The 134,995-nt window shown below is 49.3% G+C and overlaps 2 protein-coding genes across 16 annotated transcripts; one reads left to right on the forward strand and one right to left on the reverse strand.

Moving 5' to 3' along the window:
• Window positions 1-6,905: 6,905 nt before the first annotated feature.
• Window positions 6,906-82,435, forward strand: ZNF185 (zinc finger protein 185 with LIM domain). 12 transcript variants are annotated; one of them, XM_063804736.1, is made up of 25 exons: window positions 6,942-7,072; window positions 23,144-23,222; window positions 23,409-23,532; window positions 23,837-23,902; window positions 25,933-25,971; window positions 26,087-26,164; window positions 26,878-26,967; window positions 27,797-27,889; window positions 29,152-29,235; window positions 29,531-29,572; window positions 30,995-31,078; window positions 31,542-31,631; window positions 37,396-37,482; window positions 40,530-40,634; window positions 41,737-41,835; window positions 45,275-45,370; window positions 46,931-47,020; window positions 54,176-54,373; window positions 68,641-68,838; window positions 72,784-72,894; window positions 74,392-74,472; window positions 76,135-76,206; window positions 78,337-78,439; window positions 79,398-79,496; window positions 80,229-82,435. In XM_063804736.1, the coding sequence occupies exons 2-24, from the start codon at window positions 23,189-23,191 to the stop codon at window positions 79,494-79,496; spliced, it is 2,163 nt and encodes a 720-aa protein (XP_063660806.1). In that variant the 5' UTR covers window positions 6,942-7,072; window positions 23,144-23,188; the 3' UTR covers window positions 80,229-82,435. The 12 variants fall into 12 exon arrangements, with proteins under 12 accessions (XP_016799962.1, XP_063660806.1, XP_016799963.1 ...); XM_016944473.2 differs by lacking the exon at window positions 45,275-45,370 and having other exon boundaries at window positions 6,906-7,072; XM_016944474.2 differs by lacking the exon at window positions 45,275-45,370 and having other exon boundaries at window positions 29,534-29,572.
• Window positions 82,436-97,953: 15,518 nt separating this feature from the next.
• On the reverse strand, window positions 97,954-103,437 carry PNMA5 (PNMA family member 5). 4 transcript variants are annotated; one of them, XM_016944489.2, is made up of 4 exons: window positions 103,178-103,437; window positions 101,802-101,931; window positions 101,047-101,122; window positions 97,954-100,866 (listed from the first exon to the last, which is right to left on the reverse strand). In XM_016944489.2, the coding sequence occupies exon 4, from the start codon at window positions 100,741-100,743 to the stop codon at window positions 99,397-99,399; it is 1,347 nt and encodes a 448-aa protein (XP_016799978.1). In that variant the 5' UTR covers window positions 100,744-100,866; window positions 101,047-101,122; window positions 101,802-101,931; window positions 103,178-103,437; the 3' UTR covers window positions 97,954-99,396. The 4 variants fall into 4 exon arrangements, with proteins under 4 accessions (XP_016799978.1, XP_016799976.1, XP_016799977.1 ...); XM_016944487.2 differs by having other exon boundaries at window positions 101,061-101,122; window positions 103,178-103,348; XM_016944488.3 differs by lacking the exons at window positions 101,802-101,931; window positions 103,178-103,437 and adding an exon at window positions 101,223-101,362.
• Between the last annotated feature and the right edge of the window lie 31,558 nt (window positions 103,438-134,995).

A 134,995-nucleotide genomic window follows, 5' to 3' on the forward strand; every position in this document is an offset into this window, starting at 1 on the left:
GACATTTAGCTTTGTCCAGATTTGATGCCATTATCATCAGGTGGAGGTGACAAAGAGACAGTAGGGTGAGAAGATTAGGATGTTCACAAGACAGCGGTTGAGTAAGCTGGATAGGGAGGGAAATGAAGAGAGGAAAGGACTAATGGATGGATAGAAAGTGGAGCAGCCAACAGTTGGGAGCTTGAAAGATAGTTGTCACAGAAGTGGTTGAACGAGCCTGCTGGAAAGAGAGGAGGTTGGGGCAAGAAGTTGGAAAGCCTGCATTCTCTATTCTGGAGGAAGCAACAGCAGGCAGGCTGCACCTGTGGGAAGAGGCGGCTGTGGTGGAGCTGACAGGGTCTTGGGAGATGCCTGGGGAGCCTGAGGGTTGGGGATAGCTAAGCCACAAGCATGGATGCTCAAGTCACACACTCACTACCACACCTCACTGCTCTCACCCTCACCCTCCCAGTCACTTTCTCACATCCAGGGCAAAGACCTGCCTGAATGTCAGGTGGGGGATGGTGTTGCCAGTTGTCCTGGGCCTCAAAGCGGGGAGGTTTTCATCCAATGGCAAACTGGACTATTCTGAGGTAGCTGGGATGTGGGAGAAGGAAGAGCCTCCTCTGGATTGAGCTGCCGGGAGGGTGCCTGGCTTCAGTTTAGGAGGAAGTGGATAGCTCCCTCCAAGAAGGGCAGCATACGGGGTGGTGCTATCCTAGAACTTTCTGTGATGATGGACATGTCCACTATCTGTGCTGTCCAACACAGTAGCCACTGGCCACATGGGGCTATTGAGTACTTGAAATGTGGCCAGTGTGACTGAGGAGCAGAATTTCCTATTTTATTCCTTTGTAATTCACTGAAATTTAAATAGCCACATGTGGCCAGTGGCACCTGCAGTAATCAGTGGATTTCTAGAGACATGTGCTGGTTACAGGTTACAGAGCTGCAGTCCCCAAGGCCTGGGATGGGACAGGTGGGGGAAGAAGGAGAGGAGGAACAGACGGCACAATGCCAGGAAGGCTAGAGTTATCTGGTCGAGTTCAAGGTCTCCAAGTACAGGTTACTTGGGCCAAATGCAATCAACAGGAGCCAAATGCATCCCCCAGCCAGGCTGGTCCAATCCTTTTTGATGAGAGCCAGCCCCTTCCCCCATGCTGAGAAAATTAGAGTTTTCATCAAGTGAGGCTCTGACCAGCACCAATGTGGGCAGAAGAAGGAGAAAAGCAGCAGGTCTGACTCCAAAGGTCAGGGACCACAGTCCTGCTCAGTTGAACAAAGGGGCACCCTCTGAGCTGTTCTCCCCTCTAATCTCCAAAGGCTGCTCTCCATGAGGAAATCAAGGCAGCTAAGCACCCAGGGAGGTTTCTGGGAAAAACTAATAAAGAAGCATACACCCTTTAAGAGGTGAAACCCAGTAACCTTTCCTCTCCTGTGTGAAGAGGACTTGGATTTGCAATGGTGTTTTAGGGATCCACTGCATTTCCTCTTCCCAGGTGGGCATTTCCCAAGCCAAGGGCAGTGCCCAACCGAAAGGAACAAGGCTGGGCATGGTGGCTTATGCCTGTAATCCCAGGCATAAGCACTTTGGGGGGCCAAGTCAGATGAGTTGATTGAGACCAGGAGTTCAAGATCAGCCTGAGCAAGACGGTGAAACCTCATCTCTACAAAAAAATTAGCCAGGCATGACGGTGCGTGCCTGCAGTCCCAGCTACTAGGCAGGCTGAGATGGGAGGATTGCTTGAGCCCAGGATGTTGAGGCTGCAGTGTGCCTTAATTGTGCCACTGCACTCCAGACTGGGTGGCAGACTGAAAAAAAAGAAAGAAAGACAGAAAGAAACAAATCCGCAACTCTCAGAGCCAGACATACCCTCTGGTTGATGTAGTTTCAGCTCCCTCAGCCAGTGGTTTAGCCAGGCCAGGCTTAGCAGGGCCCCAGAGTCGGAGCTCCCTCCCTCGCAGGACAGATCTAGCTGCTCAGAAGTTAGCGTTCACCTGCAGCCTGCATCTCTCTGCCAGACCTCCCAGCCTGGGGCCCCAGAGAGGTCTGGGGGGTGCTCACAGACCCCAATACTGACTCTGACCTTCCCATTTCTTGAGCATGTGGCAGCTTCCACACCTTTCCTCTTCCAGGCACATACTCACAATGCCCACTGAGCATCAGCCCTGCCAGAGGGTCCTAGGAGCCTGGGCTGCTTCTGGGGCAGCAGCAGGGCCTCTGGGGGGCGGGGTTGGGCCCAGCTCTGGGGGAGGAGCTCCCAGCTGAGGCCAGACAGCCTCCAGAGTCAACAGGCTGAGGACCGCGGGGGCCCTCGGCACGGCCCCTTGCCGGCAGTGGCTGAGCTGAGCTTGGGGGGATGAGGGGGCGCTGGGCAGGGAGCCCACTGTCTCCTTCTCATGGCTTCCCTTCCTCCTTATCCCAGGAGCCTCCCTGCCGGCCAACTGTACTAAAACTCCGGAAAACCATGGCGGGGAGGTTTTCCAATTAGAACATTCTTTTTCCGATCTGTGGATGATTCTTAAAGCAGCAAAAAGCCATTCTTCAGGGCATGCAGGGAGTATCTGCCAGCGAGGCCTTGGCTCCACTCGCGCACTCGTGCTCAGGAGGCCTGGCCTGGGGCTGCTTCAGAGCCACAGACAAAAGGCAGAGCCTGTGTTGTGGGGCATCAGGTCACACAGACCAAGACTGATGGCTGAGAGTTTCCTGGGCTCATTCGAACCAGTAGATTCAAACGGCAGTGGGGATCCAGGCTACAGGAGTGGCAGATGTCAGACCACCTCTCTCCTTGCTTTGTGACAAGGCCACTGCTCCCAATGAGACCACTGTTCACACAGCAAACAATCCCCAGGCATGGCTGCTGTCCCTTGGAGTAGAACTGGGCTGCCTCCTCCCCCAAACTGGGAGCCGCAACAGGCCGGGACAGGGTCTGACTGGTCTCTGGCCAGGGTTGGGGTGGCAGTGCAGTGGGGCAAGTAAGAATGTGTGTGCGTTCCAGAGAGGGGGACCACAACCCCGTAGCTTGGAGTGCAGGCTGAGAACAGGGGGAGAGGAGCAGCCACTCCACATGCTGAGAGGCTGGACCAGCTCCTAGCAGGAGAGCTGGTTACAAACACAAGGGCCTGGCCTCACAGGTTCGGGGCTCAAAGGACCCATCCTACCTGCAATCACACCTGGGGACCCCTGCCTCCAGGGCATCCACCCTGCTTGGAGTCAGCAGAGTCACCCAGCAAGTGTAAACCGGTTGAAGAGCTTAAGAGGATGAGGTGGCAGGGCGGGCCCCGGGAAGGAGGGGATTAGGGATCAAGCAGGAGCCCAGCCCTCCCCGCACATGAACCTGAGCACCCCAGCTTCTCTCCAGCTGGGCAGGGGCTCCATCCAGAGCAGCTGGAACCCCAGGTTCTAAGCCCAGCTCTGCCTCAGACTAGCTGTGTAATCCTGGCAACATCTTGTCCCTCTGTGGGCCTCTGTTTTCCCATTTGTACAACTGAAGTGTTGAGGTTGCTTGCCTGTCTTCAGTCCCCTCTAGCTGAGGACACTGCCTGGGTCAGCTTTGCGGCCTGACAGCTTTCAGGGCCCAACCCCTCTTTCTCCCCCTCTAGCCTGGTAACTCTTTTTGTTTTCTGTATTTTTTGTAGAGACGGGGTCTCACCATATTGCTCAGGCTGGTCTTGAACTCCTGAGCTCAAGCGGTCTTCTCTCCTTGGCCTCCCAAAATGCTGGGATTACAGGCGTGAGCCACTGTGCCCAGCTCCTAGCCTGGGAACTCTGGGCCTAGATCACCTTGCTTGAGTTCTCTTCCCAACCCTGGAGATCAGAATGGGGCCTCCCCTGGAGCTGAGGAGTGCTGCTGGCCAGTTCTTTCCCAGCAGCCACCTGCCGTGCTACCCATCTCATTGCTTAGATGCAGCCTCCCAGAGACGCTGCCTCCACTGCCTGCTTGTGAGCTATGGCTTCTCCAGCACAGGGCTCACCACCTGCTACTCCCTGCCTCTACCTTTCAGCCTCTTGCCTGCCCAGACAGCCCAGACTGGCCCCACCTGCTACTCCCTGCCTCTACCTTTCAGCCTCTTGCCTGCCCAGACAGCCCAGCCTGGCCCCACCCTGAAGCCCCTACCTCTCACTTAGAGCCTTGCTGAGGGCCTGCTTGTTGGTGGGAAGAGACTGTCCAGTCCCCTGGAGGTGGCACTGCTGCCTAAGCTGGAGGGACTTCAGGAGAACTCTGCCAGAGCCAGGGGGTGGGAGCTGGCCTGTCTTGGAGCTGCGGATGGGTGGAAAAGTGCAAGAGATGTGAATAGGAAAGGATAGGGCCGAGCTCAGGCCAGGTAGGGACAGAGCCCAGCCTGGAGGCAGGCAGCAGCCACCACAGCCTTGGCCTAGAACTTGAGGGAGGTCTAAGGGAAGGTTCATGAAGGAGATAATGTTACTGCTGAGAGAAAGTGGAGGCCACCTGGTGTCCCTGGGGAGGAAATGTCATTCCAAACAACGGGAGCATCTTGTGCAGCGTCCTGGTGGTATTTGAGCACTTGGTCTATCTGGGTACATGTCATTTGGGCATGTCTGGTGCTTGAAGAGGCTGAAGAAGCCAGCAGGTGCCTGAAGCCTGGCTGAGGTGACTAGAGGTGCCCTGGCAGGCGTGGAAGTGGAAGACTGTTGGGGCAATGGACAGGTGGGCAGGGCAGGGCAGGGCAGTTACCATTCAAGTCAAACCCGTTTGCAGGCAAGATCAGCTGCAGGGCCTGGCAGCCTGGCAGGGAGGGAGGGGTTCAGGGAAGGCTGATCTCTTTGGCTGGAGCAGTCGTGACAGATCGGGCCTGGGCAGAGACTGAGTCACCTGGGACATGGGAAGAGCTTGAGGCCCTGGGGCGGCCCAGCCTGGGGCAGTCCCCACTTGCTGGCCGTGCCGTTGGACACCACATTTGCTCATGCTCTCCAGCTGGGCCCCCCACCTCTGACTCAGGGCTCTTGAACAAGTTTGCCTTTTCCCTCTTCCTTGCCCTACATCTCACCCATCATGATGTCTTCTACCTTCTACCCTTTCAAACTAGGGGCTCTTGAAGAGGACTGGGACCCAGACAAAGAGTATGACACAGCCTAAGTCATACAGTAAACATGTTTAGGAGGTAAGATGCCAAGCCAAATCCATGGCCACCAGTAGCCACAGTGGAGGAGGGGAGGTGTTAGTTGCTGGCCACCAGACAGGGGCATACAATATTGGAAGCAGAAAAATGCTTGTTGGCAAGAGACGGACATGAACAGAAGTGACTTTATATACAACCCCCTAAGCACACACAGGGTCGCCTTCTCCCTATCTCATGAACCCCAAGAAGAAAAGGATGAGGACAGCTTCCACAGCCTCACTCACCCATCCATCACTTCCTTCTGCAAATTCTTCGGATGCCCTGTGCTGGTCTCCGTGACCCAGTGATGAATCAGAAGGGGCCCTGCCCTCCCAGAGCTCAGGATCTAGAACAATAGAGGGTGACAGCCACTATGCTGGATTGATGTCATCTGAGGGAACTAAGGGGTGCACAGAAGGAAGTGATCAGCTTGACTGGGTGGCAGGCAGGGGAGGCTTTCCGGACACTGGGTGGAGGCTTGAAGAATGACTAAGAGCTCACTAGCCCGACGGGGATGAAGAGCATTTTAGGGAGTCCGAGGAGCAGGAGCAAACACCCCAAGGTGAGCGCCATGTGATGTATTCAGAAGACAATGGAAAAAGGCCAGTGTGGCTGTAATGTTTGAACAAAGGGAAGAGTGGCTGGACCTGCAGGGATAGGTCGTCTCAAGGAGTCTGGCTTTTACCCTGAGAGCAATGGGAAGCCATGGAGGAGTTGCAAGCAGGAGAGCACCTGATCATATTGACACACGTGAACTTTTAACCTGACCTCCGTGTAGAGACTGAGGGAAAGGAAGGCAAGACCAGAGGCGGGGGGACACCAGCAAGGAGGCTGGTCTTCGGGGCCAGGTCTGGACTAGGGTGGTGGCAGCAGGCACAGGGAGAAGTGGGTGGACTGGAGGGCCATGGAAACACCACATTGGCAGGCCTTGATGAAGGAGAAGCAGCTGGTCCATTCTTTTGAGCCTACCACCCTGGTAGGCCAACTCCTGGCCAAGTCCATGCCATTTCTTGGGCTGGCTTAATTGTCTCCCTATTTGGGAGGCCGTGGGGTGAGGGGTCTTTCCTCCATGCTCTCTCCATCCTTAGCCCCAGCCCAGGGCCTTGCACACAATAAGCACTCGGTGAGCACCAACGCGTGACACAGGTACATCAAACCGCATTGGCTCTGGGAGTCTGGCTGTATCTCGTCGCCCAGCCTGGGAGATAGCCCCGTTTGCTGTGCCTTGTGAGCCCCGGGTCCGTCCCAGGATGGCCTTCCACAATGAGCGGCTCCCTCACTCTTCTCCTCCTTTCCTGCCTGCAGGACTTCCTGGATGATCTCAGCCGCCAGCCCCCCGCCCCCCTCCCCGCCCCTGTCTGGGATCTCCATCTGTAAAATGGATCTAGGAACGGTAGTTCTCGACTGAATTAACCCGACAGCATCTGTGGAAGTCGTTGGCCCTGTGCCGGGGCCAGATCGCGCAACTAGGAGCGGGGGCCCTTCACGTGGCGGAGGCTTCCCGGCCTGGGGGCCACGGGCCCGGAGGAATTTGCCTGGAAGTTTTCCATCACGGCAGAGCCTTCTGGAGCTCGCCCCGTGCTCGACAAGGGGAGCCCCAGACTTGATTTCTCCAGCAGCCCCGCGGGGCGGGGCCGAGAAGGGGCGGGCGGGCGGAGGACGCTGGCGGGAGAATGTGCGGAATGTGCCAGGCGCCTCTACCTACCCCAGGAGGGGCAGAGGAAGGGGCCGGCCGAGGGGAGGGGCGAGGGGCGAGGCTCCGGGCGGCCGGAGAAAACCTGTTTGTTCTCCTGCGGGCGGAGCCCAGTCCGCGCCTCCTCGCCTCCCTGCGCGCTCCCCGCTGTGCACCGCGCCCCGCGCCCCGCGCCTGCCTCCCCGGCCCGGCCCGGCCGGGCGCCGTCCACCCGAGGGAGCCCGCGCCCTGCGACTGCCCGACCCTCCACCCGCCCCACGAGCCGGGCACCGGTGCCAGGTAGGGCTGTCGAGTCGCCATTGGACGCGGCCCTGCTTGGAGGCAGTGGGGGGCACCCAGTCCGTGCCCAGCTGGGGACAAGTCACGGCCTCAGTTTCCCCATCCATAACCCTTACCAGCTCCAAGCATCTCTCTTCGGGTTCCCCCCGGGAGTCAGTGGATTTCTGGTTTTCGCTGTGAGTGAAAAGACTGACAGGCAGAGGAGGCCAGCGTCCCCTACTGAGGCAAGTGTCCCCCTTGCCAGCCTGATCCCTCTGTCTTGCCCTTTAGGAAAGACACGGTTTAATTGTTAGTAAACGGCGAGGGGCCAGGATGCTCTGAGAGTTGACTGCAGGCCTTTAAGAATCAGGGAATCTCATATCCCTCCGTCCCCCTGTGCCCATTTTATAGATGAGGAAACTGAGACCCAGAGGCTGGCTCACCCAGAGGATCCCCTCAATCGCCCTGGGGCCTGTGAGGTGCATGTGCTGGGTACAGGGCAATCTTGGGGAGGGCCATGAGGATGGTGGCTGCTCACACTCAGACAGAAGGCGCCGAATCAGGTGTCACTGGGTGTTATCGACAGGATCGGCACTGCACCAGCTCTGTGGCTGGATTGTTTTGATGGGGGCAGAGGGAGCCAAGAGTCTGCCCTCTTTGGAAAGGCAGAGGGATACCTTGCCTTACAAAAAGGCCGAAAGCTCAGGTGCTCCTGCCTGATCTGCCACTTCTGAGCTGGGGACACCTGGGTACTCTGTCGGTTTAAGGGGGTGACACGTCAAGCTGCCTCCCACCCAGGGCTGCTGGGGACTCAGATAAGGTAGGTGGTGGGTGTGTCCCGGCTTTGGGACATCTGAGGCATGGTAGGAGTTGTGTTCTTGCTGAGCCGTCGGCACGAAGCCTTGGCATCATGGAAGGCCCCAAAGCTGTGAGCCCCGAGAGAGGACCTCTCACACCCCGTCCAGCAGTGCTTGAGGCTTCAGTACCTGGACTAAGTCCTGCCTTGGTCTCATGGCCCTTCAGACTTCTGGCTGTCGTACCTGGCTGGGGGCGGGAGGCAGGGGTGCACAGGTTGATAGGCCTGAACAGAGCTGCAGAGGTCCTGCCTTCCCAGGGCCTCCGCTCCTCATCTGAAAAACAAGGAGCAGCTCAGAGGCCAGCAAGTGGCCAAGACACAGATGCACAGATGAGGGGCCAGCCTTCTGGCAGGCCTTGGTGCCTCCACTGTTCCCCTCATCGCTCCCAGGCCACTTCAGGATGGGAAGGAACAGATCCCTCTCACCTGCCCCTCCTTCCAGCAATTCCCAGCCCCTGGCTGGATGCTGTGCATTCAGCCGTGTGGAGCTGATGGAAGGCACTCAGTGCAGGGCCAGATACGCAGCAGGTGCTCAAGATCTGTTCATTTCCATCCTCTGGACACTCATGACTCAAGCAACAGAGGTGGCCCAGGACCACTTAGGATGTTGCAGCTCCGAGTAGCATGAAAACATTAGGGGTTCCTCAGTCCTGGAGCAGCGAGGCACCCCTGGCTGGGAAGATCAGGGAAGGCTTCCTGGAGGAGAAGGGCTTGGAAGCAGGAGGAGGAGCTCGGCAGCCACCAGGTCAAGGCCCGCACGTCCTTTGGAGCTGCTGGAGTCTAACCTCCCCGTTACTCCTGAAAGATCATAAACCACTTCTTGCTGAGCTCCTGCATATGGGGGCCCACAGAGAAATCAGCTCCATGCCTTGCCCTGAGGAGTGACAGAGAGGCCATCTGTCAGTAAGAAGTTGCCATCTGAATCCAAATGGCAGCAGTGCTTGTCCACCTCACTTCCTGCTCAGCTCGAGTCCAGACTCCAGAAAAAGCCTTTCCCACGTGAGGCCAGTGATGCCAGGGGCAGCCAGCGCCTCAGCTCAGCCTCCCTTAGCCTGACTTGTGCTCCTTGTCTTCCTGCCCAGTGTCCCCAAGGCCTCCTGAGATCTGGCAGGGCAGGGACTCTGGGTCCCTAGCACTGGGCCCAGGACCTGGCCATGATAGGCATCGGCACTTGTTCCCTGAACTGTCTTCAGTTGCATGCCAAGCAAACTCCCCCAGTTCTGGCTCGGTGCATTCTGGAAGCCAGAAGCCTGCCTTCCTCCTTCCCTACTCAAGCTTCCACAGGTGACTGCCCCCTTTGGTGTGGGTTTTGCTTCAAGCCACAACTCATAAGGTGCCAGGTCACATGTAACACAAGCTTTCCTTCTGTTGCTGAGCCCTGAGGCTGCCCCCACTGCCGGTCCCTGGCGGCATGGGACAGGACCAGTGCCAGAGAGGAGAGCTGCTTTCCAGTGCTCTGGAGCCCTGAGCGGCAACCCCTTGCAGTCCGGGCCTTTGGGCTCTCATGTTTAGGGTCAGTCCAGGGACTTTGCATTCGTTACCACTGTGCCCATAGTGAGCCGGCTGATGCCAAGACAAGGGCAGTGCCATCAGGGGACCAGTCCCTGAGAGATGCTCAGGAGAGGTTGCCATCATTGCTTCCAAAGACCAGGAAGAGGAGGAGGGGTTGAACTGTCCCACACCTGGTCAGGTGTGTGGCAGGTGAGGGTGGCACCTTCATAGCCTAGTGGTCAGCCTGGGTTCAAACCCCAGCTCAGCCACCATCCAGTTGTGCAAAGTTTGGCCCTTCATGCAACCCCTTGAGGCCTCTGTTTTCTCACCAGTACTGAAGGGTGGCTAAAGCCAGGAGCACCTGCTGCACTGGGTGCCTGCAAGTGCTGGGTTCCTGGCACAGAGGTGCTCTGTCACGGAAGGTAGCTGAGCCAGGACTATGGTGCCCTCCTTCAGGGCTGTGGTGGCAAGGAGTGAAGTGGGACTAGGTGGAGAGAGAGATGCTGACTGGGATGTGGGCCCCTACCTGAGGAAAACAGTTTAGAAATTACTGCTGATGATGCAAACAGTATCTACCCACATTTAAAGTGACTCACTAAAGAACACACTTAATTCTTAGGGTGATTTCTCATGCCTACTAAAGTCTGACTCGCTTTCTTTTTTGTTTTCACTTTTTTTTTTTTGTTAGAGCTGGGGTCCCGCCTTGTCACCCAGGCTGGTGTACAGTGGCTAGTCACAGGCATGATCATAGCACACCGCAGCCTCCAACTCCTGGGCTCAAGCGATCCTCGTGCTTCAGCCTCCCGAGTAGCTGGCACTACAGGCGAGTGCCACCATGCCAGCACTGTTGTTACTTTTTATCTTTAATTTTTTTTTTTACCTTGAATTGATTTAAAACTCATAGAAAAGTTGTACGAATCGTGCAGAGAACTCCTGAAGCCTTATCTGAATTCCCGCTATTAACATTTTGCCACATTTCTCATTAGCTTTCTTCACTTGTAGCCTTTGGATGGGTCAGAGGGTGGGCAGGGCTGTTGTCAGTTAATTTTTCCAAAGGGAAACTGAGGCACAGAGAGGGACTTGCTCAAGTGCCATTGATTAGAAACTGAGCCAGATTAACTTCTCTCAGGGACACATATTGATGCATTTGGCAGGTGTTTTCTTGATCACTTTCTGTGTTGGGCGCTGGGGCACAGAAATGACTGAGAACTGACAGCAAAGTGGGAGGGACAGGTCTGAGTGGAGAAGAGACTGGAAAAGGAAAAGACAAGAGGCCCTGTGGGTATCACTCTCAATGTCGGAGGTGGAATGCAGGAAGGAATCTGCAGCTTAAGCGTGTCTCCCAGGGAATTTGACTGCCGAAGGGTCCCAGAGGCCACTTTCAGAAACACGGTCTAGGCTTTTCCTGTTGGGAGTGTGCTCATTTCTCGTCTCAAAAGGGAGCTAGGAACTGGGAGGGTGCCTGCCTGGAGCAGGGAGGTGGGTCCAGGCCAGCCAAGAGAGCAATTCCTCACCCACTCATTAACGCCCGCTGAGCCATCCCTCTTCCCGCAGAGCTGCCCTTGGGGCTGCTGCTGCTGAGATGGCGGCAGAGCTCTGAAGCCACGCCCTGGGTCAGAGAGGAGACATAGCCTCTGGGGCCAGTGGGCAAGCCCTAGGCTGCTGGTGGCTGCTGGCGGTGGTCCCTGGCCTTGGCCCCATCTGTAGGCCCAGCTCGGACACCCAGTCCGGGCCCCTTGGTCTAGTCCCTGTGATCTTTGGCTCAGCACGCCACTTTGTGATGACTAGGTCAGTTTCCCAGAGAGCTTGATGTGGCGAAGAGTCGCTATGGAGAGAGCAAGCACAAGGATTTTAATCACAAGAACCGGCATCCCTGGTGAAAATGCTTACATCAGGCAGTGCCTGCTTTAAACTGAAATAAAAATAAAAATAAAAATAAAACCCAAAACCCCAAACCAGGACTTGCTTCACCACTTGTGCCAGCGATCCCTTACTCATGCTTTCATTCCTTTGGGCCTGAGCCTAGGCACCTCCTTGGGAAATGCAGTGCTCTGGCAACATTCCGCTAGGCCGATCCCCCCAGCACCCAGCCTGGCGGTTAGCGCTCTGAAAATGCTTGTTGCATACATGGCAATGTGATCCTGGGCAAGTGCTTTCTTCTCTCTGGACTTCCTTATTCTTATCCAAAAATAGGGGCAGTGTTAGAGGTAAGGGTGGGGTTGAGGGGACTCTGGGTCTAGAGTGGGCAGAAAGATGAGAAAGAGGGTTGTGGGAGGGGAGAAGGAGGATAGGGAGTCAGAGCTTTGGGGGAAGTGGGGAGGCAGCGGGCTCTTTCTGTTCCTTTTGCTCCTAACTAGTGATCACCTGCATCTAGGACAGAAGGAATTAGCTTTGGCTGATGTTAGTCAAGGGCAAGAAGGAGTGACTTCCTGTCACTGACCTGCTCTGGCAAAGACTGAATGGATGGCAGCAATGGTGTGTGTGTAGGTGGGGGTGTTCCTAGGGGAGAGCGAAAGAGGGTAAAAGAAAGTGGCCGAGTGCGGTGGCTCACGCCTGTAATCCCAGCACTTTGGGAGGCTGAGGTGGGTGGATCACTTGACGTCAGGAGTTCGAGACCAGCCTGGCCAACATGGTGAAACCCCGTCTCTATCAAAAATACAAAAATTAGCCAGGTGTGGTGGCAGGCGTCTGTAATCCCGGCCACTAGGGAGGCTGAGGCAGGAGAATTGCTTGAACCTGGGAGGTGGAGGTTGCAGTGAGCCAAGACTATGCCACTGCACTCCAGCCTGGGTGACAGAGCGAGACTCGTCTCAAAAAAAAAAAAAAAAAAAAAAAAGAAAAGGAAAAAAAAGAAAGAAAGTAGGGGGAGAGGGAGAGGTGCTGTGGAGATTGGAGTGTGGGCTCCATGACCTCTGAGCCTCCTCTGATCTCACTGGCTGCCTTGTCTGCAAATGGGACTAGCATCTCTGCATGACTGGGATTGGCTGAAGACCACATTGGTTCCCTGGCTGCAGAGACAACTGCAGGATGAGGGGTACAGAAGCAGCCAGGGCCCTACAAGAGGGTCACTGCCCAGCCCTCTGTTCTCCACAGAGACATCTCCAAGGGCCCTTGAAGCCAAGCCAGCCCTGAAATGGCCCAGTTCCCTGAATGGTCGCTTGTATCTGGCTCTCTGAGAACGAGAAAATGGGCGCATGAAAGCCAGGAGGAATCCCGAGGCCCCAAGGAGCGGTGGGTGGCCCAGCTGCCTTCTCCCCTCCTCCTCACCCCCAGCGCCCCACCACCTTGGGAAGGAGCTGGCCTGCCTTAAAAGTCTGCCTCCCAGGGCCCCTCCAGTGCAGACGCCGAGAAGTCTAGATGCTGGGGTGTTAGGGGTGGGATGGGGAGAGGTGAAATTCCAGACTTTCATGCAGAAGTCATTTACCTGTAAAGCACATTTACAAATACCACCCCCCCCATGCGTTCTTTTTCCATACTATATTTTCCCCTCTGCAACTCAAGTCTTTTTCAGCTCTTTTTTTTCCACTTGCTGCGCCTTTTTCCTGCCACCCTGTTGGCCTCCAGGCGAGAGCCCCTGGGACTGGAGCATCCCAGGCAGGTCGTGCACTCTGGCTCTGGCAAGAGGGGCCCAGCCTAGGCCTCCTGGGAGCTGCACGCTGAGCAGCAGACTAGGAGGCTCAGACGGGATCCAGCTGCTCAGCCCTGCCCACGGTCCCTAAATCACCTTTGAAGTGCCCCATCCCCCTGGATCTCAGCAACTCCTGGAACAGCAGCTACAGCCGCTGCAGCGGTGCCTGTGGCGGTGCCTGCTCCATCCCCTTCCCAGAGGAAAGCAACCTGTCTGCTGACTGTTGCCTTGCCAGCTGCTGAGACTCCAGTGCAGGAGACTGGGAATCAGAATGTCCTGATTCACCAGACCTGGCCACAGGAGGCTGCTTCATCAAATGGAACGTTTCATCGTTCCAACCCTTTTGGTCCAGAAAATCAGCACCCGCACCGGCTTAAATCAGCCTGGGTCCAAACTGAGTCAGCCAAGTGCGTGCCTTGAGAAAGGACGGGATGAGGGCATCTGAGCGGGGGTGGAGGTCGTGCTTCCTGACTTTATAATTCCTCAGGCTTGTCCTTGCACTTCCCATGGCAGCCTCCAGGCGGAGTCTGTGCCACAGCCAAGGCTCTCCCCACTGCGCTAGGCTTTTGACCTTAGCCCCATCCCTGGGAAGTATCATTGCTTGGGGTCCTGTGGCCTTGGTGATGACCGGAGGGGCTGCACTGAAGCCTACACCTTCCTCACACGACCAGGTGCAGGGGCCAGGGAGCATTTTGAGAATGGGGCTTCCTTAAGCCCATTCCCCCTCCCATGGGCACAGAGCATTCTCTTTTACCTCAAAGTTTAGAAGTGAAGGTCAGGGAGGGTGAGTGACGCGTCCAGTGACTAAAACCCAGGTCCTTGGACTCCTCGTCAGTACTCCTTCCTTTGCTCCAGAGTTGGAAGAGCCAGCATGGATGTGTGGCTTTGTGGCCTTGACCAAGCCCTCCACATCTCTGACGGCACCACTGTGCCCGTCTCATGACATGACAGATGATAAGGCATGGCTGGCTCTGCGCCGGGGCCTTCTGAACATGTCGTGCCCCTACTACCCTCTCAGCATCTGTTTCTGCTGCCCCATCTGGCTCAGGGCTGCAGTCTGGCCACAGAGAGGGAAGCTCTCTAAGGAAGGAGAATGGGCTGGGAGAAGCCACCTGCTGCCCCTTGTTTAGCAGGCTGCATTCCCCAGCAAGCCAGCTCTGACTATCTCAGTGTCGCCCTTCTCCTGGTCACCCAGACCGTCCTGTTCCTGGGGCAGCTCATGACACTGCGAGGGGATTGTGAAGGGTCTTTCGTGGGAGGGCCCTTACTCAGAGCTCACAGGCATTTGCTTGAAAGACAGCAAAAGAGGACCTAAGACATGGGGCCTTTTCTTTGAGTCTTTTTCCTGACACTAGGTCCAGTGGAGGCTCTTTGCCCAAATGGAACATTTACAGTGAGAAATGGACAGGAGCCTCGACACCCCCACCCTATGCAGAATTTGACCTCCACCCCTATTTTACCAAGGCAAGTCCTCCAGCAAATGAAGCTGTCAGACAGGCTTGGGGGGGGCGGGGTCACAGCCTGGGAGGGAACTGCCTCCCTCTCACCCCTTGGTGCTGGTGCTGGTGGTCCCCAGGTTGAGTTGGACCAGAATGGAGGGGTGGAGGGACTCCCCTCCAGGGGACTCCCCTCCCCTCCAGGGACTCCCCTCCAGAGTCCCTCCCCTCCAGGGACTCCCCTCCAGGGGAGCTACCTGGGCTGGCTGGGCTCTGGGGCTTGGGCAGCCTGGAGCCTTGGGTTTGTAAAGCCCAACTCTGGCTCTTGTAGGAGGACTGGGGGGAAAGGTGTAGCAGCTGGGGTCACCCTTGCACATGTGTTTTTCCATGGTTTGGTCATTGCCACACTTATCGAGTGGTAGGGAACCCAGACACCATGAGGGGAGAAAGGATTTGCCCAGGGCAGCAAAGCTGGGATGAGTCTCCTTCCCAGAGACCAGCCATCTTCTCTGAGGGTTCCAGCAGGCATGAGCCCCAGCAGGTATCTAAGCTGAGGGATCAGCACTGCCTGGGTCCACCCATCTCTAGGAGCAAGTTCTTGGGAGACAAGGGACTTATCCCTTCACCACTTACCTCATGACCAGATGGGAGTACTTATGTTTCTGCTGGAGTGATGGGGGCAGGCCTATGTGCTGGTCCCCAGCTATATTCTGGGCCTCTGCCTCCATTAAAGCTCCTTGTCCCAGAGCCACGTGAAAGTGCTTGCAGACAGAGCTTTCCTGAAACATAGCCAGAGGTTTCCTAAAACATAGCAATCAGCCTCTGCAGTGGGCAGCCCAAGTCTTGATGGCTTCATCCACTTGTACTTGACAGATCCATATTTGGTCCCTGTACTTGACTGCAGGGGCAGCACTCTGGGCTGTGTCCCCCTTCTTGCCCTGTCCAGCTGTTTCTTTATGCTGACTCCTGACCCACCCCAAAGGGGTCCACACAGATCTGAGCTGTGAGTGATCCCTGTGAGCCTAGCTGAGGTTGGCACACGTGGGGTGGCAGAGCTGGGTGTCTGCTCAGCTCCTGGATGCAAAGCATCCCAATTCACCTTTGGGAAAGAAGCCCTTCTGCTTGCACCTCTGCCTGTGGCACACCCGCTCCTGCTTGTGCATGGCGCCCAGTGCCCAGCACACATGCACTGAGACAAGCCCTGACACCTGTGCCCTCTGGCTGCATCTCATCCATGAGCAGCGATATTCAGTGCTCCGGGAAGGCAAGGCTGAAGGCGTTTTGCTCCCTTGCCCTCCCAGTTTGCTTAGGAGGCCCTGCCTAGCGTCCTACTTCCCTTCTGCACAGTTTGGGAGCCATCCTAATCCCCTGCGAGCCAGCTTCTCTGGGAGGTGCCGCCCTCGGGGAGTCAGGCAGCGGGGACGTTCTACAAAACTTTCTCTGAGTTAGTCCTCTCATCTTGGAGGCTGAGCACGTCCTGTGGTGTGAGAGGGAGTCTTTTCTCCTGCCGCTCCCGTCTGTGTCCATCTCCTCACGCTCCAGCACCTGCGTCATTGCCTGCTGCCGCCCCCGCTCCTCCAGCGCACGGGAATCTGCATGCATCAGCCCCCTGCGTCAGCTCCCCTCTCACTCCACTCGCTGATGACACCAGGCTTGCTGTGGTCGGGATAACAGGCTCTGTTCAGCCACCTCATTGGCTCCTCGCTCCTATCTATCCAATCAGGGCCAGGGGCCCCTTCCTTCGAGGTTGCTGGGCAACCTTCAGAGGCCACAGAGGCAGGGAGAAAGGTAGAGCAGGAACATGCCCATGGGCATTTGGAGGCCATCTGAATTCAGGGAAGGCCTGTCCCCATCTCCCCCACCCAGCCCTGCCAGGGACACTTCCTCAGATTGCCATCTCTCAGCCCACTTGGCCAGAGACAGGAAGAGGGAGAAAGAAGGGGATGAAGGGCGGGCCGGGGCATCTGCCTGGTGTCTGAGGTGGCCTGGCCTGTGCAAGAGGAGTTGGACTTGGCCCTGAACTGCCCTGGGACAGGCTGGTGTTGCCTGAGTACGGGGCTTTGCTCAGAGTCAGCACAGAGAGGGGTACTGTGGAGTGTGGCCACATCTTGTGGGGCTTCGGGGGTGCACCACGAGGGACAGTTCATGCAGAGGGTGTCAGAAAAGCCAACCATTCCTTTGGTGGCCCAGGCCAGGTCCTAAGCAGGATGATATGGAGATTTCCAAAAAACCAGAAGTCTTCTCCAAATCAAGGTAGAAATGAGGGCCATGGTACTGAAAAGGCCTAGAGTGGCTGTCCTGACCAGAAATGTGCCCACACAGGCTATCAAGACACCTGTGTCATGGCATGAGAGATCCAGAGAGGCACATGTTCTAGCTTGGTGTATCCTGTCAGGAAGAGACCCAGTGAGCAGGCCCACAGATGCCACCTTACAGATGAGGAGACCTAGACTCAGAGAGTGGGATGTCACAGCCATGTGAGGCCACTTAGGGAAGAGGAGCAGAGATGTAAGCACAGGCCACAGCCCACAGGGACAGTGTTTGCTTTTGGGTTGTGTGGCCTCTCTGGGTGTCAGGGCTAATGGACTTTGAAAGAAGCCTGAGTTCGCAGAGGAAGAGGAAGACTGGAAGACTTGGGCAGGTAGCAAGCCCCTGGCACCACTTTCAAAGGTGGCTAAGGAAGGAACATTTGCTCTCCATCTTCTTGGCAGGGTAAATGGGAAGGTGCAGGGAACCCCAGTTACAGCAGTTTCTTTTTCTTCAGGAACTTTTTCTGAGTCTTTCTCAGGCACAAGCCCAGAGGCATGAGAGAGCTTGACATACTGGACTCAGATGGAGAGTGAGAGTGTAGGGCTGCGGGAGTGGGTGGCCTGCTCCGTGGGGTCCTGGAGTCACATGTGGCAGGCCTCTGTGGCTGCATCAGGCCGAGCAGCACAGGCAGGCACGGTGCAGCTGGGTGAGTCTGAAGTGTCTCCTCCCTCCAGCGGGTGAGCATTGCTGCTGGGGCCCAGCGGTTTGGAGGAAGCCATAGAGGCGACTGGCAGTGGGTGTGCCCCAGGAGCACTCGAGGCCGTCGTGCATGGGCTTACCTGGGCCACTGCGTGGCTGGGACTCAGAGCCCTGGGAGTGTGGCCAGGGCCAGACACGGGCCCACTCCTGGCTGACTCTGCTGAAGGGGAAGCAGGAGCATTGGCACAGCTCTTGTGCGTGGGCTGCACACGGTACTGCTGGCCTTCTGAGACCTGATCCCAGGAGTGTGCATGCAGGGTGCCCGCCTGACACAGGGGTGGTGCTCCAGCAAGGGAAGCCAGTGTTGTTATTGCTTCCCAGAGGACGGCATGGTTCTCATCGCAGAGCGGAGCCCAGGCCACCGTCCCAGTGGCCGGGTCTTCTGGCCGCTTTGCTGGGACCCGGGTGCAGCCCTGGGGAGGGCGGGAGTCCTGCACACAGGCTCTGGAGGCTTCACTGGCTTCCCAAATGGGGTTCACATCCGCTAATGACTGCCCCGGAGAGCGGAGAGCTGAGGGTGGCCCTGGGGCAGCAGCCATGGTGGCCAGAGGGTTTATCTGCCAGGCCTCTCTGGTGGGTGCTCTCTCCCTGGGTAGACTGGGCCTTTCCCCCCGCTCCCTGCTGCCACCCATGTGAAAGCAGACATAGGCATCCAATGTCCACACCTGAGCCATAACCGGTCCCTGTACCAGGCTCTTCAGACATTCTGGACGTGAGCCTCGTGAGCAGGGAGTTGTCCTTGCCCCCTGGAGTACTTTGCTCTCTGTGGAGGTGCCTCTGGCTGACTTGCCATGGGCTGGGGAGCCAGGGCGGGATTGCGTGGGGTGGGAGAGGAGCCATCAGTGGGCCTCATGTGTCCTCCTGTCCCGTCGTCTCTTCCCTGGGCCCCGTACATGTGTGAACGGAGAAGCCGGCCTCCTGCTTCCAGGGGTGCCACCGCCACTGCCACTGCCGCTGCAGCAACCTCTGTCTGGCATCCGGCCCGAAACACCCCTGCCTGCTCTCCGCTTCCTTCTCCACCCCAGCTTGTGGGAAAAGATGAAGGAGGCCCCGGGAAGAGGCCCAGGCTGCAGCACTGCGTGGCCCAAAGCAGTGCACAGCACAGCTGGGCCCCAGAGGCTGAGGGCCTGCCCTTGCTGCTGTGGGGATTTCCTCCTCGGAGTGAGCAAGCAAGAGAAGTCCCTGCATCTGTTCATTCTCCTCACCTCCCATCCTTCCTAGGCACTGCTCGCCTGGCATCAACTCTTTTTTTTTTTTTTTTTTTTTGAGACGGAGTCTCACTCTGCTGCCCAGGCTGGAGTGTAGTGATGCGATCTCAGCTCACTGCAACCTCCGCCTCCCAGGTTCAAGCAATTTTCCTACCTCAGCCTCCCAAGTAGCTGGTATTACAGGCACGTGCCACCATGCCTGGTTAATTTTTGTATTTTTAGTAGAGATGGGGTTTCCCCATGTCGGCTAGGCTGGTCTTGAACTCCTGACCTCAGGTGATCCACCCACCTTGGCCTCCCACAATGCTGGGATTACAGGCATGAGCCACCACGTCCGGCCCTGGTATCAACTCTTGAGACTAATCCCTTGGCTGCTCAAGCATACCCCACTCGCACTTCATTTGGGTAAACCACCGTCGGGCTCATCTTTAGCACACAGAAGATACACGTTCATGACAGGAAAATTAGAAATACACAAAGCAGCAAAATATTTTGGTGTATATCTTTACAGATTTTTTCCCCTGTGCATTTTTATGTAAACATATTTTGACTTAGATGACACCATCATACACATCCTGCTTTACGGGCTGCTTTTCACTGAGTGATGTATAGAAACTGTACACAATACAGGTTTATAAAGCATGTTAAATACTACATGTCTCAGTATGATTTGTAATAGCTGCATAGTATTTGCTTGAATGGATAGATTACAATATGTTTAAATATGATTGATGGGCATGTAGATTATTGCCACATTTTCACCCCCATACTCAACACTGTGATGACACCTGTTTCATATACATCTTTGTTGTACTCGTGCAATTTCTTCCTCAGGCTACTTGGCTGCGAGGGGAATTACTGGACCAGCGGGCCTGCCCTTAAGCCTTTTGATACATACAGAAACTCATTCTGTCGAGATTCCTGGTTTCCCTTCCCACAAGAGCCACCAGGAAGCCACCTCTGGAGGGGTCCACATTCCATCCTTCAAGGCTGCTTACATCCGTAGCAAGGGTCTTCCTGGCTGTCACTGAGTGGAGGGCCACTCTGCCCTGCTCTCTGTGAAGGGCTGGACAAGGGGAGGGGATGGTGGATCTGGGAGGAGACCTGGGTCCGAGCAGGGGTAGGTGGCTTCAGGCAATCACTCCCTGGTGGGGTGTGCTGGGCTGTCACAGGGTGCCTGGGCTTGGTCCGTGCTGAGGTTGGGGGAGGAGCAGGGCTTGCCTGGGAAGACTTGGATCTGCAGGTCTGTGCCTGGCTGTGGGAGTTAGGGGAGGGGAGCACCCAGTAGGAGCAGGGCTGGCCTCGACGTGCTGGGCCCTGAGGGAGAAGCGGGGCTTAGCTCGGCGGAAGTTGGAAGGGCATTTCAGGTGGGCGGACCAGCATAAGCCAAGGCACAGGCATTCACTTGGCAGGGCTACCTTCCAGGGACTCCAAGGCACATGGTCTGCTTGGAGCACAGTGTCGGCATTGGGGGGAAAGAGGCTGGCTCAGGGGACTGGTGATTTTGCTCCCAGTCTTAGAAACAGTGTGGAACCATCAGGTGCTGACTGAGAATTGAAGGCTGATGTGGGCCAAGTGGGATTAGAGACCAATGAGTGTTGCCTGGAGGAGGTGCAGATAAAGGCAGCAGGCCAGGGACCAGGGAGGAGGTCTCAAGGGATCGTGGCCTAGACCAGGGCAAATTGGAGGGAGAAGTCAGCTCTGTAGATGGGATGTAGATTCCAACCTCATTTGCCCATCCCACCCACCCCACCCCGCCCCATCCCATCCCATCCCATCCCATCCCATCCCTCCCATCCCACCCCACTACATCCCATCCCATCCCATCCATCCCATCCCATCCCATCCCATCCCATCACATCCATCCCATCCCATCCCATCCCATCCATCTCATCCCATCCCATCCCATCCATCCCATCCCATTCCATCCATCCATCCCATCCCATCCATCCCATCCCATTCCATCCATCCATCCCATCCCATCCATCCCATCCCATCCCATTCATCCCATCCCATCCCATCCATCCCATCTGATCCGTCCATCCCATCCCATCCATCCCATCCCATCCCATCCCATCCATCCCATCTGATCCGTCCATCCCATCCCATCCATCCCATCCCACCCATCCCATCTATCCCATCTGATCCATCTATCCCATCCCATCCATCCCATCCATCCCATCCATCCCATCCCACCCCATCCCACTGCCTGACACTCATCACTTTAAAGGCTCCTTGTCCCAAAGAACTGCCTTACACTTCATCGTGTGGAAAGACTCTACTTTGGCAGAGATTTTTCTGACTCTTTCATATTTATTGTCTCATCAAAAAAGAAATTTCACTTGTGAGACTCAGCCAGGCGTGAGGGAAAGGAGCCCATGCAGAAGCACCAGCCCTGGTCTTTGTCTGGCAATAAACCCGGAGTCTTCTGACTGGAGTCTCAGCTATAAAGACGGGACTGAAGGCAGCATGGCGCCCTCTGCAGGGGACGGATGGTGTTCCCACCCAGCCTTGCCCTCCCTTGCCATGGGTCCCTCAGCCTCTGTCATTCTGCATGTGCAAAAGTGTCTGTCTTGACTTTGGAAGTGGCTTATTTGGTCCTGATTTGGCAGGAAACTTCTAGGCAATGTGGCCATCAGGTTTGACAAGGGGTAACTGATGAGTTCTTGTGCCTGGTACTGGGCCTGGGATGGAGTCCACCCCCGAAACTGTGGATGACTGTCACCTGCTTGCCACGCTCATATGTGGAAGCTGGTGGCTACAGTCCCTGAGGCCTTAGAAAGGAGTATGTCTTTGAGGTGCCCAGCGCAAAATAAATCATACGGCCCTGCCCATGGGGCCACTCCACAGGTTGCTGGGATGGGGACAGTTAGGCCTGTATGGCCCTAGGATCACCTGTGGAGTGAGCTCCACTCAACAGAACTCTAACGTGGCAGCTTTGGTGCAGGGCTGGGCACGCGGGGCTCCCATTTGCAGTGATGAGGTGCCATTCCTGGCACACAGCAGGCTCGGGCTGTCTGGGCTGCTTGTTCAGTGCAGTTTATGGAAGAGCCAGCTCTTGCTGATGTGGCAAATTTGGTTTGCTCTCGTCCCCCTGCCCTGCCCATTTGAGTGTGCCCCTGATCTCCACAGAAACACATACAGGCCCTGCCAGCTGGCAGCAGTGCTGAGCTGGTCAGACCCTAGCCCTGGAGGGGCCCAGGGGATGAAAGACCCTGGAGAGAAAGGCTCTTCTGCTTTGTGACTATGCCAGCACAACCAGGGCCCTGCTTCCTGTCATGCCCACAAGCCTGAGCCCCCAGCCCCTATTTTGAGGCCCAAGGGTTCGGCTGTGGCCACTCAGGGGTCCCTGCAGCTCTGGGTCGCTCCCAGCCTGGAGAGCCAGCTTCATCACCCTGGGCCCTTCTCCGGAGCAAATGGCCCTCGAGACCACCACAGCTCACCCCTCATGGGCACGAGAGGGCAGCACTGGGCTCAAGGGCAGAGAGGCTGAAGGCAGTGTGGCACCGTCTGGGCAGCATGAGCAGCACCGGGCTCAGGGGTAGAGCAGGGCGAGAAGACACAGAGGAAGAGGAAGCAGAGCTCAAGGCAGCTGTGGGCCAGGGCGTGAGGAAGCCTAACTTACCACATTGCCACACTCGCCTGTTCCCTGAGGGCCACTAGGATTTGGCAGTGGGGCCCTGGGCTTTCCCCACTGAAGGTGGAGCCAACCCCCGAAGGAAACAGGGCTGCACACCCCAGACCATTCTTGGCGCTGTTTGAGCACCACCGCGCCTCTCCTAGCAGATGACTTGAGAGCTACTGCTGCTTGGCTCCTTTTCAGGTGGTGCCGGGTACTTATAGGAGCATCGGCGCATTCCATCCTCACAGCAGTCCTGAAAGGTAGAATTTTTTTTTAACTATCATTTTACAAATGATGAAACTGAGGCAGCTCGGAGAGGTTAGCTGACCTGCCCGAGGTCTGTCAGAAAACTCCTAAGGGGTGAGAAGCAAGGTCCAACCCCAAAGCAGCTGGTCCCCCAGCCCGTCCCTCTCCACAGGCCATCTGCCTGCCCTGAAGCTGTTCGGCTTTGGATGCACTCTGTCCCACCCTCTGAGTCCACCAGTGCCAGCTGTCTTCCCCACACCCCCCAGCCTGAGCCAGGCTGTTAGCACTCTGTAGGAGGGCTCATGTTCTCCCGTTATCAGTGATCGCTTTGAACAGACAGTCCCTGGCAGCCCCTGAGCTCCACATTCTCTAGGTGAGCAGCCCTGGGCAGGCAGGTGGGTGTGCCGCTGGGCAGCAGCAGGTACAGTGAGTGCTTGCCCCCTGGCTTCTGCCCATACTTAGCACTCCACCAACGCTTGCCACCCCCGATGCGCAGAGGGCAGTCTGGATGATCTTGGTGTACCAGGACCCATATGGTCACCTGCAAGACACTACAAATGCATGAAGTGACAGCATTTGCTTACCTTTATCCCCAGAAGCCCTGCTGAATCAACTGAGAAGAGAGCTGCGGAGCAATCACCATGAGTATCTCAGCGCTTGGAGGCCGCACCAAAGGTGAGGCCCAGGCTCCCTGGTGTCCCAGGCTCTGTTTGGGGCTGTTTTCTTCCAAGCCTGCCCCTACAGGCCACAAGCACTGTCCCAGCAGCAAAGGGAGAGCAGCATACTGGGAGAACTGGAAAGGAGGTCGAGGGTCCTGGGGCTGCATTCCTCTTCTGAGGCGGTTGGGTTTTCCCACCACAGGGAAGCCTCTGCCACCAGGCGAGGAGGAGCGCAATAACGTTCTCAAGCAGATGAAAGTGCGAACCACGCTGAAGGGGGACAAGAGCTGGATTACCAAGCAGGATGAATCGGAGGGTCGCACCATGTAAGGCAAGGAGGTGGGGAGGGACCGCAGCAACGTGGGGGCGCGCAATCCGTGGGGGACCGACCATACCTGGGGATGCGAAGGGGCTTCCACCGTTCAGAGCTCCGCCAGGCCATGTAGAGGGCAGAGCATGGGAAAGGCTATCCAGCAATGTCACAGGGTGGGAGAGCCCCTGGGTGCCTGGGAAGGAGAATGTGTGGCAGAAATGGCAGCACTTGCTGGGCAGCCTCTAGGATGGAGGCCACAGGATGGCAGGTGACAGGGAGTCTCGGAGCCAATCCTTCAGGATGCCTCTTTCCCCCAGAGAGCTGCCCTCAGGCCGGAGTCGCGCCACATCCTTTTCATCAGCTGGGGAGGTTCCGAAGCCTAGGTAAGAGGTGGTGCTCAGGTGGCTGGTGGGTCAGCCCCAGGGACTCTCCTGCAGCTTGGGGCCAGCCCTCAACAGGGAGGGGTGGGCAGTCCACAGGGGACAGGGATGCAGCCCCAGCCAAGGGTCTGCAATGAGTAATTTGAAATCTGCAGGAAGGAGGGGCTTCTCCACTGCACCTTCCTTTTGGGAAGGGGAGTGTAGGAGTCACTTGGTCCAGGCCCTTGGCCTTGCTGTGTGGCTGTGGGGCAGCTGACTTCCCTGTTGGGCCTCTGTGGCTCCAGCTGTTAACTGGGATTGAAATTGTCTTTAAGAAGAAGACAACCTCCCACCCATTCCCTGCAGGGACTGATACTGCCTCTGAGATGCTTTGGGCAGCTTCCAGAGTCACAGTGACTCACTCCTGCAGGTCACCCTGACTGCTTGAGTGTACTTGGGACTCAGCATGCCTGTAGAGAGGCACGAGTTTGCTCTGACTGTCTCCCAAGTTTACCGTGACATATTTTGTCAGCTGACCAAGGAGAACTGGCTTCTCTCTCTTTTGGAGACTTTTCCATAACAGTGTCTAGGGGGGCTCTGAACAGTGTCTACGGGGGCTCTGAAGCGTGGGCACAGATAAAGGCAGCAGGCCAGGGACCAGGGAGGAGGTCTCAAGGGATCATGGCCTAGATCCCTTGAGCGTGGGCACAGATAAAGGCAGCTGGCCTCTGGAGGAACTGCTCCTGACAGAGAAAGGGAACTGAAATTCAGGCTCGCTCCTTGCTCCAAACAGCCGGCAGGTGGCTTCTCAGGGGGTGGTAGAGGCAGTGGCGGCCTCTGGAAGGGAGGGCCTCAAGTTTACAGCCAGCACACAGGGCTACCTTTAGTAACTACGGTCTCTCTGTCACCCCTCGATGACTCAGCGCCCACTACCTGCCAGGTCCCATGGTGGGCACAGAGGATGCAGGAGTGGTCAAGACAAAGGCCCTGTCTTTGGGCAACTGACGTCCCAGCAGGGGACTCAGTCAGGACCCTAGTAAACAGTTCAATACAAAAGCGAGAACCCCCAAGTGTGCCTGCAACATGGCCACCTCTGGGAGGCTGTCCTCTGTTAGAGATGGAGATTGTGGGGTTGGAGACTACCGGAGGCTCTGTGTTGCCCTTGACCCAAACCCCGATGCTGCAGCCCAGATCCCCTCCACTGCAGGACAGAAGGGTCTACCCTGACCCCTTGACTCCTCCCCCAACTCTGAGGAGGACTCTTTGCAGGGGCCCCTAACTCCTGCCCGGAGGCCAGAACTTCCAGGCTGACCACCCCTGGCTGTCAGCTCCCTGCCCGCTCGTCTTGGCTGCCCCCTGAGTTATCTGAGCCCCCTCAGTTGCTGCCAAGCAGGAGGTCCCAAGCACCCAGAGCCTAATGTTTCTCAGCCACTGAACAAGCCCTGGCCGTGCCCTCTCGTCTCAAACTTCCACCAAGACTTGGGGTGTGGGCATGCAAGGAGCTGGAGCAAAGAGGGCCCCGAGGGACAGGAAGGGGGACAGCTGGCTTTGGCTGGCTGCTGCCTGGGCTCTCCCCTTCAGGCCCTCATGCACCTTCCTGGTGGAGGCTGTTGAGGGAGATCAGGTCAGACCCCGGGCTGAGGGGAAGCCTCTGGCTCTGACTGGGGAGCCTCCAGCTTGCACTGGTTCAGCCCCAAGCACAGAGGATGGGAGGGCTGTCAGCTGAGAGGAGTGCTCCGTCGGCGCAGCACTGGGAACTGGCTGGCCAAGGAGAAGCTGGACTTTGGAGAGGCCATCAAACTGCCTTCCTAGGCACCTGCCATGAGGAGTCACCTGGGGCACTTTTCCTGGGGGAGCATGAGGGAAATAGGCAGAGCATAGCGGGCACCTGATCAGGGACACAGGGGGCTGGCACCCCTCGTTTCTGCTGTACTGGGACACCTGGAGCACTTGCCAGCCAATCTTATTTGCTATAGTTAAGGGCAGGATAAAGTAGGATGACCTCAGCCTTCCAGCAAGCCTCGCTTCACTCCACCCCTTCTTCTCTTCGGCAGGCCTCCGAGCACAAGGGCTCCCACTGGCTACATCATCCGGTAAGTGACCGCAGGACTCTGCCGGCCTTCCTGTGCCCACTCACACCAAGCCCTGACTTCTTACCCCTCCAGTCCCTCCAGGGAGCTCACCAGCATCTCCTGGGCTCTCTTTTAGGGGAGTGTTCACCAAGCCCATAGACAGCTCTTCCCAGCCCCAGCAGCAGTTCCCCAAGGCCAATGGGACTCCAAAAAGGTATGTCCATGGGGTGTTGGCCAGTCGGCCAGTGGGGAGGTGTGAGGGCCTGGTCTGGGCTCCTGGCAGAGACAGTGCTCTGCCTATCAGGACTGTGGGGCCTTGGAGGTGCCAGCTTTCATCCTGGGTAGGGCAGGACCCTGGAGAGCAGGGTGGGGTGACCAGAGGAGATGGGTTGGGGTGGGACTGGCAGTCCCAAGTGGATGTGTGGGTCTCTGGGAGGTCCTGGGCCACTAACAGTGTCCTTGTCCTGGGGTCAGTCCTGACTAGGCCTGGCTAATGGGACAGAGAGGTGCAGGAGTTTGGGAGGGGCTGGGTGTAGAGTCCCCCTAGCCTGGCAGTGGGCACCCTTGACTTGACTTGCTGATGGCATTGAGAAGGCTGAAGTTGCATGCAATTCAAGCACCTTGGCATCAGACATTGCCTGGGACTCCTTCAGACTGGAAAGGCCAAGGGGACCCGGAAACAGGAAGCAAAGACACAGACAAGAGCCCGCTGGGCTGTTCCCTGAAGCTCGGTGGGGTTTGCCTATGCAGCAGGGGCTGCCCTGCTCTGAGTGGCGCAGTTCTGGGTGTCTGTCAGGACCAAAAGCAAAGAGGAAAGGCTCCCAGGCAGCTCCTGGTCCACTTTTCATGTGTCCACTGGGCTGTGTGGCCAAATCTGGAGGCAGGAGGGAGCCTGCAGGTAGACACATGGAACCTTCTCATCTCTAGTGCTGCCAGTCTGGTGAGAACAGCTAACACTGGTCCTCCCCGCCCCTCCTCCTCTGGCTACAAGATGACCACTGAGGATTACAAGAAGCTGTGAGTATGCAATGCCAGGCTCAGCGTGGTTCCCTCCTCCAAGGAACAAGTCCAAACTCTGGGTCCACTGAAGGCAGCTGACTACTTGCCTCCGAGCACAGCCCGGGAAGTCCCACCTGCCTGACACTCCCTGCCAGTTGCAGCTGTGGCCTGGAGCCCACCAGAGGGTAACAAGCCCCAGAAAACTGGATGGCTGTGCACATTGCACGTCTGATCCGAGGCAGAGCGGAGACTGCAGGAAGCTTGTAGGAGGGGCCCCACGGATCTGGGGAAAGGGTCATGGGTCGTGAGGCTGCTGCTGGCTGGCTGTGCTTCCTGGGCTTGGCCCTGCACCCGGCCGAGCCTCAGGTGCTCTGCCTGGCTGCACTGGGCTGGGGGCCTGGGGATCCTCAGGGTGCTGCTGTCAGTCTGAGCATTGTGTGCCTAAATCTGAGCTGCTTCTTGGATAGAAACCTTTGGGTTTTCCCTTAGTGCTCCCCTTGGGGTCCCTTTCAAAGCCCCCCACCCCCCACTGCATGCTCAGGGAGGAGGGTTCTCTGGACAGAGGTGTGAATTGTGTCTCTAGTTCCCAGGGGACCACATCTTTCCGTTGTTTGTCCCTTGCCTCCATCATCCAGGGTTGGGGAGCTGCTGGGTAACCTTTCTGGGGAAGGGGAGAGGCTCGAACAGGGAGGGAGGGGAGAGCTGGCTCTCAAGGAGGAACAAGTGGCATGACCTAAGGCCCAAAGGCAGAGATATTGACTTGCCTTGTCATTGTTGTTGAAAGCCAGGAAGCCAAGCTGCTGAGGGTGGCAGCCTATGACAGGAAAGCGCCTCTCCCCTCTCTTAGGGCACCCTACAATATCAGGCGCAGCTCTACATCAGGGGACACCGAGGAGGAGGAGGAGGTGGTGCCTTTCTCCTCAGATGAACAGAAACGGAGGTAATGGAATGGTGCCTTTTGGGCATCCCGGGGGGCAGGGCAGGAGCCTGAGTCTTCGAAGACTGCTGGAATGAATTGTACTGGTTGGGGTGACAAAATGCACAACACGTAGGCCATCAGCGGTAGCCCACGGAGCATGAGAATAGGTGTCATTCTCTGAGTGCCAGAACCACCCACTCAGTGTTGGGCCAGCTGAGGGGCCCTTGAGAACCTTCTGTGGGGTAGAACCTAGGTAATGTGGGTCCAGGGAAAAGTCTCATGTGGAGGCTCTTCAGGGCTCTAAATCGGTTTGTTAGAAAGGGCCCTGAGACAGTTGAACAAAAATATTCAGGGAGAAGCCACCTGCACAGTGCCCTCTATCTGCATGATCTGCATGCCTTGGGGGCAGGGGTTGACTCCACAGTTCTGAATGCCCCTGGACCCCAAACTGAGCCCCAGGCATGCACAGCAGTGGGAGTGTGCCCCATGCTGCTGAAATTCTACCCTAGTCTCTGCGCCAAGCTGCCCTCGTCCACACAGGCCAGCAAAGTTCCATGGACCCTTGCCCCTCCTCAGTCCTCTGTCCATGGACACTGACCACACACCACCCAGTGCTGGTGAACTATGACAGAAAGGGTTTGTTAATCACCTTTTGTATGCCTTTGGCTTGGGGCCTGTACAGCAGTTGGGCCCTGAGGAAATAAAGCCCTCCCCTCCCTGGGCTCAGCCAGCCACCAGGTCCATATCTGCTGACCCATCTGTGGCGCAGGAATCACAGCAAAGCCCCATTGCCAAAGGCCCTGGCAGATTGGCTATCCTCAGGGAATAGTTCACAGTGGCAGGGGCCCCCAGGCCTGGGTGGAGCAAGGAAAAGAGCCAGAAGCTAGGAGTTGCCTAGCATTGAATGCCAGCTCTGCCACCTGCTAGGTGAGTGCTCTTGGGCAAATAATGAAAGCCTCTTGGACTCAGTTTCCTCATCTGTAAATCACAGAGGATACTAGTGTCTACTTTCCTGGATTGAGAAGAGCAATAAGCCAATGCGAGGATGTTGGCATCCGGCGCAGAGCCGGGCACATGCCACATGCTCCATAAACGTGGGCTGCCCTTCCTTCAGTTTCTACATTTCCTTTGAATAGTCCTTGGAGCAGGTGCAAATCTGGTTTCTCTCACCCCTTGCCTCCCTGGGGTGGCCCTAAGTCACCCCGAGTCCATCCCAGGCTAGGCTGGCAGAGCATGTCCAGCTTGGCACCCATCAGATGCTCCCCCACCCCGTGTCACCCCAGGTCAGAGGCTGCAAGCAGTGTTCTGAGGAGGACAGCTCCCCGGGAGCACTCCTACGTCCTGTCAGCGGCCAAGAAGAGCACTGGGTGAGTTGCCACCAACTGGCTCCAGGCTCTAGGACAGCTCTCCTCTCCTCAGAGCTCCAGCCTTCTCTGGCTGATGAAAGGGTGGGTGGAGAGATCACCCCCAAGGGCCTTCCTAGCTGAGCCTTCTCAGATTCTCAGATGTACTTTCTAGAAAATGGAGAGGTCTGGCGGCTACCACCAGGGACAGTGAAGTGCCGGGAATGGAGAGGGCCCAGGACCCTCTGAGGTAGAGCGGTCTTGATGTCACCTGCCCACGGGCTCTGCCCAAAGCATTGCCTTTCTGCTTCCTTTCCAGCAGTCCTACCCAGGAGACACAGGCACCGTTTATCGCGAAGAGGTAAGTGTCATCAAGGGACACCTTGGAGGCCTGTTACTGGCCACAGGAAGGCCTTCCGTCAGCAGGGGTGTAGTGTGGGAGCTGTGGAGAGGGGATGTGGATGTGGGGGACTACTGTCCCTGAGCAGGGGGAGTTGTGAGGGGCTGGGGGCTTCTGTCTGGAGGCCTGGCAAGCACCTGGGTGGCTGTGGTAGCATATGTGGTCAAGCTCTTCCATTTGCCAATGGCTAATGGGGCTGGGCCCCTGACCCAAGATGGAGCATTTCCAAGGCCCTCTGGGAGTTGTTCCCCTGCCCCTGTTGCTTGCCTGATGCCTTGCTTTCTGCTCTCATCCAGGATCAAAACCTGGGCCATCAAGAGAACTTCCCCTGGGAGGTGACTGTGACATTGGAGATGGGCCCTAAAGGGTGAACAGGGCTTAACAGGGAATGATCAGAACGTCGGGACACTCCAGCTGAATGAGGGAGGGGTGTCACCATTAGTTGAGACAGGGCACCTTCTGGAGGAGGAAAATATTCGGGGGAAAGCAAGAAAGAAACTTCTGGAAACTTGAATTTGAGGGACTTCCAGTTGAGTGGACAGGGAAGGCCTCTCTGTGCTGAGGTGGCTAGCTGGGGACTGCAAACCCAAGAGAAGACAGCATGCCAACTGCCCCAGGGAGAGGGCCCCAGTGCACAGGCCCGGGGTGGGACTAGCTTGCTGTGTTGGAAGACCAGGAAGTTGGCAGGAATACAGAGAGCAGGGATGGTGGCAGCACAAAGGAAGTGACAGAGAACGGGGGGCGGTGGGGGGGTCTTCCTGGCTGCATTTGGTTCCTGTGGTTTCCGTAACGCAGTACCAAAAACTGAGTGGCTTAAAACATCAGAAAGGGATTCTCTCCCGGTTCTGGAGACCAGAAGTCTAGATCAAGGTGTTAGCAGGGTGGGTTCCTTCTGGAGGCTTTGAGGGAGAAACCATCCCAGGCCACTCTCCTGGCTTCTGCTGGTGGTTGGTGATCCTTGGCGTTCCTCGGCTTGTACCTGCATCACTCCAGTCTGTGCCTCTGTCTTCACATGGCCTTCTCTTCTCTGTGTGTCTGTGTCCAGATTTCCCTCTTCTTACAAGGACAGCGGTCATTGGATTTAGGACCCATCCTACTCTAGTATGACCTCATCTTACCTGATTACATCTGCAAAGACCCTATTTCCAAATAAGGTTACAGTCACAGGTTCCAGGGGACGTGAATTTTGGGGGGACACTATTCAACCCAGTATGCTGTCCTTATCCTGAGCTGGAGTCACTGAACCCCCAGCCTGGGCCACCTCTTGGCCGTGATCCTGAAGGGTTGGGTCAGTTAGACGCCACTGGAAGCATGTTCTTTGAGGCCTCCAAGCTCTAGGGCAGCCAAGAAGACCACAAGCGCCGTTTCTCTTCTTGCTCAAAGGGTGGAGGTGGTGGAAGAGGACGGGCCTTCTGAGAAGAGCCAGGACCCACCTGCTCTGGCAAGATCCACTCCTGGCTCAAACAGGTAATCCATTGCGCTCATCTCTGCCTGGGGCTGGTGGCTGCCATACCTGCCACTCAGTCATTGAGGAACCTCAGTCAGGGCACCTCCACGCTGGGCTTCGAGATCAGTGTCCCCATGTGCCCAGTGACAAGACGGGACAAAGAAATCAGTAAGAGCCCATCTGGCTGGATGTCCCAGGGCTGAAAGGAGCAAAACAGTCCAGCCCCCCGGGAGAGAGCACCTGGCTCTGGTCTGTTGAGTACGTATCTGTGTCACCTTAACCCTTGCACCACTGAGCCTGGTGGCAACTTGAACACCCCAAGAAAAAGTACCATCCTTGGGGTTTGAGAGGGCCAGCCACCATGGCAGTAGCCTGCCATTGTCAGACTTGCTCCTTGCACTCCAATAAGTTAGCCACATTCAGCATGCCCAGGGAGGAGGCTCTGACATCTCCAGAGCCTCTCACAGCCACCTTCTTTGCCAGTGCGGATGGAGGCAGGACCAAAGCATCTCGGGCAATTTGGATAGAGTGCCTGCCAAGTATGCCTAGCCCCGCTGGGAGCCAGGAGCTCAGGTGGGTGCCGAGAGCTGACTCTGGCTTGTGAGTGGGTGTGATGGCTTCCCGCCAGCCTGGCTGGCTGGTTCTGCCAGCTGGGGAGGGTGTGGCAGTGGGGTGATGGGGCAAGGACAGGCTGAGCACTGGTGATCTCACTCCAGGAAGGGCCGTGATTTGTCTTGATTTCTGATCCCTGAGAATCTGGGCAGATAATGGTGCTCTCTTGTCTGTGGACAACTAATACCTTCTTGTACTTTGTGCAGAATGGTGCTAAGTCCTGCAGGGAGAGCCACCACCTGCTGTTGCTGCTGTTTAAAGTGCCTGCCTGGATTGAGACCTTTGCTCAAATCTAGGTCTCCTAAGAGCTGCATCTCTGTAGCACCCTTGGAAGACCCCTGCATCCAGAAGGGGAGAGGGCCTGTCCCTACCGGTCACTTCCCAGGCCCCCAAGGGCTGTTCAGGCTCTCCTAATACCATAGCAATCCCCCAATTTGAGCTCCACAGCCATTTATAGACAGGTGACCACTGTCCTCAGGGTTACTTCCTCAGTCTGGGAGGGAGACAGAAATGCTGGCAGAGGGAGCCAGGAGCATGAGGCCAGCTCCCTCCATGGCCCCAGGCAGCAGACTGCCAGGGTGCTCCTCCTTTTCACTCTCTCCCTCTCTTGATCTTCTCTGGTTGTCTGACTCTCCCCATAAGAACTTTGGTCCATAGAAGATGTGGAAAGGAAGACTTGAGAATTCTTTACAAGGCAATATCTAGGGCAGAGCTCCCCAGTCTATTTGGCACCAGGGATTGGTTTCGTGAAAGACACTTTTTCCACGGGACGGAGCAGGGGATGGTTTCAGGATGAAACTGTTCCACCTTAGATCATCAAGCACCGGATTCTCATAAGGAGCGCACAATCTAGATCTCTCACATGTGCAGTTCACAATACGGTTCGCGCTCTCTTGAGAATCTGCTGATCTGACAGGAGGCGGAGCTAAGGCAGTAATGATCTCTAGCTTACCTCCTACTGTGCAGCCTGATTCCCAGCAGACCACAGACTGGTACTGATCCTCAGGCTGGGGTTGGGGACCCCTGATCTAGGGGACTTGGCAATTGAGGGATATGGGGGCAAAGGCTGCCACAACAAAGTATTGTACCACACCCTGGGGCGCTTAAACCACAGAAATGTATCATCTCCCACTTCTGGAGGATAGAAGTGTGAGATCAAGGTGACGGCAAGGTTGGTTCCTCTTGAGTCTCTCTCCTTGGCTGGTAGACTCCATCTTCTCCCTGGGCCCTTATATGCTCATCCCTGTCTGTGTGTGCCTGCGTCCTAATCACTTCTGTTTTTTTGAGACAGAGTCTCACTCCGTCGCCCAGGCTGGAGTGCAGTGGCACAGTCACCACTCACTGCAGCCTCGACCTTCCAGGCTCAAGAGAGCCTCCAGCCTTAGCCTCCTGAGTAGCTGGGGCTACAGTCACAGGCCACCATACCCAGCTAGTTTTTTTTTAAATTTTTTGTAGAGACAGGGTTTCACCATGTTGCCCAGGCTGGTCTGGAACTCTAGGACTCAAATGATCCTCCTGCCTTAGCCTCCCAAAGTGCTGGGATTGCAGGCATGAGCCACCACGCCCAGACCCTAATCACTTCTTATAAGGACATTGGTCCAACTGGATCAGGGCCCACCCTAACAACTGTATTTTAACTTAGTCACTTCTTTAAAGGCCCCATCTCCAAATGCAGTAACATTCTGAGGTCATGGGGGTTAAGACCTCAACATATGAATTTTGGGTGGCACAAGTCAGCCCATAACAGTATACAGTTCTCATTTCTCCTTATTTCTCTTTTAAAGAAAGGCAATAAATGGTTTCAGGTGCCTTTCTGTTTGTTCGTTTGTTTGTTTTGTTTGTTTTTGAGATGGAGTCTCGCTCTGTCGCCCAGGCTCGAGTACGGTGGTGTGATCTCGGCTCACTGCAGCCTCCGCCTCCCGGGTTCAAGCGATTCTTCTGCCTCAGCCTCCCGAGTAGCTGGGATTACAGGTGCACGCGACCACGCCCGGCTAATTTTTGTATTTTTAGTAGAGACGGGTTTCACCATATTGGCCAGGCTGGTCTCAAACTCCTGACCTTGTGATCTGCCCACCTCAGCCTCCCAAAGTGCTGGGATTACAGGCGTGAGCCACCGCGCTTGGCCTCAGGTGCCTTTTAGAAGATAATATAGGAGGCTGGGCATGGTGGCTCATGCCTGTAATCCCAGCACTTTGGGAGGCCAAGGCAGGAGGATGGCTTGAAGCCAGGAGTTTGAGACCAACCTAGGTAACATAGCAAGACCCCATCTCTACAAAAAAATAAAAAATAAAAATTAAAAATTAGTTGGGAGCATTGATGTACACCTGTAGTCCCAGCTACTTGGGAGGCTGAGGTGGGAGGACTGCCTGAGCCCAGGAGTTTGGGGCTGCAATGAGCTGTGACTGCACCCTTACACTCTAGCCTGGGTGACAGAGCAAGACCCTGTCTCTAAAACAAGAAAAAAAAGAGAGAAAGAATGGAGGAGAATTAGATTGTGCTGTATTATAGATTTAAAAGGCACTTTGACATTTATTCCACAAAATTCCTTTCGATGTTTAATCCCCATCATATGGTTGTCATTGCAAGGTGGCTTTTTAAGTTTGCTCAGGTTGCCATAACAAATAAAGGCTAGAGATTCAGGGTCTGGGGCAAGCTCCCAACAGGAGGCTCAGCTTGATGCTTCTGAGAGTTCTTTCCTCCAATTCTGGTCACTCAATATTTGGAGCTCACCCAGGCAGCTTCCAGGAAAGCTGCTGGCTGATCCTGACCCTGGAGGGCCGTCTTCTCTGACCCTACCACGTTAGGTGCTGCACTGGACCAAGCAGCCACCATCAGTACTCCCAGGCCCAGCTCCTATCTGCCTGGTGTCTGAGAAGCCCAGCCCGTGAGGAACAATGACTCAATCAAACTCAGGGTCCTGCAGCACTTCAGAAAAGGCTGGTTTGTGGCAGAGTGGAAGAGGAGAATGTCACAGCCTTGTCCCCAGGCACAGACCTATCGAGGCTACCCTCTCCCCACCCCCTGCCCTGCCCTGTTCCCCTTAGCTACAGTGCAAAGGTCAGCTCCTCATAACTCTTGCCCCCCTTGCAACCTGAACCCAGTTTAGGGACCCTCTCTTGGAGAAACTGGTTCTACACATGCACCCCTTCTCGACCCCAGGCCTGGCTGCTTTACCCGAAGCACTGGTCAAGCTTGCCTCACCTGACCAGGGCATGGCCTCCTAGGTCCTGGTCCTAGGCTCTGCCCAGCATGCTGCCTGGCAGAGCGTCTGGGGAGCAGGGAGTAGGAGCACAGCTTCTGGCACAGGACAAAACCCTGGCTTTGCATCAGACTGACTGTGTGACCTTGAGCAAGTCTCTTCATCTCTCCATGCATCAGTTTCCCCGTGGATAAAATAGGGAGAGCAGTAATAGCTACTTCCCAAGGCTGTCCCAAATGCTAAATGAGATAGTGCACCTGAAGTACTTACCACAGTGCCTGGGTGCTGGTATCCTCGGGGGCTCCCAGTCATAGGCGTGCTGAGCTGCAGGGCCGTTATTCAAATACAGGAAGAGATCAATATCTCCACCTGCTGGCATTTGAGGGAAATGTGGCCAAAGGCAGTGAAAAGGAGGTATCCCCTCGCCCCACATCCCCGCCTCCTCGCTCTTTGGCAGAATGAGTCACACACTGTTTGGCACAGGCCACAGTTGGTCGCATTCCCACAGGTGGCTGTGATCAGTTTTGGGCTTCAGGCTTCAGCAGATGCCTGCCTCTCTTCCTTGGGTGCCTTCCAAGGGTGTGCAGCCTTCCAGCGTGGTCCTGGACTTCAGCTTGGACTGGAGCTGTCTGTGGTTGAGAGTCTGGGGAGATGGTGGGGTAGCGGGTTGTGGGGGAGGAGAGACCCTTGTATTAGTTTACTGGAGCTGCTGTAACAAGGTACCAGAAACTGAGTGGCTTAAAACCACACGCATTTATCCTCTCACAATTCTGGAGGCTGGAAGTCTGAGATCAAGGTGTCGGAAGGGCCATGCTCCCTCCAAAGGCTCTGGGGGAAAATCTGTTCCATACCTTTCTCTTACCTTTTGTTGCCTGCAATCCTTGGTGTTTCCTGGCTTGCGCCCGCCTCACTCCCATCTCGGCCTCTGTCTTTGCGCAGCCGTCTTCCCTCTGTGTCTGCCCACATTGCCCTAGTCTGACATCAGTCACTGGAGCAGCCTGGGGTGACACTTTGTTCCCATTTCCTCTGTGACAGAGCCAGAAACGCCAGTGAGAAAATATGTTGTGCTTGCCTGTGACATTCCTGTTCCCTGGCACAACCTGATTTAAATGAGTTAGCCAGGGGTTTTATACTGTCATCATAAATGACATCATCCTCAACAACGATGTCATCGTCGTTATCACGAGAGGAGATGGGGAGAAGTCAGAGCTGTCTGTGTGTCTAGGGCCCCTCCTGGCTTTCATGATGGGAGAGGCCTTGTCCTTGGTAGCCCTTCCATTTCCCTCTGGTCACTTTGAGCGCTCCAGGCCCTGGCCAGGGTGAAAGTGGAGGGACAGAGATGAGCAGCCCACTGACCCAGCCGTCCATGGCTCATTCCTTGCTTTCACCTTGGCCACTCCAACCCCTACCCCTCCTGGGACCCCTGAGTGGCCTCTTTAAAGTGCCAGTCTGAACCTATAAACCCCCCACCTCCACTTCAAGCCCATCCTGCATCTTCCCTTTGCCATACCAGATCTAGTCTGTACATTCAGGACCCCTGCCAGCCTCTACCTCCTCCTCCTCCCCCGATCTCCCTTCAGCTGGCCTGGGTCGGGCCATATATGCCTCCATGAAGCTTGTCCACTGCTCCCATGGCTAAACCTGTTCTGGGCCCTGCAGCACAGCAAGGTCAGTTTCCATGCCTCTCTGCCCCTGCCTGACCCTGCTGGGCCCAGAGCTTCACCAGGGCAGGCCTGGGGCTCAGGCTTGTCTGCACTTCCAGTGCCCAGGGACAATCAAAGGCAGGAGTGACTGCAGTGTGGCTTGGAATTAGGCTTTGCTCCATGGACCTAAGGAGGTCTGGTTTGGGGTGAAGGGTCCACCCCCAGAAAGCCTGGGAGCTCTATATTCTCTCTGGCCCTGGCCACACCATGGCCAAGCCTGCTGGGCGTCATGCCTTGCAGTACGGCCAGAGAATGCATCAGACTTGGAGGGATGTGTGTCCGGGGTGGCCTGTGGTCATCTGGGGGAGGGCTCTGAGCGTGGCTGGCAAGAGGAAAGCTCAAAGGGGCCCTTTGTCCTCATCCCCGAGTCTGCGACATCCCCTCCCACTGGTTTTCATTCCATATTTGGTCCGTGGGTTTTCTGAGTCTCTCATACCCCTCAGTCCCCACCAGTCCATGAATGCAGAACTACCCCTGGCCTCACAAATGGCCACTTTGGATACCCTGGTGGGGTCACAGGCTGGGGTTGCCCCTGCAAATGGTTGGTAGAAGCACGGGTTGGGAGGTTTCATTTCTACCCAGAAGGGCCCTTGCTGTGCCTGAGGGAGGGCTGGGCTCAGGTCAGGGGTGGGAGACTGGGGAAGGGGCCTACAGGTCAGTGGCCCGAGCTCAGCTGCAGCACCAACAAGGCTCAAGGCCAAGGAGGAGATGAGAGCACATCAAAAGGGGGCAGTGGGTCTGGGCGGCCCACCGCACTCACCAGCCCAAGAAGGGGGAGACTTTTCTCACCTGCAACCCACTGGGTCTCTCCTTTGGCCCGCAGCTCAAGAGGTGAGGAAATTGTCCGCCTGCAGATCCTGACACCCAGGGCAGGACTCCGCCTGGTGGCCCCAGACCTGGAAGGCATGAGGTATGGGGGTCCTGCTGCTGTCCTGGCTCCCTGGACACCATTCTAGAGATGGAAGCAGCAGCCTCAGGTGGCAAATGATGAGGCCTAAGGCCGGCTCTGCCACTGTAGGGCCAACAGGTTGATGGGAGGCATGGTCGACCTGGGTTTTCTGCCCCATCTCATTCTTTCACTCAGAAAACCATTATGGAGCAAGCGCTTAGTCTGTGTAAGGGTACAGGCCCGACCCTGGGACACAGTAGTGAACAGGACCCCCTGGCTGGAATTGCCATCTGCCTGGTGGGGGAGGCAGACGCCGACATGAGCATGAATGAGGTCAGCCAGAGATGCTGTGTGCCAGGAGCCCCTGGGAAGTGACAGCTCAACCCTGCCAATCGCTGAAGATGGGACCAGTCAGCCGTGCTGGGGATGTTGGTGGGGGTGGGAGGAGGATTGGGTCTAAGGAGCCCGTGAAGGCCACTGAGGCCATTGCCCTGCCTGTGTGAGAGGGCCACTGGGAATAGAGTGGGGTCACTGGGTCAGAGTCCACAGCTCTCCATGCCACTAGGCTCTGTGCTGGGGAGGGGTGGGTCAAGGAGGCCACAACCAGCAGGGAGCACGAGGGGCTCAGCCTCTGCCCTGGGGTGGGGGTCAGACAGCCAGGTGACATGCAGGCAGGATTCGGGGGCTGGGGTGGAGGCTAGGAGAGATCCGAGCAGGGAGACTGGGCCCCTACCTTGTGAAGGCCAGAGACTGGGGAGAGAAGCGGGAGTGTACACTGAAGGTCATCCCTTAATCCCTGGGGTGGCAGGAACTTCGAGCAGAGGCCTCTCAACAGTGTGGTGGGTGGGAGTGTTTGGGGAGGGCTTCCTGGAGGAAGTGACATCCAAGATGAGTCCTGAGCGATCTCTAGGTCCCTTTACCCTCCTCCTTGGCTCCTCCCACTTTAATTCTGCCCCCAAGGCACCAAGTCCCGTCCACTTTATTTTAGAGATGTTTCCATCCCTATTGCTCTGCCCCTGGCCCAGGCCTCCACTGCTACTCACCCAGTTGTCTGCGACCGTTTCCTACTGTCCCATCCCTGGACTCCCTTCCACATCTACCTGGGTGATGTTTCCAAAGGGCAGAAGTAGTTATGCCAGCCCCCTGCAGAAAGCCCTGCAAAGCCCCTCCCACTATGCTCTGCAGCCTGAACTCAGTACCTGGCCCCACCTGCAGGCTCCTCCCTCCCTGGGCCTTTCTCTGTGCAGGCTGGAGGCTCTGCCTGAGATGCCCTTTCCCCTCTTCATCTTTCCGTTCCACCTCAAATGTCCTCTCTTCTGGGTCATCTCCTTCTCCTGACTTTCTTCCCCAGGCAGCATCTGAGGGCTTGTTGATTCTGCATGGCAGCATCCATTCTGCATGGATGTAGATACAATCACTATGCCCATTTTACAGATTAAGAAACTGAGACCCTGAATGGTTAAGTAACTTGCTCAAGGTCACATGGTCCAGAGCAGGCAGATCCGCTCAGCCTGCCCTACTCCCACCTTCCACCTTCTGCACCATAGCTCATTGTACTAGCTGGGGCAGGGAGCAGGGGGACAGAGAGGGGTGATGGAAAGACTTGGCATTTGCTGAGTGAACTCATTTGACGAGTTTATTCGTAGGCATTGAAGTCAAAATTTCCAGGAGGGAGGTATTTTAAGGTTTGTGATTGAGGTTTGAGAGAGTGATTAGGGCTCAAGAGATTTCCACGTTATATGCAGACAGAATAGAGCTGAAATCATGAGCGTAAACTAGCTTTACATGGGGCTCATGGTGAGCCAATGGAAGCTGGGCACCGACCTCAGTATGCAGGTGGCAGCCACCTGGCCAGCCCTCCTGGGGACAGCTGGGTGAGGGCAGTCTCTTCTCGCCATGTTGAGAGTGGGCCTCCTGAGGGCCAGTTGGGAGTTAGTGGGTGTGCAGGCCAGTACAGAGGAGAGGCAGGAACAAGTGGAGATCGCTGCTTCAAGGGTGGCAGTTGACACCTTGGGAGGGGAGGAGACAGTCCAGCAAGTGGTGGAGCACGCCAAAGGGAGGAGAAAAAGGCGGAGACCAGGAAGGTGTGTGGCCAGGGAGGTAGGCAGGTGGTGTTGACAGGATCAAGGGAGGAGGGGTGGTGAGAAGGCTGGAGTGGCCCACTGGGTCAGCAGTACTGAATGGTGGTTTGAAATAATGATGGGACTGTCTCTCCTGGATTTGACAACATGGGGCTCCCTGAGGACCTGAAGGAGAACAGAAGGGGGCTTAAATTAGGAGATTAGGATCAGTCTTACACCATACAGGGATATAGTCCAGAACTCTGAAGTCAGACTGCCTGGATTCAAATCCCAGCTACTCCTCTTATTACCTGTGAAATTTGGGGCAAATCACAGGAGCTTTGTGTGCCTCCGTTTGCTCATCTGAAAGATGGGCATGGGTGATAACAGTGCCCATATCCTGGGGTTGATTTGCAGAGTTAACGCATATAAAGTCACCAGAACAGGCTCAAATGCTCAATCAACAGTAGCTATTGCCAGGCGCAGTGGCTCACACCTGTAATCCCAGCACAGTAGCTATAAAACAACAACAACAAAAAACAAAAAACAGTAGCTATTAGTAATGAAGTTTTGAGAATTGTCCAATCTGTCAATCAGCAGGGTTTGTTTGTTTTTGATTTTGTTTTTTAAGACAGCATCTTGCTGTGTGTGCCCAGGCTCAAGTGCGGTGGTGACATCACAGCTCGCTGCAGCCTCAACCTTCCAGGTTCAACCTCCCAAGTAGCTGGGACCACAGGCACACACCACCACTCCTGACTAACTTTCAAAAATATTTTTGTGGAGATGGAGTCTAGCTGTGTTTCTCAGGCTGGTCTTGAACTCCTGGCTCAAGTGATCCTCTTGCCTCGGCCTCTCAAAATGCTGGGTTATAGGCGTGAGCCACTGCACCCGGCCCAGTAGCAGGTTTTAAGCTCCGTGGAGACAGCTGGCGTTTGAGGATGAGGTAACAGCCCACACCTGAGTGTGAATGGCTGCTGCATGGTTAACTTCCATTTCTTTCCTCCATAGGTCTTCCCCAGGCAACAAAGACAAGGAGGCCCCCTGCTCCAGAGAGCTCCAGAGGGACTTGGCTGGTGAGGAGGCTTTCAGGGGCCCCAACACAGATGCTGCAAGGTAACTCAGTGCAGGAAGCAGACACTTCATTCCCAGAACACGGAGCCCACATACACCCAGCTGAAGGACTTCCATGGCCTCCGGTGCAATGTCAATGGATGCAGCTGGGGCCAGGAAGGTCCTGTTCCCACTGTTCCCCCAGTACCTGGGGTACTGCAGGTCTTTAATGAACATCTGTTGAAAGAAAGAAAGAATGAATGAATGAGGCCTGGAGGGAGGTAGGCCCCTGCCATGATTCCTCAGGGAGCCAGTTAGAGAGCAGGACCAAACTCCAGGGCAGGCTATCCCCAGCTCCTGGCCTGTGCTGAGTTCCTTCCATTCCCCTGAAGCTTCCACACTCACTGTGCTTTTACTGCAGGACAAAGCAGCCCTGCCAATGGCCAGGGCAAAGCAAGGCCACCAAGCTGGCAGTCTGGGAGAGTCAGTGACCAAAGTATGTGGGCCCCCATAGAGCATGTAGCGGAGACTTTCAGGATGACCCGTGGACTAAGGGAGACATTGTGGCAAGGGGTGAGGGGTCCAGGACGGGAAGTTGGAGCCATAGCGGTGGATGATGAGTCCAGATGGGATGATTGTCCCCAGTCGCTGCACAGCCAGCCCACTGACCTGTCCTCCAAGCCAGACCAGTGCCAAATGTGTCTGGTGAGCAGTGGCTGCAGGCTGGGCATTTCTTCAGTGAGAACCTGGTAGCCAGTTACAGCTAAGAACCCACACACCCATCTTCTCAGTGTGGATCCCTGGAGCCCCTAGCTGGAACCCTGAGCCCTGGAAATGAGGAAAGGAATCCCTCTATGGCTTATTACCAGACCCACATGTCTTGCCCCTTGCTCTGTTGGCAATCAGCTCCCCCCCCCCCCCCCCGCAACGAACTAACCTCCTCCTGACTTTCCACCTTGCTCCCAACCAACCCATCAGGTTTGGAAAAAATACAGAAATACTTCCTGTTAGAGTCAACTTGGGCTTGGCTCAGCTCTGGTCAGAGCAGCACAGAGTAGCAGCCAAAGGCCTGTGCTTCTGGTCTTGAGGCCCACTCTCATGGCATCTGGGTTAGATGAGATCAAAACGCAACTAGAGTCAGCAAATACTCCACTTCTCATAACAGGTCAAGTGCACAGTTGAGTGATGGCAATGTGGGATCCGGAGCCACGGGCTCCCGGCCTGAAGGCTTGGCTGCAGTAGACATCGGCTCCGAGAGAGGAAGGTGAGCTGCCCGGGGGAGGCAGGTTCTCTCATACCCCTGGTGACAGACCAGGGTCAAGCTGCCAGGCTGCTTGGGCTGCTATGGGTGGGGCACTGGTCACTTCCTATGGCTCCTGTCTACTGCTTCTCCCACACTCCCACATTCCACCACATCCTGTGTCCTTGGGCTTTCCACTTTTTGGAATCTTGTTCATTTTTCTGATCCCTGCCACTGGCCCTCAAGCTCCTCCAGAGTAGGCACTAGGCCCACTCACAGCTGGAGGCCCAGCCCTCACATGGTGCTGGTCTTGGGCTGGTCAAATGAACGTGTAGGGAATACATGAAGGGACAAATTAATGAGTGAATGACTGAATGATGGAAGAGTCGGCACCTTCTTACTTCTTGGTTAAGCTCTGAGGACCAGCTAGGAGGCCCTTTGCTCCTGCTTTCTCCCTTCTCTCCTTTTCCTGCCCCATCCCTACCCCAGGCGGCTCTGCTCTGAGGTTCAGGGAGAGGAAAAGCAGTAGCCCTGGAGAGACCAGCGTGTCCAGCTGGGCTCTGGCTTCTTGGACCTGGAGGGAGTCAGGGGCCACTTTCTCAGGTGATTTGCAGAGTGGCAAGGTTCCTCTTGTCCCTAAGTGGTTCCAAACCAAGCCTGAATCATTCTTGGGGCAAAGGCTAGGTATGCAGATGTTGGCATAAATAGTTTAGCTCCAAACTATGCTAGAGTCCTTCTGGTTCAGAGCAGATGGCTAGGGAGGAGTGGCAAAGCCAGTGTCTGCAAAGAGCTACAACCGCAAGATATCATCTGCCTCCTGCATCCTACTGCAGTCTGGCCAAGGAGGGAATCCTGTGGGGAAGGCCCTGCTGATGCTTTCCTACTTCCCTCAGCACACCCAGGGCCCCTTTCCCTCACTAACTTCAATAGTTTGCAATTCATGCCATGGAACCAGAGCCCGAATTCTAAATCCAGGCCCACAAGTCAACACAGGAAGGGGACAGCAGGTCCTGGCCTCTGAAACCACTGTCTCCGAGCAGGTCCAAGGAGAGGCCACCAGAGACTCTGTTCTTTAAGCTGCCACTAATGGGGAGGACTCCGCTAGAGCCCTGTCCATGCAGCCTGCAACTTTTTGCCATCTGCAGAGGCATTGGAGGGATCTTTTTAAAAATAAGCTAGATCACATTTCTCCCCTGCTAAAACCTTCTAGTGGCTCTCCATTTTCCTTAGAATGAAGTCCAAACCCTTTCCCATGGCCCACTGGGTCCTGCATGGCAGAATCTTTGGCCTTCTATCCAGTCGGGGCTCCTGCTACTCTCCCCACAGTGGTGCAGCTTGACTGGCTCTGCTGATGGCTGTCGCGGAAGAGACTTCTGGTCTACTGTGATTGGGTGGCTCTGGTCTCCTCCATGTCACCCCGCCTGCTTATACACCCTCATAACATGAAGCCTGTGCTGTCCACTGTTTCCTTAAAATGAAACCAAGCCTCAAAGTTACTTGTAAAGTCATCTGAAGAATCTTCTAGATTTTCATGAATTTTAACCCAGTCTTTTACAGTTGTCTTACCTATATAGTCGTCCCTAGGTATCTGTGGGGGATTGGTTCCAGAACCTCACTCATATACCAAAATCCATGCATGTTGAAGTCCCTGATATAAAATGGTGTAGCATTTGCATGTAACCTATGCACATCCTCCTGTACCCTTTAAAGCATCTCTAGATTATTATAATACCTCATACAATGTAAGTGGTATGTAAATAGTTGTTATACTGTATTGTTTAGGGAATGATGACAGAAAAAAGCCTGTACATGGTCAGTACAGATGCAGCCATCCTATTTTAATTATTTTTCCCACATCTCATCTCATCCTCTCCTCTCCTCTCCTTTTTCAGACAGGGCCTTGCTCTGTCACCAGGGCTGGAGTGCAGTGCTGTGATCACAGCTCACAGCAGCCTCAACCTCTGGGGCTCAAGGGATCCTCCCACATCAGCCTCCCAAGTAGCTGGGACTACAGGCGTGGACCACCACGCCTGGCTAACTTTTGTATTTTTGGTAGAGACGAGGTTTTACCAGGTTGCCCAGGCTGGTTTGGAACTCCTGGGCTCAAGCAGTCCACCGACCTCAGCCTCCCAAAGTGCTGGGATTACAGGCATGAGCCACTGTACCTGGTCCCAAATATTTTCAATCTGAAGTTGGTTGAATCCACAGATGTGGAACCCACAACATAGAGGGCTGACCACACTTAGTTTGACTATAATTTTCAACAAACTCCTTTATTGTTTTTCCTTTTTTTTTTTTTGAGACGGACTCTTGCTCTGTCCCCCAGGCTGGAGTGCACTGGTGCGATCTCGGCTCACTGCAAGCTCCGCCTCCTGAGTTCATGCCATTGTCCTGCCTCAGCCTCCCAAGTAGCTGGGACTACAGGCGCCCGCCACCACGCCCGGCTAATTTTTTGTATTTTTTAGTAGAGACGGGGTTTCACCGTGTTAGCCAGGATGGTCTCGATCTCCTGAACTCCTGATCCACCCGCCTCAGCCTCCCAAAGTGCTGGGATTACAGGCGTGAGCCATCGCGCCCGGCCTTGTTTTTCCAAAGGAAAGGTTGTTTCTCATGGAAACAACCACTCTCCTTTTCCATTCATTTTCATGGATTTACTTAATCATCGAACTTACTGATTCTTCCCCATTAGTGGCAGCTCAAAGAACTGAGTTTCTGCCCCAGGGGCCTTTCCTTGGATCTGCTCAGAGACATTGGTTTCAGAGGCCAGGGTCTGCTGTCCCCTTCTTGTGCAAATACAACTGGCATAAAGAGGTCTGGGACCAAACAAGAGCACCTCTTAGTGAGTGTGCTGGTTAGTGGAGGGCACGGGCTTGTATAGGCAGTGATTGTTCAGCATGCTGTGAGCATCACTCTGCCTGGTTTACAGAGACACAGAGAATGTGACTCCACCCTGAGAAGGTTGGGTAAGACATTCCCCACTAAATCCATATTGAGTGGGTGAATACAGGTGGACTGGGAAGGGGCACTGCTTCTATAAACAGCCACTGGGCCCTGTGGTAACAGGAACACATTAGCACATGTTATGGCCCAGGCATTATTCAAAGTAATTGGCATTTATGAACTCATTTACTTTTCTCAGAATACTTACGAGACAGACATGATTAGCATCCCTATTTCATTGATGGTAAAACTGAGGCCCAGAAAAAAAGGTCAGGTAACATGCCCAATGTCACACAGCTGGGAGATAGCAAAGCCACGATTTGCAACGCCAGAGGGCAACCACTATGCCACAGAGCCCCAGGTGTCAGGCTGCCTTGAGATATAAATATTGTTCCTCAAGCATCCATTTGAGCAGCTTCTTGGTCCTCATCATCTGTGGGGGGCAGGATCCACTTTCTCGGGAGAGGGTAGACATACAGACACAAAGTCCTGAACCTGGACCAGGTTTGGCCTCCTTTCACAGGCTGTGTGCAGCTGCTAGCTTTGCCTCTTTCCTGGAAGACCAGGATGGGCACAGTGCCAACTCTCAGTCCTGCAAGCCTAGACCAGCAGCCATCAGGTAAGGTTAGGGCCACTGCCCTAGTGCCCTATCCCATTGCCAGACACAGCCTTTGGGGCCCAGCCTCAGCTGCAGCACCCCAGGATCCCCCTCGAACTTCTCAGCTCCATGCCACTTTCACATCAGGTGATCACAGCAAGACAGGGAACTCCAGGGGGAGCCCTGACCAGGGGCAGTGGAAGAAGAGGGATGGGTGATATGTCTGCTCACCCAGAGAGCCCAGCACTAACCTACATGGACCCAAGCTGAGGTGGCAGAGAGGAGGGCATCTGAAGGCAGAGCCTGGGAAGAGATCCTGCTAGGAGGTCTCAGAGAACCTCTGCTGTAGGGACTACAGCCAGGTTTAGCAAGCAGGAGTCAGGGAGAAGATTCCCAGGGGCAGCCAGCATTAGAGGGCTCAGTTCCCAGGAGCACATGACCGGTGGCTGGGATGGGCAAAAATGGCTCCTGGGGCACAAAGGTACAATGGGAAGAAGCTGTGCATTCCCATGCTGTAAGCGTCTGCCCTGTTTCACCCACCAATCCACCAGTGGGCATGGCCACTTTGCTGTGGGTGTGTGGAGCATTTGGCAAGTCCTAGTAAGGAACAATCTTTCTTAACTCCCATAAACCCTACGGAGGTGTAGGTCAGGTAAGGATACGTCATGCTCAGGGTCAGGTTCCAGCCGCAGCTGAGGGCTAAGGGGAATGGGTGGACGTGGGGCAGGGAGCTGGAAGAACACTCGAGAGATAGCAGGTAAATGAGACATGGCTTTACTCAGCAGCAGCTCTCTTACACAGCTTTCTCAAACTAGCTTTCTCATTAGCAGCTTACTCTCACACTGTCTGCCCTGTCTTGGCTGCTTAGTCCGGTGGCCCCTACGCACAGCTGCGTGGCCAGCTCTCCCTTGCCTTCAGGGTCAGCAGCTTAATTCTTTCTCTCCCTGGGCACGGGCAAGCCAAGCTGTGTCCTGGCTCCCCTCTGTCCTGGCTCCCCTCTGTCCACCTGCAAAGACAGACAGCTCTTGCTCTCTCCCTTTCTCTAGGTTCCCGTGCACCCGCCATGTCAAGCTATGTTGAGCTGAGCCAAGCCCCAAGAGACATGTCCCCCATACACAGCGTCAACAGGGCAGTTATACCTTTTACAGACAATAGTGGTTTAGAGCCAAGTATGAACTTACATAAACAGGTTATATAAGAAGTGGAGGTGTGCACCTGTGCACCAGACTCATTGAGTCATGCAGGCCTGGATATCCCCCTCTGCCTATTCCTTGACCAAAGCACATCCAGGTACCTTACAGGATACTAGAACCCAAAACCAGGAGACTTCCCCAGGGAACCCAAGTTGGTCAGGGGCAGTGTTTGCTCTTGAACTCAGGTGCTAAGGCCATGTCCAAAGCTGACATGAGGTTGTCACACACAGTGGCATCGATGCCACACTAATGCCAGGACTGAGACACCAGCCTTTACTGGAAGACACAGTTCCTCCCTTTCTGGTGAGAAGGCAGCCTGGAGGGGGAAGACCTGGGCCCCAGCCTTCTTTGGTCTGAGATCTCAGCGGGCCTGTGTTTCCTTCCTCAGCTCCAGTGCCACTTCAGTCTCTGCTGTCCCTGCTGATAGGAAGAGCAACAGCACAGCAGCCCAGGAGGATGCAAAGGCAGACCCAAAGGGGTAAGGCATGAGCAGACAGTGCTGAACTTCTGGGGTGGAGAGAGGCAGCTTGGGCTGTGTGTCCATTGGCCTTTGGCTGGGAAGGTGAGGCCAGCAAGGTTTGTGAGCTGGCCTGAGGCACATAGCAAGGGCAGAAGCCCCAACCAGAACCCTCTGGCTTCTGGGGCCAGGGAGCTTTCCACTAAACTCTGTTGCCTTGGCCAGGAAATACATCATAGTCAGAAAGGGTCTTTCAGTCAGCAACCACTCTGACAGCAACTGCCTTTTGCTGGAGGCTGGAGCATGCAGACAAATCAGAAACACCTCTGCCCTCCAGGAACTCTCAGGCAGGGGGTGGGCAAAGGCTGGTCCAGATTAGAGCAATACATGAGCGCTAGAGCAGGGGAAGGGGGCTTCATGGGGACTGTATGTAGCTGGGTGTGGTCAGCGATGAGTGTCCTTGTTGGGGAGTGCTGGAAGAGGAGGCTCAGTGAACTAGGTAGGGCTTGATTGGCCTCTTGTACTGTGATATTGGAGCCTACTGTGTGCACAGCCCTCTACTCACAGTGTCTCATATGGTTCTCCTCACAGTCTCTCAAAGGTTTATGCCTAATTACAACAAAACCCAAAAGCCTGGAGCCTAGGTCTCTGTGCCTCCTGGGAAGGATAGTGCTCCGAAGAAAACAGCCGCAGCTGAGATAGAGTGATGGCGGTGAGGAGGGTACTACTTAGGTGGGTGGAAAAGGCAACTCAGGCGAGCTCCTCTAAAGAGGAGAAGGAGCCAACTCTAGAAAGAACATGGTGGAGAGAGCTATAGATAAGGAACCACAAACCAACTAACCCTGAGGTGGGAACATGCTTAGCATGTTCCAAAGGACAGAGTGGCTGGAGCTTGGCCAGTGAGGAGGGCCACAGATGGAGCAGGGCCTTGGTAAGCCATGGTTAAGAGATTGGATCTTATTTCAAGTTTTAAGCCAAAGGGGAGTCTGATGTGATTTAGGTGTTTAAAAGGTGAATGCATGTTTGCATTTTCATACCACATTGCTGTTGCTTTTTTACTTAAACCAAGATGCTGGGGGCTGGGGTGGGCAATGGATATCTAAGGTATGAGGCCTTATTGTGTTTCTTTTCTCATTCGAATTGCACTGACAATTAACAATCAGAGTGAAAACAATAGCTGACACCAATACTGTGCTGTGCTAGGTGCCTTACAGCCTTCCCAGCAACTTGTGAGATGGGTAAGGTGGGAAACTGAAGCATAGAAAGATTAAGTGACTTAGCCAAGGCCTTACAAGTGGCAGAGCTGAGTTCCAAGGGAAGAGGCTCTAAGAAAATCCTCAGGAGAAACTACGAAAAACTAGTTTATGAAATCTTGTCTTTGGAGCCTAGTCTCAAGACCCAGAATCAGTAACTTACAGCTGGTTAACATGGTTAACATGCTGTGTGATCTCACCTTAATTTTCCCCAAACGTGGAAAAGGATAAGGCTTCTTATTATGCAACTTGACAGAGGAGAAAATTGAGGGACTCACTCCTGTAATGAACACACTTAGGAACAGAGCCCAGATCCAGCCAACTCTAGAGCCAGGCTCACACTACTTTCCTCTGATGTTTAAACGTCTGCAAAATCAGAGGTGTTTTTTTTTTTTTTTTTTGAGACAGAGTTTTGCTTTGTCACCCCAGCTGGGGTGCAGTGGCGCAATCTCGACTCACTGCAACCTCTGCCTCCTGGGTTCAAACGATTCTCCTGCCTCAGCCTCCTAAGTAGCTGGGATTACAGGCACATGTCACCACGCCCAGCTAATTTTTATATTTTTACTAGGGATAGGGTTTCACTATGTTGGCCAGGCTGGTCTCAAACTCCTGACATCAAGCCATCCACCCATCTTGGCCTCCCAAATTGCTGGGATTCCAGGCGTGAGCCACTGTGCCTGGCCAATACAAACTTTCTTGATTACAGTGTTTCACAACTCTGGCTGTACTTGAGAATCACCTAGGAAGTACTGAAATACACTGTTGATGAAAAAGGCCATACTCTGTAAAATATTTGAAGAAATTCTGAGCCAAATGTTAGGACTATGACCCGTGACACAGCCTCAGGAGGTCGTGAGAGCATGTGCCCAGGGTGGTTCAGTTACAGCTTGGTTTTTTATGTTCTAGGGAGACATAAGACATCAATCAATACATGTGAGGTATACATTAGTTAGGTCCAGAAAGGCCTAGGTATACATTAGTTAGGTCCAGAAAGGCCGGACACCTCAAAGCTGGGAGTGTGGTGGGGGTGGGGGTGGGGGTGGGGGTGGGGTTCCAGGTCATAGGTGGATTCAGAGATTTTCTGATTGGCAATTGGTTGAAAGAGTTGTTATTCTCTAAAGACCTGGAATCAATAGAAAGGAGTGCCTGGGTTAAGATAAGGGGTTGTGGAGACCAGAATTCTTATATAGATGAAGTCTCATAAGTGGCCGCCCTTAGAAGCAATAGATGGCCAATGTTTCTTATTCAGACCTTTAAAAGGTGCTAGACTCTCAGCTAAACTCGTCAGATCAGAAAAAGTCCTGGAAAGGGAAGGAGATTCTCTACAGAATGTAAATTTCCCCCAGGAGAGACAGCTTTGCCAGGTCATTTCAAAATATGTCAAAAAATATATTTTGGTGTAAAATACTTCAATTTCTTTCATTACCCGCTGTCTGTCATGTGATGCTATACTAGAGTCAGGTTGGAATTTGGCATATTATTGCTTCAAGGAGTCTGTTTTGTCAGTCTGAATATCTCTCTCAATGTTAATACTGGTCAGTTGGGCATGAATTCCAAAGGGAGGAGAATATATTGAGGCATGTCTGACCTTCCCCTTTCTCATCATGACCTGAACTAGTTTTTCACGTTGTGTCCCCTTGGCTGAGAGAAGTGTCCATTCATTCAGCTGGGGAGCTTAGAATTTTATTTTTGGTTTACAACACAACAAAAACTTCCCGAAGTCCCAGGTAGAGATTTGGATTTTATTTTTCTGGGGTGGGTCTCCATCATGTGTGTCTTTTTCAAAGCTCCCCAGTTTATTCTCCTTCCAGGCTAGGTCGAGAACCATCGTTTTCAGGTAGTGGTTCTGACCCAGGGGCATCTCCCAAACCTTCCAGCCTGCTACGATACAATGTCTGGAGCCATTTTTGGTTGTCAAAACTGGGAGTGGGAGACACTACTGGCTTCTTATATGCAGAGTTCTGGGATGCTGCTAAATCTCCTACAGTGAACAGGACAGCACCCGCCCCACATCCCCAACACACACCATAGAATTATGGGGTTCAAAATGGTAATAGTGCTAAGGTTGACAAACCTTGCTGTAGAGCCTTGACGATCTATTTGGGAAGACAGAAGGGACGGAAAAGAAAAAGGGATGGCACAGAACCACACCCCTCACCTTCCCCGAAATGTGGGTAGCGGGCACAGGACGTGTGCGCCTCCGCGAATGCGCGCTCGCCACCAGCGTACGCGACGCGAGCGCGCCTGTGCACCTCGGCGAGCACGCGCCCGTAGTGAGTACGCCTGCGTAGGCCGCCATTTCTTGAAGCCCCGAACTCGGTCGCAGTGCCCGCCGGGAAAATGCGACCGTCCACAAAGTGAAATGGCCGCCCGGGACGAGCTCGGCCTCGGCGGGGATTCTCTTGAGGCCATGCCCGTGCCGGCCGCCAGAGGTCGCCCGAGGATCACGAATGGGCCCGAGGAGCTGGCTGCCCCTTCCCCCGCGTAAGGTCTGAAGCCGCGGCCAGAGTGGCTTTGGGGTGACCGCGCGTGGACCGTCGCCGGCGGGAGGAAGCGCGGTCCCGCGAGGGGCCGAACGGGGCCCCTGCGGCTTGAGCTTGTTTCGCAGGGAGCCCTGGGGCCATGGCCTCTGGGACACTGGACACGGGTCGTCAGGGCTGCCCAGGGGGAGGGAGTGTGGACGTGCAGACAGGGAAGGCAGCTGGACCCTCCAACCACGCTGGGCCCTCGGGCTGACCGGGGCTGGTCTGTGGGGCTCAGTGAGGAGGGGCTTCGTTCCCTAGGAGTTTGATGAGGGAGCGCCATGGGGGTGGTGTCATCCTGACATTCCGCAGGGCAGTGGAGCCTTACTTTCCCTAGGTTACAACACAGTTTTAACTGTCCCAAACTGTGGGGACTCCGCCCTATTCCATCTTGGGCCGCTCCATCACACTACAGGGAGAGGCGGTATAGTATAGTGGTTGAGAGCCTGGACTCTGGTGCTTTGGGTTCCAGTCCAAGCTCTGTCACTTACAAGCACCGTGACCTTGGGCATGTTACTCATCTTCTCTGTGCCTCAGGTTCCTCACGTGCAGAATAGTGGTAATCATACCTGCTACCATATAGGGTTGTTGAAATGGCCAAATCGGTTTGTATATGTAAAGCCTGTAGGGCATTTAAACCTGCAAGCTAAGTGAAGCAGCACCAGAGGAATATCTCCTCCTCTCAGAGGTGTTCAGGGACACCTAGAAAGCTAACTTAACCAGCTTTATTGGTTTGATTTCATTTGACATGACACGATATCTCATCTTCTTCCTACTAAACTTTTGTCATCAAATTTTCCATCTAGAACATGCTGTTTTCCTCATTATGTTGCAAGCATGGGCTTCTCGTTTATATTTTTTCTGCATGAGGATCAGGTGAAGTTTAGGCACCACATTTCCTCACCACTGGCAACCGTTGTTGGCCAGTGGAGGCAGTACAAGGGTGGAAGTGTCAGCTGGGTGCGGTGGCTCATACCCACCTGTAATCCTATACTTTGAGAGGCCGAGGCGGGAAGACCACTTGAGTTCCGGGGATTGAGATCAGCGTGGGCAACGTAGTGAGACCTCATCTCTACAAATATTATCTATATCTATATCTGTATATGTATATGTATATCATATATATGATGTATATCTCATATATATATGTTTTTGAAACAATGTTTCACTTCTGTCGCCCCAGACTGGAGTGCAATGGGGTGATCTCGGCTTACTGCAACCTCTGCCTCCTGGGCTCAAGTGATTCTCCTGCCTTAACCTCCCAAGTAGCTGGGACTACAGGCACACACCACTGCACCTGGCTTATTTTTGTAGAGAGGAGTTTTTGCCATGTTGCACAGGCTGGTCTCAAACTCCTGACCTCAACTGATCCACCCACTTCTGCGTGCCAAAGTACTGAAATTACAGGCGTGAACCACTACGCCAGGACTACAATTTCCGTTTTTTTAAAGAATGGAAGTGTGTAGATTATGGTTGTGTTAGGAGTTGACAGTGGCTGTATTAGGCTACTGGATCTTTGGTCCAATTACACTCAGAAGGAAAGGCTTCAGAGAAATTAATCCAAAATCCAAAATCCCGTTGGTCACCATCCCCTATGTTATCTTGCCTATCTCTAACCACTTGACTTCCAGGAAGTTCATGAGGTGCTCGGACAGGATAGCTGGGAAGTAATTCCCCTGGATGTTACATTGTCCAGCAGAGCTTCCTGTGAGTGTTTGCCTAAGATTTCCTTTTTATGACCCACATAGGTCATATGTCCTAAAATCACAGTGGCCCTGCCACAGGCCTAGGAAAGAAGAAGCCTTGTTCATCCATTTGTCCCTGTGTCACAATAGAGCCCAAATTTCTCTTTGTGGATGATCCTGGCTCTATCCACAGACTTGGTGAGGGCAACCTCTACTAGTGTATTTCTACAGAGGACGTGGGACAGGATGGGACTCTGATTAAATCCATAGTAAAGCTAACTCAGGGCTACCACAGTAGGGAGACAAGCTCTTCAGGCCTTGTATGTTTGTCTTTGGCTCAAGCAAGCATGTCACTGACAGAGATTGAATGGGTGTGTCAGGGCACCCTGCTGGCAACCCTGGGACTGGTGTTACCTGTGCAGACCACTTTTGGATCTGCATGGGCTGCAGCAGACCCTAAGGGTGGAAGCAGCACAGAGAAGCACAGGCCCAGTGGGATGGTTCCCCACAGTTACTGTGTGGCGTCACACTCACTTGCCTGCAGTTCTGCCTGGTGCAGCTGGAGGTGGCAATTAGCTTGTTGTGCCTGCTGGAGAATTTTAGTTCCCTTGACCTCCACCTGAGGCTGAAGAATCATGTTGCTTTCAGGGCATACTTTCCAAAAAGTGTGGCCTCCGTTGGCCTTGTTATTCCAGCTTGAAGGCAGGAAGCCTGCCTAGACAAAGTTAACTCCTATATACAAAGAGTCCCAGGGTAGTTTGTAGCGTGTTCTTGTCTCGGGGTAGCCCCCACCAGCTATTGAAGGTAGGCTGGTGATGTTGGGAAGGTTATATTCAGAGTGAGCTAGGATTGAGGTGATGGCGAAGTAGATTTTCATTCTGAAATGCTGGGCTCACTCTCTTAGTAGCCCAACTTGGTGTTTGCCCCTGGCCTAGTAGACTCTGGAAGCAGTACCTTGCACCTCGGTGTGGGGCTGGTGATGGGAGGGGTGTGGAAGTGGAGGATCAGCTAGCAGCCTCTTTCCCACGGTACCCAGATTGGAGGGTGCAGTGCAATCATGGTGTGAGGCCAGGGAGGACCCCTGAAGAGCTCGATGCCTGAGACATCTGGGGGAAGCCCTGTCCTTCTTGCTGGATTCAGGGGTGGCAAAAGCCAAAAATTGGAGGGCCAGGTGCAATGGCACATGCCTGTAATCCCTGCACTTTGGGATGCCAAGGCAGGAGGATCGCTTGAGACCAGCCTGGGCAACATGGTGAAACCTTGTCTCTACAGAAAAAAAAAAAAAATACAAAAATTAGCTGGGCGTGGTAGTGTAGACCTGTAGTCTCTGCTACTCAGAAGGCTGAGACAGGAGGATGGCTTGAGCCCGGGAGGCAGAGGTTGCAGTGAGCCGAGATGATGCCACTGCACTCCAGCCTGGGTGACAGAGTGAGACCCTGCCTCCAAACAACAACAATAAAAACATCGGAGGCTTCGGCTTCATCTATTACACGTGGAGGCCTGTTCAGTGAGAAGGGAGCAGCGATGCTGGGCTCCTGCCAAGGAGAAGACTGTCTGCTCCCTGGAATTGGGGCTGTGCCTGGCTCCTTTCTGCCCCGCTTTCAGGGATATGAGTCCCTCCAAGTCCACAGGAGGTGACAGCCAGCTTGCGTCCTGGGGCTGAGGCAGGGTTAGTTTCAGAGCACTTTTTTCATAAGGGTGCTTATTCTTCTTCAGGGCCTTGGCTGATTATGAGGGGAAGAATGTGGCCACCAGGGTCGGAGAGGCCTGGCAGGAGAGGCCTGGAGCTCCAAGAGGTGGCCAAGGAGACCCAGCTGTACCCACTCAGCAACCTGCAGATCCCAGCACCCCAGAGCGGCAGAGCAGCCCCAGCAGATCTGAGCAACTTGTCAGACGAGAGAGTTGTGGCAGCAGGTAAGGGCTGAGCTGCAGTGGGCTCTGCCTCTGGAGCCCATGTTTTTGTTGGGGTCTGCAACCCACATGGGAACCTCTTCCCCACACCCTGTGCCAATACCCGACACATTGCACACCCAGGCTCCTGTTCTGTGAGTGGGTCATGGTGGTGATTCCCTGGTCCTAGAGCAGTGTCATCAGGCTTCTTGTGGCTCAAGGAGCTGGGAGGGGACTGTGATAGGAGGATGTGTCTGTCCCCAGGTGTGAGAAGCCCTGGCTAATTCCCAATGCATGGGGCAGGAAGGAAGGCTGTCTCTCAGAGTACAGGTGCTCTACAGGTGGAGGTCCTGGGCAGAGTGAGGGCTATTTGTGTGGGTAAAATGCCATTGTCAGAGAAGGACAGAGTGTGAAAGAGCAAAAAACAGGAGGGTAAAAGTGCAAAAGTGACAGAGTGAAGCAGAGAGAGAGAGGCCAGAGGGAGAGAAAGGGAGCATGTGTGAGCAGGCATGAGAGAGTGACACAGGATGTGACTGGCCATGTGTTGGTGTGTGCCACTGTGCATGAGCAAGAGGACAAACGTGCCTGTTACTGGAGCTGACCATGTGGCATTGGTGTGAGAGTTTCAAGTCAGGCTCTCTTGAAGGCATCTTGCCTGCCAGCGCAAACACTGCATGTCCTTGCAGCTCTGGACACGTCAACAGGCCAGTGATTCCAGGGGTGCAAAGCGAACAGTTTCTTACACAAGACAGAAATGTAGAAGGAGAGAGCTAAGACTCATATTGCCCCGAGAAAGGAGCTAGTGGAATCCAGCAGGGCATCTGCTGTGGGGAGCAGGTGGAGCCTGGGGCTCCTTTTGCAGGGATGAAAGAAACACAGTCATCTGCCTTCTTTGTTCTGGGGCTTCTTGTACCACAGAGGTTCCATAATTATTAATAGTTAGATAGGAGGTTATTTTTAGGGCCTGGCTCAACTGTTAGATAACAAGTTTTACCTTCTAAGAATATCTAGCCCATCTTTGATTCATTGGCTCCAGGCCCTGGAGGGTCCCAGTCCAAAAACAGAGTGAACAACTTTGGACTTGCTGTCACATTGTGTGGCTTCTAGAACTAGTCAGTGTTCCATGCAGAAGGGGTATAAAAAGTGAGGCTTGTGGATGAAGGAGGAGGCGAGTGGTTCTGGGTTTTGTTTTCGTTTTGCAGGGGAGTGTCAGGAAAGGCTTTCTTTACAGGGAGAGTGATGTTGGAGCTGGGTTTGGAAGGCTGAGGGAGATTTTGCCAGATGTGCCAGACGTGCTTGGGAAGGCATTCCGAGTAGAGGCTCACAAAGTGTATAGGGAACATCCAGTCAGGTAGCCATCACAAAGGAGGGTTAATTCAGCCTGGCTTGGCAGGAAGCACCAAGTAGAGGCTGGGAAGGCACCTGCTCCTAGGCTGAGGAGTGTGACCCACATCCTGAGGGCCTTGGGAGCCACTGATGGTTTTCCTGCAGGAGAGTGCCACAGCCAGACTCGAGTCCAAAGAAGATCCCTCCATTGCCCTGTGGAGGACCAGGCCAGGGGAGTATACGACGAGACAAGGCAGGAGGCCATATTGGAGACTGTTTGCTTACACCAGGGGCAAGGTGATAAGGCTGCAAGTATTTTTGAATTATTAAAGGTAAAAGTGGGCTTGGCGTGGTGGCTCACACCTGTAATCCCAGCACTTTGGGAGGCCGAGGTGGCAGTATCACTTGAGCCCAGGAGTTTGAGACTAGCCTGGGGAACACAGCGAGACCCCATTTCTACAAAAAATTTAAAAACATTAGCCAGGTGTGGTGGCACATGCCTGTAGTACCAGCTACTTGGGAGGCTGAGGTGGGAGGATTGTTTGAGCCTTGCACGTCGAGGATACAGGGAGCCATGTTCCTGCCACTGTACTCCAGCCTGGGTAACAAAACAAGATCCTGTCTCCAAAATAAAAATAAAAAAAATAAAGATAACAGTGAGGGAAAAGTGGTAGCCAAGGTTGCTCCCCAGATTTCAGGGCTAGGCAATTGGATGGGTGGTGACAGGAACTAGCTGAGGGTAAGGAGTTTGGGGGCAGGCCCGCTGAGAGATGCACAGAGATGAGAAGGTCACTGGGCCATGCCGAATGAGAAGTGCCTGTAGGGGCTCCAGCCAGTGATGTCCAGTAGGCTACTGAGTAAACAAATCTGGAGTTGAGCAAAGATCTGACCTGGGGCTAGAGAGCTGGGAGTTGTCAGTTCATAGGAAGTCACTAAAGAGAATGCATGAGGTTGCCTGGAGAATGCCTTTGGAAGGCAGTGTGTACAAAGCATGTATTCTTGACTTTTCTCTGCAGGCTTCCAGGGACACTTGTCCAGCCAGGCCCTTGGCTGGGTGGGTGAGTCCACGTGGTTCAGGTATGCTGAGGGAAGCTGCTTCATCAGCTGACATTTCTCTCCATTTTCTGTTTTCTTTTGTCTCAAAAAGAAAAAAAGAGGGGATATTAATTATTGATCCCCTAAAACCCTAGCTGAATATATAAAATGAAAAGAAGTAAAAATATGAGAGAAGCAAAGGCAGATGGACCATAATTTTGGAAAATAATTCCAAAAGGTCTTAAGGAGGAAGAGGAGCTACAGAGAGGTATTGAGAAGGAAAATTTTGGATAAATGGAAGAATCAGGAAAGACTACCGTCATGGAAACCAAGCCACGCTGAGCTAACTTTCCAGTGCTCTGTAGATCCTGAAATAGGCCCATCAGATTTGGCTATGTAGAACTCATGACTGCCTTGAGGGGAGTAGGTTGGGGCAGTGGGAAAGGCTGTAGTTGGATTATAATGGATTGAGGAGGGAGGGGAGGATAAGCAGGTGCAGTTGATGGGGTACACACTCTGAAACTGGCTGTGACGTGATGGATGTGGGAGGGGTGAGCAGATAATTACAGCTACAAGATAATGGGGAAGGTTTCCTATAGGTGAAAGCAACGTGTGCATGTTAGGTAAAGGCTGGGCAGAGGGTGCCTACGTGACCAGTCCCCGATAAAATCCTTGGACTCTGAGTCTCTAATGAATTGCCCTGGTCGACAGCATTTCACATTTGTTGTCACAACTCACTGCTGAGGGGAACTGAGTGAATCCTGTGTGACCCACTGGGAGAGGACTCTGGAAGCTTGTGCCCGGGTTCCCTCAGAAATTTGCCTTGTGTGCTTTTCCCTTTGCTGATTTTGCTTCGTATCTTTTCGCTATAATAAACCATAGCCTTGAGTGTGATGATGTGATGTGTCCTGTGAGTTCTTCTTGTGAATCACCAAGCCTAGGGATGGTCTTGGGGACCCCTGACACAGATGGGCAGGATCAGAACTTTATGCCATAACAAGGACTTTAGATTTTCTTTCGAGGGCAAAGAGGAGCCAGGAAGGTTTGAAGCAGGGGAATGATATGGCGAGAGTATTGCTTTGCAATGGGATCTCCAGTGGCAGTGAGAAGAGTGACTGAAGTGGGCAGAGTGGAGCAGGGAGAAGAGGAAGTGCTTACAGCATCCTCCATGTAAGAAATGATGGGGCCTGGACTAGGGGACTAGCTGTGGAGATGGAGACAGAACTGTAAAATAAGTAGAAGAGATCCCAAATTGGATGACAGGTAAGACTTGGGAGAGCAGTGACGGAGAGGGAAGTGACAATTTAGAAAGCCACATTTCTGGTCGAGTGAGTGGAGTATGTGACCCCTCCTGGCTTAGGTGGTGGCCAAAGTATCTCTAACCTGCCTCTACACTGCCTGCAACTGACTGAGCAAATGCCTGGTCCATGGAGATCCCAAGCTGACAAGGGCACCTGAGGCCAGCCTCTGGCTTTCAGGTGGAGGCCCTACCTAGGCTGGCCTGGCTGGATTGCCCTGGCACACTGCTGTTTTACTGAGGCAGACAGCAGCACTCTGCAAGTGCTCTTCTCCCGTTCCTCTTAGTGGTCTAAATCCTGTAGCATGCTGGGGTGCGACTGTAGACAAATCCCCTTTCCGGGCCCCCTGGGGTTCTCTATTTGCAGTCTTTGGGTCTGGTCACTGGCATGGCATCTCAGTAGGCTAGGTTCATCAGGAAGGGTCAACTATGTCATGGCACCTGATGGGCAGCATTTAGAGTCTGTGGGCCAGGGGCTTAAGGGCTGCTTACTGCTAATAGTTCTAAGTAGCAAGCATTCCCTCAGTCCTAGTCTGGGCACACGCCAGGAAGAAAGCCACTAGATGTGCTCTCCTAGTGGATAACTAGCCTGGAGTTCCAAGAAGGGCAGAGACAGGCAGAGTGAGAGCCTTCAGAGATGTAGGCAACGATAGTAGCAGAACTTCGAGGGAGAGTAGATGGAAAAATTAAAAAAAAATCCTTGTCATTATTTTTAAATGTCTGAATTGACCAGATTAGAATCTTTGAGAGTCTAGACACTAGGGAGATCTCATGGGTGGGCCAGTTATTATATCATATGGAGGGAGAGTACGTGTGACCCAGCACGAGAGGACCAGAGGACAGTCAGTGCTAAGGGTAAAACTTTACTTAGGCCATGGGAGATTGAGTTTTTCATCAGTTGGCAAGTTTTCACTTTAATACTCCACTGTTTCCATCATTTCAGACGACTGGGGATGATAAGGACAATGTAATTTGGGGGATAAAGGAAGAACTCATTATATTTCTTGGATGACTTTACTGGGGAAATGGATTCCTTAGTCATTTGAAAGAAGCGGTAGAATTCCACATGTGGGGAATACTTGTTCTAACAAAAGCTTAATAACATTAGTGGCAATGATCCTTTTATATAAGGGAAAGCTTCAAGCCAGTGAGAAAAACATAAATAAACTAGTAAGAACATATTTATAACCATGAGATTTGGGTGCAGAATAAAATCAAATTGGCAGTTCAGGAAAGGTCCTAAACATCTGTATATTAACAATATTCCATCAGTGAGCAATGTGAATTTCCCATAATTGAAATGATGATTGATAACCTTGTATTGTTCTTATCTAATATAAGGCAAAGCAGCACTGGGGCTTTGATAAAGAGCAATATCTCATGTGCACTGAGGACACTGAAACCCTGCTAGGAATTCTATGGAATTTCTAAAATATTTATATTAAGGACATTTTACCCATTATAGACTAATTTAGGGAAGGTTCTGCACTTTTTTTTGATTTGACAATGTTTCCAATGCAATTTATACAATATTAAATAAGACTAATTAGTTTTTGCACCTTTCTTGTTACAAGGTGAAAGAACTAATCCTTTGAGATTTTCCAGAAGGTCCCTGGCAAATCCCAAAGCCAGTTTTAGGTATAAAATATATTTAAGTTTTGATTGTGGGAAGGCAAATGTTAAGAGTTGTCAGGAGTTCTCGAACATTTGATTGAATAGCATTATGGGTTAGCGAGAAATACTACTTGGTTAGCTAGTGAATCAGAGTTGTAAAAATTTTCAAGTAAACATATGAGGTAACATGGTTGTAAAGAATCTTCAGTTCCTTTAAAATTGAAAAGACTTTAAAAAAATAACTAAGGACAAAATAAACTGAACATACAGACAAGGCATTACAGTATTTTGATAAGACATAAAATCTTTGCCTCTTAGGCAGATTACTCAGAAGAAAAACAGACCATTTATAACTTTTTATTAGGGACAGACCAATGATCAAGAATTTTTTTTTTTTTTTTTGAGACGGAGTCTTGCTCTGTTGCCCAGGCTGGAGTGCAGTCGCGCGATCACCATGTTGGCCAGGCTGGTCTCGAACTCCTGACCTCAGGTGAACTGCCCACCTCAGCCTCCCAAAGTGCTGGGATTACAGGCGTGAGCCACTGCACCTAGCCTAAGAAAATTTTGTTATTTTAACAGAGAAACCAACATTTTAATTTTATACAATTATAATATTTGATATTAGTTCTTTTTTGAAAATCTTATAAATACACTGAATAAAAGTTTTAACCATGACAAATAAAATTCCTTTTCTGTGAACATTTTCTAATTTTAAAGATATTTGTTTACATTTTGTCTCACACATTTTTAAATTATTTGTCATTTTAATTTGGGACAAAGCTATTCTCTTTTTCCTTAGGAAAAGCATATTTGCATACAAAGTTGTTTCCCTTTGCCATTTTTGCCATTATTACTTTTAGTAGTTTATATATATATATATATATATATATATACACACACACACACACACTTATTTACTTATTATAATTTTAACCATTAATAACTTCTCTTTCACAGAGAAAACAGGAGGTAGGTAATTTTGAAATATCATATACCAGCATTTTGTAGCAGACTAGTAAAGCTTATGAATATACATCTCATAACTTTTTATAGTTATATACTTTTTATAGTACCATTTTGCAATGTGGACAAATGAACACATTTAACAGATCCATATGTAGTCACACTGTACCATAAAAAAAGCAAAAAGTATATAAACTTAAAATTAGGTCTAGTGACTAAGTATTTTATCTTCTTTATAAATGATATTTAATGAATTTAGTTAACTTAATTCAGCATAAGTCTAAGGTTTTAAGTTACCAAAAAGATTTTAGAAACTGCCTTTAAGCTTACATATTATAAAACATAATTACTGTTGAAATAAAGTTTGCCAGAATAATGACTCAGTTTGGTTAAAAGCAAATTTAAATTTTTATAATCTTAAACATGTAGTAGATATAATACTAGCTTATTCAACATGTAAACCTGTTTAAGTTTAGGAGGAACATACCCAAGTAGAGTAAAAATATATGCTTGTATCCTGTTGTATTATATGTAATTCTGATAACTCAAAGACACATAGGTGTCTATTAAACTAACAATATTAAACTAGTTTTGTTTGCCAAAAGTTTACATAAATTCTGTGAACTTGAATTTTAAAAGCATTTGGGTTAGTTTTTATAAGAATACTTTTTTGTTGTTTACACTGAAAGTATTAGAAGTTGTTTCCTTAATTTATGAGAGCTTTATAATAATTTATATAAGTACTTATTTATCTCTAAGTCAATTAGAATAGAGGATAAGGGATTTTGTAAATTAATTTGGTAATGCCATCTGGAGGTACTGAACTATTACACATATACAACATACATGTATACTAAACATACAGACAGACACAAATAGAGATCTAATGGCGAGCCCTCAATGGGTGCAGGGGGCCTGAAGCTCTACTGGCTATAGGCAGTTGAGAGGCCTGAGTGGGAAGGGGAAAGCCTGGTGAAGAGTAGATAGGGGTATATAGGAGGTAGAGGCATTGAAGGGGACAGATGAAAAGATTCAGGGAGCTAAAGGGAAGGTCCAAGGTGGTGAAAAGAAGGGAAGAGGGATGCGGTAGGAAGATGAGAAGGGAGAATCTTAGATGAGCAGGTTTGGGGAGACCCCAGTTTCCCTAATAAGGTCACTGAAGTTCCAAATTACCCTTCGTGATTACCTTTTTTTTTTTTTTTTTTTTGCCAGTTTTGGAAATACTGGACAGAATGAGTGCCATACGGGCAGGGCATGTAGTCAGCAAGGGAGGAGGAGGAGGATGAGGAGGAGGAAGGGCACCCAGTAGATTGAGAGTTACCTGTGGGAAGAGGCAGATCAAATAGAGAAAGGAGCCAGGCTGGACAGTCTCATTAGGAAGTTCTGCACACAGTCGTCATCTGGGAGCCAAAGTTTCTCTTCAGTCCTCATTGAGGAGCTGAAGGGCTTTCCTTGTGCAATCTCTAGACAAGGTGTCAAGGGAAACAATGAGGCCTCACAGAAGAGCCAGGAATTTGGAGTAAATCTCCACTCAAAAGGAACTAAGAAAACTTCTATCCAGGACGATTCTGGCTAAAATTGAAAAGGAGCAGGAAGAGTCCTGCTCAACAGAGTCAGGGGTTAAATCCCCACTCAAAAAGAGCTAGGAAGAGTTCTGTCTGCGAAGATTCTTGCTCAAACAGAAAAGAACTGGGAAGAGCTCATTTAACAGAATCAAAGTAACTGAATCACAGAACCATAAAAAGTGTCCAATAAAAGCAAATACCGTCTCCGGGCAGGGTGCAATGGCTCACACCTGTAATCCCAGCACTTGAGAAGCTGAGGGAGGAAGATCACTTGAGCCCAAGAGTTCGAGACCAGCCTGGGTAACATAGCGAGACTCCTATATCTATAAAAATTTTAAAAATTAGCCAGGCATGGTGGTGTGTGCCTATAGTCCCAGCTACCTGGGAGGCTGAAGTAGTGGAGGATTGCTTGAGCCCAGGAGTTGAGGCTGCAGTGAACTATTATTGCACCACTGCACTCCAGCTTGGGTGACAGAGTGAGACCCTGTCTCAAAAACAACAAATATGGATTTAGATAAAGAGAGACTTTTATTTTATTTTATTTTATTATTTTTGAGACAGAGCCTTTCTCTGTCACCCAGGCTGGAGTGTAGGTGCCATCTCAGCTCACTGCAACCACCACCTCCCGGGTTTAAGCAATTCTCCCGCCTCAGCCTTCTGAGTAGCTGGAATTACAGGCGTGCGCCACCATGCCCAGCTAATTTTTCAATTTTTAATAGAGATGGGGTTTCGCCATGCTGGCCAGGCTGGTCTTGAACTCCTGACCCCAAGTGATTCACCCGCCTTGGCCTCTCAAAGTGCTGGGATTACAGGTGTGAGCCACCGTGCCCGACCAATACTTTATTTAAAAAGACTATTGCAATAGGGACAATGCTGCAACCTCAGGACTTGCAAACATCACAAAATAATACAAAAAACATCACAAAATAATACAAAAAAAAAGCCTTCTTTTTTCAGTAGGGAGTAGTAAGCACAGCTAGCAGCTCAGCTACTTTCAAGGGCCAGTGGGCAAGCAAAGGGGAACCTGTTTGGCATGATTTGACCAGAAATGTGTTTCCCTGTGGTCAGCCGGTTCTCAGGAGAAGCTGCTAAGTGGGGCATGTTCTGCATTGCAGCACTTACTTAACCAGGAGCAAGCAAAGTTCAGGCCCTGTGGGGAGGACAGAAGCCTGCCTAACATTCTGTCAAGGCAAAGGAGAGGGTAAAAAGCAGACAGCTGTGAACACTTGATCATCCTCCAGGCAATAATCCATTCTGGGTTTCTGGCTTAAGACTCTTGAGAAACAAGGGGAAACAACTGGTAGGAGCAGCAGGCTCACCTATATGTAGTTCCGTGAGGTAGCCTTATGGACTTCTGCCACCTTCCAAAACTCAGCATGTCCCAAACCATCTTTATCAACACAGCTTCTCACCAAAAACAACCAAATAAAACAAATTAACTAATGTACTAATTCTGCATCTCCCCCTGTGTTGTTCATCTCAAAAAACTGTTATCACCTCATTGACTCAGACTCTCAACCAGCGAGGTAGAAGAAATGTTTGGGGGCATGTTAAATGTAACACCTATGAGACATGTAAGAGGTGAGGTGCAGGACGCAGGTACATGGTGATAAAAGAAAAACCTCAGCCGGATTAAATTTAAAGGAGTTTCATTGAGCAATGAACTATTTGTGAATCGGGCAGCCCCCAGAATCACAGCAGATTCAGAGACTCCAGCGCAGCTACATGGTGGAAAATTTATAGATTAAAAAAAAGGTGGAGGGGGGGAAATGACGTACAGAAATTGGAAGTGAGGTACAGAACGGCTGGATTGGTTACAGGTTGGGGGTATGCCTTATTTGAACACAGTTTGAACACTCACCAGTGTATGAATGGTTGAAGTATGGCCGCTGGGATTGGCCAAGACTTAGCTATTGTTACAGGTACACACTCCTAAGTTAGGTTTTCAATTTTGTCTGCCTCTAGGTTACAGTTTATTGACAAAGACTCAAATATAGAACTATGGAGTCCTTCTCAGGCCGTATTTAATTTGCTTTAACAATTCCCCCTTTTTGGTCATTTTCTCAACTTTGAGAGATTGACAAAAACCTTAGTTATTGATATCACTATTACCCTTGTAAATGTACTTATATGGTCTTGAAACCCACTGGGAAACAGGAGGACAGTGGGTTTTGTAAGGAGAGAATAAGGACTGAGTAGAAGGTACCTCTTTATGCTAGAATGTTCAGTTTACAGGACAAAAACAAAACCTGGTCTGTTTTAAGAACTATTTGTTTCCTTAAAGTCTTAGTTTGATTATGTTACATTTAGCATGAGCAACTCCATTTTGTTTGGTTTGGTCTGTTGGGTCCTAGTGCATGAGCTCAGTACACAACAATGGCTTGCCAGAATTTTGTTTAAAAAATTCCCCCTGGCTGGGCGTGGTGGCTCATGCCTGTAATCCCAGCACTTAGGGAGGCTGAGGCGGGCGGATCACGAGCTCAGGAGATCGAGACCATCATGGCCAACATGGTGAAACCCCGTCTCTACTAAAAATACAAAAATTAGCCGGGCGTGGTGGCATGCGCCTGTAATCCCAGCTACTCGGGAGGCTGAGGCAAGAGAATCACTTGAACCTGGCAGTCAGAGGTTGCAGTGAGCCAAGATCACGCCACTGCACTCCAGCCTGGTGACAGAGCGAGACTCCACCTAAAAAAAAAAAAAAAAATTTCCCCTTATTGGCCAGGTTCTCACTTAGGTGAGAGTGTGACCAAAACTTAGGGCCTTAGCACCACTTTTAGTTACCTAGTTACCATCATTTTAGGTTTTCCAGTCTCAGCATGTCATTCATAGGTTATGATGTCCTCATAATCATACATTTCAATCAGTTTTGTTATTCCAGTTGAAGAGAGACCATTTGACATTTCAGAGATGGCTGCATGCAAACATTTGAAACCTTTGAGAGAATACAGTGCACTGGGGAGACTACTATGACTATCAGTAGGATAATACCCAGAGTTTGGAGTATGCTGTTTACCTGAGGTCCCCATAAAACAAACCGCCTAAATTAAATAAAATAAAGAATGAGCTAGACGAAGAGTCTACTCACTTCACTAAGTGATCTTTTCATTAATCCTGTATGACTTAATTTTTACAATCTGCACTTGATATACATATTAGAATTTTAGAAACCCCATATAATTTTGGAATATATATTAATATCATTCACTAAAAATATACCCTGAAGATTAAACATTATTTTTATTGGCCAAGCGCGGTGGCTTACGCCTGTAATCCCAGCACTTTCGGAGGCCGAGGCAGGCGGATCACCTGAGGTCAGGAGTTCAAGAGCAGCCTGGCCAACATGGTGAAACCCTGTCTCCACTAAAAATAGAAAAATTAGCCAGGCATGGTGGCATGCACCTGTAATCCCAGCTCCTCGGGAGGCTAAGACTGGAGAATCGCCTGAACCCAGGAGGTGGAGGTTGCAGTGAGCAGAGATCATGCCATTGCACTCCAGCCTGGGCAACGAGGGCAAAACTCAGTCTCAAAACAAAACAAAACAAAACAGTATTTTTATTTTGACAATGCCTCCCATGATTTTTATACCAAATAAGCCAAATGTCACTGTTGCATTAGTGCATTATCGATGTCAAACCCAATTCTTAAATAAAACCTTATAGACAAATGTATTCAATCTTAATCAGTTTGAACATAAGGTAAGAATTTTATAAACCTTTTATAACCCTTTACAATTTTTGTTAAAGAGCAGATTAGTGCTCTAAGAAAACCTGTTGTGCTTTTATGTCCGTGTTCAATTTATGGAAAAACCGAATAATACCCTTTTAAATTTAGTATTTTCATACATATAATTTTTAACAAGGTTAATTTTTTTTTTTTTTTTTTTGAGACGGAGTCTTGCTCTGTCGCCTAGGCTGACGGTGGCATGATCTCGGCTCACTGCAACCTCTGTCTCCCCAGTTCAAGCAGTTCTCCTGCCTCAGCCTCTGGAGCAGCTGGGACTACAGGCGTGTGCCACCATGTCTGGCTATTTTTTTTTTTTGTATGTTAGTAGAGAGGGGGTTTCATCATGTTGGCCAGGCTGGTCTCGAACTCCCAGGTGCTCAAAGGAAAATTTAAGACAGTCCATGGAGGAGAAAGGTATAGACAAGGTCATGCAGATATTAAACCAGAAAGGACTTATTTCCTAAGCCAGGAATCGAACCCAGACTGCCACTGTGAAAGGGCAAAACCTTAACTACTGAGCCCAGAAGGAGTCTAGAGTAGTTAATTTTGAGCTTGCAAAGGCTTTTAACTACTCAAGATAATTTTTAGAACTAACTATGATATGAACCCTAAAATTCCTGTTCCCTGGAAGGTAGAGACAAGGAGAAAGTACTGCCACATGGTTACAAGGTCAAGCTCCCAAGGACATAAAACAGGATGGCGACCTTGTCCAGTTTTTTGTTTGTTTCAGGGACCTGCAGCAAAGTTTGTCACTGACCAGCTTGCTGGGCCATCTTGAGCAGCAAGCTTATGGGGGCCCAAGCCCATGTTTTATCCTAAGGTACCCCTCGACACAGAAAAACGACTTTATAGCACAAAATATACCAGATTGACTACAGCTTAAGACTAGCCAGCCTCAGAATTCCTTTTTGCATTAATTAAAATTTTACAGAGGAGATAAACAGTGATTTTACAATCAGTTTGCACAGAGAGAGAGAAGCCTGAAATCTGACTGGGAAGAGATATTTACCCTTTTGCTGGCATGCCAGGCTTCTGGGCTCCCTTTCCCTGAGTGGCCCTGGTGATCTGGCTCTCTGCACCATTGCCCCGGGAGCCAAGCCACAACACAAAAGAATTTTTTTTTTAAATGCACTTCAGTGTGTTGTTGTTCATTTGGAATGTTCCACTGTAAGTTATCTTTCGTAAGATGTCACCATTTCTGTAAGAATTTGCTGCCTCCCGGGCGTAATGTGTAAGCCAGAAGGAACTCAGTTTTCCAGAAGCAATTAATAGGTTCCATGGAATGTTGATGGTAAGAAAGGAAGGAAAAGGTGACAAGAGTGAGCGTAGACAGCTCTTTCTAAGGAGTTTGGCTGCTGGAAGGGGAAGAGAAGCAGCTGGGGTTAGGTGGGAGGAACTAAGTTTAGAGACGCTAAAAGTGTATGTAGCAGGAGTCACCTGATCAGGTTGAGCTGCAGCAGCAACAAGGAAGTTCCATTTTGACTACTATTAGTTGCAAATTGGACCCTTATGTCAACTTTTTCATCTGTAAAAAAAGGGATGGCCAGGCACGGTGGCTCACGCCTGTAATCCCAGCAGTTTGAGAGGCCGAGGCGGGCGGATTGCCTGAGTTCAGGAGTTCACAACCAGCCTGGCCAACAAGGTGAAGCCCCGTCTCTACTAAAATACAAAGAATTAGCCACGCGTGGCAGCGGGCGCCTGTAGTCCCAGAATCTCTGGAACCCGGGAGGCGGAGGTTGCAGTGAGTCGAGATCACACCACTGCACTCCAGCCTGGGCGACAGACCGAAACTCCGTCTCAAAAAAAAAAGGGGGGGTAGGGGATGAAAATGCTATTGCTTTCCAGGAATAGCTATGACTACTTCCAATAAAGAAGACAAGAAGATTCCACATGTGAAAACTACGCGGTCACAACGATAAGTGGGCGGGTGCACGCACGCGCGCTGAGATCGTGCGTGCACAGGCCGGGGTGCGGCCGGCGTGAGTACGCCTGCGCGTGCCGCCATTTCCTGCAGCCGCAGACTCTGCCCGCGGTGTTCGCCGAGAAATGAGACGATCAACAAAGAAAATGGTTGTTTTGGGCGAGATCGACCGTGGAGAGGCTTTTTCTGCAGCAGTCCCGGTTCCTGCCACCAGATGGCGCTCGAGGATCACAAATGGGTCTAGGGTTCTCATAATGGCCCCGCCTAAGAAATTTTGGATTCTCCTGGCCCTTCCCCCCTTTGTGGGGTCAACAGCGGATTTGGGAATCTGGTGACCAACACGTGCGCACTCCCCTACCCTTGCCCCTACCGAGCCCTCCAGGGTAGCTTGGGGGAGAAGCTCCTCCCTAGACTGCCGGGTATTTGATGAGCCTGGCCAGCGCACAGGTCTTGAGCACCATGGTCAGGGAAGAAGGCTGAATGGCTTAGGTCTTCCTAGAGAGGCCGGAGGCGGGAAAGAACTGGAGAAAGGAGAGATGGCAGTGGGAAGATGGGGACAAGAATACCAGTGTGTTTCCAGCCAGAAGACTATGTCTTTTAACACCTCATTGAAGTCGTCAGGTGACTTTGCCCTTGTCAGAAAGGAGCAGCACTGCTGGGGTCCTACTGAGGAGGAGACTGACTGCTCCTTGGGGTGGGGGTTGTGCCTCCTTCCTGTCTGCCCCACCCTTGGGGAGATGAGTCCCTCCAAGTCCACGAGACATGACAGCCAGCCTACCTGCCATGGGAGAACAAAGTCTAGTCTCAGGGCACTCACTTCATAAGGGGTCTTATTCTTCCTCAGCGTGTTGGCTGATTTTGAGGGGAAGGATGTGGCCACCAAGGTCGGAGAGGCCTGGCAGGACAGGCCTGGAGCCCCAAGAGGTGGCCAAGGAGACCCAGCTGTACCCACTCAGCAACCTGCAGATCCCAGCACCCCAGAACAGCAGAACAGCCCCAGCGGATCTGAGCAATTCGTCAGACGAGAGAGCTGCACCAGCAGGTAAGAGCCAAACTGCACTGGGACCTTACCTGCTAGAGCCAGTGTTTTTGTCCAGGGCAGTAACCCAGGACAAACCCCCACACACTAGGCATGCCTGTTTATCCTCTGCAGGTGAGTGTGGTTAGGAGCCAGAGGGAAGGAGAGAAACCAGCATCTCAGGGGTAGATATTCATGGGTTTCAGCTTGGAGCCATAGCATCAAATCTGTTAGACTAAGTCTGGCACAGAAAGGATGCACAGAGAACCAGGTTGTCTGGCAGCCAGTTCGAACCTGGAAACCTGGGTCAGGGGAGGGATATAGGTTGCTTTTTCTGTCAATGGAGATGGAAACTCTCTGAGCAAGGTGTGCCATGGTGTGGATGTGATTCACTGCCAGAAATAACAACTGTACCAGTTGGATGAGCTCTTCCACTGCCATCAGCACTGGGATGGCCATGGATTTGGGCAGTAATGTAGCTCCACAGTGCTGACTCAGGGTTGCTCATTGATTGCAAGAAGTTGGCAGCAGTAGCCTGAGGAAACAGGGGCTCTGAATTTTCTGAGAGAGACCAAGAACCAAGGAACAGCCAGGTACTAGGGAACAGACAACACCAGATGCTTGTGCTTTTCTGTGAGCAGCTCAGGTCTCCCAAAGTGGTAGTTTCCTGGCTTCTGGCCTTTGTAGATCAGTGTGGATCCACACCCAATTGTGATGTTTGTGGTAGCTGTAAGAACTTTCCCAATTTTGAAATCCTAGGTGACTTGTAGCATATTTTTTCACATTTGAAAATAATTGAGTTTTGAAAATGTTTTTACAGGCAATCTAGTATCAGATTTTATATCATCCTGAAACATTCTGTCAATTGCCATTTCCAAAAATCCATGGAAAGCTGGAGTTGTTGAACTGGAAACAGTGTGGTCTCAGGAAGTGCTTCACAGCCATTGCAACATGAGCAGGGCCTAGAGGGCAGGAGAGAATGCCATGATTTGATGACATTTTACCCATTCCTGCCAGGTGAACTTCATCTCCCTCTCTATGACAGAATTTTCTGGCTCTCACATCCAGCTTTGGTCACTGGGAACCCACCTATTGGCTCTTGCACTGGCAGGACATGTGGTAGAGGCTTCCAGTTCGAGGCAGGACTGGCTGCATTTTCAAGATGTCCTTATTTCTGGTATTTTGTGGTGATCGTCCTGTCCACTTAACTGATTTTGACCCATTGCCTTGCTGTGATCTCTGTGCTCTCTCTGTCTCCCAGTTCCAGTTCATTCCCTTGACCAGCTTCCAGTCTTTCCTCATCTTGTCCCTGCCAATGAAGTATTCTGGCTCTGCCTTCACTCTCCTGCCATGATCCATTGCTTTGATAGGGTGGCTTCAGGAACAGGGTGAGGAGAGGGCTGTGCTAGCTTTATCTTGCCAAGGAACTCAGCAAAGAAAATTTTTGCTGACCTCTTGCATTCCTCAGCCTCGCTCTGGTCTCTCAAACCTAACACATGGGATGCATGCCAGCAGCCAGCCTCAGTTTCCCTCTGGTCCTTTTCTGTGTGAGGCCAGAGGTCCTTGCTTTATCACTGCCTGGAGCTGCAGTTGATGATGGTGAAAGAAGGTGCACGTGTCTTTTGAGAGCTCCCTTTGTTCCCCAGAGATTTTTTTTTCCCAAAGTGGCCATGAGTTTGGGAATAACCAGGAGCCATGAGCCGCCGGCTAGAGATGCTGCATACTAAGAGCCTCCTGTGAGCAGCCATGTACACAGTGAACACGATGGCTAAGGCCCCATCCAGCCGCCCTCAAAGAGCACATAGTCCACTAAGGAATAAGCATGATCGTAATAACCATTAGCACCTGCTGTGTGCTGAGAATGCGCAGGCACTGTTCTCCATGCCTTATGTGGACTCACTCATTTAATTCTCACACCAACTCAAGGAGGTGCTTTTATTATGGAGAAACTGAGGCAGATGGAGGTTAAGTAATTTGCTGGCAGTTTTGCAGCCAGGAAGTGGCCTAACCGAGATTAGAATCCAGACAGAGTTCAGAGCCTGTACTGTTCATCGCTGTGGCATCCATACTGCCCCTCCATTTGTGATAAGCCCAGGAAGGAAAGAAACCAGGTGCTCTGATGGAGAGGGGTTAGAGCAAGGATGGTTAGGGAAAGCTTTTCTATCGAGGAGGAGACAGTTCGGCTGAGACCTGAAACATCTGGAGGAGCCTGACTTCCAAAGAACCTGGGGAGAGGCATTGTGGACAAAGAAGATAGGGAGGAGGGCCTGAACAATGAGCCCTGTGCTTGGAGGGTACGGGGTGAGGTGAGCAGGGGGCAGGAGCTGGGCCCTGTAGGGTCTTGTAGGTGAGGGAGAGGAGGCTATTGGGAGGGCTCCTATTGCTCACATTGCAGTCCTGGGGGGATGCCCAGGGGATTTTTTCTTTTTTTTAAGAGGCGGTGTTTCACTGTGTTACCCAGGTTGTTTTTGAATTCCTGGCCTCAAGTGATCTTCCTGCCTCAGCTTCCCAAGTAGCTCCAGGGAATTTCTGTTTTACCTTGCCTCTTCAGTTGCGCCGTCCCCTTCAGTATTCTGCTGACATGGATCACAGGATACCAGACACCTGGTAGTTGTTCAGTCAGTAGGAGGTCTTCCTTCCTTCCTCTTAGAATCAATCCTTTTCTCACTCGTTGGCTCTGCATTTTATCCCCCGTGTATCTTTTCAGATTTTTGTGGGGCCTCCTCTCCCATCCAGTCCACCTTCTCCAGTCTCTATGGTATATTTCTTTGTCATAGGGTGAAGCAGGAACAGGTACAGGATGATTGGGTACACTGAGGTGAGGTAGGAGGGCAGGCCCTCAGGAAGGGCTTCCCAGAGGAGGAGGTGATATTGTCTGCAAAGGCATATGAGAGCCTGGAAGTCCAGGGGAACTGCAGGCTGGTCTGTACGGCTTGAGTGGCACGTGATACAGTTTGAGACTATGAGGCGAGAGAGCTAGGCAGATGCTAGACCATGATTGTTCTTCCCTTTCCCCACTCTTCAACTAGTTGTAATCTTAGGCATTGGATTCTCTGGCAAGGGGACAATACCCAGTAGCCTGGGCCAGATGGAGGCAGCCATATCTGGAGTATGATCTGAGCCACAGCATGTTGGAGAAAAGCCAGAATCAGCCCAGGGCAGTGTGCACCCATAGTGCTGGCCTCAGGCCTTTGGAGGGTGAGCAGACTTAAGTTGGAAGGTGCAAACAAGTGGTCAGTGGTGCTGCCCAACATCATGCCCTGAACTGCAGTTGACAGCTACGGCAGCTTTGGTAATGAGGCTCATAGCCTGGGGGCAGGCAGAGTGAGAGCCAATATGGGCTTGGCCAGAGAAAAGCCCTTTTGGGCTGCCGAGGAGGTTGGATTCCAGGCCAAGGGCCATATCTGGCAGCTGAAGTGTGGAGGTTCAGAAAAACTTCGACACCGGTCAGTTTCCCGCCTCTGCTGGGAATGAGGTGCATCTGACTTTCCTCCTCAATGATGCCTAATTTCATTTGGTCCTCTGCCCCTTGGCCTTGTGTTCTCTAGAGAGTTCCCTGCAGGGTGGCAGAAGGAGCTGATCCTAGTAAGGGACCGTCCCATCCAGTGAGGAGGTGAGCTGGGCTGTGTCTTCCCCTTCTGCACCCTCCTGACTGTCACATCCCCGGGAGCCCCATGATTCCACTCTAACTGAGTGAATCACAGAGGCCAAGGCCCTTGGCTGCAGTCAGGAGTACTGAGTGGACACTGGAAGACTGGGGTCTTGCTACCGACTCACGATGTGACCTGGGACATGTCTCAACTCACCTAGCCTGGGTTTGCTTATCTGTAAAGTGAGAAGTTCCATTTGTTGGTCTTGGAGGAAGCTTCAAGAGCAGTGCTCAAGGGTTAGGCTCAGAAAAGCCTGTTTGACCCTGGAAGGTGTCAGCTCCCAGGTTGATGTGCCCACCCCTCCCTTTATTTCTTTCAGGGTGAGGAGCCCCTCGAGCTGCATGGTCACTGTTACTGTCACTGCCACATCTGAGCAGCCTCACATTTATATTCCAGCCCCCGCAAGTGAATTGGACTCCAGCTCTACCACGTAAGAAGGGCTATCTAGCAACCTGGGAGATGTTCCTCCGCCACTTCCTCCTTGGCGGTAAAGGACTTGGCTTTTGTTCCATGTTGCTTCCCGTTTAGTGCCTTCCCCAGTTTCTAGCAGGCCATTAGCCAAGGGGCCACACAGGACAGTGTTAGTCCCCTAATATAAACTCCCATCTACCGGGCCTAGACATTCCCACACCTCCTTTTTCCTATCTCTGTAAGAGGCTGCAGTGGTACTTCCTAGTGCACTAGTGGATGTGGCTCTGCCATTCATGGGTCCATGCCTGGGAAGCCAGCTCCAGTCCGTGAAGGCCGGGCCTGTGAGGGCATTCCTGTGTTGCTGTAAAGGAATACCTGAGGCTGGGACATTTATAAAGGAAAGAGGTTTAATTGGCTCACAGTTTGGCAGGCTGCACAAGCATGGCACCAACAGCTGCTTGGCTTCTGGCAAAGGCCTCAGGAAGCTTATAATCATGGTGGAAGCCGAAGTGGGAGCAGGACCATCACATGGCACGAGCAGGAACAAGAGTGAGGAAGGGGAGGGCCCGGACTTTGAAACAACCAGATCTTGTGTGAACTAACTGAATGAGAACTCACTTTTCACTAAGGGGATGGTGCTAGCTGTTCATGAGGGATCCCCCCATGATCCCGTCACCTCCCTCCAAGCCCCACCTCCAACACTGGGAATCACATTTCAACATGAGGTTTGTCTGTCTCTGTCACATGCCCGCTGCTTCACCTGCATTCCTGGCCACCTGTCAGGGTGCAGGAAGGGATGTCACTGCAGGAAGGCTGCTCAGTGAGGTGTGTGTGTTGGGGGTGGGAGGGGGGCATATCCAAGGGGGCTTCTGCAGACATCAGGTCAGCAGGCTGGAGTGTGCAGCATGGAAATGGGGGAAAATTTGGGGCCATCCTGAGCCCAGCATGATGCAGACCTTGTTTCCAGTCGGGCAGAGGCCAGTCCAGGATGAGGCAACCTCTAGGCCTCTGGACCCTAGGAGTGAGAATGGAGAGGTTAGATGTGAGGTGGAGATTGCACAGTAGCTGGGTACCTTCTGGGAAGTGCTGAGTGGTAAAGACTGACAGTGTAGGATTAAGGCTTGGAGGATATCTTGGTTGTGGGTAGAGGGGAAAGACGACGCAGCCCTAAAGTAGGGGTGGAAAGCCCACAGGACTGAAGTGTAGAAGTATAGAAGCCTGGGGAGAAGATGGGGTCACCGAGGTCTGCATGGAGGAGGACAGCACATTGTCATTGGTTGCAGGAAGCCCCTTTCTGGGGCCCTCAGTCCAAACACAACAAGAGACGCTCATGGCCTGGGATTGTAGTCTGAGTCCACAGCAGTGCCAGTGCCTTTATCCTGGGCCTTCCCATGAGCTCTTTCACTTCCTTCAAACCAGGCTGGGTCTCCCCAGCCCTGAACCACTCCTGTGGGCCAGGCCTGGTTCCCTGGAATCTTCTGGTGTACCTCTGATTTCTTCTGTGCTCCTTCTACAGCAAAGGGATTCTCTTCGTGAAGGAGTACGTGAATGCTAGTGAAGTGTCTTCTGGGAAGCCAGTATCTGCACGCTATAGCAAGTAAGAGCGGGTCCCAAACCCTTCCATGTCGACCTTCTCCTGCCGGCTCCCATATTCTCATCCCTGCATTTCCAGTTCCTTGTCCAGGGCTTGGCTCAGAGTAGCTTCGGGGTAGTTGTCGAGTGGATGAGTGATGTAGTTGCCCTCTGATGGGATTGATGCATTTTCTACTGAACTGGGCACCTTTGGGTTTTCCCTTCTGGTGAATTCATCCTGCACACCATTTTCACTGCCATTCTGTTCTGCTTATCTTTGTTATTTTATTTTGTAAAATGCTGAGAGCACACCTCTTGACAGAGGTGGCAGAGCCCTAGGGACCAACTAGCTCATCCTATTTCTTTTCAGATCACAGAGCTCTTCTCTTCTGCCCTCATGTTCTTTTCTGTCATGCCAGGCTGCCTCATTTGAACACACATGTGACTGCAGTTCCTGATACATGTGTGGCTTTGCTTTTTAATTTTAATTAATTAGTTAATTAATTTTAATTAATTTTTTTTTGAGATGGAGTCTTGCTCTGTTGCCCAGGCTGGAGTGCAGTGGCGCCATCTCAGCTCACCGCAACCTCTGCCTCCTGGGTTCAGGCAATTCTCCTGCCTTAGCCTCCCTAGTAGCTGGGATTACAGGCGCCCACCACCATGCCCAGCTAGTTTTTGTATTTTAGTAGAGATGAAGATGTATTTTAGTAGAGATGAAGTTTCACCATGTTGGCCAGGCTGGTCTCGAATTCCTGACCTCAAGCAATCCACCTGCCTCGGCCTCCCCTTTTCATTGATCATCTCTTCATTTTCTTGCTTTGTGATGCCATGTGGAGGGGTACTTCCATGTCACCTCGGTGTATTGCTACCTACCACACTGAGGTGAGGTCCCTTAGAATGTTTCTTATGACATGTCATCTCACTGGAGGATTTTAGCAATAGAGAGGAGCATCCTGGCCTTATTTCAGGATTGGGCCTCTGGGGCTTCTGGACTGGCTTTTATTGGTGCTGTGGAATGATGAGCATGGCTGTGGGGGTCAAGTTCAAGCCCCAGCTCAGGCCCCCCTGTTAGGATCACTTCGGACAAGATGTTCAACCTCTCTGAGCTTTGCTTTCACCATCTGTAGGCCCTTAGGGTGGTTTTTCTCAACAGCTTATTGAGTTATAATTCACCCTTTAAAGTGTACAGTCCCGAGGTTTTGGTACATTCACAGAGTTATGCAAACATCATTATCCAATTCTGGAACACCTTTGTCTCCCCAAAAAGAAACTCCAAACCCGTCTGCACCCCCTAATTCTACCCCATAACTCAAGCACAGGTATTATACCAGAATGATCCCTTCTTTCTTCTCATTCCCAGTATCTGATTTCTGCTGAGTGGGCTCCTGGTGACTGTCACATTATATCATAGATGGGGAGGAAAGCTCTGCTGTTTTCCCACTGGTCAGTGGGGTCCCCTTGGCATATACAACCTCAGGAATCCTAGCCACCCAGCCCCGATCATCTCCCTCATTGTGAAAGGTCTCCTTTGCCCCCCCATAGAAGGGCCCTGTGGCACCAAGTCATGGATGACGACTGGCATCGTAGTTATGTCTCAGCTTGTGGCCAAAGGTTAATTAGAAAATTAACTATGATAGTGATTTGGCTCTCATCTCTGCCCTCCTCTCCCCTATCAAACTCCCTGCAGCGTCAGCAGCATTGAGGACTCATTCGCCATGGAGAAGAAGCCTCCATGTGGCAGCACTCCATACTCTGAGAGGTATGTTGACTTTCTTAGCACGGAGCTTGCACTTCTACAGAGGAGAATCAGGGAAGGGAGAGTTCCTGCTGAGTCTGTTTGCTTTTGTCTTCTGCTTTGCAGCCTCCAATCCATTTGCAGAAAGGTGAAGGACACTACCGTAGGGTGGTGCTTCCCTTGTTGGGATATCACACTTGTGACAACTAAAGCCTTTGAATTGAGCTAAGACTAGAGGGTAGATACCAACGGTGACTGAGAAGGGAAGTGGTGGCATCTGACAACCCAGAGGACTCGTGTCAGCAGGAGGGGCCCTTCAGATTAGAACCTAATCAATCACTTCATAACCAGAAGTAAAAATAAAATGACTGCAAAAGAGAGGAGTGGGCAGAGAAGGAAGAAAAATGGGCTGCTGGCATCAAGAAGCCAGAAAGACACACAAAGCCAAGAATGCCCAGTGCTGTGGAGCCACCAAATTGAAAGCAGGGGCAGAGAACACCTTGTTCAGCAGTTTTGAAAGCTGTCACTAGATGATGGCACAGTCACTAGACAGTCTTAATGACAAAGAAATCTTATGTTCAGATTCTTGGAATGGGGAGAAGAGAGTCTCAGAGATTGAGTTCACTCAGGCTTCTGTGAAGAAAATGGAATAAATAGCCTTCAGTCCACAATAAGCAAATACGGCAGACCCAGGACTAAACCCCAGGGCCCTGACTACTCCCAGGTTAGGGATGTTTCTACTCTGCCATCTGGCTTCTCATTGATGGGCAGATCTAAATTCATGTGGATGACATTCAGAGACCAAAGCTACATTGGGGAGGAAAAGGAAGGAAGTAAGAGGGTTAAGATAAAGAGAATCCTACCGGGCCCCAGAGGCAAACATATAGGAGCAGACAAGCATATGGGGCCCGGGAATCTCCTCCACTATAGCTGAAGAAGCAGGTGGTTCTAAGTAACTACAGATTACTTGGTGAGGCACATCAGCAGATGAAGTCTTAGCAGAGAAGGGCAGGTTGGTCAGAAACCTGAGAGTTAACCACCTACATAGGAGCAAATGGAATGAGGCTTCCAATTCTAGTGGAGTGACAAACCAGATACTCTAGGGGACCCCCCTTTCCATTGCACAACTACTAAATCCAGAATCAGTCATTACTGATCCATTGCTAGGCTTGGAGGAAGGAAGGGGACTCTCTAGGGACAATCTCAGTCACTTGCACACATGCATATGCACAGACACACATGCACGCACACAAAGAACAGCTGTGAGCTGGTGCTGCTGGTGGTGAAAGAAGCAGGAGGAGCAGGACTGCGCTGAGGGCAAGGATTTCAAGCAGCACTGCTGTCCAGAGTGAACCCTGGGCCAGCAGCAGGATGGTGGGCCACACCCAAGCTGCCCGTGGCACTTCTGGGTCCTCCGACAGAGCTAATGTGGATCTAGATTGTTAATGTCCCCCCGCCCCTTGGGCTCCTGTCAGAAGCAGACCCAAATCTCTGGAAGAAAGTACCCTGAATTTTGGCTTGTAGGATCAGATCAAGCAGTTACTTTCAGGAAGTGCAGTCTGAGGAAGAAAAGCAGAGGTGACTCTCAGAAACAGGCATCCTGGAACTGGAAAGATGCTCAACCCAGGAGTCAGTATCTAGAACTTCAGTGTCGGATCTGAGTAGGCTCTACAGACAGAGCATGAAGGGTGGGTCCAGGAGTATAGGCAGGGGCAGGGCTCAGTTGGCCCAGGCGTGAGGAGAAGGGCCATCAAGACGGGGCCAGGCAGGGCACACAATGACATGTCTCCTGTAGGAGAAGGCATTGGTCTTCCTGCTCTAGAGGGTAGCAGGCCCCAGCGGATAATCCAAGCAGAAGGTCAGGGGGAGGCAAACTGTCTGGAATAAGTATCATATCAGGACACCTACAGGAGACATGTCATTGTGAGCTGGAAAAAGATGCATGACTAGTTTTTGGAAATAATGCAGAGGTCTACAGCAGGCTGAGAACTGATCTGGCCCAGGGCTGTGCTGCACACCACAGAAAACAGTGGCATCCTGGGGATCCTGACAGCAAACCTGGGCCTGGCTGCACCAAACTGGAAGGTCTGGCTGTGTCACATCAGAGGTCTGTACACCAGCCTGACCACCGGGTTATTGTTCTTCATCTCACAGGACAACTGGAGGGATCTGTACTTACTGCAACCGTGAGATCCGAGACTGTCCAAAGATTACCCTAGAACATCTTGGTATCTGCTGCCATGAATATTGCTTTAAGGTAAAAAAGAGGTGGAAGACACCTTGAGCTAGGCGGTAACTCCTGATCACGTGCTGCTGAGAACGTTTTGTAGAGTGCGGGAGTCTTACGGGTTCAGAGACTGTGGAGAAGGCTTGATCTCCATATACAATTGCACATAGTCGCAGAGGCTTTGCACAACTGGGAGCTGAATGAGCTTCCAAGTCTAAGACAGTAGATGAGTGTTGGTGGTTCTGCATGCTTAGTACTGTAGGGAAGACAAAAGAGGTCTTTTCAGGAAAGACTATTCCTGGCAGAGGGCCAGCAAGTGCAAAAGCCCTGGGGCAGAAGCACTAGAGTGTTCTAGCTTGCGTGGGAGAATGGCAGGAGTGACAGGGTGGGCTAGATCATGTAGGCCTTGGCGGGCACAGAGTTTGGATTTTATTCTAAGTGACATTGGGGTCCCCATTCTCCACAGTGTGTGGCACTTTGTAACCCCAGGTTGTTGGTTCCAATCCATTTAGGGTGTCACCTCTGGGTGCACTAAGAAAAACAACCCTCCCCTTTGCCTTGACAGAATGTTAGGCAGGCTTCTGTCCTCCCCACAGGGCCTGAACTTTGCTTGCTCCTGGTTAAGTAAGTGCTGCAATGCAGAACATGCCCCACTTAGCAGCTTCTCCTGAGAACCGGCTGACCACAGGGAAACACATTTCTGGTCAAATCATGCCAAACAGGTTCCCCTTTGCTTGCCCACTGGCCCTTGAAAGTAGCTGAGCTGCTAGCTGTGCTTACTACTCCCTACTGAAAAAAAAGGCTTTTTTTTGTATTATTTTGTGATGTTTTTTGTATTATTTTGTGATGTTTGCAAGTCCTGAGGTCCAGGATGTGCCACGGGCTCACAGCATCTGCTCGCCCACCTTGTTCAGGCATCCCCTTCCCATTCCACTCATTCCTCTTGCTTTGCTTTGTGTGTTGACCTCCAGCTTGCTTTTCTTTTCAGTGTGGGATTTGCAGTAAACCGATGGGTGATCTCCTGGATCAGATCTTCATTCACCGTGACACCATTCACTGTGGGAAATGCTATGAAAAGCTCTTCTAGGTGGGTGCTGGCACTGCAAAGGACAAGTGGCCAAGAGACTCATTAAGGAGTAGAGATGCACCCTGGTCTCTCCTGGAGTCTCAGCCCCAGACACAGCTATCTTTCTTGGCTCTTCCTTATGTTCAGGGGGCCTTGTGTCCTCATGTCCCTATGCCTTGTGATACTTTGAGATGTTAGGTGGCATGGACAAAGGCCCTCTATGAGGACACTTCCAAATCACACCTTCCGTCAAGCACCTGAGCCGAGCCCTCTAGCTACCCTGGGATACTCGCTCGGCCGCTGTTGTTAGCCCCATTTTGCAACAAGGAAATAAAGATATAGAAAGGGAGGGGACCTGGAGAAACCCAGGTAGAATCAGGACCTCACCCCAGGTCTTTGGATTCTTGTCCAGGGCTCTCTGTTCACTGTCACTCGCATAGCTTCAGATCAGGACTGCATAGCCATGGTGCTCAGTGAAACAAGCCTCTGGGCCACATTATGAGAACTGCCTGAAGATGTGTGTTTGCATGCTCATAGCCAGTGGAATTTATCACGGTGTCTGAGCACAGAGCAGAATATATCCCTTGAAGGCAGTAGCAACCAGGCTTTCCACTAGCTCCATGCTGATGGTCTTCTCTCCAGAAGACACACCTTGAGCTAGGTGGTAACTCCTGATAACTGGAGCAGTCACCCACCCTGAGGGCCTCTAGCTGATGTGTTTCCAGTCTCATGGCTACTTCTGTTTTCTTTTAGCGCCCCCCCCACCGCCAGGCTGATCAGAAGCTGATGACTCGTGGACAAATTTGGCTGTCCCCAGTTTTGCCCCAAGTTGCTGTCTCCCCTTCCCTCACCTCCTCCCTCCCTGTTTGATTTCTTCATGCTTTTGCCCTTCTCAAGTTGAAGTTGCATACATCCAATATCGTATCTTAATGATGCTATGATAATTGCTTGTGTGTGTAGCTTCTTATAGCTTAGAAAGCGCTTTATGTCCATGATGTCATTTCAGGCTCAACCAAAGAGGATCAAACAGGAATTCCATCTTGGCTTCCCTAAGACAGATTGGCTTTCTAATGAGTTTAAGTGGGCAGAAGTGTAGGGTTCAGTGTGTCCTGACTCCCTTGAGGCTTATAATGGGCCAAGTTGAAGACTGTTGATGATCCCTGGTGGGTAAATTGCAGACATCAAATGCTAGGGATTGGCATAGGCTAGTGTTTAGCTTGTCTATTTGCCATATCTATTTTTTTTAAATTTCCATACACTTGTAAAAGTAGTTAGTTGCTTTTGATTGAGTTATATAGCAGTTTTTCATTTGGTTTTCCACTCACCTTTCACTATATTTGAGTGTTCCCTTACAGGTATGTTGGCATGTGTTGGAAAATTTACACAATTAGGTTTAAATTCAGTAGGATGTGATTTTAGGATGCTACTGATCAAAGTGATACCTGTGTCTGTTGGAATCTTGATAGCTGATTAATTTGCCCTCAATTCTGCTCCCTGAACTTCACACATAAATCTTCCCAAGTGGGTTTTAGGGTGTATAGATCCCAGCAGGATTAAGGAGGTGGAAAAGCAGCTAACATTTCTTGAGGCTCTACCACATAGCAGGCACTGTCACAAAGTAATGGCATTAATCCCCATAATAATCCTGTGAAGGTGATATTCTCATCCCATCTTAGACATGAGGATATTGGAACTCAGAGAGGTGGCTATTGCATTGCGCAGAACTCTACAGAGCCCATGCTCTTCCCAGAGCAGCACCCACAAAAGCAAGCATTGATTTTGTGCTCAGTGTGTGCCAAGCACTGTGCAGAGGGTACACAGTTCCTGCCAGGTTAACACCCTCCCTTCAGGCCTCCCAAAGGCATAGGCTTGCAAAGAGCAGAAGGTGTGAAATCACACTCTTCCTCTGGGCATCCTGGATCCCTGAATTATCCCCCCCCCATGAAGTACTTCAAGGGCCAAGCTGCCCCTTTCCCTCCTCTCCACCCATGAAAATGCCTCCAAACTGAGATGCTTTCAGCTGAGAACAGATTTGACTCACAGACATTACCAAAGAGGAGCTTGTGAATCCAGGAAAAGCTCCAGGGGGCTAGCTGATCTGAGCAGAGAGCTTTCAGTGACCCATTTTCCTGTCTAGACTCTGCCTTAAGCTAGTGGCAACTGCTGGGGCCCCAGGTACTTGGGACATGGAAACTCGTTGGATGGCTGGGCAGATGTAAGCCTGTCCATGCAGTCAGCCGACCCTCTGCTCAGGTTCAGCTGGACTCTGCCATCTGTGGGCCCAGCATCACTCTGTAAGTTCCTTGAAAGGAAGAACAACCTTAGAGTATTTCTGATACAAAATGAGGGCCTCTGCTCTTGATTTAATTACAAAATGTCTACGTCTTTCTCCAGTTTCTGAGCCCTATGCACATTGGCTGTGGACTTGTTCTTCCTGCCAAATGATCCGAGAGGAACATTCCATTTATTTGTATTGGATTTCCTCTGGAGGGCATGTACCCACACTAAATACCAACTGCTCTTCCTCAGCTGTAGTCCCCAACATCAGACTTGGCACATGGTGGACACTAACACACAGGTACTCAATGAATGAGTGAAGGAAATAAAAGTCACCCCGTTGGTGAGAACGGCTATCCCTGAGTCTCAGTGCAGGCCCAGTGGATGAAAGGCAAGGTAAAGAGGCCCAAGATAGGCTGGCTTCCCCCGTTCAAGGTATAGTCTGCCTTTAAGGGAGTTTTAGAACCAACATGCAAGACATTGAAAGAAATCTTGCAAGAGCCATTATTGACTTAGATCCAAAACAGCCTCTCTCATGTCTAAAAAGGCACAGAATTTTGCAGATCTGAGGAAGAGGGATGCATTACCTTTTTGCTTCTTTTCAATTGCTTAGTGTTTCTAATCATACTTAATCCACACTAATGTGCACAATTATAATAAATGGTAAGATATCACATGTGTCAGTGTTAAAGTTTTCTTTCGAAGTGTAATAACTTGGTGTATTCAGCTGTGTGATTTCTTTATTCCTATTGCCTGAAGCCATTCTCTGTACAAAAGTAAACAAGTACTTAATAGCAAGCTCTAGACACTGGGCATGCACAGGAACTGTGGAATTCTAGACACATCAAATCTTAATGAAGAATATTGTATTGTGGCGGCAGAGAGGGGGGGCGGTCCATCCTTCTCATGATTACCACTGCAGACAGACAGCCACCTAGTCATTAGTGCCCACCGCCAGTGACCAGGAGCTCAGTTCCTTACAAGCCCCTGCTGTCTGTGGTTTTAGAAGATGCATTCTTCAGTTGAGTTAAAGTCCATTTCTGTATGTCACCCACTGGTGGTCTTTAATCCCTCTGCTAGATGCCGGCTCTTAAAATAGATGAAAATACTTCTCAGATTCTGTCTTGGTCAACTCTTCTCACATTTAAACACCCCTGGTCCCTCTAACTCTTCCTTGACAGTAATTCTGAATACACATCTCTCAAAGGCCCTCCTCAAAGGTGACCCCAACACATACTCCAACTCATTCCTCTAGATGTGTACCAATGTAATCTGCATGCGATCCAAGTCTTGATTCAACCCAGGGACAGGAAAGGGTGATCAGGAAGTCCAAAGATAGACATAATACTCCGAGAACTCCTTCTGCCACTGAGTAGGGGCCTCAGGGCCATTGGACTAGTGTCCCTCTAGCTATTTTCTCACCCCAACTTTGGCCTTCATCTTGTTACAATGGGAAGGAAGGAAGAGCTTTTACTAATTCAAATGACAAGGACTGCAACAGTAGCTCCTAACTAGGTATTTGTAGGACTTTTAATTGGTGACAGTGTGACACAAAGACCTAAAGGAAAAATAGGGGAGGGTCATTCTGAAACAGCAAGTCGATCCTATTGTTGGGCCTCCTCCATTACCATGACTCCTCCTTTCTATCCCAGGTTTGTATCTGTGACGGTCTCCTACCCATGCATCTCTGTGTCCTCTGGGGACTGCTCCTTGCTTAGGATTGTGTTTGGCCTGTGGATTTTCCTCCCCAGAATGTATTCCTCTTGTGAAACTTCTCTGTACAGTATCCTCTGCCTGTGAAGGTCCCAAACCTGCTTCTGAATGCCTTCTTCCCACTGTCCTCTGCCTCCTAATGCCTTCTGCTCCTGGCTCCTTGCACAGTGCCTTCTACCTGCAGATGCCTTCTGCTCTCTGATCTCTGCTGCTGAGTTTGTTCATCACCTAGGGCCCAGCCAATGAGGCCTATCTGCACGAGGGCTTCTGCCTGTAATTGCCCTTGCCATAGTGTGCTTTGCTTAGTTAGTCTTACTTAAGGTCTATTGATTTTCTTGTTTGTAAAGAACCACATCATAGACTTTTTTAAAAAAAATCATTTTATTGATTTTTTTCTATTATTTTCTGCTCTCTGTTTCATTAATGTCGCCTTTAATCTTTGTCATTTCTTCCCTTCTACTTGCTTTGGATTTACTTTGCTCTTCTTTTTCTAGTTCCTTTAAGTTGTAAAGTTAGGTTATTGATTGGAGATCCTTCTTTCTTTTTTTTTTTTTTTTTTTTTGAGACAGGGTGTTACCCTGTTCCCAGGCTGGTGTGCAGTGGCACAGTCATGGCTCACTGTAGCCTTGACCTCCTGGGCACAGGCAATCCTGCCACTTAAACCTCCTGAGTAGCTGGGACTACAGGCACGTGCCACCATGCCTGGCTAATTTTTTCCTTTGAATTTTTTTGTAGAGGTGGGGTTTGGCCATGTTGCCCAGGCTGGTCTAGAACTCCTGGGCTCAATGAGTCTTCCCACCTTGACCTCCCAAAGTGCTAGGATTACAAGTGTGAGCCACCATGCCCGGCCAATATCTTTCTTCTTGAATGTATGCATGTACAGCTGGAAATTGTTCTGTGAGCACTTCTCTAGCTGCATGTTGTGTTTTCCTTTTCATTCATCTCAAAGGTTTTCTAATTCCCCTTATCACTTCTTATTTGATCCACTGGTTATTTTGGAGTTTGTTGTTTAATGTGGGTTCCCCAAATTTCCTTCAGTTATCAGTTTCTAATTTCATTCCATTATGGTAGGTTAACACACTTTGCATAACTTCAACATTTTAAAATTTGTGCAGGCTTGTTTTATAGCCCTTTGCTTTGCTGTGAATGTGTTCTTCATGGGGTTCTCCCTGCACAGCTGCGGTCACTGCCTGTGACCACTCTCCACTCTGCCCTCTGCCTTCACAGCCTCTCTGAATAATGCACCCTGCTTGAGAACTGCCTCTCCCTCTCTCTGAAAGTCTGCTGCACATTGCTCTTCATTTCTGAGGCCCACTGTACACTGTGCTCCGCATTGTGCAAGCTGTCCAGTTGTGAGCTTGCTGCAACGTGGCATGCATAATGCTTGGCTGCCAGATCACCTCCTTATCATGTCCTCTGCCTGTAGTGCCCTTGGCAGATCCCCCTGCTTCAGTATCTCCTCCCACAAATGTCTTCTGCCCATTGATGCCTTCTTTTGATCAGCACCTTGATGTTCCAGTTGGTCACTTAATCACTCAACAAGCATTGATTGGATGTCTACCCATGTGCCAGATGTGGGGGCCCCAGTAAAGTAGACACAGTTTGTATTTCTGTGGAGCTCACAGTGTAAGAGGAGAGGAGTAAACCAAACATCCCACAACAAAATACTGTTGTGATAAGTGCTCTGAACAAAACATACAGGGTATGTTTTGGAGACAGGGTCAAGGCCCTCACTGCAGCCTTGACCTATATGCTATAATATAGTGACCTACTCTGGGCTGCTTGGTTATCGGGGGAACCCGCCCCCAATATTTCAACGTAAGTTCTTTCTGTTTTCCATAAGTGTCAGCCAGCTGAGAAATAGAAAGAGTACAAAGAGAGGAATTTTATAGCTGGGCCTCCGGGGGTGACATCACATATCGGTAGGACTGTGATGCCCACCTGAGCCGCAAAACTAGTAAGTTTTTATTAAGGATTTCAAAAGGGGAGGGGGTGTACAAATGGGGAGTAGGTCACATGCTTTAAGGGGCAAAAAGCAGAACAAAGATCACATGCTTCTGAGGAAACAGAGCAAGGACAAAATCAGAACTCCTGATAACGGTCTATGTTCAGCTGTGCATGTATTGTCTTGATAAACATCTTAACAGAAAACAGGGTTCAAGAGCAGAGAACCAGTCTGACCTCAAATTTACCAGGGCTGGGGGTTTCCCAATCCTAGTAAGCCTGAGGGTACTGCAGGAGACCAGGGCGTATTTCTGTCCTTATCTCAACCTCATAAGACAGACACTCCCAGAGCGGCCGTTTATAGACCTCCCCACAGGAATGCATTCCTTTCCCAGGGTCTTAATTATTAATATTCCTTGCTAGGAAAAGAATTTAGTGATATCTTCCCTACTTGCACGTCTGTTTATAGGCTCTCTGCAAGAAGAAAAATATGGCTCTATTCTGCCCGACCCCACAGGCAGTCAGACCTTATGGTTGTCTTCCCTTGTTCCCTAAAAATCGCTGTTACTCTGTTCTTTTTCAAGGTGCACTGATTTCATATTGTTCAAACACACATGTTTTACAATCAGTTTGTACAGTTAACACAATAGTGGTCCTGAGTGGACCTGATGTATATTCTCGGCTTACGAAGATAACAGGATTAAGAGATTAAAGACCGGCATAAGAAATTATAAAAGCATTAATTTTGGGAGCTGATAAATGTCCATACTAAAATGAAATCTTCACAATTTATGTTCCTCTGCTGTGGCTCCAGCCGGTCCCTCTGTTCAGGGTCTCTGACTTCCTGCAACATCTCTCCCTTTCTTTTTGAACATAACAGGATTAAGAGATTAAAGACAGGCATAAGAAATTATGAAAGTATTAATTTTGGGAACTGATAAATGTCCATGTTAAAATGAAATCTTCACAATTTGTGTTCCTCTGCCACGGCTCCAGCTGGTCTCTCCATTCGGGGTCCCTGACTTCCCACAACACTTAGTCAGGGAAGCTTTTTTACATTTTTGTTTTTAGAGACAGATTCTTACTCTGTCACCCAGGCTGGAGAGCAGTGGCATGGTCATAGCTCACTGCAACCTCAACCTCCTGGGCTCAAGCAGTTATCCAGGCTCAGCCACCTGAGTTGCTGAGACTACAGATGCACATACCACCACATCTAACAGAGAAGCTTTTCACAAGGACATGATATTTGGCTTTAGTATGAGTTTGCTATACAAAAGGAGGCTATCTTCCAGGCCCTCTTTAATGTTCCCCTACACTCAGCTCCACCCCTCAAGGCTACTCACTTTCCTTGTACAGTGCATCAAGCCTTCTGTGGGGCACTGGGGATACATCAATGAGCAAGACAGACAATCTGTGAATTTGTGGAGTGACCATCTCATGGGGAGAAAGACAAAGCAACAATCCTATTTCAGTCGCAATAGCTAAAGGAGCACAGAGGTGTGTCACCTGGATTTCTGGGGCTAAGGATGGTATTCTGGGGGAGGTGACCTCTGAACTGAAACCTGAAGGATGAGAAAGAATCATTCATTCATTCATCCATTTAATAATTTAAATATTTCCTGAGCACCCACTGTGGGCCACACACTATAGTAGGCACTGAGGACACACCAGTGACAAATCAGACAAAGACCCTGTCCTTCTGGTCAATGATAGGAAGCAGGTGCTAAATAAACATGAAAGTCTTTACTCTTTTTTCATTTTCTTTTGAACCCACTTCTTTGAGGCTCTCACCTCCACCATGGTACTAAAAATGCTAGTGCTAAGGTCCCCAATGACCACCACATTGCTAGACCCCATGCACACTTCTCAGGCCTCATTGACTGAGCAGCAGCGTTTGGTCCAGTGGGCATGTATTAGTTTGTTCTCACACTGCTATAAAGAAATACCTGAGACTGGGTAATTTATAAAGGAAAGAGGTTTAATTGACTCACAGTTCCACATGGCTGGGAGGCCTCAGGAAACTTACAATCATGGCAGAAGGTGATGGGGATGCAGGCACCTTCTTCACAAGGCTGCAGGAGAGAGAAGTACAAGCAGGGGAAATGCCAACGCTTATAAAGCCATCACATATCTGAGAAGTCACTATCACGAGAACAGCATGGGGGGAACTGCCCCCATTATCCAGTCACTTCCCTCTCTCAACATGTGGGAATTATGGCTCCCTCCCTTGATGTGTGGGGATTACAATTCGTGATTAGATTTGGATGGGGACACAGAGCCAAACCATATCAGATCCATTCCCTTTGCTAGGCCTCTAGGCCCATTCTGCCTTTCCTTCCACCTCACTGGTCACTCCTTTTCTATCTCCATTGCTGGTTCTTTCTCATCATCCCATTCTCTCAACTTTGGAGTACTCTAGGACTTTGTTCTTGGACCCCTTTGCTTTTCTATCTGCACTCACTGCGTTGTATCACTGGGGTCCAGGCTTCAACAGATATAGTATACACTGCCTCCTTCTGGAATTGCAGCTGCTCCAGCCCACATCATCTTCCTGAACTTCAGACTTGTGTTTCAACTTCCCACAGCTCATTTCCACCTGGGGAGTCTAATTGTCATTTCATACTCAACCATGGAAGCCATGCTCTATGCATTGCCATCCACAGCTCCGTAAATGGCAGTCCCATTCTTCAGCTTGCATAGACCAAAACCTACACATCACCTGCTGATCTCCCACTGCACTTCCAGCCCATCAGCCTAGCCTGTTAACTCTCCCTGCCAAACAGATCCAGAGGCAAACCATTTCTCCCCACCTTCACCATAAACATATTGTCCCCTAATCCCCCATGTGGATGATTGCAATAACCTAAGCAATCATCTTTCCTTCCTTCCCACCCCGAAGTGTACCCCAGCATGGCTGCAAGAGTGAAGAGTTTCAATCCGATCACATCCCTCTTCTGCTCCATACCTTCCCCAGGCCTCATTTTACTTGGACTAAAAGCCAGAGTCCTCAAGGTGGCTGGCCAAGCAGGTGCTGCTTTATCCAGTCCCCACCACCTTTCCTTCTTACTCATACCATTCCAGGCATTCTCTGGCCTTGAGCTGTGTGCTGGTTGTCTCTTCTGCCTGGAATGCTCATCTCCCAGATGCCCACGTGGCCATCTCCCTTGCGTCCTTCACATCTCTGCTCAGATGCTACCTTCTTCCTGATCACCTTCATGGACCATCCAATTTAAAATTCTGTGCACACCCATAACACTCCTTATACCTGCTTCCTTGCTTTTTCTCTGTAGCACTTATCACAATCTAACATACTACATGTTTTCTTCTTATTTTATTGTTTGTATTTCCTTACTTAAATGAAATCTCCATGAGAGATTTTTGTCCTTTTGCTCCACTGCTGAATTCCCAGTGCCTATAATAGTGCCCTGCACATAGTAGGTGCTCAGTAAATGTTGACTAAATGAATGCATAAAATAGATGATTTCAGACAAGTTCTGTAAAATTATAAAGCAGAACGAGCTAGAGCTCTGGTCTCCACATGCTAAATATGGTCTCCACATCCCACGTTAGGCTACTTGTGTTTAAATAGAAATCAACTAAAATACATTTTAAAAATCCAGTTTCTCAGTCACACTAGCTCCATTTCAAGTGCCTAGTAACCACACATGGCTAGAGACTACCCTATTGGGCAGCACAGGCCTAGAATATTTCCATTCCCACAAGTTTTCCAGGTAGAGGGGCCAGTAAGGGCAGAGGCCCTGAGATAAGATTAAGAGCCAGGTGTGTTTGAGGGACTAGCCAGTGGGGCTAGAGGGTGGTAAACACACAGCAGAGTGGGGGCCAGATCATGTAGGGTTTGCAGGCCATGGTTAGAAGTTTGAGTTTTAGTCTAAGTGATATGGGAAGCCATCCATGGCTTCTGAGCAAAGAAATGATGTCATTTGATTTCTGATTTTTAAAAATCACTATGAGTTATATTTGGAGAATGGACTATAGAGGAGCAAGAGGAGAGAGAGAGGAGGCTATTGCACTGCAAGTATCAGTGACGGTGGCCTGGACAGTGATGGCAGTGGTAGAGATAGAAGTGGATGGAGTTTACATGTATTTGGAAGTAGAACTGCAGTACTTGCTGATAATGGAATATGAATCTATGAGGGAAAGAGAAGAAGACAAACTGAGTCTAGTTTTGGAATCAGAGCAATTGGGTAGATGGTGATGCCAGTATCTTGGGTGAGCTCATGAGCAGTTTGGCACTGATTGAATGGTGTGGCTTGGGAGCCAGAGTTTTGTGTTGGGAAAATTGGTATTGAGATGTTCTGTTGCCCAAGTGGAGATGTGGGTTAGGCACTTTGACATATAAGCCTAGAGCTTAAGAGGGAACTGGGCTTAGAAGCAGCCTGCCAATGATAATGAAAGCATGGACAGGCTGAGATCACCAAGGAAGTGAATGTAGATAGTAAAGAGAAGAGGACCCAGGGCACTGAGTCCTGCGGAGAATCAAGCAGAGAAGGAGGAATCAGAAAACTCTACCAGGAGAGGCCAGTGAAGGAGGAGGAAACCCGAAGCATGTGGTATCCCAGGAGCCAAGGGGAAAAAGTGCTTCATGAGGGAAGAATAGTCACCTGGGTCAAATTCTACTGAGATGTTGGTGTAAGTAAGATGAGGACAGAGAATTGACCTTTGGATTCATCAAGATTGAGGTTGTTTGGTCACTTTGTTGAGTCCTTTCAGTAGCAGAATGGGTGAAAACAGTGTTTCAGAGAATCAAGGAGAGCATGGGAGCTGAGAAAGTGTGGGTGGTAGGCATAGACAAGTCTTCAGAGGAGCTTTGCCATGAAGTGGAACAGAAGAACAGGGTGAGAGGTAGAGGGATGTGCTAGTTAATTGTATGTGTCAACTTGACTGGGATAAGGGATGCTCAGATAGCTGGTAAAAACATTATTTCTGGGTGTGTCTGTGAGGGTGTTTCCAGGAGAGAGAGCATTTCTATCAGTACAATGAATAAAGATCACCCTCACCAATGTAGGAAGGCATCATCCAGTTGTTTGAGGGGCCAAATAGAACAAAAAGGTGGAGGGAGAGCAAATTCTTTCTCTCGCTCTCTGTCTCTCTCTCGCTCGCTCATTCTCTCTTTCTCTCTCTTCTTGAGCTGAAACATCTATCTTCTCCTGTCCTCAGACATCAGAGCTCCTGGATCTAAGGCTTTCAGACTCCAAGGTGTACACCAATGGGCCGCGCTCCCCACTCCCTTAGCTTTGGATTAGAAGTAACACCATAAACTCCCCTGGATCTCAGGCCTTTGAACTTGGACTGAATTATTCCACCATCTTTCTCTATTCTACGGCTTGCAGATGGCATATCATAGAATTTGTTGGCCTCCATAATCATGTGTGCCAATTCCCAAAATAATATATCTATCAGCTCCTACTGGTTTTGCTTTTCTGGAGTGCTCTGATTAATGCAAATGGGAATTTGGAGGGTTTGTGTCTGTCCGTGTCATAGGTAAACAAGGAGAGCATTCCTGAGTCCTAACTAAGTCTTATGGGGAAGGGGTATTGTGTTAGTTTCCCAGGCCTGTCATAACAAAGTACTACAAAACGAAAGTCTTAAACAACAGAAATTTATTCTCTCACAGTTTTGGATGCCAGGAGTCCAAGACCAAGGTGTCAGCAGGCTTGGTTCCTTCTGAGGGCTGTGAGGGAAGAATCTGTTCCAAGCCTCTCTTTTTTGCTTGTAGGTGGCCATCTTCTTCCTGTTTTACTTCTCATTATCTTCCTTGTCTGTGTGTCCAAATTTCTTCTTCCTATAGGGACACCTGTCATATTGTAATGGGGCCCACCATAATGCCTTCATTTAACTTTAATTACCTTTTTAAAGACTATCTCTAAACAAGGCCACATTCTGACGTACTGGAGTTAGGACTTCAGCATATGGATTTTGGGGGGAAATAAAATTCAGCCCACCCATAACAGTGTTTTTGTTGTTTTGTTTGTTTGTTTGTTTGCAATAAGTCATTTTCTGGAACACTAAGGGATGGGGGGATTTTGTAACCATTGCTGTTTTCAAGGATCACAGGGCTTGAGTAATGTTCAACATTGTCAGCAGGCACCTGGGGCCAGGAGCAGGGCAGCCAGAGGTGCTAGAGGCCAAAGTGCTCAGAGGACTGACTACTGTGTGCAGGACTGCAGGCGTGGGAGGCAGGCCCTGCTCTGGGCTCCATGAGGAGGGGATAGGGTCTGGAGGAAGATAGTAGCCTTGAGAGAGGCTGCCCCCAAATGCTGGGTGTCTTTGGATGGGGAAAAGCTCAGAGGGCAGAGTGTAAGCCCAGGCCCAGAGCCAGCCGAACCTCTGGGGCCCATGGCTCAGGGGACCACAGCAGCAGGGGACCAGAGTCTGCCCTGCAGGCCCAGGGAAGCAGCCAGCAGGTGCCTCTGCTTTGGCCTTTGCACAACCCACTGTGGGTGAAGGAGTCAGGGCCTGGGTGGTGGTGCCATTTGAACAGGCAAAGAGAAAGGGGAGAGAGAAAAGGTCACATTCGGCTCTTTCCAAATTATCTTGCCCAGTGGGAGAGGACTTGTTCCCTGACCAAACTGAGGGTCGGGCTGCTATTTCTTGTGGCCCAATAATGAGATGCAGATGAACTGGGGAGGAAGAGAGTTTTTATTTCTATAACTGGTTACAGAGAGAAAACCTGGAAAATATCGCCAGACCAACTCAAAATTACAAAGTTTTCCAGAGCTTATATCCCTTCTAAGCTATATGTCTACATGTAAGTGTGCATTCATCTAAAAAGACATAAGTGATTACCTTGTTTTAATCTAGAACTAAGATCTGAGTCCGGAAGGCCTCCCTCTGGAGCCTCAGTAAATTGACTTAATCTAAATGGGTCCAGGTGCTGGGGTGATGACCATTATTTTGTCTCCTGCTAAATCATGGAGGTGTGGGGAATTCCTTTAATCTCCAATAAAGCTTGTTTGTGGAGGCCTGGTGAGTTTCTTCAGACCTTCAATAAAATGTGTTGAATCCTAAACGGGTCCTGTGAAAAATTCCTTCATTACTTTGTCATGTTTCAAGGCCCAGGAAAGGTCTAGGCAAAACTCTTGGTGGGCTTTTCTTACATTCCAGCCTTTGTATAAGGGTGCTGGCTCTTTCAGCTTTTAATATTTAACTTTACCACTCGGTCAGTGCTGAAGCAGTTGTTGTGGAGGCCTGTGTTAGTGATACCTGACCTGCCACAGACTGAGGGCTGGGAAAAGGGTGGCCCCCAGGGGTCTCACTCTTCTGTGCCAGGCCCTGTTCCTGTGTCTGGCAGCCAGAGGGCCCATTCCCAGAACCCATCTAGAGCCAGACTGCCCAGGGTGTGACCTTTCTCCTGGCACCCTGCCATGGGAGTGGCTGGGAAAGTGACTGCTCTGTGGCGTCTCCATCTTCAGAAAAATGAAGCTGCCACACAGCTCACCAAGAGGAGGTGATCCCAGGCCAGGAACAGGTGGAGGTCTGGAGTCCAGAAAGGCCACAGAGGGTGCTGGATCCTGTGGGAGAAGCAGCAGGGGGTCCCGGCCATGCCCCTAGGTTGGCCTTGTCATTCCCAACCAACTGCAATGGGACATAGACTTACCTTACAAGGTAGTGAATCGACAGGTTCTCAGATGAGCCTAAAATTAAGTACCAAATATGCTGGCCCGCCACAGACCCCGGGGTGCTATCCATAGAAGGACAGGACACAGGCCTGAGGACGGCACCCCTGTCAGTCCTCTCTGCTCAGGGGCAGACCCGAGGATGGGACCCCTGTTAGTTCATTCTGCTCAGGTGAAAGGCCCGAGGATGGCACTTCTCTCAATCCACTGTGCTGAGGAAACAGACCTGAAGACAGGACCTAACTCAGTCCCCACTGCTAAGGGAAAGAGCTAAGGCCACGACTCTCCCAGTCTTCTCTGATCAAAGCCAATGAGGGAGCAGGAGTTTTCTCAGTCCTCTCTGCTCAGGGGACAGATCTTAGGACATGACCTCACTCAGTACTCTCTACTCAGGAGCAATTCATAAAGGGACACCTCTCCACATACATGTCACTCAGCAAACAGGACAACAGGAACTCTGTTGGTCCTCTCAGCTCAGGGGACAGGCCTGAGGATGGGACCCCTGTTGGGCCATCTTCTAAGGGGATAGATAAGAGAACAGGACCTCTCTCAGTCCCATCAACTCAGGGGACAGGCCTGAGGGTGGGACCCACCTCGGCCCATCTTCTAAGAGGATAGATATGAGGACAGGACCTCTCTCAGTGCTCTCTGCTCAAGGGACAGGCCTGAGGATGGGACCCCTGTCGGTCCATCTTCTGATGGGATAGATATGAGGACAGGACCTCGCTCGGTCCCCTCAGCCCACGGGACAGGCCTGAGGATGGGACCCCTGTCGGTCCATCTTCTGATGGGATAGATATGAGGACAGGACCTCGCTCGGTCCCCTCAGCCCAGGGGACAGGCCTGAGGATGGGACCCCTGTCGGTCCATCTTCTGATGGGATAGATATGAGGACAGGACCTCTCTCCATCCCCTCAGCTCAGGGGACAGGCCTGAGGGTGGGACTGCTGTCAGTCCATCTTCTAAGGGGATACATGTGAGGACAGGACCTCTCTCAGTCCTCTCTGCTCAAGGGACAGGACTGAGAATGTGACCCGAATCGTTTTATCTTCTAAGAGGATTGATGTGAGGTCCAGACCTCTCTCAGTCCTCTCTGCTCAAGGGACGGACCTGAGGATGGGACCCCTCTCTGTCCATCTTCTAAGTGGATACGTATGAGGACAGGACATCTCTCAGTCCTCTCTGCTCTAGACACAGACCTGAGTTTGGGACCTCTGTCGGTCCATCATCTGAGGGGATAGGTGTGAGGAGAGGAACCCTCTCAGCCCCCTCAGCTCAGGGGACAGGCCTGAAGATGCGACCCCCGTCGGTCCATCTTCTTAGGGGATAGATATGAGGACAGGACCTCTCTCAGTCCTCTCTGCTCAAAGGACAGGCCTGAGGACAGGACCCCTCTAAGTCCTCTTTTCTCTACGATAGATATGCGAATGGGACCTCTCTCAGTCGACTGTGCTCAGAAGACAGGCCACAGCACAGGACCTCTCTCTGCCCACTAAGCCTCAGGTACCTGAAGACAGCATCTCTCTCAGTCTTCTCTGCCCGGGGACACCTCTCCCACTGCTTTCTACTCAGGGTCAGGCCTGAGGACAGGACCGTTGTCAGTCTTCTCTGCTAAGGGGACAGACCTTAGGATGGGATCCCTCTCTGACCTCTTACACAGAGGATGGGCCTGTGGACAGGACCTCTCTTATGACTCTCTGCCCAGGGATGGGTCTGAGGACAGGACTCCTCTCAGTCTTCCTGCTCAGGGGATGCCTGAGGATAAGTCCTCTCAGTTTTGTTTGCTCAGGGGACAGACTAGAAGATGGGACCTCTCTCAGTCCTCTCTGATCAGAAAGAGACCTGCGGGTTGTACTCTGTCAGACATTTCTGTTGTTCTGCACAGGGGACACCTGAGTATGGGACCTCTTTCAGTCCTCTTTGCTCATGGAACAGGCCTGAAAATGAGACCTCTGCCATTTCTCCATGATCAGGGACAGAGCTGAGGACAGCACCTTTCCCAGTTCCCACCGCTCAGGGTTTGGAGAGAGGCCTGTCTGCTCAAGAGACCCAACTCAGTCCTCTCTCGTTAAGGAACAGGTCTTATGATGGCACCCGTCTCAGTTCATTTTCTCAGAGGTATACCTGTGGACAGGACCTCTCTCACTCCTCTCCGCTCGAGGGAAAGACCTGAGAACAAGACCTCTCTCAGACCACTTTGATCAGGCACAGGCCTGGTGACGGGACCTCTCTCAGTCCTCCCTGCTGAGGGGACAGGCCTTAGGATGGGACCCCTCTCAGTCTTGTCTACTCCGGGACAGTCCTGAGGACGGGACTTCTCTGAGTCCTCTCTGCTCAGCCTCACCCCCATGCTTGGGCTCTGATCCAGCTCCCTCATCCACCGCTCAAGCCCTCTGTGAGCCCAGGAGGCTGCTGCTTATTGGATGGGCTTGGTCAGCCCTTGGGCACCCAGGAAGGCACCTTGATGGACCTTTCTGTCCCCAGGCCACACATGCCGCCCTCCTCAGGGGCACTTGTTGAGGACTGTGCAGCAAAACACAATGCATGGTAGGAGCTCTGCCAGCTGGCACGCACCAAGGGCCTGGCCGGGATGAAGGGGACAGGTGGCCCCCCGGGGGGGGCCCGTCCTTCAGGCCCGACAAAGTCTCCTTGCTCTGGGCTGGTGGGGAAGCAACTGGTTTCTCCCGGTACCTCCTTCCAGACTCCCTGGCTAGATCCCTTCTGGGTTTCACAACCCAACTGTCCAGCATGTGTGCTCACATGCCCACTGACACAGTCACACACACATTCACTCACACACTCATGTTCCAGACACACTCACACGCGCACACACATTGAGTGACAAACACACATTGAATGATGCATTCATGCCTGCTCATTGACACACCCACATTTGCAGTCAGCACACGCACGCACAATGACTCACAAACACACACACACTGACACACATTGACACACTCACAGTGTCACACACATTCAGCGACATGCATGCTCACCTTCAATGGCACAGCCTCATTCCCCCACACCCTCCCACTCACACACGCTCAGTGATGCAGTCACATGCTGTCACTTGGATTCACACACACATTCTCAGAAACTCATGCACATGCTCACACTGACACACACACGCACACGCTCAAACACACCCGCTCACTCACACTCACACCTGCTTGGGAATCACGGCACACACAGGTCCACTCTGAACAGGGAAAACCAAGGAGCCCTGACAGGCCCTGGCAAGGTCAGCCAAGCTCTATGCCTTCTCCTCTTGCCCTGTCCCCAAAATCTGGAGGGGCCCTTGGAAAGTGAGCACTTGACTTGGCCCTGCTGAGACACAAGGGACGGACATGCTGGGGTTGTGCCCAGCCTGAAGAAGGCAGGGAGAACAGAGCACAGTGGGGGCCCCAGGCATGCCTGCAGGGCACCCCGATGGGACACACTACAAGGGTCCCTGAGACACCGGTTAAGCACCTTCAGGCCGAGGAGGCTGCAGGCCCAGCCCCAGAGACCTGCCGCCCCCTGCCCCTCCCCGACAGCCCCGCAAAACTACCCCTCCCATGCCTGCACTGGCCTGTGTATGCCTAATGTCTCCCAGGGCCCCTGCCGCCCTGCAGACCTGCTGACTGCAGCTCTGCTCAAGCAGACAGGTCGCCTAGATCCAGGATTCCTCAGCCCAGGTGGGCAGCCACCCATTCCCAGCATTGGCTCTGAGGCTGCTTTGGGGGAGCCTGGCTATCATCTGAGCCATGGGGATGGCCGGAGGCTCTGTGCTCCAGAACAGCCGGAGGAAGTGTGTGGACACAGACTGAGTGAGCCCCGGGAGACCGTTGCCACGTCCAAGTCAATGATCCCGTCCCCTCCCCACACATGTGCAGGGAGGGGCCTATCACTTGTCCCAGTTCTGTCGCCCACAGACTCTGCGTTAGTTAAATGGCTGATCGAGGACTACCCTCCATTTGTGGCGAGCTCTCTGGCCTGTTGGGAGAGAGAGCCAGTCCCAGGAGGGCTCAGGAGGGCGGGTTCCAGGATCCTCAGGCCTGCACCAAGAACTGCCCCTCTGGCCACAGTGCTGAAGGAGGGGTGTCTGGATTAGCAGCGCCGTCCATCCTGAGGGAGCCCTCCTCAGGCAGCATCCAGGCCTCAGAGGGCCTCGGGGATGCAGGACAGAAAGGGGTCACTCCCCAGGGCCATCTAGGCTTCCTGCTCATGGCCCACTGCCTGTTCCCAGGGCACAGGAGTAGAGCGCCTCCCAGTACACTGGGAAGGGAGCAGGACAGGACCCAGGATGAAGTGCAGCTCCCCCGCCCTTCCTCTCCCCCTCCCCAAGACATGAGCACTTGGGATCCCTTTCTCGCCCACACTCTGTCCCCTTGGCCATCACACACACACTGTCCCCAAACATCCCTCAGTGGCTAGGCCAAGGCTGGCCACCTGCGGGCTGATCTGGGAGGATGGGCACACACCAGCCCCTACCCCACCCCGAGTCCTGCACACAGCTCTTCACAGGGCCTCTGACTGCCTGTCCAGGCCCTCCTGGGGCTCTTCTCTGACCTCGGTTGCTGGCCTTGGTTGCACACGTGGCCTCTCTGACCCTTCCGGAAGCCTTGAGCCACACCCCTACAGTGCTGCCAGGGATCAGGGGCCTGGGTCCCACCTGCTGCCCCTTGCCCAGCCTTCAATGTCCAACTCACTTATTCCTGAGGACACCTGGAGTGCCTTTGGTACCCAGCCAGTCACTGCTCATGACCACCAGCATCCTGTTGCCAGGCTCCATGCAGCCCAAGGCACCCCACAGGCCCTCACAGACCCTGCCCCACACACAGCTCGATGTCAGCCTGGCCACTGTGGCCCCATCCCCAGCAGACTACCTCCCACCCCAGTTTCACACAGCAGAGGCAAGACACCACTGGAACACTGAACAAAATTTACTGAAGAGAAACATGAACTGAAACTGCTGAAGAAAAGGGAATCTAACACAGAGAGAAACTGCAAACAGCCACTACAGGTCACAAGTCCCCGGCCCCTCCCTCAGTGTGGCCCCCCCCACCACATCCCTCCTTCCATAGGGCCCCAGGATCCACCTCTTGCCAGGATGGTGGGCTCTGGCAATGTGTACTCGCTTCAGGGAACCCCCTCCTGAGCCCACCCGCTGGGGCAGGGCCCTGCCCTATAGACTGCACAGGACAGTCACAGGATGCTGGAAAACATAGCAGGGAACACCCCACCAAGTTGAGGAAACTGAGTCACAAGTAACAGCAGGGGTGGAACGCCAAAGCACAAAGCTTCCTGGGGAGCCTCAGGCAGCCCTGCTCCCTCCCGTGTCTGGTTGGTCCTCCTGCAGTCGAGGTCACAGTCACAAGGTGAGCGTCTGCCATGCCTCCTTCCCACCGTCTCCTGGAACTGCGCTGGGGTACTCTGGAAAGGAGCTGCTCAGATAAAAACACACACATCCCCAAGAGAACAAGCAGCCACTGGCCGAGACCTACACCGGCAAAGCAGAGGTGGAGTTCTTGACACGGAACAGCAGTGAGCAGAGCCTGGGCCTGATGATGACGCAAACCAAAAACAACTACCCACCCCCAACACATCCTCTCTTCTCTTCTTACACTTCTTCCTCCTCCTTCCCCTCTTCCTCCTCCTCCTCCCCCTCTTCCTCCTTCTCCTCCCCCTCTTCCTCCTTTTCCTCCTGCGCCTCCTTATTCTCCTCTTCCTCCTCCCGATCATCCTCTTCTTAATTCTCCTCCTCTTTCTCTTCCTCACTGGTGCAGGGGCTTATGAATGCTGCCTTCCTGGGGCTCCCCTCATGCAGTGTAGATGATCCTAAAGACAGGCTGGATCCTGTGGCCTCCCCTGCGGGGCTTCACTTCTGCCCCACAGCTCTTCCTCAGCAGCCCTGGCTCCTTCTGACAGAGGCAGGCCCCAGGCAGGCTCCTCCAGGTCCCACGTGGCCTGGGTGCCAGTGGGCATGCTCAGCTCAAAGTCCACAGGGTAGATATTTGGGGGTGTCCAGAGGACCAGGCCAGAGCCCCCAGCCACACCTTCTTCAGCCCCTGCTTCGCTGGGGTCCCCATCTGAAGCCCAGGAACCCCATGTGCTAAGTGTAGTGGTTCCCCGCTTGTGTCTCCTGTACCTGTTAGGGGCTATGGGCCCGGCCCCCACTGAACCAGATGCTATTTGGTCTTGGTTGGTGAAGTCCCTTCCAGCTGGTGGAAAGTAAGGGGGCTTGAAATCGACCTGGCTTCCCTGTCCCTCTGCCCCAGTCAACTTCCCTGTTAGTGTAAGCTGCCCCTTCCCCTTGTTCAAATGTCCCTGCTGCCTGCCAGGGGAAGGAGTGCTTCGGTCTTCTGAGCCTATGTTTCCCAGGGCTTGGGATGGCTCATGGCCCCAGCCCCTGCCTCGTTTCCCAACTCCTCTCCTGCAGTCTGTGGCCCCTCCCTGCCTGGAGTCTGGTTTTCAGCCTTGGGATACGTGGCCTGGCCATGGTCTTCTCCCCTAGTGCTTTCACTGCCTAATAGCCGCCTGCGTTTCACTAATGGGGGTAAGCCTCCCTGTATGGTCTGGGGGCTGCTGTCGCTAAAAGACCTTGCCTGCACGGTGGCCTGACGTGCAGAGACACTGGCTTCTGCTCTTGCCTGTCTACCGGAGGCGCCCCGGCCTCTCCCTGACGGCTTCTCCTTATTCTTCATCACTGCCTCAGTGTTCTCCCACTCTTCTTCATCTCGAATGAGCTTCATTAACTCCAGAAAATTGGGAGGACACCCTCGCTGATCCAAGAGCTCCAGCTTGCCCCTGAGGGCGGGGGTCATGGCGACCCGAGCTAAGAGATGTTTCAGACGAATCATGTCTGTGCTGCGCACTGACAAGGGGCTCTTGTGCACGGCTTTCTGCAGCAGGGGCTCTAAGCGCAGCAGGAAAGTGGAGACTTTCTCTCCAATCTTCGGAGAGGTCTGCAGAAACCTAAACTGAGAGGCTCTAAAGTCCTCTTTATCCCCAAAGATCTGCTTTAGGGCGTCAAGGCACTGCTCCACAGTTATGGAGTCATCGTTGGCCTGGAGCACCCGCATGATTGACAGAGCAGGCCCACATAAGCTCTCCAGCAAACGCCGCCTCTTCTCCACCTCAGACACTTGCCATATAGGCATTATCTCAGTGACCTGCTCTAGCCAGTCTTCAAAGGTCTCTTCGCCTGGGCTAGGGGGAGCAGTTCCCGAAAACACTTTCAGTTTCCTGTACCACATACTTTCTTTCGGAGGCTCTAAAGGTAGGGATCTAACTTGGGGCATGATCTCTGCATCCAGGCTCTGGGCAGGGAGGCTGCAACATCCCAGGACTCTGGCCACATCTGTCATACTTCGGCCCTCATCTTTCAGGAAGTAGTTCAGTCTACTGAGAAACTCATCATCTGGGTTACGGGGTTTTACCACCACTTCCCAGGAGCCCCCCTTTCCTGGTATGTGACTGGGCAGAGTAGTGTAATTGACAGTGTCAGCCAGTTCAATGAAGACTGCCTTGGCATTGTCTTCCCTCCTGAACATTCTCCCTAGGACCCTGTATGCGCACAGGGGCTGTAAGCCTGCCTTCACGGTGTCCTGAATTTCCACCTCACTACACTCCACGGGGATGCCTACAATCAGCAGGGCCTTTCTGGGGTCCATGTCCATCCCCTTGCACCAATCCTCTAGCAGTGCCAGTGCCATTGCTCCCACTTTCTATGGACTGATCTAATACTAGGGCAGCAATCAGCTCAGTTTGACAGCACTCAAATAACTCTGAGCCACTGCCACGTAGGAAGGCAGAAGTGGTCCCAGGTTTCACACAGCCTGCAAAGCAAATGGGATGAGAGCATTGTTAATGCCCACCCCAACCTACGCCCCCAAGCACCCCTCCTCTGCCCCCACCCCCAAGCAGGGATGGAGTCCTTTCTTCCCAGGGTTCCCCAAGTCATTTTGGGGAGGGTAGAGTGTGGAGGTTCTCCCCAGGCAAAGATCTCCCCATCTCACCACTCCCTGCTGACCTCCTCCTGCTGTGGGTTCTTCCTCGAAGTCCAGAGGACTCTGCTGTGTGTGCTTCGGGTGCCTGTAGTGAAAAGGCCAACGTCAGGAGGCAGGGCCTGACACCTGGGGACACTGACAAGCCCTCCAGGCAGAAGAGGGCAGGAGACAGCCTCACTGCTCACTCAGGGCTATGTGGGCTCAGGTCACCCAGCACCCTCCTTGCTGGAGTGAAGGCTGGCAGCAAGAGAGGTAGAGTGGCCCTCTTTCTCAGGAATGCCTGACGGATGAGAAAGATGGCTGAGCTCTGCGCAATGCAATGAGAGTGGTGGGTGTGGAGATTGTGTGACAAGCTGCAGTGTTGCCATGGATACAGAGAATACCATGGACCATGGGTTGCTATTGCAGGGGAGTGTCATGTGGTAAGGCCAAGGTCCTTGAAAAGCAACAGGTGATGTCATTGGCCTCCAACCAATAAAGCGTACTAGCAAAAAGCAGGGTGGGAGAGGGAAGGCGAGATGGGCATGAGGAGTGAGTGCTGAAAGGACAGGAGCTCATGGTTTCAATTGTGTGGAAGCTGAAATCAGGCAGAAAAGGGACCCAGATAAGGTCCCCACTGCCAGACTGCAGGAAACCAACAACTCTTGCCCTAGAGATGGCCCTACCCTGCAGAGTCTGTGAACCCTGGCAGGCAGTCCCCTCTCCCCACTCTTTGCCAGGGTTCCAGAGCCCCTCCCAACAGGGCCCAACTCACAGCTGCTCACCTTGCTGGGTTGGCCCTGCTGGCAGCGCGGATGCTGCAATAATACAGCCACTTCAGACTCGCTCTGCTTTTCAACGCTATCCAGTTAGGCAGTTCCTGACTCAGGCGTGATGGGTCCTGCTTCACTGGATCTGTCCAAGGCAAAGCAGAGGTATTTTGCTGTGATTCTGTCCCACACACATGTCCCTGCCCAGGCCATGCCAATTCAGATTCTGCATAGGTGTTCACTAGGACCCTGGTGCAGGGATAGAAGAAACTGCTCAACTGATAGAGGGAGCGGAGTGTGGGGAGGAGTTGGGGGACGAATGGTGAGAGGGGTGGGAGGTGAGGAGGGAGGTAGGGGGTGGGGGCAGGGGGGCTGCTGCTAGGGCAGAAGGGATCGTAAGGTAAGGTTGCTGCCCTACCCCCACTGCAAACTCCATTCCCTCCCAAGCTCCGCCCCTACAGCCATGTTGCACCCCTTCCTAAGCCCCACCTCAAAACCTGCACCCCTGCTGCCAAACTCTGCCTATAACTAAGTTGCACCTCTACCCCAAGCTTAGCCCCCCACCAAGTCTAACCCCTTCCACCACCCAAGTCTAACTCGTGCCTCAAGCCCTGCCCCCACCCACAGTCCAACTCCTACCCCAAGCCCTGCCCCCTCACCAAGTCCAACTCCTACCCCGAGGCAAGTCTAACTGATGTCCCCAAATCCCCTACCTCCATTCCCCTGTTCCCCCCAATCCCCACCCGGTTATCTACATACACCCACACCACCGACATCAGTGGAAGCAGGCAGAATCTAGGAGGGGAAGGTTCGAAGCCACTTTCCCTCAAGGGCAAGGGCCAAGAGCTACTGTCCTGACTGCAGTGTCTCCGGGCAGGTCAAGGGTGGAATAGGTCTCCCTGAAGTTTGTTTTTTTTTCTCTGAAACGGAGTCTCGCTTTGTCACCCAGGCTGGAGTGCGGTAGCGTATCTCAGCTCACTGCAACCTCCGTCCCCTGGGTTCAAGTGATTCTCCGGCCTCAGCCTCCTGAGTAGCTGGGATTACAGGCGTACACCACCACGCCCGGCTACTTTTTGTATTTTTAGTAGAAACGGGGTTTCCCCATGTTGGCCAGGCTGGTCTCCAACTCCTGACCTCAGGTGATCCACCCGCCTCGGCCTCCCAAAGTGCTGGGATTACAGGTGTGAGCCACCACGCCCGGCCAGGTCTCTCTGAAGTTCTGCCTGGAAATGGCAGGGATTCCTTGGCGTGCTGGGTGTGATCTAGTGGGATCCCGCCTCCAGGGAAACCTATGGCCACCAGCCCCTAGACCCCGTGGAAAATAGCAAGAGTTACTGGGGGGTTCCCCCGTAATCTGGGTTGCTGTCCGAGCCCGGGGTCCAGCTCCGTACCTGCCGGAGGTGCCTCCAAGCCGGAGTTCCCGCGCAGCGCGACCACCACACGTCTATGGCGGCTGCCGCCTCCGTGCTGACTGCGCCACGAGGCTGTGGCGGGAAGAGGTTGTGTGGTGACGACCGCCCCCCCACCCCATGAGCGGAACTGCACACGGCCCGCTCACGGTTGCGCACTGGTGACATAAACCCTCCTACTTCCTGCAAGGTGGTTCCTCACCCCACCCACCCCCGTGCCGACGATGGTGGCAGCCAGGCTCGCCACGTGCCATTTGGTCCAGCAGCCACTGTGGCTCTTCCTCATTGGAGGGGAGCTGTGGCGTCCCAAGCCCATGGGTGAAGGGCCGGGTGCAAATCACCCAGTGCAACGTATAGGCCACGTGAGCGCCCTTACTACCTGACAGTCATAGCCCTCGTTTATTTATTTATTTTTTTTTTGAGACGGAGTCTCGCTCTGTCGCCCAGGCTGGAGTGCAGTGGCGCGATCTCGGCTCACTGCAAGCTCCGCCTCCCGGGTTCACGCCATTCTCCTGCCTCAGCCTCCCGAGTAGCTGGGACTACAGGCGCCCGCTACCACGCCCGGCTAATTTTTTGTATTTTTAGTAGAGACGGGGTTTCACCGTGTTAGCCAGGATGGTCTCGATCTCCTGACCTCGTGATCCGCCCGCCTCGGCCTCCCAAAGTGCTGGGATTACAGGCGTGAGCCACCGCGCCCGGGCGTTTATTTTTTAATGGACTGTTCTAGGGGAGGAGGGCAAAAAATACAGCTACTGCCTGCATTTCACAAGGGCATTAGTTTTTTTTCGCTGCTCACTGAGAGCCAGATGACTGAAAATATTCCATTCTCCCATTATTCTCCTGATTTCACGACCAAACATTACGCACCTAGTACCCAAACTGCTTCCTGTCGTTTCCCAAAGCAGGTTTCTTCCACAGAGGGAAGGTCCTGGGGCTTGCAGCGGCCCGAAAGTGCTGTTCCAGAAAAGGGTGTGGGTGCGGCACAGGTAGCATACTTCAAGGTGCACACAAATCCCCTGGTAATCTTAAAAAAATGCGTGAGGAGATCTGAGGCAGGGATGGTTCCACTGAAAGCTAGGTTACTTGCTGCATATCCCTGCCCAGGCTGTGTGGAGCAAGGATCTGAAGCCTATGATTACATTTCAGGGCCAGAAGTTGTGGACCTTTAGTGACAGAATATATTTGTTTTTCTTTCTCTGTGATTAAAAAAAGAAAGGCTTTTCTGGTACTGTTTTAATAAATATGTTAAAAGCGGACAACATTTTAAATTTATGGTCACTGAGAAAGATATTTGCAGATATCACCTTCTTCAGCCAGGTGTGGTGGCTCACACCTGTAATCCCAGCACTTTGGGAGGCCAAGGTGGGCAGATCACTTGAGATCAGCCTGGCCAACATGGCGAAACCCCGTCTCTACTAAAAATCCAAAAATCAGCTGGGTGTGTAATCTGAGTAGCTGAGTAGCTGTAATCCCAGCTACTCAGGAGGCTGAGGCACGAGAATCGCTTGTACCTGGGAAGCAGAGGTGGCAGTGAACCCAGATCGCACCACTGCACTCCAGCTTGGGCAACAAAGTGAGAGCCTGTCTTTTTTTTTTTTTTTTGAGAAGGAGTCTCACTCTGTCACCCAGGCTGGAGTGCAGTGGCGCGATCTCGGCTCACTGCAAGCTCCACCTCCTGGGTTCACGCCATTCTCCTGCCTCAGCCTCCCGAGTAGCTGGGACTACAGGCGCCCGCCACCACGCCCGGCTAATTTTTTGTATTTTTTAGTAGAGACAGGGTTTCACTGTGTTAGCCAGGATGGTCTCGATCTCCTGACCTCGTGATCCACCCACCTCGACCTCCCAAAGTGCTGGGATTAGAGGTGTGAGCCACCGTGCCTGGCCGAGATCCTGTCTGGAAAAAAAAAAAAGACAATTCAGAGCCCATTAAATCAATCTCCTTCATGTGACAAGGAGAAAATAGTGCTGAAAGCCATTGCTTAGCTGCCTGGTATCACAACATCACAGAAGGTGATGTTTTGGAAAGAGGTTCTGCCTCAGTCACCTCTGGGCTACTGGGTGCTCCCCTGGCCAGACGTATACTTCAATTCATTCTATTTCTCACTAGAAGACTAGCTTCCTCTCTCTCTCTCTCTTTTTTCTGTCTCAGTCTGTTTTGTGCTTCTATAATCAAATACCTGAGACTGGGTAACATATAATGAACAGGAATTTATTTAGCTCATGTTTCTGAAGGCTGAGAACTCTAAGATCAAGGGGCTGCACCTGCTGAGGGCCTGGCATGAAGGCATCAAGACGTGAAAGCATGTGTAAGAGTGAGCAAAAGAAAGAGAGGAAAGGGGCCTAAACTCATTTTTTAAAAAAAAATCAGGAACCCACTCCCACAATAACAAATCCACTCCCGAGATAACAGCATTCATCCATTCACACTGGCAGAGTCCTCCTCACCTAATCACCTCTTAAAGGTCCCACTTCTCAACAGTTGTATTGGGGATTAAGTTTCCAACACATGAACTCTGGGGGACACATTCAAACCATAGACTTTTCTTTAAAAAAGGTTATTGGGGATAGTGACAATGTTGAATTTTTCCTGAGCCCTGTGATCCTGGAAAACAGTGAAGGTTAAGAAACCCTCAGCCCTTTGTGTTCCAGAAAACAGCTTCCTGCAAAGAACCCTCCTTTCCATATGACTTAGATAAGACTTAGGGGATGTCACCCGTGTTTATGTATGACAATGCCAGACACGAGACCCTCCAAATTCCCATTCTTTACTTAATAAATGATAAACTGAACTGCTCGTTCTCTTGTGGCTGGGCGCGGTGGTTCACACCTGTAATCCCAGCACTTTGGGAGGCCGAGGCGGGTGGATCACGAGGTCAAGAGATCGAGACCATCCTGGCCAACATGGTGAAACCCTGTCTCTACTAAAAATACAAAAATTACCTGGGCGTGGTGGCACGTGCCTATAGTCCCAGCTACTTGGGAGGCTGAGGCAGGAGACTCGCTTGAACCTGGGAGTGGGGGTTGCACTGAGCTGAGATGGCGCCACTGCACTCCAGCCTGGAGACAGAGCGAGATTAAAAAAAAAAAATGCTTGTTAGCCAAAGTTTAGGTAGCTTCTCTTCTTTCTCCAGACTCCTGAAATTTGGCCCACCTTTAGTCTGAGCCAGCAGATAACCTTAACAGGCCCTTCTCATAGGCTGGTCCCAGGTAAAACATTCTCTGATCTAATATCTGGTCATTCCACATCCTCACACCAAGTTCTTTCTAGGCTTGTTTGCTCCTCCCCCCGACCTCTTTTTTTTTTTTTTTTTTTTTTTTTTCAAAAGCTCCTTTTTGCCTAACCCTTGAGTTGCTTGTGGAACTGACAGTTGGACACCCGATTGAAACATCCCCTCCCCCAGTTGCAAGAAGCCTTTCAAATAAATTATCTCTCATTAAGTCCTGTGATTCTTTTCCTCCCAAACTTTATTAAGGTATGATTGACAAATAAAAATGTATATACTTAGGGCATACAATGTGATGTTTGAATATATGTATGCATTGTGAAATGATTACCACAATGAGCTAACATATCCACCATTTCACATAGTTACTTTTTTTGTATGTGTGACGAGACACATACCTTCTTACCGAACTTACACCTGCTTTCTTACCAAACTTCAATCACAATACAGTATTATTAACTAGAGTCACCATGCTATACATTAGGTTTCCAATACTTATTCATCTTATAGCTGAAGGTATGTACCCTTTGACTAATATCTCCCCTTTTCTTCACACCCTCGCCCTTGATAACTGCCTTTATACTCTCTGCTCTGTTACTGTGAGTTTCACTTTCTTTTTCATTTTCTTTTTTTTTGATGGAATCTCCCACTGTTGCCCGGGCTGGAGTGCAATGGTGCGATCTCGGCTTAATGCAACCTCTGACTCCTGGGTTCACGCGATTCACCTGCCTCAGCCTCCTGAGTAGCCGGAATTACAGGCGCACATACACTACCACACCCGGCTAATATTTTGTATTTTTAGTAGAGACGGGGTTTCACTATGTTGGCCAGGCTGGTCTCAAGCTCCTGACCTCGTGATCCGCACGCCTCGGCCTCCCAAAGTGCTGGGATTACAGGTGTGAGCCACCACGCCTGGCCTGACGTTCACTTTTTAAAGATTTCACATATGGCTGGCTGCAGTGGTTCACATCTGTAACCCCAGCACTTTTGGAGGCTGATACAAGAGGATGCCTTGAGCCTGGGAGTTCGAGACCAGCCTGGGCAACATAAGGAGACCCCTGTCTCTACAAAAAAAATTTAAAAAGTGTCTGGGTGTGATGGCACATGCCTGTGGTCCCAGCTACTCCTGAGGCTGAGGTAGGAGGATTGCTTGAGCTCGGGAGGTTGAGGCTATACTGAGCTGTGACTGCACTCCAGCCTGGCCAACAGAATGAGACCCTGTCTCAAAAAACAAACAAAAAAAGATTTCACATACAAGAGCATGCAATGTTTGGCTTCCTGTGTCTGGTTTATTTCACTTAGCATAATATCCTCAAGGTTCATTCATGTTATTGCCAAGGGCAGCATTTCCTTCTTTTTTTAAGGCTGCTTGTGAAAATATATATATATATATAAATAAAACATATATATAAAACATATATATGTTATATATATAACATATATATGTTATATATATAACATATATATGTTATATATAAAACATATATGTTATATATAATATGAATATATAATATATGATATGAATATATAGTATATTCATATTATATATAATATATAATAAAGAAAATTATATATAATATTTATATATAATATATAATACATATAATATATAATATATAATACATATAATATATATTATATATTATCTATAATATATAATATATATTATATTATATATTATCTATAATATATAATATATATTATATTATATATTATCTATAATATATAATATATATTATATTATATATTATCTATAATATATAATATATATTATATTATATATTATCTATAATATATAATATATATATTATATTATATATTATCTATAATATATAATATATATAATTTTTTATATATAATATATAATATAATAATATATTATATATTATTATAATATATAATATAAATTATATATTATATATAAAAATATAAATTATGTATTATATATAAATGATATAATATTATATATTATATATATTATATATATTATATAATATATATATTATATATTATATAATATATATTATATATAATATATATATTATATATTATATAATATATATATTATATATAATATATATTATATATATTATATATATTATATATTATATATTATATATATATTATATATTATATATATTATATATTATATAAATAATATACTATTATGTATTATATATTATATATAAATAATATAATATTATATATTATATATAATATTATATGTTATATATAATATATAATATATATAATATAATATATAAAAAATATATATTATATATTATATATGTAAAATATATATAATATATATAAATAATATATATATAATATAGATATATAAAAAACATTTTCTTTATCCATTCATCTGTCAATGGTCACTTAGGTTGTTTTCTTATCTTAGCTATTGTGAATAATGCTGAAATGGACAAGAGAGTCCAGATACCACTTAGAGATAGTGATTTTATTTGCTTAGGATATATACCCATAGTGGAATTGCTGGATCATACAGTAGCATACGTGGACAATTAATTTTCAACAAAGCTGCCAAGAATACACAATGAGGAAAGTGAGATGGAGCAGGGACCCCGTCTCAGGGGTCTGCAGGCCCCCTTAAGCATATAAATAAAGGGAAATCTTGAGTTCTTTCAGGGGAAATGCCAGGCACCTAGCTAGCCCTGAGAAGTAAATAAGCAACTTGATAAGCAAGAAAGTAATAGCTTAAAACAATAGCCAAAGAAGCTACAATCACAGGATGTTTTCTTTCCCTATAGAAACTAAAGATAACATGTTAACATATATCTCTGAGTTGTTTTTCAGAAACTTGGATGCCCACCAAACTGATCAGCTGGCATGCAGACCCCAGAAAAGGGGGAGCTGAGGACCGAACTCTGACCACCACTCTTTGTTCCAAACTTCTTCATGAGGGGCCTGGAGGAAATCACATCCATCTGTCAGAGCTAATATTCTTTTCTGCTGACCCAAAAATTTTAAACAAAGCTTCTCTTGCTTAACCAACTGCAAACCAAAAGACCTTTGAACCTACTTATGGCCTGTAAGCCCTCACTTCAAGATATCCCACCCTTTTAGGCCAAAACCAATGTGTAACCTCTGTGTAATGATTTATGAATTAGCCTGTAACTTCTGCTTTCCTGAAATTTACTCCTACTTTTAAAAGCCCTTACCTGCAAGCCATCACGGAGCTCTGGATTTGAGCGTTAGCTGCCTGATCCTCCTTGCTTAGTGCCCTGCAAATAAATGTCTTCCTTTCTACCACTGCAAACCTCAGTGTGGATATCTGATCTTACTGTGATGGGCAAGAGAACTCCAGTTCAGTTCAACAACATTTGGCCACAACTCAAAAGCCCTGAGTGGGTGTCTTGCCAATAGCATATCAGCCCCTGGCTATGAGCACCCTTGGACCCTGTCTAGTAGCTGCCTGAATTATTTTATTCAGGGATGGATCTGTGTATTTGGCTGCCACCAAGGCATCACTGGCTTGTGTTGCTTGTGTTGCTTTTACTTTTGCAGCATTAGAAATGAGACACTTGGCTGGGAAGACATTTTTTGGCAGGTGACAAATTTGTGGGCAATAGCCCCAAGGTATATTTTCTTCAAACACTACGTTCTGCATTGGCAGGACATCTGGCCTTGCTTTGGCAATTTACAGGACTCTGCTTCATCATAGTGTGTTTAGTAGGGAATACTCCATAAGCAACTGAAGGGATGGAGACTTTGAGAAATCACATTTTGATTTCGATTTGCTTGCTTGACAATCTGCCTAAAGCCCAGCTGAGGCATTAAGGGTTTTTCACCTAAGGTCTTGTCATCTAAAATGGGAACTACAAATTATGTTCCTCCTTGTAACCCATTGTGGTGCATTCTGCAGAATCGGGCCATTTTTAGCTTTGAGCCCATGAAAAAGAAAAATGTTTTTAATGTTGAAATTCTGCCTGACCACGGTATCCCCTAGGATCCAGGGAATGGTAGCCAGAATTTAGATATCTAAATTAAGTTATAATTTTTCAATTAGAATTGTTTTGTGAACAAGAAGGTAAATGGGATGAAATTCTGAATGTACAAGCTTTTATGCTTTTGTACCAAAGTGAGCTAATTCAAAGAAGGTATAATTTGCATAGAATCATGGTTGAAAGAAATGCCTCTAAGGTGAAAGAGGTAAAAGTTTTACCCGGTTCTCAAAAATCAGAAGATGACTTACTACTTCAACAAATGAATGCACCAATCCTATCTCTCCACCTTATGGGGGGCGAGATATGGAAGCCAGAGCAATGGCCCCGCCCCCCTGCTCAGGCAGGAATGGGAGCCCCTATTACCCTGGCTGGACTGGGGAATAATAGTGACGTAAACAGGCCAGGAGTGCTCTCTCCTTCACACACCTGACAGGGCACTCAGTATCGTCAGGGAGCCACTCTGGTTGAGGTAGGGCAATTCCATTAGGCAAGTACCCATTGGCAGAATCAATGCCCAGGGTCAGCCAGCTGGACCTGTGTGGGTACACGTGCCATTCTCAGTCTCTGACCTATACCATTGGAAGGATAACATGCTTACCTACTGGGGTGACCCAAGGAGGATGGAAAATATGTTCTCCATTTACACTACTCATAATTCTAACTGAGAGAATGTGCAATATTTACGAAATGCACTACTTACCTCCAAAGAGTGGAGAACAGTTTTAGAAAAAGCTAGAGAAGAAGCTGACCAGTAACATACTGAGACTGCCAGCAATCTGGTCTCGGCAGCTACTGCTGAGGCTATAGCCTAACACAAGCAGTCTTAGCTCCTCCCAGCCTCCCATTGGCCCAAGTGTCTGGGCTTTAAGATGTTCTCAATAATATTGGTGGTGTGTTTTCCTGCTCCGTGGTCAAAAAGGGCATCTTGGAGCTCACATGCTTATTCTGGTGGCACCTCAATATCCAATTTTCCCAGAGCAAAGGTTACTGTGGCAATTAACTTAGTTAACACGTCCTGTCCCAACAAAGGGACTGGGCATTCTGGCATGTGCAAGATCCTGATAGGATCCAAATCACGAGAGTCAAGCTCATTGCGAGCATTAAAGAGATTGAATTTTAGCAGTCCTGAGGAAAGGGGTCTCAAAGTAGTGTAGCTTTAATAAATTTCAGGAAATGTGACAGAGGCCAAATGAAAACTCATCTGAAAGTTTTTGGAGATAATTTTTGAAGCCTCCTGGCAATGTCAACTGAGATAGATCCTGAGGCCCCTGAGAACCTCAGATTAATTAACATAACTTTTATTAGTCGAAGCACTCCTGGCATTCAGAAAAAGCTATAAAAATTAGAAAGTGTTTTTGGAATGTCTATCTCTTAACTGTATAGATTGCTTTTAAGGTGTTCAAAAACTGAGATCAAGCATTGGATCATAAAGAGCAACAGAGGATGGAAAAACAGGCATCTTTGTTGGTTGCTGCTCTGTTCACAGCACTTGAAGTAAAGAAGCCCAATGAGAAGGTAGGCACCCCTGGAAACAAGAAAGGCCTCCAGAAAGGCGATCCATAGATGGGGCCCAAGCATTGTGCATATTGTAAACAAGAGGACCATTGGAAAAGGACTTCCTGAGTTTAAAAGGGCAATCCCAGGGGAAAGAAGAAAAGGCTTTACTTTTGTCAGAGGTATCCAAGAGAGTGATGGGGTCTCAGGGGGTACAATAGGTGGATGAGGCTGCATCCCCATCTCCTGCCTGGAACCCTGGGTAACTCTTTGGTGGGAAAAAGACAAGTTGATTTCTTGATTGATATTGGAGCCACGTACTCCTTCCTTGACGTGGTTTGGCTCTGTGTCCCCACCTAAATCTCATCTTGTAGCTCCCATATTTCCCATGTGTTGTGGGAAGGACTTGGTGGGAAATAATTGAATCATGGGGTTTTCCCTGCACAAGCTCTCTCTCTCTTTGCCTGCTGCCATCTCTTTGCCTGCTGCCATCCATGTAAGACGTGACTTGCTCCTCTTTGCCTTCTGCCATGATTGTGAGGCTTCCCCAGCCAGGTGCAATAGTAAATCCATTAAACCTCTTTCTTTTGTAAATTGCCCAGTCTTGGGTATGTCTTCATCAGCAGCATGAAAACAGACTAATACAGTCCTAAATATCAAAATAACAAAATTGTCGCCCAATACTATGACTATCATGGGGTGTCTGGAACACTTATGAAAAAGTCCTTTTTACAACCTATGGACTACCAAGTGGGCACAGTCAAACTAAAGCATAGTTTCTTGTACATGCCAGAATGCCCAATCCCTTCACTGGGACAGGACTTGTTAACTAAGTTAATTGCCACAGTAACCTTTGCTTTGGGAAAATTGAGGTGCCACCAGAACAAGCTTGTGCTCTCCCAAATGCCCTTTATGACCACAGAGCAGAAAAACACACCATCAATATTATGGAGAACATCTTAAAGCAGATAAGCCCAGATGCTTGGGCTGATGGGAGGCTGGGAAGGGCTAAGACTGCTTGTGTTAAGGCCATTCTCGCATTGCTATAAAGAAATACCTGAGACTAGGTATTTATAAAGAAATGAGCTTTAATGGGCTCAGTGTTCTGCAGGTTGTACAGGAAGCATAGTGCTGGCATTTGCTCAGCTTCTGGGGAGGCCTCAGGGAGCTTTTACTCATGATGGAAGGCAAAGCAGGAGCAGGCACATCATGTGGCAAGAGCAGGAGCAAGAGAGAGATGGAGGAGAGAGGGTGCCACACAATTTTAAACAACCAGATCTTGTGAGAACTCACTATCATGAGGACAGCACCAAGCCATGAGAGATCCACCCCCATGATCCAGACATTTCCCATCAGGCCCAACCTTCAACATTGGGGATTGTATCTCAACATGAGATTTGGAGGGCATGTCCAAACTATATCATTCTCCCCTGCCCCCACAAATCTCATGTCCTTCTCATACTGTGAAATACAATAATCTCATCCCAATAGTCCTCCAAAGTCTTAACACATTCCAGCATTAATGAAACTGCCTTTGCAAAATTATAACTGAAGAAATTATGACAGTGAAAGAAATCAGACCTAACCAACCCCATATTGCTTCTAACCTTTGTCCTTGTTCATTACTGGGCATAGGCCAAACTAACTTTGGGAAGGAATTCAATTTATGGTTTGACTCTGAAACAAAATTGATAACAGACATTTTCCAAAAAGACCCCATTCTTGCCTGGGGACAAGTATGCCTTTGCAGGACTAACAAATTAGATAGAAGATTAGAAATTACATTTTAGGGGACATGCAGCCTCTGGCTACTAGAGTCTGAACCTCCCCAAATTGCTCCTGAGGATAACATCAATACTGTAAAACCTAAGATCAGTGCTTGAGGTATTTTGCAGCCCCTGCGCTTGATGGATCTGCTGACACCACCCAGACCAGTAATCTGGCTCAATCAGTTCTTCCATCCCATCCAGGAATAGAAAACAGCAAGAAAAACTCACTTCAACTCTCCATGATTCCATGTCCATCCTGACCAATCAGCACTTCCCACTTCTCAAGCCCCTACCCACCAAATTATCTTTAAAAACTCTGATCCCCGAATACTCGGGGAGACTTATTTGAGTAATAATAAAACTTTAGTCTCCTGCATAGCTGGCTCTGTGTGAATTACTTTCTCCATTGCAATTCCCCTGTCTTGATAAATAAGCTGTGTCTAGGCAGCAGGCAAGGTGAACCCCTTGGGCGGTTGCACAACTCAAAAGTCCCAAGTCCCCAGTCCAAAGTCTTATCTGGAAATAAGTTCTTTCCACCTAGAAGCCTGTAAAATCAAAATGGGTTATTTACTTCCAAAATACAATGGAGATACAAGCACTGGGTAAACATTCTCATTCCAAAAGAAAGGTGCTACAGGCTCCACCCAAGTCTGAAACTCAGCAGGGCAGTCATTGAATCTTCAAACTTCAAAACAGTCTCCTTTGACTCCATGTCTCACATCCAGGGTATGCTTCTGCAGGGGATGGGCTCCCAGGGCCTTGGGCAGCTCTGACCCTGTGGCTTTGCAGGGCTCAGCTTCTGAGGCTGCTCTCACAAGCTGGCATTGAGTACCTGTAACTTTTCCTGGTGCAGAGTGCAAGCTGCTACTGGATCTACCATTCTGGCATTTGGAGGACAGTGAACTCTTCCCACAGCTCCACTACCCAGTGCCCCATTGGAGACTCTGTGGGCGGTGCTTAAACCCTACATTTCCCCCCTGCACTGCCCTAGTGGAGGTTCTCTGTGAGGGCTCCGCCCCTGCAGGAAGTGTCTGGCTGGAGACCCAGGCTTTTCCATGCATCTTCTGAAATCTAAGCGGAGGCTGTCAAGCCTTCTTCACCCTTATACTGTGTGCACCTGCAGGCTTAACACCATTTTGAAACTGCCAAGGCTTATGGCTTGTGCCTTCTGGAGTGGAGGCCCAAACTGTACTTGGGCCCATTTGAGCTGGGGCTAGAGCCAGAGCAGCTGGGATGCAAGGAGCAGTGTCACAAGGCTGAGCAGGGCAGTGGCATCCCAGGCCTGACCCTTGAAACCATTCTTCCCTCCTAAGCCTTTTGGCCTGTGATGGGAGGGGCTGCCTCAGAGATCTCCGAAATGCCTTCAAGGTCTTTCCCCCATTGTCTTGGCTATCAGGACATTGTTTGCTTTTAATCAGGCTAATATCTCTAGAAAGTGGTTACACCACAGCCTTCTTGGATTCTTCCCCTGAAAAAGCTTTTCCTTTCTTTGCCAAATGGCTAGGCTGCAAATTTTCCAAACTTTATGCTCTGCTTCTTCTATAAATATAATTCCCAACTTTAAGTTATTTCTTTGTTCCTGCATCTGCACATAGGCTGTTACAAGCAGTTAGACCACCTCTTGAACACTTTGATGCATAAGAATTTCCTCTGTCAGATACCCTAGGTTGTCACTCTTAAGTTCAAACTTCCACAGATCCCTAGGGCATGACAGAATATAGCCAAGTTCTTTGCTAAGGCATTACAAGGATGACCTTTGCTTCAGTTACCAAAAAGTTCTTCATTTCCATTTGAGACTTTGTCAGCCTGGACTTCACTATCCATATCACTATCAGTATTTTTGTTACCACCATCTAGCCAGTCCCTAAGAATTTCCAAGATTTCTTGGAACTTTCTTCCTGTCTTCTTCTGAGACCTCCAAACCCTTCCAACCTCTGCCTGTTACCCAGCTCCAAAGCTGCTTCCACATTTTCAGATATCTATAGCAATGCCCAACTCCTCAGTACCAATTTTCTGTGTTAGACCATTGTTGTGTTGCTACAAAGAAATACTGGACACTGGGTAATTTCTAAAGAAAATAGGTTTAATTGGCTCACAGTTCTGCATGCTGTACAGGAAGCATGGTGTCAGCATCCACTTGGCTTCTGGGGAGGCCTCAGGCAGCTTTAATTCATGTTTGAAGCTAAAGTGGAAGCAGGTGAGAGCAGGAGCAAGAGAGAGAGAGAGCAGGGAAGGTGCCACACACTTCTAAACATCCAGGTCTTGTGAGAACTTACTCACTATCACAAAACAGCACCAAGCCATGAGGATTCCACCCCATGACCCAAACACCTCCCACCAGGCCCCACCTCCAACACTGGGGATTACATCTCAACATGAGATTTGTAGGGGACATCCAAACTATATCCCTGCTATACCAGTATAGATGAAGCTAAAACCAGAAGCAAAAACTCCAAACTCAAAACTATATCCCCTAAAGGAACAGATTAAAAGGGGGATTTGGCCTTTAATCACTGCCTTTCCAGAGTTCCAGCTCATCAGGCCATGTAGCTCTCCATACAATACTCCCATCTTACCTATTAAAAAGCTAAATAGTAGAGGAGGTTACCTAGTTGTTACAAACCCTTACACCTTGCTGACTATCTTGTCAGGAGACTTCTGTTAGTTCACAGTATTAGACTTAAAAGATGCATTTTTCCTCCATTCCCCAAGTCTTGAATCTCAAGAACTCTTTGCTTTGGAATGGGAAGATCCAGAAACAAAGAGCAAGCACCAATGTTGCTGGACTGTTGCCACAAGGATTCAAAAACTCCCTCATCTTTTTTGGGGAACTCCAGTTACAAGAGGGGGCTATCCTCCAATATGTAGATGGCACATTGATAGCAAATAAAGTAAAGTTCAGATGAAAATAGCATAACCATCTTAAATTTCCTGGCTGAGTGAAGGTACAAGGTATCCCAAAAGAAAGTACAAACTTCTCAACTCTTGGAAAGGTATCTAGGATTTGACTTAACTAAAGGACAGAGGAATTTACTCCCCAACTGCTGGGGAGCAGTAGCCATAGCTATGCCATCCACCAAAAGACAATTATGAGGGTTTTTTTTTTTTTTTTTTTTTTTTTGAGACGGAGTCTCGCTGTGTCTCCCAGGTTGGAGTGCAGTGGCGCGATCTCGGCTCACTGCAAGCTCCACCTCCCAGGTTCATGCCATTCTCCTGCCTCAGCCTCCCAAGTAGCTGGGACTACAGGCGCCCGCCAACACGCCCGGCTAATTTTTTGTATTTTTAGTAGAAACGGGGTTTCACCGTGTTAGCCGAGATGGTCTTGATCTCCTGACCTCGTGATCCGCCCATCTCGGCCTCCCAAAGTGCTGGGATTACAGGCGTGAGCCACCGCGCCCGGCAATTATGAGGGTTTTTAGGAATGGCTGAATTTTGCCTTATATAGATTCCTAATTTCAGGTTGATGGAAAAAATCTCTGTATAGCATGCTGAAGGGAATGAAGGATGGGCCTCTAGTATGGTCTGCCAAATGTCAAAAAGGCTTTCAGTTGGTAAAAGAGAAATTGTTAGCAACTCTGGCTTTAGGGATGCCAGACTTCAAAAAGCCGTTGGATCTATTTGTGCACAAAAGACAAGGAATACGGTTGCAAGTGTTTACCCAAAATCTAGGAGACACCAAGCATCCTGTATAGTACTTTTCAGACACTTTGGACATCATAACCCAGGGGTAGCCAGTGTGCCATAGGGCAGTGACCACCACCTGTAACTTACTGCAAGAAGCTGAAAAATTCACCTTGGGGGCAGTCCACAATCTTGCATACCCCACATTGTGTGTTACCATTATTAGAGTAGAAAGGTGGTTATTGGTTTACTTCAGGCCAGATGTGGAAAAAAACCAAGGAATTTTCTAGGATAATCCTAATGTGATGCTAAAAACGGTCCACCTTAAACCCCACGACTCTGTTTCCAAACCCATCAGTGGAACCTAGGCATAACTGTTTACAAATTATTGAACAAGTCTATTCCAGCCACTCTGACAAACAGGTGTGCCCTTGGGAAAAACAGATCTATAAATGTCCACGGATATAAGCAGCTTCATGGACCAGGGAAACTGGAAAGTGGGATATGCAGTGATAATTTTGCAAGATATTATAAGAAGCTGAAGCACTGCCACCAGGTAACGTCAGCCCAGAATGCCTCAACCGTGCTCTTCACTGAGGAAAAATTAAGAAGATAAACATTTACACTGATTCAAAGAACTCCTCTATGGTGCATGCACATGGGGCTATTTGGGAAGAAAGAGGGCTATTATTAACATTGGGAAAAAAATAACTCAAACATGTGCAGGAAATTTTAAAATTACTAAAAATGGTGTTAGAACCTAAAGAAGTGGCAATTGTAAGAATTAAAGAAAGAGGAAACAAACGTGAAACGTGGCTGACAGTTAAAGACAGGTTTTCTTTAGATAAAACCTGAGAGGTGCTCCTGGCCAATTTTGGTCAAGAGCACTTTCTCTTACAGACTAAGAGTATATATTGGTTTTACAGTGAGGTGGCTTATCAGAAGCTTGGAATGTTTAGGTGTGTGGAGAAGTTTATGGAAGGGTTGGAATCCCTCTGGGAGGAGGGGAAGTTATCTTGGGGCAGACATCTTTCTGGGGCCCGGAGGGGGGTTATCTCGGGGCTAGCATGTCTCTGGTCAGGGAGGAGTTTGGATGTTTCTTGTTGGAGATGTTATTTGTGTTTTATGGTCATGCTGACATTAGCCATTAGGCTGATGCCCTTTAGATTTAGGCAGCTTTTTTATTAAGGTGAACATTAGAATGAGGAGCTTGTTCAAGATGGCGATGCTCCTGCTCTGTCAGCAATCATACATTGCCTGAGCCACGAAAAATCAAACTGTTTAATATCTCACGGAAATCAAATAAAGCAGACCAGTTAGCAGCCTGGACCAAAACTTCCACTATTATGGCCCTAGTCTCACAGATTGACTTGACCCTGTTTTGTCCAACATATTCTCTGAAAGGTTTAAGAGGAACGCAAGGGTAGGGTTTCAGTGTAGTGGTCCTAAAACCCAACTCCTGGTTTATAAGCCAGCAAAGAACAGTACTGATCCCTGATATTTTTTTCTTTTTTTTTTGAGACAGAGTCTCACTCTGTCACCCAGGCTGGAGTTCAGTGGCACAATCACAGCTCACTGCAGCCTCAACCTCCCCAGGCTCAGGTGATCCTTCCACCTCAGCTTCTCAAGTAGCTGGAACTACAGGCATGCACCACCACGCCTAGCTAACTTTTGTGTTTAAAAAAAAAATTTTTTTACAGACAGGGTTTTGCCATTTTGCCCAGGCTGGTCTCAAACTTCTTGGGCTCAAGCTATCTGCCCACCTCGGCCTCCCAAAGTGCTGGGATTACAGGCGTGAGCCACCATGTCCAGCTCTGATCCTTGAGATTTTAATGGAAAAAATAATTAGTTTGCTTCATCTGAGTACCCACTATGGAAGGGATGCCACACTTAGGTGGATTCAGAATTGCATCATAGGTCCTAATATGCAAAAGATTATATAGAAGGTCATATAGAAATGTTTAATCTGTTCCAAGAGTAATCCAAAATCGGGTTCATCCACACCAAAGGGAATACATGCAAGAGGCAATGGGCTAGGAGAAAATTGGCAAACAGATTTTACTGTAATGCCAAGAGCCAAAGGGAATTTTAGATAATTGTTAGTAATACATTTATTTATTTATTGGATAGGTGGAAGGCTTTTCCTGCCACACTGAGAGGGCTTCAGAAATAGTAAGAATCTTAATGGAGGAAATTATCCTCAGATTTGGGTTGCAATTCACCATCCAGAGCGATAATAGGAGTGTCTTTATTGCCAAGATAACCTAGGAGGTGTCCAAACAGCTGGAAATTAAATTACACGCCTCTTGGCAACCCTAGTCCATTGGAAAGACTGAAAAGATGAACCACACCCTAAAAAAAACACTGTTGCAAAAATTCGTCAGGAAACAAATTGGACATGGGACAAGGTATTGCCAGTTGCACTGCTTAGGATTAGAGCGGCCCCTAGAAGCGGGCTTCAATTAAGCCCTTATGAAATCTTGTATGGGAGACCCTGTCTATATTCTGAGCCACAAGGTAAACAGATAAGTGATTTAAAAATCAAAGAGTTGGACACTGTCAGGTATGTAAAATCTTTGGATCTATCTTTAAATGCTGATATGATTTGGATCTGTGTCCTCACCCAAATCTCATGTTGAATTGTAATTCTCAGTGTCAGAGGTGGGGCCTGGTGGGAGGTGATTGGATCATGAGGGTGGTTTTCTCATGAATGATTTAGCCTCATGGCCCTTGGAGCTGTCCTTGTGATAGTGAATTTTTGCACTATCTGGTTGTTTAAAAGTGTGTGGCATATAGCATATGTTACTTGCTATATCATTCTAATTGCCCCTCTAGGAACCAGTAAACATGATTTCTGTTTCACATAGAGAGATAACTCTACGGTTAGATTTCCCTAATCTCTGGCCTCTTCAGTAAATTTAACTGATTGTCGTGTATGTCATCCCAAACTGTTTTGGTTTCATGACCATACTGATCCTTTAATCATGCCTGTAACTAACTTTACAGCTGTTCCCAATTTTACCATAGAATATAATGAAAGGCCCTCTTGAGTGACCTATCAAGCAAACGGAGCAATCCTGGACCCTACATCTTCAGTTCCCTGCTTCTTTCTAACTCCTTTGTGGAGGGGTGTGGGATTTGCTCTATACTCTAAGGTTATGAACTGTTCTGAGCCTATTGATTTCACCATAATTAACCAATGGTTTAATTTCTTCTTTTCTTTTTAAATGAAGGCAAGTTTATTAGAAAAGTAAAAGAATAAAAGAATTGCTACTCCGCAGACAGAGCAGCCCCAAGGGCTGCTGGTTGCTCATTTTTATGGTTATTTCTTGATGATATGCTAAACAAGGAGTGAATTTTTCATGCCTCCCCTTTTTAGACCATATAGGGTAACTTCCTGACATCACCATGGCATTTGTAAACTGTCATGGCACTGGCAGGAGTGTAGCAGTGAGAATGACCAGAAGTCACTCTCATCACCATCTTGTTTTTGGTGGGTTTGGGCCAGCTTCTTTACTGCAACCTGTTTTATCAGCAAGGTCTTTATGACCTGTATCTTGTGCTGACCTCCTGTCTCATCCTGTGACTTAGAATGTTTAACCATCTGGGAATGCAGCCCAGTAGGTCTCAGCCTCATTTTACCCAGCCCCTATTCAAGATGGAGTTGTTTTGGTTCAAATGCCTCTGACATTTCCCTGCTCCCTTTTACAAGAGAACCCTTAATCCTAAGGGTTGCAAAGGGATGAAAATCCATCTTCTGTAACTTCTTTATGCTGAACAGGGGAGATGATATTCTTACCTAACTACTGGGTCTCTTGCATTCAGGGTAGAGAGGAGTTCAGTTAGAAAGTGTCGGTATGTTGAAGGCCATTCATAACTCTTGAGTTTCAACAAAAGGTGATATCTGGAAGATTAATAAGTGTTCAATTTAAGGAAACATTCAGTAAGCTTGTCCTGCATTCCTACACAAAGACTATAACAGCAATATATTCAACAACAGTAAAGCAAAATAAGTAAAATTATCTCTAGTAAATTAAATTAGAAAAGGCTTTCCATGAACTGGACAATTGTTGGAACCAAGTTGATATGGGGTTGCTAGCCCATCCCAATATGTGCCCAGAATTAGAATACAGATCCAGATTTTTACATCACCTATCCCTCTTCTTTCTTCTGAATAGCAGTCAGAGGTCACTGGTTTGTTCACAGGAATAAGCAGGGTTAGTCTAAATTGCAGAAAAAAGTCCCAGAACAACTGATGAGACTAGAATCTATTAACATGTGTACCACAGTGTTTGAAAGAGTTTTTCTATCTCCAGTCTCCCATTTTTATTAAAAACAAATCATGGTAAGACCAATTTACTTTCTTATACTTGGCCTGATCGTTCATATAAAGTGCAGCAAGAATAATTATTTTTAAATTAGCTTTGATGGAACTCTGTTCCATTGAAAGAATCTCAGATAAGACTTTTTTTTCCATTTTTTTTTGACAGAGTCTCGCTCTGTCACCCAGGCTGGAGTGCAATGGCATGATCTTGGCTCACTGCAACCTCCCCTCCCGGGTTCAAGCAATTCTCCGCCTCAGCCTCCCAAGTAGCTGGGATTACAGGTGCCTGCCACCACGCCCAGCTAATTTTTTGTATTTTTAGTAGAGATGGGGTTTCACCATCTTGGCCAGGCAGGTCTTGAACTCCTGACCCCGTGATCTACCCGCCTCCGCCTCCGCTTCCAAAAGTGCTGGGATTATAGGCGTGAGCCCTGAAGACTTTTTTTTTTTTTAAAGCCAAGCCCAGCTGTGGGTTTATACTCTCAAATACTTATGAGTTGGGTAAATTCCTCTTCTCTTGAGGTCCTAAGATAACTGGGGGCACCTGGGCCTGTCAGAAAGTGACATGCTTTACTTACCACGGGTCAGGAACCCTGTACAGGGACTGTATAGACAACGTATGAGGCCAGTTTTCCCAAGGGGCTTTTATTGGCTCTATAAGTCAAGTTTTTTTCCTTAAAGGAAAGCACCCTATTCTCATCAAAGCCTTGGTAAAATAACCAGTTTCCCCATATGCTCCAAATTGTGTTCATAGGTGTATACTTTACTTAATTGTTAAAAGCTTTAAATAGCTCAAAAGTTTCCTTGACTCTGGAAAACAAAACAAAGGATCAGCAACGTTTTAAGCAAACAGCCAAGATTACTTCAAACTTCTATTAGCGCAATACATGCAGTTAGCTCCTGTCTTGTTTGATATTCATGAACATTTCAGCTGTCCATGAGTCCTGAAAGTTTTTCCTCTATCTGAATGTCACACTCTCCAAAGTTATCAGAAAACCTGCATTTAATAACACTTGTTAGGGTTCTATAGGTGATTATAAAACCACCTTCTGAAGAGTATTAAAACAAGATAACAATTGTCTGTGGATGACAAAATTTTAGGACAGCCACTATTAAAGCCACAATTGACAAAAAAATTTTGATTACCTCTGTGGTATACAACAATTTTACATAGCAATTATAACTATTAATAACATACACTAAGTTATATCAGAATTATAGGAGCTTCCATAATTTTGGAATACATGCCAATAACATATTTATACAAACACAGCCCAAAGAAGGCCAAACACCATTTCATATTTGACAATGCTTCCTGTATGACTTTTATACCAAATAAGCCAAAAGTCACTTTTGGACTTTAGGTGACCTAATATCTAAAAGATTAATTAGGTCAGAAAAAGACATATTTTATAATTTGATTTTGGGAAGCTTGTCAAATATCAAAGGTTTAAAACACTAGATATCACAAAATAGAATCCCAGGTGACCAGAAGTCATTCATTTTGCCAAAATAATAACTTAAAAAAAATTTTAAAGGCAAAACCCCTTACTCACGAAAAGGGAAGACCTAGCTTTCCGAACAATGTCTCTTTTCTTTCCCCTCTTTTCCTGTAGTTTATTTAAAAGGCAAACAAAAATCTTTCATTATTTTTTAATAAAACATGAAAATCCTGTTCAAGAGAGAAAGCCACATTTCACCCTTTCTATTAATGCACTATTGATGTTAAACCCAATTCTTAATAAAACCTTATACACAAATCTATCCAATTTTAAAGTCTCATCATAAAGTAAGATTCTTATAAACCCTTGAAAAATTTTTGTTAAAGAGCAGATGAGTGCTTTATGAAAAGCCTGTTGTGCTTTTATTCCAATGTTCAATTTACAGAAAAACTGAATACCCTTTAATGTTAGCCAATATGTTCACACACAGAATTTCTTTTACAAGATTAATTTTTCACAAACCTTCCACAACTTGCTCAAATCTTCAGCTTTTTCCTACCTAACTTAAAACAATCCTTTAACCTTCTAAAAAAAATGCACATTCCCATGCCTTCTTTTAATCTTTTACCAAAAACACATTTCACTTTCCTTACACACCTTGCTTGTAAAACTGTTTTTATTTCCCCAAAATTACTAAAGTAATGTGAACTAAAAGGCATTATGCTTTTTATTTTTCTGATAAAATATTTAAGCACTATTTTTAAGCCAATTAATCAAAGCTCTTTCATAAACATCACACACACAACACATATAAATACACAGACAGAAGAATAACCAGTAGTTGTAAGATTTTTCATTTGCCAGTTTCTTAAGTTTCTTTTAAAAGATGCAGTTTGTAGGGCCTATTAAGCAGGCACAGCTGAAAGGCAAAAACAGATTCCCCAAAATTAAGGTCCCATTTTTATACCAGATCCTGGATCCCAAAAAGAGGGAATCAGCCCATCTCCCATGGGACCCTTATCTCTCAGTGGGGGAATATCTCCATACCTTCCAGGTGGCCAGGAGCATGCTTTTCTAATCCAAACATGCAAAGAGCCACATATTGCCTCATGACTGCCATTAGCCATCCATAAAAGTATATTTCCTACCTAGTTATTACACAGCAAAGCTCTCTTATAATGTGAAGTAATTTCTGATACCTCAAAAAGTAAAAAACATCAGATAATGCAATGCAAAACGGAACAGAACCTTAGATTTGGAAAGGGATCTATCTGCTTTCAATTCCTTGGGTTTTACAAGGAAAACAGAGGAGGTTTTTCCCAAAACAGGGTCTGTGGCGCCTCCTCTGTTTTCCTCAAGAAGTCCAGGCTATTAGAGCTTGAATATCCGCTTTTAATTAAGCTGACTTTTAACCATAATGCTCTTTTTAAAAAGTTCTTTTAAATTTCTTATTACCCAACTTTAGCCAGGCCAAATGACCAATATTTCTGGCTCAGAGAAAGGAAAATTCAAGACAGTTCTTGGAGGAGAAGAGAATTAAAAAATGGTAAATCTTACCCAGATATCAATCAGAAAGGACTCATTCCCTAAGCCAGGAATTGAATCCGGGCAGCCATTATAATATGGCAAAACCTTAGCTGCCGAGCTATAGCACTGGGCAGTTTCCACTCCTCTTCTCAGAAGGAGCCTAGAACAGCCAATTTTGAGCTTGCAAAAGTTTTTAACTGCTCGAGATAATGTTTAGGGCTAACTGATATGAACTCCAAAATTCCTGTTCCCTGGATGGCAGACACCGAGAGAAGGTACTGCCACGTGTTACAAAGTCAAGCTCTCAAGGACATTTTTCAACATGTAGTCTCTGGGAACAAGCGGAAAGCATTCCCCTTGAGAATTGCAATGAGACAAGAATGCCCTCTCCCACCACTGCTATTCAACATAGCACTGGAAGTCCTCGCCAGAGCAATCAGGCAAGAGAAGTAAATAAAAGCATCCAAATAGGAAGAGAGGAAGTCAAACTATCTCTCTTCGCAAATGATATAATTTTAAACCAAGGATACTCCGTAGTCTCTGTCCAAAGGCTCCTAGATCTGACAAACTACTTCAGCAAAGTTTCAGGATACAATAATCAGTAGTATTTCTAGACATCAATAACATCCAAGCTGAAAGCCCAGTGAAGAATGCAATCCCATTCACAATTGCCACAAAATGAAGAAAATGCCTATAGGGATACAGCTAACCAGGGAGGTGAAAGATCTCTACAAGGAAAATTACAAAACATTGCTCAAAGATATCAGAGATGACACAAACAAATGGAAAGACATTCCATCCTCATGAATAGGAAGAATCAATATCATTAAAATGACCATACTGCCCAAAGCAATTTGCAGATTCAATGCTATTTCTATCAAACTACTAATGTCATTTTTCTCAGAATTAGAAAAAAAGCAAAACGAACAAAGCCAGAGGTATCACACTACCCGACTTCAAACTCTACTACATTTACAAAACCATATGGTACTGATACAAAACAGGCACTTAGACGAATGGAACAGGATAGGGATCCCAGAAATAAAGTGGCACACTTACAACCATCTCATCTTCAACAAAGTTGAGAAAAACAGCAATGAGGAAAGGACCCCCTATTCAGTAAATCATGCAGGAATAATTGGCTAGCCATATGCAGAAGACTGAAACAGGATCCATTTCTTTCACCATATACAAAAACCAACTCAAGAGGAATTAAAACTTAAATGTAAGACTTAAGCTATAAAAATTGTAGAATAAAATCTGGGAAATAACATTCTAGACACAGGTATTACCAGAATCTCTGGGACACATTTAAAGCAGTGTGTAGAGGGAAATTTATAGCACTAAATGCCCACAAGAGAAAGCAGGAAAGAGCGAAAATTGACACCCTAACATCACAATTAAAAGAACTAGAGAAGCAAGAGCAAACACATTCAAAAGCTAGCAGAAGGCAAGAAATAACTAAGATCAGAGCAGAACTGAAGGAAATAGAGACACAAAAAACCCTTCAAAAAATCAATGAATCCAGGAGCTGGTTTTTTGAAAAGATCAACAAAATTGATAGACTGCTAGCAAGACTAATAAAGAAGAAAAGAATGAAGAATCAAATAGACGCAATAAAAAATGATAAAGGAGATATCACTACCCATCCCACAGAAATACAAACTACCATCAGAGAATACTATAAACACCTCTACGCAAATAAACTAGAAAATCTAGAAGAAATGGATAAATTCCTGGACACATACACTCTCCCAAGACTAAACCAGGAAGAAGTTGAATCCCTGAATAGACAAATAACAGACTCTGAAATTGAGGCAATAATTAATAGCCTACCAACCAAAAAAAGTCCAGGACCAGACGGATTCACAGCCGAATTCTACCAGAGGTACAAGCAGGAACTGGTACCATTCCTTCAGAAACTATTCCAATCAATAGAAAAAGAGGGAATCCTCCCTAACTCATTTTATGAGGCCAGCATCATCCTGATACCAAAGCCTGGCAGAGACACAACAAAAAAAAGAGAATTTTAGACCAATATCCCTGATGAACATCGATGTAAAAATTCTCAATAAAATACTGGCAAAACGAATCCAGCAGCAAATCAAAAAGCTTATCCACCACGATCAAGTGGGCTTCATCCCAGGGATGCAAGGCTGGTTCAACATACACAAATCAATAAATGTAATCCAGCATATAAACAGAACCAAAGACAAAAACCACATGATTATCTCAATAGATGCAGAAAAGGCCTTTGACAAAATTCAACAGCCCTTCATGCTAAAATCTCTCAATAAATTAGGTATTGATGGGACGTATCTCAAAATAATAAGAGCTACTTATGACAAACCCACAGCCAATATCATACTGAATGGGTAAAAACTGGAAGCATTCCCTTTGAAAACCGGCACAAGAGAGGGATGCCCTCTCTCACCACTCCTATTCAACATAGTGTTGGAAGTTCTGGCCAGGGCAATCAGGCAGGAAAAAGAAATGAAGGGTATTCAATTAGGAAAAGAGGAAGTCAAACTGTCCCTGTTTGCAGATGATATGATTGTATATTTAGAAAACCCCATCATCTCAGCCCAAAATCTCCTTAAGCTGATAAGCAACTTCAGCAAAGTCTCAGGATACAAAATTAATGTGCAAAAATCACAAGCATCCTTATACACCAATAACAGACAAACAGAGAGCCAAATCATGAGTGAACTCCCATTCACAATTGCTTCAAAGAGAATAAAATACCTAGGAATCCAACTTACAAGAGATGTGAAGGACCTCTTCAAGGAGAACTACAAACCACTGCTCAACAAAATAAAAGAGCACACAAACAAATGGAAGAACATTCCATGCTCATGGGTAGGAAGAATCAATATTGTGAAAATGGCCATACTGCCCAAGGTAATTTATAGATTCAATGCCATCCTCATCAAGTTACCAATGACTTTCTTCACAGAACTGAAAACAACTACTTTAAAGTTCATATGGAACCAAAAAAGAGCCTGCATTGTCAAGACAATCCTAAGCCAAAAGAACAAAGCTGGAGGCATCACGCTACCTGACTTCAAACTATACTACAAAGCTACAGTAATCAAAACAGCATGGTACTGGTACCAAAACAGAGATATAGATCAATGGAACAGAACAGAGCCCTCAGAAATAATACTACACACCGACAACCGTCTGATCTTTGACAAACCTGACAAAAACAAGAAATGGGGAAAGGATTCCCTATTTAATAAATGGTGCTGGGAAAACTGGCTAGCCATATATAGAAAGCTGAAACTGGATCCCTTCCTTACACCTTATAGAATAATTAATTCAAGATGGATTAAAGACTTAAATGTTAGACCTAAAACCAAAAAAACTCTAGAAGAAAACCTAGGCAATACCATTCAAGACATAGGCATGGGCAAAGACTTCATGTCTAAAACACCAAAAGCAATGGCAACAAAAGCCAAAATTGACAAATGGGATCTAATTAAACTAAAGAGCTTCTGCACAGCAAAAGAAACTACCATCAGAGTGAACAGGCAATCTACAGAACGGGAGAAAATTTTTGTAATCTACTCATCTGACAAAGGGCTAATATCCAGAATCTACAAAGAACTCAAACAAATTTACAAGAAAAAACAACCCCATCAAAAAGTGGGCAAAGGATATGAACAGACACTTCTCAAAAGAAGACATTTATGCAGCCAAAAGACACATGAAAAAATGCTCATCATCACTGGCCATCAGAGAAATGCAAATCAAACCACAATGAGATACCATTTCACACCAGTTAGAATGGCAATCATTAAAAAGTCAGGAAACAACAGGTGCTGGACAGGATGTGGAGAAATAGGAACACTTTTACATTGTTGGTGGGACTGTAAACTAATTCAACCATTGTGGAAGTCAGTGTGGTGATTCCTCAAGGATCTAGAACTAGAAATACCATTTGACCCAGCCATCCCATTATTGGGTATATACCCAAAGGATTATAAATCATGCTGCTATAAAGACACATGCACACGTATGTTTATTGCGGCACTATTCACAATAGCAAAGACTTGGAACCAACCCAAATGTCCAACAATGATAGCCTGGATTAAGAAAATGTGGCACATATACACCATGGAATATTATGCAGCCATAAAAAGGATGAGTTCATGTCCTTCGTAGGGACATGGATGAAGCTGGAAACCATCATTCTCAGCAAACTATTGTAAGGACAGAAACCCGCATGTTCTCACTCATAGGTGGGAATTGAACAATAAGAACACTTGGACACAGGAAAGGGAACATCACACACCAGGGCCTGTCGTGGGGTGGGGGGAAGGGGGAGGGATAGCATTAGGAGATATACCTAATATAAATGACTAGTTAATGGGTGCAACACACCAACATGGCACACGTATACATATGTAACAAACCTGCCCATTGTGCACAGGTACCCTAGAACTTAAAGTATAATTAAAAAATGCAATTCTTATAATATTCAATTTAAAAAAAAACCAAACTATCCTTTGACCCAGCAACCCCATTACTGGGTATATATCCAAAGAAATATGAATTGTTCTACGATAAAGACACCTGCACGTGTATGTTCTCTGCAGTGCTATTCAGTATAGCAAAGACACAGAATCAACCTAAATGCCCATCAATTGTAGACTGGATAAATAAAACATGGTGCATATACACCATGGAATACTATACAGCCATAAAATGAATAAAATCTGTTCTTTGTAGCAACATGAATGGACTGGATGCTGTTATCCGAAGTGAATTGATGTGGGAAGGTAAAAGCAAATACCACATGTTCTCACTTATAAGTGGGAGGTAAACACTGAGTACACATGGACATAAAAAAGGGGACAATAGACACTGGGACCTACTTGAGAGTGGAGGGTAGAAGGAGGGTGACAAGTGAGAAACTACCTACTGAGTACTATGCTCATTACCTGCGTTACAAAACAATCTGTACACCAAACTGCCATGACACCCAATTTACCCATGTAACAAACCTGCACATGTACCCCCTGAACTTAAAAGTTGGAAAGCAAAAACAAAACAAAACACACAAAAACCACAATAGCCCAGGACGCTAGAATCACAGGATGTTTTGTTCCCTTATAGAAACTAAAGATAACATCTTCACATATGTCTCTAAGTTGTTTTTCAGAAACTTGGACCCCCACCAAATGGATGCTGTGGCATGCAAACCTCAGAAAAGGTAGAGCTGTGGACTGAACTCTGACCACCCCTCTTTGTTCCAAATTTCTTCATGAGGGGCCTGGAGAAAGTTACAGCCCACCCACGAGCCAGAGCTAGCATTCTTTTCTGCTAACCCCAAAATTTTAAACAAAGTTTCTCAACCAACTGCAAATCAGAAAATCTCTGTATCTATTTACAGCCTTTAAGCCCTCACTTCAAGATATCCCCCTCACTTCAAGATATCCCATCCTTTTAGGCCAAAACCAACGTGTAACCTCCATGTATATTGATTTATGAATTGGCCTGTAACTTCTGCTTTCGTGAAATTTACTCCTGCCTTTAAAAGCCCTTACCTGCAAGCCGCTGGAGAGGCCTGGATTTGAGCATTAGCTGCCTGATCCTCCTTGCTTAGTGCCCTGCAAATAAGCACCTTCATTTCTACCACTGCAAACCTTGGTGTGGATATCTGGTTTTACTGTGCCAGGTGAGCAGACCCCAGTTCAGTTTGATAACAAAAGGATAAACTTTTCAATAAATTGTATGGAAACCTGTATATCCACATGCAAAAAAGAGAAATTAGACCCTTCTCTTACACCATACACAATAGTGAATTCAAAATGGATTAAAGACTTAAATATAAGCCCTGATACCACAAAATTCCTAAAATAAAACCCAAGGGGAAAGCTCCTTGACATTGATCTTGACAATTATAGTTTGAATATGACACCAAAAGCTCAGGCAACAAAAGCAAAAATAAATAAGTGGGACTACATCAAACCAAAAAGCTTCTGCACAGCAAAGGAAACAACAAAATGAAAAGGCAGACTACAGAATTGAAGAAAATATTTGTAAGCCATGTATCAGATAAGGAGTTACTATCTAAAATATATAAGGAGCTCATATAACTCAATAGCAAAAACCAAATAACCCAATTATACAATGTACAAAGGACCCAATAGACATTTTTTTCATAGAAGACATACAAATGGCCAACAGGCACATGAAAGGGTGCTCAGCATCACTGATCATCAGGGAAATGCCAATCATAAACACTGTGAGGTATCACTTACATCTGTTAGGATAGCTATTATCAAAATGTCAGAAGACAACATGTGTTGGTAAGGATGTGGAGAAAAGGAAACTCCTGTACACTGTTGATGGGGATGTAGATTGGTGCAGCCATTAGGAAATAAGTATGGAGGTTCCTCAGAAAATTAGAAATATAATGGCCATATGACCCAACAATCCAACTTCTGGGTATATATCCAGAGGGATTTATTTTTATGTATTAGTTAATGGTGCAGCATATCTGCTGGCATGCTGACTACTCCTGTCTTCACCTGGATATCCACACCAGCTTCTCAGACTCTTTGTCTCCTTTCTTGACTGGGGAAATTGAGGTTCATGGTGGTGAGTTACACGCTCTTATGGAATTCAGTGACCAGACACTTGTCTCTTGTAACATGGTACTAAAGAGTTTTATTCTGGCAAAACAACTTTTCTTTGCACCTTCCATGAGGCATCTTCTATTGTTCCTAGGCTCCCCTAACCTGGGCATTTTGTGGGAATTTCATTGGCTACCTGGTACCTGGAAACTGTGCAAGGAGATTCCCTTCACTCTTCAACCCAGAGATTGAGAGGGGTTCCCTTGGCTTTCTGAACCCAGAGATTCGATGGGAGGGTTCCCTTGCCTCTCTGAATCTGGAAATCGAGAAGGGTGGTAGTGGGTCCCTTGGCTCTGGAACCCAGAAATTGGGGAGGGGATCCTTAGGCTTCTGAATTCAAGGACTGTGTGGGGTGTTCTCTTCATTCTCAGACACAGGGAGTGTGAAAAATTAAGTAAGTGGGACTACTTTCTGGTCACTTACAAGTTTTTCTTCTCTTTTGTTTAACTATTTGTTAATTCCATGGGTAATTCTTACTGTGTCAGTCACCTTTTCTCCTTTCTTCCCCGCTGTTTACATGCTTAGCCATAAAGGCACTGACTCAGTTCACTAGCTCCAGAAATGGCAAAATTTTACAGCCGATTTGGAACTGCAATGGCCTCTTTGAGAACTCGGGGTCTCCCTAAACCGGCTCATCTAAGATTTCCCGCTTCTTGTCACTCTCCCCCTCCCTCATCACTCCTCCCTCCTGTTCACCACCTTGGACCTTTCCTTCAGCTCCCTGAATTTTTTCATCTGTCCCCTTCAACACCTCTACTTCCTGCACCCCTCTATCCACTCTTCAGCAGGCCTTTCCATTCCCACTCAGGCCTCTTAGCTGCCTATAGTCACTAGGGCTTCAGGCACCCTTCCCCCATCGAGGGCTCTCCAGGTGCTCAGGGACCTCAAAATCAATCACTCAAGGATGAAAAGGCTCACTGGGACCACTGTGGATATTATATCCACTCAGATGGATTTTTGAGACATCCAGACATCCACTTGATGTCTCTTTGGTCCCTCACCCAAAATTTAATCTATAGCTTCTTATTGGATTATACATCAGGGCAAAAGAAAATCTTACAAATCTCCTTTACAAATATTAGTGGGATGCTTCAGCCTTCTTATTGAGCAGGTAACCCCATCTTGTGCCATCTACCAAAAACACAATCTTCGTCAAAATTTAAAGGTGTGTCAAAGATGAAAGCCAATTAAAAAAATTAAACCGTGAGTTTTGTATTTTTGTGTTTATGCCTGAGTCCTGGCTGAAAATTTAGAAATAAAGCCATAAGATCTGTATTTGTATCTGTGTGTATGTTTATATATACATGTATGTATGTATATGTGTATGTTATGTATATGTGATATTTTCCTGACTATAGATGGTATTACCAAACAAACTTATAAATCCTTTAAAGGAGCTCCATTCTAGGTATCCTGGAGATAAATAAGCACTTATATAAGTTAAACTAAAACTCTCAAGAATTTAGAAACTAACCCAAATGCTTTAAAAACTCAACATCGCATCGTTTAGTAAATCTTTGATAAAGAAGAGTTAGCTTAAGGCCAGACCCAGTGGGTCATGCATGTAATCCTAGCACTTTGAGAGGCCAAAACAGGAAGGTTACTTGAGGCCAGGAGTTCGAGACCAGCCTTAGCAACATAGCGATACCCTGTTTCTACCAAAAATTTAAAAAGTAGCTGGACATGGTGTTATGCACCTGTAGTCCTAGCTGCTCAGAAGGCTGAGGTGGGAGGATTGCTGGAACCTAGCCTGGATGACAGAGAGAAACTCCGTCTCTAAATAGATGTAGATATAGTTGTAAATAGATATCTGCTTTAATAAAAACAGCTATGTCTCTGAGTTATCAGCATTAAGCATAATACAAACATACATATTTATCTTACCTGGGTATGTTCTTACTAAGCTTATATAGGCTTCCTAGTCAAAAAGTTAACACTGTATCTGTTAGATATTTAAGATTTCACAGAATATAAATTTGAGTTTAATCGAGTCATTATTCTGATGATAACTTTTATTTCAACAATATTTATAATATGGTTAAAAACAGTTTCCAATTTTTAGGGGATAACTTACAACCTTATGCTATGCTAAATTAAGTAATAGATATTCATTAAATGGCTAGATTATTTCTAAGTAAAAATACTGAAATATTAATTACTATGCATAAATTTATATTTGTGTTTATATTATTTTTCCTTCTGGTCTTTAAATGGTACAGAGAGGCTAAATATTTTTTGGAGCTGGGTGCGGTGGCTCATGCTTGTAATCCCAGAACTTTGGGAGGCCAAGACAGGAAGATTCCTTGAGGCCAGGAGTTTGATACCAGCCTAGGAAACATAGAGAGACACCATTTCTACCAAAAAAAGGAAAAATATCTGGGCCTAGTGACTTGGGCCTGTGTTCCTAGCCACTCAGGAGGCTGAGGCAGGAGGATAGGTTGAGCCCAAAAGGTCAAGGCTGCAGTGAGCTGTAACTGTATCCCTGTACTCCAGCCTGGGCGACAGAGTGAAACCCTGTCTCGAAAAAAAAAAAAAAAAAGACTATGATACTGGCATCAATGAAATAGAATTTAGAGTCTATAAATAAAACCATATATATATTGTCAAGTGAATTTTTGACAAGGACACCAAAACCATTCTATGGGAAAAAAAAATCTTGTCAACAAATGGTGCTAAGACAACTGTATTTCCACTTGTAAAACAGTTAATTCAGACCCCCACCTCACATCCTATATAAACTCAAAATGAACTAAACACCTAAATCCAAGGGCTCAAACTACAGCCCTCTTAGAAGAAAACATAGATGTTGATCTTCATGAACTTGGATTAGGCAATGGTTTCTTAGATATGACACCACAAGCAACCAAAGGAAAGAATAGATAAATTGGACTTCATACAAAACAAAAACAAAAACAAAAACAAAAACGTTCGTGCATCTAAGGACACTATCAAGAAAGGGGAGGAAAGGGTTGCAGGTCTTCTGCCCTCTGGGCAAGCTCAGTGCATATGCTGATGACAGCAGCCAGTGGGGAATGATGACTGATATCCTTTCTACTGCTTTGGGCTTGGAGGAATGGCTCTTCCTTGCTCAGCCTGGGATGAGCTACACTTTTACCACAGGTCTCAGTGGGTGCAACATGAGTATCAAAGGAGCCACAGTCCCCCCACTTCCCACAGAGGGAGAGAGCCATGGAGTATTTCCTCCTCGGGACTGGTGTAGTGAAGTTCCAGTTCTTAGGAGCTTATATGTATTATTTTCCATGTGCAAACCGTGGAGCCATACCACTATACCAAGTTCTTACCACCTACTCACTTCTGTTATATCACTATCCACTGGGTCCCTTATTTCTGTCAGCTGCTTTTGTTACCTTTCCCCAGGTGCCACCATGTAAGCTGTGATAGCACTGCAGATAGAACAGAAAATGTTTCTGTGAGCATAAATATGTCCAGTCTTGCTGGTCTATCACCATGTGGTATCTCCAGGAGAGACTGATACATACTGTGGACAATTATGGTAATAAATATGGATACAAAATTCCTCTGTGTTTTAGGATAAATTTTGTTACTGAACACTCAATTGCACATGCACCTTGTCCACTGAATCCAGATTAACTCCTCGAGCCTAGTTGTGCAATATCCCATTGTTCTAGCATTCTACATTACAATGCAATTTTTGTTATTAATAGCAGGTTTGGGATGAGGTTATCACCTCACTTGGTGATAACCCAATATACATCTCAGAAAAATGCCCAATGAACCAGGTCTACACAACTTTCCCATTGACAAA

This window comes from Pan troglodytes, chromosome X (assembly GCF_028858775.2).
Source record: "Pan troglodytes isolate AG18354 chromosome X, NHGRI_mPanTro3-v2.0_pri, whole genome shotgun sequence".
NCBI lineage: Eukaryota > Metazoa > Chordata > Mammalia > Primates > Hominidae > Pan > Pan troglodytes.

Bases quoted from the DNA above. Each gene is read 5' to 3' on its own strand.
- ZNF185 (XM_063804736.1), top strand. From the start codon at position 23,189: ATGAGTATCTCAGCGCTTGGAGGCCGCACCAAAG. The intron at 25,972-26,086 runs GTAAGTGACCGC...GCTCTCTTTTAG, and splicing joins CCCACTGGCTACATCATCCG to GGGAGTGTTCACCAAGCCCA. The intron at 37,483-40,529 runs GTATGGGGGTCC...TTTCCTCCATAG, and splicing joins CCAGACCTGGAAGGCATGAG to GTCTTCCCCAGGCAACAAAG.
- PNMA5 (XM_016944489.2), bottom strand. From the start codon at position 100,743: ATGGCACTGGCACTGCTAGAGGATTGGTGCAAGGGGATGGACATGGAC.